The sequence below is a fragment of the Semicossyphus pulcher genome, unplaced genomic scaffold (assembly GCF_022749685.1).
Source record: "Semicossyphus pulcher isolate SPU_LCO1_2020_fin unplaced genomic scaffold, fSemPul1.0.p SCAF_28, whole genome shotgun sequence".
Taxonomy (NCBI): domain Eukaryota; kingdom Metazoa; phylum Chordata; class Actinopteri; order Labriformes; family Labridae; genus Semicossyphus; species Semicossyphus pulcher.
The window spans coordinates 3,777,514-3,903,745 of NW_027211702.1; the positions used below are offsets into that span (position 1 = coordinate 3,777,514).

The 126,232-nt window shown below is 40.9% G+C and overlaps 5 protein-coding genes across 7 annotated transcripts; 3 read left to right on the forward strand and 2 right to left on the reverse strand.

The window, feature by feature from the left end:
* Window positions 1–3,280: 3,280 nt before the first annotated feature.
* On the forward strand, window positions 3,281–11,929 carry LOC138605121 (annexin A1-like). The gene is made up of 12 exons (XM_069677217.1): window positions 3,281–3,356; window positions 3,435–3,545; window positions 4,081–4,186; window positions 4,437–4,531; window positions 5,523–5,636; window positions 5,999–6,089; window positions 6,350–6,486; window positions 7,765–7,858; window positions 8,417–8,512; window positions 10,206–10,264; window positions 11,486–11,608; window positions 11,749–11,929. Exons 2-12 carry the CDS (start codon window positions 3,477–3,479, stop codon window positions 11,803–11,805), a joined length of 1,041 nt encoding a protein of 346 aa, XP_069533318.1. The 5' UTR covers window positions 3,281–3,356; window positions 3,435–3,476; the 3' UTR covers window positions 11,806–11,929.
* A 1,299-nt stretch (window positions 11,930–13,228) lies between these two features.
* slc30a5 (solute carrier family 30 member 5) lies at window positions 13,229–22,444 on the forward strand. The gene is made up of 16 exons (XM_069677187.1): window positions 13,229–13,678; window positions 14,040–14,162; window positions 14,304–14,370; window positions 14,632–14,717; window positions 14,874–14,961; window positions 15,302–15,389; window positions 15,510–15,586; window positions 15,686–15,856; window positions 17,287–17,575; window positions 17,926–18,134; window positions 19,580–19,737; window positions 19,831–19,960; window positions 20,177–20,459; window positions 20,536–20,762; window positions 21,879–22,007; window positions 22,173–22,444. Exons 1-16 carry the CDS (start codon window positions 13,608–13,610, stop codon window positions 22,341–22,343), a joined length of 2,367 nt encoding a protein of 788 aa, XP_069533288.1. The 5' UTR covers window positions 13,229–13,607; the 3' UTR covers window positions 22,344–22,444.
* Window positions 22,445–23,648: 1,204 nt separating this feature from the next.
* Window positions 23,649–41,954, reverse strand: LOC138605158 (MAM domain-containing protein 2-like). The gene is made up of 15 exons (XM_069677271.1): window positions 41,852–41,954; window positions 41,615–41,725; window positions 36,989–37,278; window positions 34,537–34,621; window positions 34,210–34,347; window positions 32,537–32,814; window positions 31,639–31,732; window positions 30,977–31,120; window positions 30,060–30,180; window positions 29,794–29,962; window positions 27,247–27,343; window positions 26,130–26,288; window positions 25,737–25,990; window positions 24,059–24,143; window positions 23,649–23,959 (listed from the first exon to the last, which is right to left on the reverse strand). The coding sequence occupies exons 1-15, from the start codon at window positions 41,952–41,954 to the stop codon at window positions 23,913–23,915; spliced, it is 2,175 nt and encodes a 724-aa protein (XP_069533372.1). The 3' UTR covers window positions 23,649–23,912.
* An 8,986-nt stretch (window positions 41,955–50,940) lies between these two features.
* Window positions 50,941–78,317, forward strand: LOC138605193 (amyloid-beta A4 precursor protein-binding family A member 1-like). Of its 2 annotated transcripts, none has more exons than XM_069677310.1 (13): window positions 50,941–51,198; window positions 57,905–59,879; window positions 62,256–62,624; window positions 63,086–63,125; window positions 63,258–63,403; window positions 69,543–69,575; window positions 69,738–69,824; window positions 70,045–70,245; window positions 71,895–72,074; window positions 72,654–72,866; window positions 74,984–75,103; window positions 75,334–75,474; window positions 77,820–78,317. In XM_069677310.1, exons 2-13 carry the CDS (start codon window positions 57,981–57,983, stop codon window positions 77,889–77,891), a joined length of 3,501 nt encoding a protein of 1,166 aa, XP_069533411.1. In that variant the 5' UTR covers window positions 50,941–51,198; window positions 57,905–57,980; the 3' UTR covers window positions 77,892–78,317. The 2 variants fall into 2 exon arrangements, with proteins under 2 accessions (XP_069533411.1, XP_069533412.1); XM_069677311.1 differs by having other exon boundaries at window positions 62,280–62,624.
* A 1,545-nt stretch (window positions 78,318–79,862) lies between these two features.
* Window positions 79,863–122,529, reverse strand: tjp2a (tight junction protein 2a (zona occludens 2)). Of its 2 annotated transcripts, XM_069677155.1 has the most exons (25): window positions 122,434–122,529; window positions 110,415–110,544; window positions 101,585–101,638; window positions 96,343–96,467; window positions 95,279–95,381; window positions 94,278–95,061; window positions 93,899–94,002; window positions 92,354–92,507; window positions 91,197–91,308; window positions 89,912–90,042; window positions 89,733–89,826; window positions 89,491–89,641; window positions 88,946–89,054; window positions 87,078–87,297; window positions 86,712–86,899; window positions 86,504–86,599; window positions 86,331–86,410; window positions 86,041–86,251; window positions 85,522–85,622; window positions 85,204–85,428; window positions 84,407–84,508; window positions 84,062–84,268; window positions 83,574–83,651; window positions 82,147–82,232; window positions 79,863–82,044 (listed from the first exon to the last, which is right to left on the reverse strand). In XM_069677155.1, exons 2-25 carry the CDS (start codon window positions 110,418–110,420, stop codon window positions 81,888–81,890), a joined length of 3,678 nt encoding a protein of 1,225 aa, XP_069533256.1. In that variant the 5' UTR covers window positions 110,421–110,544; window positions 122,434–122,529; the 3' UTR covers window positions 79,863–81,887. The 2 variants fall into 2 exon arrangements, with proteins under 2 accessions (XP_069533256.1, XP_069533255.1); XM_069677154.1 differs by lacking the exons at window positions 110,415–110,544; window positions 122,434–122,529 and adding an exon at window positions 107,900–107,967.
* Window positions 122,530–126,232: the final 3,703 nt, after the last annotated feature.

Consider the following 126,232-nt stretch of genomic DNA (forward strand, 5'->3'; position numbering starts at 1 on the left):
AGGAGGAGATACGGGATGCAGGACAGCCCCAGGAGGACGAAACAGATGACAGACAGCCCCAAAAGGAAAGACGAGGGAACAGGCCTATGACCAGTGCGGAGGTGAAAGATGAGGGACAGCTCTCAGGAACAATGGTAACTTGAAGAAAAATGGCTCTTCTTTTTGTTAAAGTATAAAGTGCTCTTTGAGGAAATGCTTTTATTTATCCTAAATTTCATGAAGTGCTTTAATTCAAGATTGTATTAAGAAAACTCCAAATGATTTAAAAGAACACAATGCAGCTCAAAGAAGAGAAATAACCCTGAGATGCAAAGAGAGATTTGGCAAATAAGATGTCATGTTTTATCTATTTGTGGGCAATGTGTGCTTAAGGTAACCAAAGGAAGGCAATTGTATTTAGTATAGTAAGTATATAGTTAATGCCCTCTGGGTGAAATCTGTTCACTTTCATTTCTGCATGAAATCAATCAATGACAAGTTTATTGTTTTTCATTCTGTCCCTAAATAATAGAAACACACAAGAAAGGCCAAATATCAGAAACATAAACATCAGACTGCACCACCTCTGTGTGCACGTGTCCAATTAAACTCTGTAATGTCTGTTTGTTTCAGCTGAGAGCACAGAGCGAAGAGAGGACCAGACTCAACACTCCATCTAAAGAGGCGGGGATCCACCTGAGAGACGACATCGGGACGAAGATTAGCACAATTTTAACAGGATCATCCTGTAAAAATAATTTTTCACATATAAAGTCAAAAGTCAAATGTTTTCACTTTATGATGCCTTTAAGTCTTTTTCATTATATTATATATTTTGTGAAATGATTCAACTGTTAAAAAGAACTTTTTGAAAGCATTGGGTGAACTGAAAAATGTGTAATGGTATAACATTCATACTGTGCATTGTTTAAGGTATTCAGAACAGATATAACCACAGTAACAACCATTAATACAATCATTTAAAACAGTAAAATAATTTTAGTTCATAAAACATGAAATCAGACTCACAGTAATGAGTTGAATAAATATTAGACTCCAAGCATGAATTTTGGTCAAATATGTGCAGATAGCAAAGAGACAAGAACACAAAGAACACAAAGGCTTTTTATGTTTCTTTATTGTGTCAAAAATCTAAAGAAAAAGCAAAAGATGTAAAATACAGGTTTTCTCTACAGTCTTAAGTCATAGCTGACTGCAGGCACTGGTCCTGCATGGTTTGAAGTAACAACTGAATGGTTATGTTCATGAGAGATCAGACTTAACAGCACTTTTCTGATGGTAACTTTAAAGAGAGAGAGAGACTTAGTTAATCCCAGAGGGGAAATTCAATTTTTTCATGCTACACACACAAAGGCCCAAAACACACAAACAGGAACCAATGAACATGCATTAAAGGAGAGATGTCAGAGTGAGGGGGCTGCACATGGACATGCACACCGAGCTGTTGGTGCCTTGCTCAAGGACACCTCGACGGAGCCCAGGAAAGGAACTGGCACCTCTTCAGCTACCAGCCCTGATCGCTTGATCCAATTGGGGACTTGAGCCAGCCATCCTCTAGTTCCCAAGCCAAGTCCCTCCAGACTGAGCTACCGTCTACCCCCTTACATGATGATAAATCACCAAAGAGAATGTGATATATTTGAGTGTTTGACTGCTTAACATAAGAATAACCAAAACAAAATACTGAACTGCATAAAATATCAATTAAAAGGAATTATTCTGAAAAGGCATTTACATTTCATATCCATGAATTGAAGAAAAAGCAGTCCACATTTATCTATAGGGTTTCTGAGTGTTACTGAGTTATCTTCCGAGGGAGCAACTCCAACAAGTCTATTTTATTAAAAAAAAGAAGGTACACTGATATTTGACTGTGGAGTAGGGGAACTGCTGCTCTTTCCTGTGTGCCTACGGCAACCGGAGAGGGACGAACCTATAGCCAAAATGTCCAACTGAGGTAAACCTGGCTGCCTTCCATCAGAGCAGCAGACCAGACTAGCAAGACAAGTCGGCATTTTAAAATTCGTTTCCACAGTATATGAAATATATGCCTGGAAGTATGAGTGCATATGGTGTTGTTAGTTAAGTGTGTTAAGTAGAAGATCGTTGCTATAGTGAAAATTACCCCGATCGCGGTGCTAATTCTGCTAACCTGTTTGGTAATATCCCTTATTTGTTAGCATCAAGCTAACAAAGTAATTAAGTTTTATGTTTGGATGCAGTAGTCATGCTAGCTGTACGGGGTGTTTGAGCAAAGTGCTACACTGTATAATTTACTGAATATGCATGCACGAGGCCATTTATTAAAAAACACCCGCAAAAAAAAAGAATTGCCGGTTAAAGATGTGAACAAATTATTTAAAAAAGATTGAGAATCAGCTAAAATACACATTCACTTATTTTTATATGAGTGATATACAATACAATGAAATGAACAGTTTGTAATAAATGGGTAACACCTTACAATAAGGTAAACAAAACTTTAGTTAACATTTTGTTAAGTGTCACCAAGTTACATTCAGGCCTCCCGTTTAGTGACAAATCCAGCAGGGGAGAACTATGTTCTTACACCTACAGGGCAGACAGACAGTATTAGAGCAGTGGCACATTTTTCATTATGTTGGCTCTATACTCCCTACACAGGAATGCATGTCTGATTTAAGATTAAAGAAAAAAAACTACAAAGTTAAAATCCTGACTTTTAATTTGAGGGTGTTTGCATCCACATCCGATCGACAGCAGGGAGTTGTAGTCATTGTTAGACATGCCATACTATGGCATTGTCACAGTTGTCCAGTTCAGCTGGGTGGGTGATAGTAGTGTAGCCTTGAGCTGCGAGCTTCAATCATCTGGTGTAAGCTCACTTTTTTCTAACTGCACAGCCCTAGATTTTTGTCATTTTCAAACTTAAAGTCTGATAACTAAACAGACAACTGCAGTGACATCACTGGAGGACATTTATCAGGTTGCACACAGACAGAGGCTCCCCTTTTATAAGCATTGCCTCAAGTGGAAACAGTGTTGAACATGAGGTTCAGTCGTATAATTGTGCAAAACGTTTATACTTTAAAAAATGAGCTACAGTGGCCTTCATCTCTGCTGTCCCAGTTCCCTATTGTTTAATGGGTGAAGTTCTTACACAACACAAGAGTCACCAAACCTGTCAGAAGAATCAAACCCCTGACTCTCACCAAGCAGGAATGTTGTCTTTGAGAGGTGCCAGGTCATTGGCCAAACCTCTGCAGGTAAACCGGCCTGAAAATCACCTGCACAGAGATGGGTGGAGACACTGCAGAGTGAGTTAAATACTGACTCCTCAGATCCCCGATCTGGGTGTTATGACTGCAGGAGCACAGGTGAGGTTTATTGAATGGCTAAATATTAAGAAAAATAAATATTTAAATAATCTTAAGTACTAATTTTTCCCTTCACAGGATTGTTTTGTTTCCCGTTTTTAACTCTCCAGTCAAGTAAACATGTCCGCGTTCAAGAAATTCTTCAAAAATATCATCCATGACAGAGACAGAGACGAGGAAACTGTCAAGGTGAGTGTAAAAAACCCAGAATACAACAGGTGTTTGATTTATTAAACATTACATTTAACTATCTTTTGAATATTAACTCTTTATATTGATTTATAGACTATTTAAAGAACTTTTAGTCTTGTTTTGTTTCCACATAGCTCAAATGAAGTGTGTGTTACAAAGATCTGCAAGGTAAAATCAGTGTATTTGTAAATGGAGTCTGGTGGCTCGGGAGGGGAGTGTGGCCGGCGAGCCCATTTGTTTTGATCTGAGAGGCTGGAGCTCGTATGACTAATAGTGGTTCTCAATGCCATATAGTGCATCTTTATGTATGTGATTTGAATCTAAATTTTAAAGGTTAAATGCCCTCTTACAAAGGCCATTCACAGATATTTTAAAGTTAAGGAAAAGCTGGAAATGTTTTCTTGGGTGATAAAAGAGTGTCTGGATTTTCTTTGACTTTATGATTTCAACAACTGACAGCTGACATTTTAAAAACTGAATTTCTGGTGGTGTGTAGCAAGTTTAACATCTGTATTTCTATCTACAATTGTAGGTGAAGGGTAAGAAGAAACCCAAGTATTTTGGAACAGTTGCCGAGTATCCCAACTTCAGTGCCAGCAGTGATGCTTCAGTTCTTCAGGCTGCCATTGAAGATCACAGTAAGGGTGCACATTTGACCTCATGTTTGTAAGATCCGATTATTCTTGGATGTTTTTTTGTGAATGGGCGACAATTAAATGTTGAATAACTGCAACAATTAGATTATTGTTCCATCTCTGAATGACATTGAAGCCACTTTGAACTGAAAGCAAGTCAATCTGCTTCTCGGTTTTTCATAATTCTAATGAAGTTTTGTAAGACACAAACCTTTCTGACCCAAAGCTTTTGCTTTGAATTTCTCCCTGACAGATGTGGACGAGGACGTGATCATTTCAGTCCTGGTGAAGAGAAACAATGAGCAGAGACAGAAGATCAAAGTCGTGTACGAAGCATCCACCGGGGAAGTGAGTAAATTATTACATATAAAAACAGCCAAAAATCTGGAAATCACTGAAATAAGAAATATTCTGAAACCTGCCCCTGACTACATTATCGTAAGTGTTTGTTTGCAAAAGAAATGAGGTCTCTTTCCTTTTTAGACTGTTTGCCTTCATCTGAGCATCGAATTTGTTTCTTTTTCTTTGGATTTTCACTTGAAGTTGTATCTGTAGTCATCCATCTTTTCTTTGTTTGTTCAGCCATAGTAGATTACTGTTTACTCGCAACACTTGCTGAGACCGGAAAAGCAGCCGCTTAGCCCCGCCTACCCTCTCTGGCAGACCAACCACTGCTGGCTGATGGAAAACGCGTCACTAACTGGGCGCCGCTTTTGATTTTTACCGTGAAAGTCGCCACAGACAGCCAGTCTGTAATACTGCAAATGCAAAGGCTTTGGTCAGTGGGCCATAGACTCAATCACCATTGTGTTAACTTGATTTGAGATTGTCTTTGAGATTACAGTTTTAAACTTACATCATGTGACTTTAGGAAGACAAAACAAAACACTGCAGGGGGTTTTGCTGTTAAAACCTTGCTTGGTCTGGTATGACCGGTTTTAGCCGACTTTACATGACTTTACACATGTAACAAAAATTACTGAGTCAGTTTGCGGACTTCATGGCTGTCCTCTGTGTTACTGTTGCTCTGCATTTTTAGCATGTCATAGATTCACTAATCAACATAATGTAAAAAAAAAACCATTTGACCTGCTTTTGGTCTGTTGTCACTCCAAGATAACTTTTTCAAAACAAATAAATTTTAAGATTTCATGTGTAATAATGCCGTAATTACTACTTGTGATCACAGAGGCAGCTCTTATGCAGAACATATATATTGTTGCTTTAATGCCGATATGTGTAAATAACACACACATTGACACAATACAGCACAATAAGACTGTGTTAAAATGTAATGATCATAATAACCAAAGTATCCTGATGTCTGTGATTGCCTCAGAGGCTGGAAGAAGCTCTGGAGTCGGCTCTCAGGAGAGATTTAGAGGACGTCACTCTCGCTCTGATCATGACGCCCGCTCGCTTTGATGCCTACGAGCTCAGGCAGGCCACAAAGGTGAATATCAGCAGTTTGTGTTGTAAATATCAGGGGGGACTATTTCCAAGTGTCACTCTCCTTGCTGATACTTTGTATTGTAGGCCCGTTTGATTTGTCCCTTTTAAATGTTATTTTAACCCAGGGGTTTTCTGGTGTATCTTTAGATTCACTCAGAGAATTATTCAGTAAAAATTAGGAAAAAACGTGTTGCACTCCATGCCCAAAAATGATTTCCGAACCTGCATATTGAGCTGGCAGTTTGTTAGAGTTAACTACATGTTACCACCTTAATGGAAGTTGGGAAATGTTCAAGGTTCAAGCAGTGATCTCATACCTTGACCTTAAATTACTTAAAAAAGCATTTGCTGTTTTTCCAACAGGGTCTGGGCACAGATGAAGACGTGCTGGTGGAGATTCTGGCAACAAGAACAAATGAAGAAATTGAGGAGATTAAGAGGGTCTTCAAAGAAGGTTAGGGCAGATCTAGAGCACTAACTTGTTGCATGCTGAGCTCCAAGGCCCTGAAGGATTTCCCCATTTTTACATCTTCAGTATTTACCTTCTTTGGTGCAATGCTGCACAACACTGAATTCCTTGACAGTGCAGCCCTGTAATCACCTGGTCTTGAGGACTGTGAGCCTCTAAACAACAGCTCAAACCAGTGTGGTTATTCTTTGCTCCGTTATGTGTCTGTAAAATCTGTTTGTGCTAAAATGTTGTTTATCCCTCAGAGTACGAGACAGAGCTGGAGGAGGTCATTAGGGATGAGACCAGCGGGGACTTCACCACTGCCCTACTGGCCATGCTGAAAGCTCAAAAAGACGAGAGCGATGAAATCGACATGGATCTGGTCCAGAAGGACACAGTGGTAAAACTCAGAAAAGCAACTTTTAAGAACAAGACTGGAGCTATTTAATATCTGCTTTCTAACGTCCCTACCGAAGGAGCCCCAAGATCATTGGTTTCTTATTTTTTTCATTTGAACAAAACTGTCCGTTATTTCCTTGAAAGCTGGGCATTGTAGTTTCTATCTTGCGATGGTGACGTCATATGGAGCCAGAGACTGCGCAGTAGAGATCGGCGGGTGAAGCCGTAGTCACTTCCGCTAACCAAAACACACACTTAGCTTACCGAAAAAACAGAATCTCACTCACAGGCGTGTTCAACAGCAGAACAGCTTCTTAGTGTTGATCTGAGGTTAACGATCACAGTTATGGAAACTTCAATGACTGTAGTGATTGTTGTTGTTACGTTTCCTCTCGCTGTTTGTCCTCCACTCTGCTGATCCAGAACAGATCGGCTGCAGGAGCCGTATTGGTCAACAGAGCTGTCAATCATCATTTTTCATCATCAAATAACTAATTAAAAGTAATCTTGTCAGAAAAATGAACACTTGGACATAAATCAGCATGATAAGAACTAACTATAATGACAGAAACCATGTGTGAGACAAATGTATTTGACGTGTATTTTGATTTTATAGTTTGACTCATGTCCCATCTGTTAACATGGAGGAGGCGGGCTTTATGACCTGTACTGCAGCCAGTCAGCAGGGGGCGCTAGAGAGGGTTTGGCTTCACTTTTAGGGAGCTGTCGTGTCATCCATCTTTTTATACAGTCTGTGGTTGGCACTTACAGACTTTGTTCCCTCCTGTCTTGATCGTTGCTTGTGTTGTATTAACTCTCAGATGTACGTCGCTTTGGACAAAAGCGTCTGCTAAATTAAATTGTAACACTGTAACAACATTGAGTGTATACAAACAGTGTTTGTGTTACTGGTAATGAAGGAATATATCACCTAGTGCAAATCTGTGTCGAGACCAAAAGCGAAGCAAATGTTTGCTTTGCGTTCCTCGCATAAGATCGACCATAAATTTAATTTGTCTTTATTGGTGGTCAGCCACAGAGCACCTGTCCATCTCAGTTTCACTGGCAGTTTCACTGTGTCTAGCAGGTCACACTTCAGCTGCAGTCTGGCTTACTACAGCTATTAACTCAGAATAAACCGATTTTCCATTGATATGAATCCAATGATGCAATAAGGCTACAGCAATAACTAAATCATAATGCATAATTGTATAAAGTATAAATCAAATCATTTAATGTTCAAGTCTTCTTCGGGTTTCTTTCTGTTTTGTGCCTGCAGACTCTGTTTGAGGCAGCGGAGCATCCGGAAGGACTCAACGTTGCTTCCTTCATCGACATCCTGACCTCTCGCAGCGCCATACAGCTCTCTAAGAGTGAGTGTCTGAAATGTTTCAATGCTTTCAGCTGAACTGAGGTTTGACTCATCACAGGCTGAAACAGCCAAAACCTACATTTCAGTCACTGACACCTGGACAAACAGGTGGAACCACACACCTACAGGTAACAGGTGAAACAGGCCCAACAGTGTAAGGAACAATACAGACTTCAGTTTTAGATTTAACATGTTTATCATGGAAAGAGTCCACGCTTTGGTCACTCAAAGGGACATGAAAAAAATAGCTGGATGAGGGAGTAGATTCTTTTCATATTTCTTTAGATTTATAGTTTGAAGGTTTATTTAAGAACTCATTCATAACTTTGCAATGTTTTAAATAAAGGAACATTTATCTGTGCAACATACATGACAAGTTGAAGAAACCAAAAATATCTTCTTTATATGAAAGGTCTAAAAACAAGGTCCAGTTTATACTTCTTGGAGTTTGAATTCTTTGTCTAAAGATTATTTCGAACCAGCTAAAGACTGTTTGAGTCTGCTTTGTTTCTGACAAGTCGCCTAATAACCCATAAATACCTGTTCTCTGCCTGTTTAGCATTCCAGCAGTATGCGCTGGCCAGTGACATCACCTTACCTAAAGCCCTGAACATGGAGCTGGATGGGGACATTGAAGACTGTCTCCTTGACATCGGTAAGAAGTTTCATCATTTCTCTTCTGATTTGATGAATTTTGTTCTCACTTTTCATCATTAAAAAGTTCTCCTGAGAACAAGTTTTTAAAGTGATTATTTCACATTAATTATGGTGATTGTCAGTCCCTCCAGGAAGTTGCGTTGTTGCGTTCCCGCAAATTCAGCCCGATCATCCCATTTCCCCGCTGTGTGAAGTCATGTCACTAAACTTGCTTTTTTGATATTCAAAATATTGATCCCCTGAGGTCTGCAATGTTGTATAAATATCAGAGGACATCTTTTACTGTATCATTTATCTGTTTGGAACGCTGCATGACAGAGATGTACCCTCCTTCTGCTTTGAGGCCGACAGCTGATCCATGCTAACGAGGCTCTGGTGTGATCGTCTCTCTTTCTTGAGCTTCCTAACTATAATAATTAATTCAACACTCAATGTCTTCTTCTAATCATTTATCCATGGTCTATTAACCAATCAGAGATTGCATCCTTAACAATCTACCAGCCACAGGCTCTGTTACTGACGTGTGTGTCAGTGCTGATGTCAAAGAGTGTTGTACAGTGAGATAGCAACTCCACGGTCTCTTGTCAATTGTTTTATAATGGCTCAGCATTCAGATATAGAACAGTCTAAATAACGGATAGATTCTCATGTAGATTCTCCAACATTGCTTTAGTTTCCTTCACTTTTTTCACTTTTTTCGGCATTGTGACACAGAAATAAACAGGAAGTGATGTCAGAAGACAAACAGCTCGCTCAGCTTTATTGGAGAATTGGAGAATTGGAGAAAAAACATTGCAACTTTGTCCGCAACAATCACAGAAAATGCCGTAACATCCTGGAGGGATTGTATTTTGGGAAAGAAACTGGGTGCAGTTGGAAAATGTTGATGCCATGCATCTCTGTGCACCAAACAGGATTTAGAAATGTATTCTATGTAAAACAGTTGTGGTTTGTTTGTTCATGTTGCCAGGCCACACCCACAGAGTCTTAATTAAGCACGTCAGCTTCATCATAATTTATCATAATAACTGAATCAAACTTTGTGCGTGGGTTTTACAGGGAAAATTGTCAAACATCTATCCCAAATACCCTCAAAATATAAGAAGAATGTTGAGTACATGGGGCCAAAGATTACAAGTGTGTCCTGAGGGTGTAACAGGAATAAAGGGAATGCAAGGATTCATGTTCAGGGAAGCAAACATATGCTCAGCAAATTCTAGGAAAGCCTGCACATTTGACCTTATGTTTCCTGTGTACGAGTGGAAAACCTGGCATCACGTTGGACTAGAGGACAGTGAACACACATTGGTTTAGATGAATAGATAGATGGATGTATGATGAGCAAATGACAGATATTTTCATGCTGAATAACCACTTCTAGCTGGGCACAAGGGTTTAAAGGAAGGCTTCAACTCTTAGCAACGTAAATAAACATCACTGTCCTGTTAAGTCTCACTCATGCAACATATGGTATCCAGACAGAAAGCGCTGGAAGGATGAAGTCCACAAAGAACCAGAATAAACAAAGGGACTGCACAAAAGCCGAAAATGCACAAATTAAAGAAAGCTGAAGAAGATGAAGTTAAAAGGATTGCATGAAACGACAAATTTAGGACTGGATAGACTCAAACTCACTGATACTGTCTGCACATTCTATAGTCTAAATGTGTTTGTGTCTGTTTGACCTTCAGTGAAATGTGCCTGGAACACACCCGCTTTCTTTGCTGAGAAGCTCCATCTGGCTATGAAGGTGCGTATGAACATATGTGCTGTGTGTGTGTGTGTGTGTGTGTGTGTGTGTGTGAGAGAGAAACAGAGAGAGAGAGAGACCTTCTCTGCTGAGTTTTTCTTATGTAACTGGACTTACAGTAACTGTTTTGTTTGCTTATGAGCCTGACAAAGTCTAAGTGGAATTCATATTAATGTCATCCATGTCTCTGGCAGTTAACGAAAATGTCTCACCTTTCCTGTCCTGTATGAAAGGTTGAATGTTATTTTTGTTTTCCTGAACTTGACAGAGTACTCATGTTGCCCAGACCTTAAAAAGAAAATCAGTTGCAGTTTGCTAAAGTGTAGGCAACAAAAACTACTTTAAATTTAGAAAAAAGACTGGTTTTGCTTCAAATTTGGAAAATAAAGAACACTATAAAAGAGGCAAGTGAAGTCACATCAAGTATGTGATATAGCTTATTTAAAGATATAATCTCAGGGGCAGTGTTCCAAAGAAAAAGAAACAAATTTAATGCTCAGATGAAGGCAAAGGCAAAATGACCGTCAGCCAGGAAAATCAAGAGTTACAAATGTGACAAGGCGAGCCACCGTAGACGTCTGGTAAAATTAGGAAGTGTCCTCCTGTAATTGCCGTATATCACCAGTAGGTGGCACCCAAGAGATTGAAATTTGAAATCTTTGAGATTGTCAGTTTAAGTACGTCATATAGCTAATTTAAGTTCAGATAATTCAACTTTGACTATTGTGAACCACACAAACAGTCTGTACATCTCTATACACTAAGTCACCTTACTTCCAAAGGCTTTCTTGTTGCAGGGACAAAATAATTCTTAAATTCCATTCAAAGTAGGGAATTTCACGTCTGTGTACTTGACTCAAAGTATTATATTATTGTGACCATTTTGTCTTTCTTCAAGTTGCTGCTTAAAATGTATTTAAAACAGCACAAATCACTTGAAACATTTGCCTTGATCTGTTATATTCACATGCAAATAATAGAAATCTGACTTTTCTAATGAGATCATAGCACCGAAATGAATCTCTGTTTTGCAGCTTACTCAACTTCATTAATATCGTGAGCCTCTAGAACATGCTGCTTAACTGTATTGATTCTTTATGCAACCAACACAGATGTAGTATGTATTCAATATAAGTTTTGAAAGCGTAACAAAACACAGGAGGTAGTAGATCTGCACACTGAGGTGATTTGTATGGCTCATTCTCCTCTCAACTTTCTCAGGGTCACGGCACATGTGAGCAGAGTCTGATCCGGGTGCTGGTGAGCCGCTCTGAGGTGGACCTGAAGAAGATTGTGGAGGAGTACAGGGCCATGTATAATGTTAGCCTTCAGGAGGACATAATGGTAGGACAACATACTTTTTAATTCAAATTTACATGAATGGCTGCCTCTATGTTCTGTTTTTTACTTGTTCAAGAGAGAAACAAATCACAGTGTTCTATGAGACTATTTCAGCTCATCATGTCTTTGTCTCTGTTTAACAGGAGGACACTGAAGGTCATTATCAGTCAGTGCTGCTGGGACTCTGCGGACCTTTCTGAAGCTCTGGTGTTACTGCTCATGACCAATATGTATTATGGAGTTGATTTTTTTCCCACCAACAATCACATATCTCAACCTCTTTCTAAATAAAAGCATACTGCTGGGTAATAACAGCTTTTTCAAGTCATCACATACCACTATTTTCCTTTGTGAGTATATTGCAGTCAAAAGTTTAATATAAAATATTAGAAGCTAATCTTAATGATGCAGCATATGAAAAGAAGAGAGAAGAAAAAACAGAATGTTTTCTCCTTTTAGCTTTATAGCTTAAATATCATCACAACTCTTACCCTGTGATATAAGTTTTAACAGTTAGGTAGTGTGGGACAGTTTTTTTTTTTCATGATGAGGTCGCCTCTTCGATTACAAATGCTAAAAAAAACAAACGTAATTAATAACCCTCCTGTGAGACTATACAAGAAATAAAAACATATGCAACAATCTTGAATGTTCTGTGATTGCCTCTAAACAATTTCATTGAGGTTACTTTCTTGTTATTTCTCATTTGCTTTAATGATGAGGTTTTCTTGTTTTCAATTACATTTCTTGCAGGGTATGTCGTTTCAGTTGGAAATTGAGCTATGACAGGTTCCTTACCCTCGATGGAGGATCAATAAAGATTATCTTAAAATTTAATTGAGACAATGTTTATTATAATCCATTCAAATACGCTTTCTATTTGAAAGAGTGGGGAGGTAGAGAAAAGAGGAACTAGAAACTCTGGATGGAAAAACTCAAAGGAGGAACTAGATTTATTTGAAATAAATGTGACAACTCTTAAAACCAATATCAAAGCATCATGGGAAATGTAGTTGTTGAATGCTGACTGAATAAATTGACCTTTTGTTTAAGATGACTTTCAAGTCATACAGTCCTATAGTAGATACTTTGGATGCCCATATCCACCAGGACAAGAAAAGAAAACATATTTTTTATACATTCTGCTTTTGAATAGTTTTGAATCACCTGCCACAAGCGCTTGATCCAGTATAGCAAAGTTTAGAAGATCGCTCTATATTTTTGAATCTGAATTTAAAAGCTTAAAAACAAAGTATATTTTAGGGAAAACATTTTTCCAACAGTAATATCGCTTGTCATGAAACATTGTGGTACTTAATGGAATTGTTCTTCTTCCGAGGCAAAAACTCTTTCTCATGTAATTAATACATTCAGTGTGTGAATTATAATATTTTTTTCTATGTTAAAATTGCCAATATTGAAGAAAAGAAGATTAACTTAATTGCTTTCATGTAGGTAGTCCACCTGCTTTCTATCATCGTTGTCTTCATTTCTGCGCAGAACCCCGAACTGCGCAGTAGGAAAGCTCATGAATGCGCGCACGTGACGTGGAATGTTTACCGTGTCCGGAAGTGCCGTGGCTTTTTGGCCAGACTGGATTTTTTATCTTTTAATTCCTGGTATTGTGTTTGAAAGAACCTAACGTCGTGAATAATTTGGCTCTAACTGGGCGATTACATATATTTGTTTGACGTACACCGTATACTGAACGTGTCGTAGCCAGAAACTTCGGATAAAATCTAATTTAACCGGCAGATGGCTAGCTAGCTAGCAAGCTTGCTAACAGGTTAAGTAGTCTGCTTGCTGCTTGTTCACAGTTTAATGTATAGATTGAACTAAATAATTTGGAGACTGAGTAAGGGCCAGAAAGAGACTGGTCACAATATAAACCTGTAAATGGGCTGCCGTTCATTTTCACTGTTCAGGTGACAGTGATGTGTAGGGTTTTGGAGACATAAATACTGCAACTGGACTTCATCTGCTCGGGTTCAAGTAATTGAAAATGGAAGACAAATACAGCAGCAACGTACTGTCAGGAGGAAAACTGGGCATGGTGGAAGTGCCAAATTCTAGGTACGTGTCGTTGAATACGTTAGTTTAAACCAGCAGCAGACTTAAATCTGTCAATTCAGATTATTTTAGCTGTAGACAATATGTCACATTTTGTAAATAAACTCCAAAACACCAACTGAAACAAATAATTTATTTAATTTTATTGTTGTCAGTATCCTGTAAATTAAACTAATATTGTCTTCAGATGTCCAAAACGGTCAGAAATCTATAATTACAATGACCCAGTGTCAAAGGTGACTTCCTTAAATATATAATAGTCCTAATGTGTAAGAAGTTGTGGAAAGGCTTTAATAGGAGGACATGTGTTTTTTCTACATTAACTACCTCCAGCACTAAATCAATATTTCTTTGTTGTGTTCAGGTTGACAAGATACATCGTTTTACTGATTATAACAAAGATCCTGAAGGCTCTTGGGATCTTTGAATCTTATGATATCCTCAAAGTTGTTCACATTGTCCAGTTCATCTTCATACTGAAATTAGGGTAAGTTCCCTTGTGCTTGTTTAGGTAATATTGCATCCATTTAAGTCTCCTGGCACCTTGTGATATGTATTATTATTACTTTGTACTTTTAGGTTTACAGATTGTGACAACATTCTCACAATGGTTCTTCTTCTTTCTCAGGAGTGCTGTTATTCTGCTTTTCTTCCAAAAGCCTTTTTCCTCAGGCAAAGCCATCTCAAAAAGACAGGTTTGTTGGATTTCTACTTGTTAACTTGTGTCTGATTCATTACGTCTGCTACTTCTCCTTCATTCAACATAACTGCATGGACACTGTGAATGCTTGTTATATCTTCTGTGAATGGTAATCTGTTTTTTGTGGTTTTTTAAGAAATGTTAAGGCTTAGCAATATATGTAAATTTAGAAAATAAGACAATTAATCACTGCACCCGTTAAACCACAGTGTCAACCTAGTGTAATAAATCTGTTTTCATATTATTTATGTTGCAGTGGATAAAGTTACTAAAGCACGCTGTCTTCAGCTGTATCATCTCCCTCCTGGGCTTCTTCGGTCTGACTCTCTGTGGCCCTCTGAGGTAAAATGTCACAATGAGTATGTGTGTTTACTGACATATACTATATGTCTCTGAATGTCAGCATGTTTGTTTGGTTTTTACCTTGTTTATTTATGGGCTCCTGCAGACTCTGTTGTGTTTGGGTTGTGATTAAAATCTAGCGTGTGTCTTTTGCAGGACGTTGCTGCTTTTTGAGCACAGTGATGTGGTGGTCATTGCTCTCCTTGGTGTCCTGTTCACCAGCTCAGGAGGGGGGCCATCCAAGGTAGGAGAACACATATCTACAGCTGGTTTGAAATCAGAAAGCTTGTTTATAATCTGACTGTTTGTCTGACTGCGAGTGTCTCCTGCGTTGTTGGACCTCTTGCAGCAGAACAAGAATAAGGTTTATTGCCAAGTAGGTCAGCACATATAAGGGATTTTATTTTGGTGGATAACACTAAACATGGAAAAGTATAACAACTAGAAAGCTATCTGCAGTACTGCTACTGAGAGCATTGTGTTACTATTGGTTACATGGCTGTCAGCAGGGAGTAGTTTGAAAGTATCACTATAGTAGAGGTATGTGACATGCATATTTGTGGGTTTTTCTGTGACTTTTTCAGACCAGAGGCGCTGCTTTGTTCATCATCGCTGTGATCTGCCTCCTCCTCTTTGACAACGATGATCTCATGGCAAAGATGGCGGAGCACCGTATCCATTTGTTCCTGCTGCAGCTGTTTTCACTGTTTTTGACCTGCTCTGTTTGTGTTGTACATAATTATCATATTCCCCTGTTTGTATTGTTTCTGCCTTGACTTGTCTTCCACCCAGCTGAGGGACACCATGACAGCGCGCTCACTCATTTCCTCTACACAGCCATTGCATTTTTAGGAGTTGCAGATCACAAAGTAAGCACAGCCCACACAGTAAATTTCATGTTCAGTGCTGCTTACAGAAGCACAGTTAAGTGTTGGTTTTGCTTTCTTAATGGGTTTTCTTCCCATCAGGGGGGCGTAGTTCTGCTGGTGGCCTCCCTGTGTCTAAAGGTGGGCTTCCACACGGTCTCCCGGAAACTATCGGTCGAAATTGGTGGTGCAAAACGCCTCTATGCCCTGGACAACCTGGTGTCTGCTGCGGTGCTGCTGCCCTGGGTCATAGTGCTCTCAGCCACCACAGAAGTAAGTGCACAAACATGAGACAGGATGAGAAATCTTAATATGCATGTAGTCTGTTTGGGTGGCATCACAAAGTTCAAATAGATACAAAAACATAGAGAGATTTTACGTTTTAAAGGATTCAAATAAGCCAGGAAGAACAAGGCAATCAAACCAGAAGTGGAAACTTACAAATGTAGGTCACAGGAATTAATCTGGTCCAGTCGCTTCGCTGGTCAGTCCAACATTTTGATCCACAAAAAAATATCTACTTGACTGACGCGGTGTTTGTATTTATGGTCTCTTGATCATGTTTACTCATGATTTAAGTTATGTCCTTATCGTTTCTGTAACGACCTTCTGATTGTGAATGACACTTTTACATCAACGACACGTGATTGGATTTATTTATCATTTGTTGTGGCGATCAAATTTTCTCAGCATATCAAAAAATGAACCACTACATTCTGTGAGCTTCTGTTGAGGTAAAAAGCTCTTGTTTTCATTAAAGCCTTTTCACTTCTGTGGAAACTGTCAGGAGGAGTCTTTATTTCAGGAGGATATCCTCTGTGTGATGGTTGTACTGGATGCATTATGTTGTAGTCTTTTACCTCAGTCAAGTATAATAACTTGGACTGTAGATTTGACTGTAGATATAGATGGACGATGCATCTCCATCTGCTCTCATTGTACGAAATTGAAGCCAAAATACCCCCCTGTGACAGGCGCTGCCATCTTGCGATGGTGATGTCATTTGGAGGTAGAGACTGTGCAGCAGAGATCGGCGGGTGGAGCCGTTGAAGCCACTTCCGCAAACCAAAACACACACTTAACTTACCGAAAAAAACCCAGCAAAGACCCTGCACGCCGTTTAACAGCAGAACAGCTTCTTGTGTTTGTCTGAAGCTAAAATTCACAGATATGGAAACTTCAGTGACTGTAGTGATTGTTTTAGTTACATCTCCTCTCGCCGGTCCTCCTCTACTCTGCTAATCCGGAGCAGATCCGCTGCAGGAGCTGTTAGTTGTCAACAGAGCTGTCAATCATCCTTTTCATAGTATCAAGTAACTAATTGAAAATAAACTTGTCAGAGAAATGGACACTTTGACGTAAATCAGCGTGATAAGAACTAATTATAATGACAGAAACCATGTTTGAGAAAAATGTATTTGACGATTTTATAGTTTGACCCATGTTCCACCTGTTAACATGAAGGAGGCGGGCTTTATGACCTATACTGCAGCCAGTCAGTAGGGGGCAAGGAGAGGGATGGACTTCACTTTTAGGGATCTTTCATGTCGTCCATCTTTTTATACAGTCTATGCTTGGACTCTGCTGTATAGATTACCATATAAAAGATGCATATATCTTCTTTAGCTCAATTTTTTCATACTGTGAATTGAAATTTATTTAACCTCCACATTCCCTGTGTTTTCACTCTCTCTAAACACCAGAGTAAAGTGGAATCTTGGTCGTCCCTCATCCTGCCGTTCGGGATGATCATCTTCTCCGTGATGATCCTTGAGTTTTACGTTGAGGCCATCTGCAGCGCAAAGATGGAGACGCCGAGGTGTGCTCGCTACGGCGCCATCGCCCTCTTCCTCAGCGGCCTGCTGTTGGCCAACTTCTGGACTCACCCGCTAACAGATCAGCTGCGCTCCATGAGCAAACCGCCCCAACAGTTCAGCACAGAGCATGTGCTCTCTGGAGGAGTGATCGTCAGCGCCATCTTCTTCATCATGTGTAAGTTAGGGCTCAGTCGGCAGGATGAATGTGCCATGTAATAATTAAGCTGAGTTTAGATTAATATGATTGTTTGACTTCCCTTACAAAATCCAACTTTTTGAGATCAAGAGAGTGCTGTTCTTAAACTTACTTTATGTAAGTTTTAATAATAATTTATGGATGCATTTATGTTCCTCTATATTTCACTGTTGTCACTGAAAAGCTAAAACAGTTTTCAGAATTTAAGTTCGGATTTTCTTGAATTCAATGTGGATTTACTTTGTTTACCTTTTATTATATAGTATTTAAACTTGTGAAATTGGGAAAGTAAGGTACATCCACTTGATTTCTCCTCCCTCTCCTTGCAGCATCCAGCATCCTCTCTTCCCCGTCAAGGAAAGGTCAGAAGGGCACCTTGGTGGGTTACTCACCTGAGGGGACCCCTCTGTACAACTTTATGGGTGACGCCCTGCAGCACACATCGCAGTCCCTCCCACGGTTCATCAAAGATTCCCTGAAACAGATCCTGGAGGAATACGACTCCAGACAGATCTTCTACTTCCTGTGTCTCAACCTGGTATGTGTACAGCATCAGAAAGAGAAAACTTACAACTGTCTGTCAGCTGAGAGGACAAGCATAGAAACACAAGGGCAATATCATGAAAACTCCAACATTGGTGGCGCCGCAAAAATTAGTCTTTTGCCAGGGAAATTAATAGATTAAAATTCTAATTTCAAAATAAAAGGCTTATAATTAACGTCTCAAAATGTGGGAAACCAAATCATACATTTTAAACAGTACAAAAGATTGTACAGTTAAGCCATGTCTAAAGTATTACCTTTAGAAAGTATGTTAACTTGGACTGCTTAATACTGACCCATAATCTAAATATACAGCTATTGTGGGGAACTTTGACACAAAATGTTTGGAAAAGGAAATTTCAACTCTTTTCAGCCAAGGCCCTTGTTACCACGAGGGCAATCTCAGATCCCATCGGCTAAAGTCAGATGATGAGGTAGCCTCTGAGGACAACGTTGAACATGGCGGCATGTAGCCAGCCGTTATCAATAAACAACCCATTTTTCTGGTGATTCACTTTAATTAACAAGTCTTACCTTTGCCCAAATTTCAACATCATGATGCAGGTTAGTAAAAAGTCACAATGAAGCTTTGTCAGGTCTGTCCTCAAGAGGAGAAGAAAACTACTTTTAAAATGCTCGTTTGTTAAACGGAGGTCGGATCGATCACTTCTGATGCATTTGAGGAAGTCGGGAAATTTGAACGCTGAGTGGCTTTCGTGACACAGCATCAAGGGAATATATCTCAAGTTGAATTTTAGATCAAGAACAGATTGTTAGCTGTTAGTGTGCAGATGTCTGTTTATAGAGATTAATAAGAAGCTAAATCATTGTCAGATCACGCTGATGGGAGCCGGGATGTCATTACGGCGGATTACATTCTGCCTGCTTTTGCTCTCTGTCTTGCTCGACTGTTTTTCCTGCATACGCCTGCTGATACGCGATTGGTCAATACTACTCAGACTACAAGCATGGTAGAAATGGAAACCAGAACACTTGCCGTCCCTAAAATCCACGTCCCTGCCTAAATCGAGTTTACCACTGAGGATATGTCCTCAGTATTGATTCCAGGAAATTATAAGGTTAAATCATCTAAAATTGTCTTAACCTTCTACAGTTACACACTAGTTGCACATTATGGACTTTAAGATGTGGTATTTCTGATATTTTTGGATGCTACACATTAAAAATGGACTGTTTCTGGTCAAAAATGTGATAAAATTCCAGTTAAATATAGCCTTCTGAGATTGCAGAGAAAGCATTGAGACACAGATGACAAATGTTAAACAAATATAATCGGAGCAGTTAGAAAATCGAATAAAGGAATTTCAGCTCTGTTTTAAGAAAATAGTTATGACAAACTTTATCAGACTTTGGATTGATGTGTACATCATTCAATGTGTTTTTTGTGTCAATGTAACATTTGTTGCTTTTTCGCTTTAGGCGTTCACGTTTGTGGAGCTGTTTTATGGTGTTTGGACCAACAGTCTGGGGCTGATCTCTGACGGCTTCCACATGCTGTTTGACTGCTCGGCTTTAGTCCTCGGCTTGTTTGCTGCCCTCATGACCCGCTGGAAAGCCACCAGGATCTTCTCCTACGGGTAGAGTTCATAAAGAACAGATGAAAAGGCTTTGGTGGTGGAATAATTTAAAGAGGGATGTTTCATATTCTCTCTCTCTCTTGTTTTGTGCAGGTATGGTCGTGTTGAGATACTGTCTGGATTCATCAACGGCCTGTTCCTGATGGTCATCGCTTTCTTTGTTTTTGTTGAGTCAGTCACCCGCGTGTTGGATCCTCCCAATATAAACACAGACATGCTGACTGTAAGTAAAACTATATTTACTTTTTAATGCAAAGGCTTGTTACTGAATCTGCTTTCACTCCAACTTGTTAATGAACTTTAAACTACTTTATACTATAATGTTCTTTCAAGCATATCATGACTAAATTTGAATCAGACTTGGAAGACTTCCTCATCAAATATTTTTGTCTTTCATCGATTCAGCCTGAACTCTGCGTGTTGTTTTTGTCTCCTGCAGCCGGTATCTGTCGGAGGCTTACTGGTCAACCTCGTGGGTATCTGCGCTTTCAGTCACGCTCACTCCCACGGCGGCAAAAGCTGCTCGTCAAATGACCATGGCCACTCGCACCACGGCCACTCCCACAGCGAGCACAGCCACGGGGGTCACGGACACTCTCATGGAGGGCACGGACACGGGCACGGGCATGGACACAGCAGTCATGGGCACAGCAGTCATGGGCATGGCGGACACGGACACTCCCACGGCTCTGGAGGCGGAGGCATGAACGCTAACATGCGAGGTGAGTGTTTCAGCTAAATATAGCACTTTGTTTATAAGAAAGTTTCAGTCAGATAAAATGTATTTTTTTCTTTTAGGTGTTTTCCTGCACGTCCTCGCTGACACATTGGGAAGCGTCGGTGTCATCATCTCCACCATCCTCATCCGTCAGTTCGGCTGGTTGATTGCTGACCCCATTTGCTCGCTCTTTATCGCCGTACTAATTTTTCTGAGCGTCATCCCTCTGCTGAAGGACGCCTGCGAGGTTCTTCTTCTGCGGGCACCCCCTGAAAATGAGAAGGACCTGAACACCGCGCTGGAAAAGGTAAGGAGTCACACATCAGGGGATAATAGTATTTATAATCAAGGAGAATGCAAATGCACTTTTCTTTTTACATTTACATTTTTTTTATAAGATTGTTTTTTGGCCTTTCATGCCTTTATGGAAAGAGGACCACAGAAAACTTTGGGGGGCTAGCACGCGGCAAAGGGCCACTGGCGGGAGTTTAACCCAGGGCCGCCGCATCGAGGACCATAGCCTCTGTATATGGCCGCTGATTCAACCACTGAGCTTAACCCGCACCGACATTTAAAGTTCTACTGAAATCTAAATATATTTCATAGTTTTTTTTTATCGCATATGTCCAGCATTTAAAATTGTTAAAAAAAGTTAAAGTGAAAAAGTACATAAGTATTATCAACCAAAAAGTAAACGTGCGTATTGACATTATTAGATTTTTAACACTGCTGAATCAGTATGGAAGCAGTATTTTACTATTATAGCTACTCAATGCTGTGCTAGTCATCACTACTTTATATATAGATGAGCTAGCTAGTTTAGTCTTCCCTATCAAAGGGTTGAGACACTCAAAAGGCTCACCAGATAAATCTGTGGGGTTGTGACATGATTATTAAGAGAGGACAGAAGAAGAAGACGTAACTAACACAGGATCTTTGCCGGTTAGTTAAATGTGTGTTTTGGTTAGCAGAAGGGACGAGATACAGTTACCGCGGCTCCACTCACCAATCTCTACTGCCTCTGGCTTCAAATGACGTCACCCGCACATGATGGCAGCGCCCGCCTCGGGGGGGATTTTGGCTTCAAACACGTCATCCATCTTTATATACAGTCATTGCTTCACACAGTTCAGCGCTATTGGTTGTTGTATGTAACCCAAATCAAATTATGGAGTTCTTCACCAATGAGGTTTTCTGATCTTGGGTCTGTTTATTTGCAGGATTGCAAAATACGTCAAAAGATTAATACATGTATTAAAGTTTGCCTTTCACTTTAAGTATTTCAAAGATCTGGGAGCTGGTTAAACAGAATTTTCGTATTAACAACAGTAAGAGGGTGATGCATTTTTAGCGGAAGTATTTGCTTTCTACTGTTAGAGAATTTTAAGAAACTTAAGAAACTAGATTTGGATTGTTGTTTCAGATTGAGAAGATTGAAGGAGTTCTGTCGTACAGAGACCCTCACTTCTGGAGACATTCAGCCAACATGATCGCAGGGACCATCCACCTGCAAATCATGTCAGATGTGGTGGAGCAGAGGATCATACAGCAGGTAGGATCACGAGACAGACTCATGTTTCGCTGCAGACTACCTTCATCATAACAGCTGTTCAGTTTCATTCATGATCTGTGTTTGTTATTGAAATCTGATACTGATCCATTCAGTAGTGAGAAGAGTAATGACAATTCTGATGTTCTGTGATCTTGACATTCACAGGTGACGGCCATTTTGAAAGACGCAGGCGTGAATAATCTGTCGGTGCAGGTGGAGAAGGAGGCGTACTTCCAGCACATGTCAGGACTCAGCACAGGATTTCATGAAGTTCTGGCAATGACGCAGCAGATGGAGTCCATGAAATACCTGAAAGACGGCACGTGTATCATGTAACGACCGTCTGTGGGACCAAATGAAACTCGACTCTCTTTTTCATGGAAATGTACAGTATATGTGTGTATGTGGTTCTAATAAATCTGAATATATTGGTTTTATCTCTGTTCCACCTCCATATCGTTTGTTAGTTAAATGCTGAATATATTACACTCAGTATTTAACTTTATAACACGCGTACATCATTTTCACTTTAGCAACACTTGTTAGCGTCAAGAAGGTTGTAACTTTTTGTTGAAGCAAAACTTAAAAACAAAAATTGTACTACACTACACTAAGAGAAAAAAACAGTTTCTCACACTTATTTTAGTATTTAACTATTTAAGTTTGTCCTAAAACATATTTTTCTGTTTTATTATAAGTACCACATTTGTTTAATCCTGGTATTATACGACCATATTAGATCTACAATATTTATTTTATATTTTAGCAGTTTTGTCCTTGATATCAGTTGGTATTAGTGCAAAAGTCGCAAAGCGGTCAGGGTGCCCATGCTGACCCCTGTCCACAACTGAAAGCACCTACAAGCATGTGAGCTTCAGAACTGGACCACGGAGCGATGGAAGAAGGAGGCCTGGTCTGATGAATCACATTTTCTTTTACATCGTGTGGCTGGCCCGGTGCGCGTGCGTCGCTTACCTTGGGAAGACATGGCACCAGGATATGCTATGGGAGGAAGGCAAGCCAGCGGAGGCAGTCTTTGGTCAATGTTCTGCTGGGAAACCTTGGGTCCTGCCATTCATGTGGATGTTACTTTGACACGTACCACATACCTAAACATTGTTGCAGACCAAGGAGATGGTATTCATGGAAACGGTATTCCCTAACAGCGGTGGCCTCTTTCAGCGGGATAATGCGCCCTGCCACAATGCAAACATGCTTCAGGAATGGTTTGAGGAACACGACAACGAGTTCAAGGTGTTATCTTGGCCTCCAAATTCCCCAGATCTCAATTCAATCAAGCATCTGTGGGATGTGCTGGACAAACAAGTTTGATCCATGGAGGCCCCACCTCGCAACATACAGGACTTACAGTATCTGCTGCTAAAGTCTTGGTACCAGATACCTCAGCACACCTTCAGAGGTCTAAAGGAGTCCATGCCTCGATGGGTCAGGCCTGTTTTGGCAGCGATGGTCATAATGTTAAGGCTAATCAGTGTATTGAGTAAAGTCCATTTACCATGTAATTTACCTGAGTTTCAGTAACAATGCTAAAATGATGACAGTCTCTCTAAAATCAGGTGTTGAATTCAGCCGTTGCCAACAAAAAGAAAAACAAACATTTTGTGGAATAACTTTGTGGTTTAATTAGAGCAATGGGCATTAATCTAATGCATATTAGTGTGAAGAAACACACAGTTTAACAAACCCTCTGTTGCTACAGTGCAGAGAGAAATGCTGACTATGATACAACTGATATGTGTTGCTCCATGAAAACCAAACTACACGAAAAGTTTCCTTTTTAATCCACGTGCCTACATGTTCAGGTCGCCATGTAGGAGTCAGGAGTCTGTAATGTGCAAAAATACAGGGTTCATGCATCCTACGCAGCTGTTTTCTTCTTGCTTTCTATTCGATCTCGTTGGAGGTTCCCACAGTGGCCTTCATCTCCATTGCTGCAGGGGAATCAAATAGAAATAAGAAAGCTGCTCTACAGACCTTAAGATAATTCCCTCTTTATTTTGTTCAGTGAATACCTGAAAGAGATTGTTTACCTGGGCAAGGTCCACCTTCCAAGATAATGTCATCAATAGCGATGTCACTTCTTACTGATGAACCCCTGGTCGCTTCAAACACAATCTGTAACAGTGACATGAAGAGAGAAACAATATTGTCAGAATATTTCACATAAATGTCCAGCAAATATTAGAATTAAAAAGTTGCAGAATAATGACCCTTAGGACTGATGTATCATTACAAATCGCATTATAAGATTTTTTTTAATGCTGCTTCATCAGTGTGGAAGCAACAAATCACTTTCATCTGTCAGAAAAGTGGTGTGAAAAAGGTTTAGACAGGCCAAAAAATAAGTTTTTCTTGGATACTTTCTCTAATAAACCTTTTTTTAAATCCTTAAAAGAAGGTTAAAAGTTTTTGCAAGTACAAATTAAAGCTCCTGAGAGGAAATTTTGGTTTGTGTTGATTTTGGCGCCCCCCTGTGGACGAAGCCGTACCGCTTATCTCTTTGCTGATTTTGTCCTGTACATACTTAAGTGGTGGTTTTTAACCAAAAAACTCATCCTGCTTTCTTTAACAGTCATATTTATAAGTCATTTGCTTATGTTGCCTTTAGCCCTTTTATTGCTTTGTTTCTCTTACGTTGCTTGTATTGCTTTTATTTTTTATTGCTTCTATTGCTTTTAAATCTTTTATTGTTTTATAGTCCTTGCTGGTTTTATTTTTTTATTTATGTATTTTTTTAATTTGATGCTTTTACAGCTTTTATTTCTCGTTTTTGCTTCATTTCCTCTCTTTTATCTTGTGTAGCAATTTTATTTCTATTTATTGTTTCTACTTCTTCTTGCTTTGTCCCCTCGGTCTCGTGCATGGACATGTTGTGTGAGTTCTCCTGTTGTTGGTTTCTGTGCTTTGGTTGCTCTTGTGATTTGCTGGTTTTATGATTTGCTTGTTTTCCTGTTTTGCTTTGTTGTCAAAGCACTTTGTAAACTCTTGTTTTTAAAGGTGCTATATAAAAATAAAAATAAATAAAGTTAATATATCACTCACTTTAAATTTTTCATGCATTAAAAATGGAGCCGGACTTGGAACATTTTAAACTGAAACAGTTTTTGAAGAGGGCTCAGCCTTGTAATCATGTATGATTTTGTGCTCCCTGTTTTACATTAAGTTTTATTGTAGGAGTGTATTTTGTATCCTATGTTGTTATATCTGTCTTATTGGTGTTGAGTCTGTTTTGTCTCTTGTGTATTTGTTGTTGATTTCATGTATTTTAAAGGCCCATCTAGGGATAGACATTGCAAATTAGCCAAGGCTATGAACGCTGTAGTGTGTGGCATCGGTTTACTTACATAATCAGCGAAAAACAAGCATTTCCTTGTAAACATAGGAAGGAAATGCTCGTTTAATTTTGTTTCAAGCTCTATAAACAAGGATTTTGCTCTATTTTTGCATTATGTAATTGTAGAGTGGGTGTTTGGATGTTGATAGGACAGAACAAGCAATGTGACTTTGGCTTTTGGAACTTAAGTGTGAATGTGACCATACAGAATCTATAAATAGACTAATCTACAGTAAGCAATAATCTTTAGTTGCAGCCCTACATAAGTTGTCCCTTAAAAAACCTTCGTAAAGTATAAAGAATTCATGCCATGATTGTCTTTCTGAGGCTTTAAATAAAAACTGTTGGGAGACATGTTTTTGTTGCACTCTTGCCTGATGCTGGCTGTCACTCTGGTACTCCACTGTGGCTCTCAGCCAGGCGACGCTCTGCTCGCCGGTCCTTTGCCACAACAGCACGTTCTCTCCGTCTTTGCTGAGACGAATGCTGAGCTGACCCGTGCCCGAGCCGTACATGTGGTAGAAGAAGCGCAGACACTGAGGGCCCCTGGAGCCCCTCAGCATGGAGGATAGCAGCCGGACGCTCTGACCGGAAAGCAGGGGCGACGCCTCCAGGTGAAGGTAGTATCCTGTCAATCAAAAGTTTGTCTGATTACAGCCATAAGAATTTAAAATATAGAGTTTAACTCATGCTGTCTGAGCCTGTGTTCTGTGTGCATTTAAACATATTGACTTTTAAGTATCTGCCAGTACAAGCAGATCCCTCACCGAGTCCTGTGGTGTGGTCTCCCCTGGGCCCCGTGTAAGAGGTGGGAGTGGGTCCTCTCTTCCACTCCCAGTCAGCATCATCGCTCTGCTTGTCCTGAGTGTAACCACACAGACCTGCCTCAAAGTCACAGTGTCCCAGGAGAGATGACGTAATAGAACCTGCAACAGGAAAATAAGGCTAGAGACGTAAGATTATTGTGATGGTCAATGTTGAAACCAAACTATTTGGCAGCATCTTTCTGGACTGATTCTAAATTTACCACTAATTGCACTCCAATAATATTTATTTGCAAGTTGTTGTGGAAATCACCTAAAATGCAGATATTTAAGTTACTTTGCCAGTAAGGCAAATAGTGTGACCTCATGATTGACAGCTCTGTTGACAAATCCGGCTCCTGCAGCCGTTCTGTTCCAGATTAGCAGAGTAGAGGAGAAACGGTGAGAGGAGACTGAACTAAAACAATCGCTACGGTCATTAAACTTTCCATAAATATAAAGAAGCTGCTCTGCTGTTTAATAAGCCGACAAGGGGAATCTTGCCATTGTTTTTTCGATAAGTTAAATGTGTTTTGGTTAGCGGAAGGGGCGGGACATTGTTACCGCGGCTCCACCTGCCGATCTCTGCTGCACAGTCTCTGGCTCCAAATCACGTCACCAGTACAAGATGGCAGCGCCCGCCTCGGAGGTATTTTGGCTTCAAATAAGTACAGATGGAGACGCGTCGTTCATTTTGTATTTACTGTCTTTGATTTGACCTCAGAAATTACCGGGTTACTGCTTCCTTAAGGTCTAAGGCCCCTACTTAGTTTGTATTCTTCAAGGGGTTTAAGGGCCACTTTTGGACCCCCAGTTTGAATTTTCATGGTACAATTGGTTGCACTAAGGTGGCAGACAATAAACCAGCACCAAAACCGACTGACATGCAGTGGGATTTATGCCAAACTTTTAGGGCTTTCTGTGGCTGTCATTAGACTTATGATCCAGCCTCAATTCATGGACTGGATTGTCATCATTGTATGCATTTTGATGCAAATTAAATGCTGGAAACTGAAGAAAATAACTCTTAACTCTCATCAAGTTATATGATGGCCTGTCTGTGTCTGTTAATAATTTTTACCTGCTGTCAGCTCACAGTCTCCGAGGCTCACACTGATGTCATCCAAAGCCACAGAGCCACAGTCCCAGAAGCTCCTGCAGGTGCTGACGAAGACCACCTGAACAGCAGAGGTAAACAGTGAGCAGAGGCATCTTCATCTTTAGACTATCCTGGAGGAAATCTAACAGTCTTACAGCTATGAATCATTCGCAGATCAGCTCCGGATACAACCAAAACCACAAACTTTTGGTTGTGGTTGTTCTTCACTTTCTGCCCTGCTGTTTGTCTGAGACTCTGAAGGAAATGATCAATCAATTGCAGCTTGTTTTAAAGTGGATCAACATGTAAAGTGAGGAACAAAAGGACAGTGTGGAGCGCTGACCAGATGAGTTGAATCTCAACACAGACCACATTATCTCATCTGCTTCCATATTTGTTATTTCATCTGTTTAGCACATTGACCTTCTCGCTGTCTGTTCTTTTAATTTCCGTTCCTTCCTTTTTTCTGTTGAACCATCCCTTTGTTTGAGCTTTTATTTGCTGGTTAATTCCTCAAATAGTTCCTGCAGTTTAGCCGTGCTAGCGTAAACAACTTCACAACTTTGGCTCTGATGAAAACATCTCAACAGCTGTTTGATGTATCGGCGTGAAAATTGACATTCATGGACCTCAGAGGATGAATTTAAAAAATGGGTAATCCCTTCAGTTTTCATATCAGGTCATATTTAAATGTGTCCAATAATTTGGCCTCACTTTGTGCCTATCAGCAATGTTAGCATGCTAACACTAAACTCACACTTTGTACATGAACACGAACAACACATTATCCCTTCTGAACCTCATCATGTTACCGATGCAGTTGTGAGCTTGTTAGCATTCATGTAGCTCAACACAAGTATAGCCTCACAGCATTAATCTAGTCCAAAGCAATATGAAGTTGTAAAACTGGGAAAATTAGTAGTTTTTAATTACTAATTATTAGACCATATATTTGCCAGGCAACATTCTAACATTTGTTTCTAACGTCAAGTTTAATCAGAGTTTTTTAATCAGTCCGATAGTGCTAATTAACAAATGTTAACATGCTAACATGCTATACTCAGATGCTGAACATTTAAAACATTTCACCGCTAATGACAGCATTTTAGCATTGTTTTGTATGTATGTTAGCATGCTGACATTAGCATTTAGCTCAACGCAAGTAAAGCCTCACAACCTTTATCTACAACTAGTGCAAAGTAACTACAGCAACATCAAGTTGCAAACTCTTAACAAGACTAGGTCAAAACCTAGCATGTGGCTGACCGCATCAGGTCAATGTGCACTTTTGTGGGCAATGTGTTACAAGGACTGTCCTTATGAGGTGCGCTGCGGATGTAGGTGAGGACCGTGGACAAGCAGGAGAGGAGCAGCCCCGCCTACTCCCCGAACAAAGTATCCAGAGCCGTAGACAGAGATTCGCGTCAATGGAGGTCCAATATGCTGCATTATCCGCCGTCACTCAGTCACTAAGTCAGTCAGTTACTCAGTCACCCCAGACTTTTTTTTTATAATTATTTAACCATATATTTGCCAGGCAACACTAAAACATTTGTTTCTAATGTCAAGTTTTTTAATCAGTCCAAAAGTGCTAATTAACAAATGTTAAAATGCTAACATGCTATACTCAGATGCTGAACATTTAACATTTCACTGCTAATGACAGCGTGTGAGCATGCTAATGCTAGCATTTAGCTTAACACAAGTAGCCTACAGCCTCATAGAGCTGCTTTATTCTCCTGTCTGTGGCTCAGTGGTAGAGTCAGTCATCTTTCAATTGGAAGGTCGGAGGTTTGATCCCCAGCTCCTTCAGGCTACATGTCAAAGTTTCCTTGGGCAAGACACTGAACCCCAAATTGCCCCCGGTGGCATAGCCAACTTTAGGTAGCAGCCTCTGCCATCAGTGTATGAATGTGTGTGTGTGTGTGTGTGTGTGTGTGTGTGTGTGTGTGTGTGAATGAGTGAATGTGACATGTAGTTTAAAAGCAGCTTTGAGTGGTTGCAAAGACGAGAAAAGCGCTATATAAGTACATCCATTTACCATTCATTTGTATAGTTTATTTTTCTGTTCAGTTGTTTTAAACTATACTCTCCTTTTTCCTTTATTTTCCCTTGATTTGTTTGTTAGTTCTTTGCTTCCCTCTCTGTTTTTTAGACATTATTTTTTGCTTCTTGTCATCCATCCTTTTAAATTATTTTATAAATGTTTTGTCCTTCACTTTCTTCGTTCACGTATGTTTGTTTTTCTTTACACCTCCCCTCCGCCCCCTCCTCTCTTCATGTGTTCATGTGTTTACTAAATAATTTCACTGTGGATCACTTCATGTCAGTCTTTCTTCATTCATTGACTCATCATTTGTTTATTTCTTCCTTCCGCAATACATTAATCCTTTGGCTCCCTCCCTCTTTCTCTCTTCCTTTCCCCTCTTCACCCTCCGTTTACTTATCCCCTCTTTTATATGCCCCAGATTTTTTGATTCTCCCATTTTATTCTGACTGATGTAATATTTCCATTTCCTCTCCTCTGACCTTGGCAGGCTGCGTCGTCTGGAAGGTGACATCTGTGCCAATCCAGATTCCTCTGGATTTCTCTCCCTGAGTCCAGATCTTCTCCTGGCTGCTGCTCTGCTGCTGCTGCTGCAGATACACAGCAAGGGCCCGATCCGTCTGGTTGAAACCTGCGGTTGCCAGAGTTATAAATGGTCGGTGAGTCAGCAAAATAAATCACAGCTGAAGATTCACACATACAGACCAATGCAATATGACAAATCAAGAGAGTTGTTGGGTGCCACTCACCCCTCAGAGAGAAGTAAAATCTCAGGCAGAACTTCATGTTCCCTGGGAGAGTTGGACCGATCAGGCGGCTAACGTAACCGGAGCGTGGGCTCAGCCTGGAGTGAACCAACATGAAAGATCCTGGAATGAGAAGACAACATTTCCAACTAAAATCTCTCTTCCTCGGAATCTGTGAGCCCTAACTGTTTCCATCAACACTTTTTAACTGCTTTTAGCCTCAAATCAAATGTGCTTTGTTTTATCAAAGCCACATACAAAGATGTCACTGTTTTTAAAGCTACTTGAACTGGTATTTGGCCCAAAAGGGGTCCGAAAAAACCAAAACAAGCTGACAAAAACGCCTCCACAATGACATCTCTGGCTTCTAAAGTCAAGTGGCTGATAAATGTACACTGGCATCATAATTGGAGCAACATCATGATGCATTTGGAGTTTTATGTTTTGAAAAATTAAGTCCAATATTCATCTTTTTTATTTGTAATCTTAGAATAACTATCTTTGACTTTAGCTGCTAAATGCTCCACTCTTTAACTCTAGTCTAGTCCTTGGAGAAGCTTATTAGCCTTCTGTTTAGTGTTTTTCTTGCTGATCTCTGCAGGTGGAAGCGTTCACCGATCAAACAGTAAATGTGTTATACAACCGAACATTAAGCTTAAAGAAGCCAGAGTCGCAGAACCATCAAAATATATTCTAATTTTAAGCCTCAGGTTTGCAGTTTTGGCTATCGTCATCTCGTTCTTTTGGAACAGCTGGACACAACTTCCCACTGGAGCCACTGACGGATACAACCTTTTTCACATATAGCACTTCCCTAGACATGTAATCAGACTTTAATGTGTTAAATTCCTGGAGTTCCCTTTAATGCAGGTTTAAATTTTGTAATTGTTCTGATCATTTATCAGGTGTGTTACTCCACCTGCGCCTGTGGTGTGGTCTCCGTTTCTGAATATGTTGGGCTTCACAGACACTCTCCTCCACGACCCCAGCGCCTGGTCCTGGGTGTACTGGCAGAGACCCGACTCAAAGTCACAGTTGGCGATGGAGGGGTCAAAGGTCGGCTCTGTGGGGCAAATGTAAGGAATCAGCATGTTAATGGCTCTAGCTTTAGTACCTAATATTTATAAGCCAGATTGACACATGACATGTATTATGGATATTTATAGTCCCAGCAGGAATAGCAGGAATCGTATTATTTAGTGACCCTCCTGAATTTTCCTCAAGTGCCCAAATCGGGTCCAAAATCAAACTGCACAGAGAAAATATCAAACCTATAAACCAAAACGCTGTGCAATATAAAGAGCACATTCATGCTAACTTTAGTAAACTCTACCCTTAGGACAACTGATATTCTTATACCCACTACATGTAAACCTCCAAGGTTTTGCATGGCTATGGAGCCTATATATTCTGCTAATAAGGCTTTAAGCTATAAACCCTTTTAAAGTGCCAAATCTTTAATATTTTGATGATTAGGATGTTCAACTAGACAGTATTACATCAGAAATATAACTGTATTTATGGTGGCATGAGATGAGCCTACTGTTTGGAATATAAGTGAGTCAATGTGCTGCTTCTCACCGGAGTCTGTGCTGCAAAACTCTGGAGAAAAGGAAATGTCATCAACTGCAACTCGTCCGCCTCTCGGGCTGTTAAAGGCCACTTCAAAGACCACCTGGAGAGGCAGACAGACGCTCATTAACAAAGCTGCATGCCATCATGTGTATGCAAGATGCACATCCTCACACGGGAGTTAAATGTACGTGCGACGTAGTACACTTGAGATACTCGCACTTACAATTCTTAAGACATTTTGCACAAGCTAAACTGGTAACATGCATGCAAGCATTATAAATGAACAAGCTCTCTAAAACAGAATCAGGAACAAAGAGCATCTTTCAGTGAAATGGATGTTCAAAAACTCTCACAGTTCTCAAAAAACCCCCAAGACCTCCTTCACAGGTATTTGAACAGACCTGTGCCTCTGGCCTCAACGTCAAGTAGAAAAAAAGTCTCACAAAAGTTTTTGCCACTTTTATGAGAACATAATATATGCAAAATATATATATTAAAAATTATTCAGCAGTAAGTACATTTTACAAATTTTATGTGATGGCTGCACTTTCTGTGCTTTTACTGCTGAAAATGCAATTTCGCTCTGTGCCTTTGGAGGACGCTATCCGCTTCTCCATTGGTCCCTGGACAGTGGCTTTTTCCAGGGGCCACTTGGTCCTTCAAGGTTGTGTCCTCATACCAGACCTGTATGTAAGTGAGGCAGCTAATTCACTGAATTAAATTAGCAATGCTGTTTTTGCTCTTTAATTATTTATTTAATTCATTCCTTTCTAGGAGGAAGATTGTGTTATTTCCACCTTCAAAAGTTACACTGACTCGCTTTAATATCTTTTTATTTAAAAATCATCATATGAAACTTTTAAATGTTATGTACGTAGAGCCAACATGACATGTTCACACTGACCTGTACAGAGTACGGGGCCTTCAGGTCCACCTGCACAGGTATCCATTCTCCCAGCGTGTTGCTCCAGTCGCTCTGGTTCTCTTTCTCCGCCTTCCACAGCTCCTGGTACTGACCCAGTTTGTCCTTGGTGAACACAGAGAACAGGTTCCCCCTCTCCTCGCTCCGCTGGTACTGAAAGCTCAGACAGCCGGACAACGGCACCGTCGTCATGGGGGACATCAGCTTGGCCATTTCTTTGAAAGTCTTGGCGTAAACTGAGTCCACGTACATCAAGTGACCTAACAGGGTTTCATTATGAGACAGGTTGTAAAATACAGTTTGACAATTTCCGGATGTATTTATACTAAGAAAGCATGGATTGTATAATTTGCAACAACAGAGGTGTAGACATCTGCTACAAAATTTACTTTAAGTAAGTGAGATATCTAGTTTATATTTCAATTTATTGATTTAACAACAGTATTTCAGAATGTTTTATTTTGGCATATTTGTGTTAAATCAGGTTTTATTCTATTTAAATCGTTAGGTTTTGGTAAAAACTGTTGAATTATGATGCTACTTGTACCAAGTCTGAGCCATGTAGAATAACAGTTCTTATATAGTTATATGGGACGCAGATAACTCTTTACACTGTGAGGGCCACCTCCTTATATGTGAGGCTGTAGACTCACCAAAGTTTAGACTATTACGAGATTAGACTTTTAATTAGCTACTGACAAAAATAGTTCCCATCAATCTGACAATTAACTTCTGACTGATTTATGTTAGCAAATATCTAAAGTGCCGAGCTACAGATTACCAAGAGATTACCATAGAGTATATAAGAAATGGACAAAATGAGTTAGAAGTCACTCACTGGTTTCGGGACTACTGTTTGGAAGCTTTGATAGGGGCATTTTGTCTGCTCCTATCTTGGTTCCTTGAAGCCAGAAGTGACCATATTTGGATGACCCATTGCAAGGCCTTCATCCTGGTTGACAGGTCACTTTGCTAGAGCCTTGTCAAATACAAGGTAGCTCCACCCTAAAGGACACCCTGATTTGTTGTCTATTTTACTCTAATTGGGATCATGATTTACAAAATGAACATGATGCTGTATTGAAGAAGAAACTAGTAAGTGTGAGTTATTCATTTACTTGGAAGTATAGGTAATTTTCTGGTAGACTGGTAAACTGACTTCTTTTTTGCAACCAGTTTAGTCACCCCTTGCTGGCCATTGGAAATAATACAGATTTCCACATTCACTTTTGAAGCCAAGAAGCTGCATCTGATTGTAATAAACATCCTATACGAGTTACTTGGCCTTTTTAAAATGAAACTATTTGTGACCCTTTTTTTTTGTGTTTACGTCTCTAATAAGAAGTGCTCGGTAGGTAAGGAGTATTGCAGACAGGGTGGGGAAGACAGAAAGTATTGTAAGATGACCTAAATCATTGTTAGTTGTTGACTTTCCATGGGATTTATTGAAAATACGAAAAATACAGAATAACACCAGGCTTAACTTACAAGCTAGGAAGTAAATCTTTATTTCTACTGCTAGAAACTTTGGTTTCTGGTATTTGAATTGGAAAATATACATAAATATTAATATTGTCCTTTCATAGCATCCACCTACTCTAACTCATTGGGTAAAACTACCCCTGTAAGAATAATAGGTGAGGAATGATACTTACCTGTCTTGTTGTTGTATGTGTGGTCATTTGGTATGTTGTTGTGAAGGAGCTGGCCCCCCCCACCTCCCACAAACCAGTTCACATTAGCGTTCCACTGGTTACTGTATCCACACAGGTGAGACTCCTCAAAGTCACAGTCTGGATGCGGAAAAATAAGAAATCAGTAACAGAACCGCAATTATGCGTGTGGTTCGAAAGGCCGTCATGCTGTTGTAACGTGATAATATCCCAAGTGAGCACAGATGGTATCCATCCAGACATGCATGTGATTTTTTTTCCTTTTTGTTTTAGAGGATGTATGAGTGATGTATGTGTGAAATCACAGACCCAGGCAGTATCCAGGGCTGATGTGGATCTCAAAGATGGCCACGCTGCTCCCAGGGCTGTCTCCAGGCTTACCTTCAATCACAACCTAATCAGCAACACATGTTCAGTTAGACTCTGCAACCAGTGATATGGAGTGACATAGGAATGACTTCACTGTAGGTGGGTGAACATAGAAGGTCACAGAGAGTGCACACATAGAATCTAATTTACTTTCAAAGCTCCAGCGAGCAGCAGGTTTCATGTCAAATGGCTTGCAGAGTAAGAAATGGCACATAGGAAGAAAAATTGCATGTGTTAAAACATGAGGTCAGAGCTTGGACATGTAAAGTTGCGTATGTTTTGGACCAAACATGATATCAGAGGTAATTTGTGCTTAAATATATAATAAAATATATATTGTGCTTTCTTTTTAGCTCTGTTTTGGTTTTGTTCTCCTCCAACTCTGCCACACTCTTCTCCAGGTAAAAGTAGTCTCAACTTTGTTAATTTAGCTGACTGCTGTTTTTTTTCGAAACTGGGATGATAAGAGAACCGACACACAAAAAAATGTATCAACAGTTTGTCTAAACAGGAGACAAGCAGCCAACTTTGCACAGACATATTTAATGAGAATGCTACTTTTCCTCTGTATTTTAGTGTTAAAAAAAGGTCAAGACTCAGTAAAATATTTGCTTTCTTTCTACGAGTTAGCTCTGAATATTGGTATCACAGTTATGTTGATACATGTACAGTAATAGAGTCAGGACTTTGTTAGCTTTATAAGACAAAGGCTGGGCACATGGGGAAGCAGATGTAAAAAGTATGCTTTCTTAAGTCCTTTCTTGGGGGAATTGTGGTGTAACTATTTCTTTTGAAAGATGAGCCAGGCTGTTGTCCCTTGGCATCAGTCTTTATGCTAAAATAAGCTAACTGCTTCCTGACTAGCATACTTCACACACAGATGTGGGATTAGTTTCAGTTTTTCCTCAAACCCTTGGAAAGAAAACAAATGTATTTATTTTTAGCTATTTGTGAGGAACCATGTTAAAGCATATCCACCTCTAGCAATGAGAATGCTGTGTAGCAGATTTAGCTAAAGCTTCTCTCCATTCAGTAGCTTTCATTGTTAGCGGGGAAAGTTCAACACTTTGGGAAATAGATGTTTTTGCTTTCTTTCTAAGAACTTCTTGTGAAGAATTATATCATTGTCATTTTGTTAGTGAATAAGTACAGTGAAAGGGTCAGTTTGTGGTTAGCTTAATCAGCATAAAGGATTGAAAACACGGGGAAGCAGCTAGCTTGAATGTCCTTACCGAGAAAGAAAGTTTACCAACACTTTTAAAGCTCGCTACTAAACATATTGGATCGGGTTTGTTTAATCTATTCACCTCTGTTGTTGCTTTAGGGGGAGTTATGTAGAGTGGTAATGCCATGGAAACTTTTTTTTCTGAGTAATGAGCCAGGCTAGCTGCTTAACCTTACCTCCGGTTTTTACGCTAAGCTAAGCTAGTGCCATCCTGTATCCTGTGCCGTAGTTGAGGCACAGAGTTGAGATTGGTATTAATCTTCTCTTGTGACTTTATAAAGAGAGATGGCACAATCTATTTCTGAAATGTCATTGTTATTCTTTCCATGGTGAAGATAGAGTCATTATTTAAAGCAGTTCAAACAAAATCAACAGCAAGTCATTTTTGTGATGTTACTGAAGGTGGTGGGCTTGTGTAAGGTAAGAGTAAATAGCAGAACCTTTTATCAGTCTTAAAGTTTAAATCTCTGGACTGAAATAGGCTTCGTTTATACGAAGAGGGGCCCACTCATGGCACAGACCTGAATTACCATTATGCATGTCATGACCCTGTCAGACTCAGCTCTGCCTCTGCCTATAACATAAACATGTGCTGTACTGTTCCCACACAGTGTTTAGACAATGTGTGTGGGTGTCCATATGTGTGTGTTTTTCCACACACTTCTACTGGCTTCACTTTGGACCTGCATGTGTTATGTCAACCTATATCTGTCTTCCTTTCAACAGCAGAAGAGATGGTTGTTTTTCACCTCTGTCGTTTAATTCAAACATAAGGAAAGTACTTATTGCAGACGTAGTGCACTTGTAATCCTTAATTAGATTGCAAAAATATATAGTTTGGGAGTAAATATAGTTTGAATATAGCTTGGATCATTTGTACATTATAGGCATCAAAATCTAATGGCCACTTTGCTATGAAATGTAATGATTCAAGGTCTTTAGAGGATCAGAACTTAAAATTTTATAGCCTTTTATTTAGCGCCACCCAAAACACAAACACTTTTTGCACACTTTAAGTGCCATATAAGGCTGCAAACGTAGCTACTTGTCAGTAAGCTAAAAACATGAACAACCTGCAGGGATCATTAGAGGCTCCTTGGACTATACTTTCATTTGTAGCTAGTTTCCTTTTTAAACAAATGTTAAAGACACTTGAATGTATTTTACCCTGTAAGGCTCTGTGTTGTTCTGCAGGTCCATGCTTGAGATGACCCAGCTGTCAGAGGGCTCCTGGTTGTTCCACAGCGGCCTGTCGAAGCTCTTTCCGTCTGTGCGCTGCAGGACTGTCAGGCTTCCCGACCCGGTGATCTGATAGACGAGTCTCAGGCAGCTCCACTCGCCCTGCTCCAGAGCCGGGCTCAGCAGGATCCCTGTGGTCATCTTCTGTGGTTGGGCATGTGCATCTGTCTCATCAACCTGGTCATCAGTCGGGGCTGTGTCCACTGCAACAAAACGGCCTGAAAGAAAAAGGTGTGAAGGATTGAGAAAAGACGTCATCACCCTTTGTGGCAGTGTTTGTACTGGGGTAATTAGTAAAGTTAACCTTCCTGAAGTAGTCTCCAAAATCTTTTTTGTATGACTGGTGATGTGGGGATAACTATCTACCCAAAAGAATCAAAGGTTAACAGTTTGAAATGTTAAACTTTATACAAATAAAGGGCAAAATTTGACATTAAGCTCCTCAAAAAAATGGACAGTCCTTGACCTTCAAGATTATAGAAACAGACATGAAACCAAGTGCTTGCTCCAAGGTCACGTAAGATGCAGGCCCAGTGGTGCTTTGAGATACGGCAAATGCTAACATTGCCAATTGCCGTTGCCGATCATTGATGATACTTTTTTGTCAGACCAGGTTTAAAATTGTAACAATTTGCAATAGCTCCGTTTGCAACCATAACACAAGGAAAAAAATACAAGACTCAGCTTTATAAGCACAGAACACACAGTATTCAAGGCCCTTTAACGTACATTTAATTTGGGATTAAGCTCCATATTTAATTTTATGATTGACCATGTACAAAAGAGAAGTTCAGTCTAACCTTAGTAAAAGACTGAATTGTGTTCTTTGTCCATTTTTATTCACATTTCAGAACATTGTTGGAGACAGAGACAGTGTTGTTGACCAGATGTAACATGTTTTTTGGCTGATTCATAGAGTTTCTCAAGTGGTTCACAGATTTTCTTTGGGTGGAGCAGCTATGACTTAAAAATAGAGGAGAAACACTTGAAGCATCTGCTGTTACAGAATTGTAGGATAATCATAATTCCACAAGTAAAAGCCAAAAGAGGACTTTCACTACTTGTCCCAAAAGATGTCAGACAGCAGAGGGAATAAATTCTTTACCACCATTGTCATAAATGTCTCCAAAAGTTTAGCATTAGCATGCTAGCATTTTTAAAATTAGCAATAAACACAAGCACAGTTAAAGTGTGTGGGATTGTCAGTTGTGCAGGCATTTGTTTTTGGCAGAGTAATGTTTTGACCTGATGGTGAAAAAAGATCAATCTCTCTTATAGTTGTTGAGATATTTTAGTCATATCGATCTTTCCACCCCCTGAAACCTCCCTCTTAGGGATACAGAAACACTAGGGATGCATGATAGTAGCACGTTATCTGCAGATTAGGGCTTGAAAATGACAAATCGACATTGGCAGATATGTAACTTTTCTGCCGATATTTTCCGCGAATAAAACAACGCTTAATTCTGCCTAAATGCTGGATGATTCCCTAAAAACAGAAAAGAAAATGTTACATTCAAATAAATATGGCATTTTGTACATAACCTAAGTTAAAGTACTTTTCTTATATTGCCCAGTGAATGTGTACATTTTAAAAAGCACTGTATTATGTTGTTTCTGCATCCGCCAGTGGGACACTACAATAAGAGCAGGCATATCAATTGCACTACAGGGGAGACTTGTATGTTCTCTGCAATGAGGTGGGAAAAAAACATGCGCCTAATATATCGGTATTGAAATCAACAATCTGCAAAAAGGGTTGGAAAATATCGGCACAAAATCCCTAAAAGACACATAATGATTTGACCCTTAGTGCTTAATCTTAACAAAATGTTATTTTGGAGAAACAACGTGTGTCTAAGTAGAAATTTTTCTTTTCACATAGTTTCTACACGAGGTAAGAAATAACGCGCTGTGAATCCGCCCAGCTGTCCTGACTCACAAAAGAGAAATGATTAGAAAACACTTTGTGCTTGTGTTTTCCAAAACGTTCCTGTTTAGGTAGATCAATTTGTGAAGACACATGTTAGAGGCCTGATAGTGTTACTCATGAAACAATTATTTGTAATAAAAAACAAAAAGCTAACATCAGGAGACAAAGCACTATGCATCAGTATTTCAGCCCTCACCATGACAGCCACTCTTCTGCTGTGCTCCAGGGTGTTTGAGCTCCCCTCACTGGTCTGTCATTTATTATTTGTCCCCTTGGAAAGCCCGGCTGCCCCAAGGCTCCTTTATCCTCCTTCATCCTTACACTTACACCAGAAATGAGCTCATTTCACCTTCACATCAGCCAATTCAAGATGTTTTTCTGCTTCTTTTGCCAATTAACTGCAATTGTTAGCAAATGTTTTTATTTACATATTGAACATAAACCTAATTCATCACCATCAAGTAAGAACTGGCGTACCCTCTTGATTTAATCAGCATCAATGCCTTGTTTGGACTCAGTAAAGAACAAATAAAATGTGCTTCATATATCTGACATGACTTCACTCCTCCTGCAGCCTCAGCTGGGCTGCAGAGGCGGAGAGAGGAGAATAAATGATCAAGAACTGAGCACACCATTACCGCACCAACCACTCTGACCTTTTCAAACAAGCCGGCGGCAATAGCAACAAGGATGGAAACAGGAAAAGAGAAGGTAGCTAAAGTATCCCAGGGGTGAAGAATGACAGTTAGACAGGCTGCAGAGACATTTTCAGACAAGCACGAGCAAGAATCATTGCTGGAAAAAGTCTTAACAGGGTCAAGCTTCAGGAACAGTGGCTTCTGGAGCTGCAGGACACGGTTATGCAAGCGGGAAGGCCGCCTTACCATGATTGGAGATGAGAGATGGTTCAGTTGGTTTGATATATCAAAAATGAAGGGGCAGTATGTTTGCAGTGAGTGAGATCTGAACACAACCTCAAAAGTGTAGAAGCAATCAAGTCTTTTAAGAAGTTAAAATATCAATGATTCGCTCATTCCTGTTTCTCAAACATTAAGATGTGATACTTTCTCTTTACTTTCTGTTACATGTTTTTGTAATTGAATATAATGAATTTTCAATATGATGGTTCTTAATGTAATTTAAAGTATTAATCTCAAAGATTTCCACTAAATAAATGTCTGTTAAGTTAATCAAAAGAAAAAGAAACAAACTCAACGCTCAGATGAAGGCAAACAGTCTAAAAAGGAAAGAGACCGTCAGCCAGGAAAGTCAAGAGTTACAACCATGGACAGCGGAACTGGTAGGGCTCAGGCCCGACTCACTTTTGAATATAAAACATTGCAGTGAACAATATGTCACCCTATTTAAAACCAAAAAACTGTGTAAACAACTTAGAACCTGTGTGCTTCTCTTTTCTCACATTCATCATGTGCTGTATGTCTTTCAAAGTCTCCAAAATAACACAACTCGCGTTTTGATTTTCACCCGCGATCTCGTTTCCACAGCATGTGAGCCGCGCAACGTGTTTACTCACAACACTTGCAGAGATCAGAAAAGCAGCTGCCTACCCTCTCTGGCAGACCAACCACTGCTGGCTGATGGAAAATGCGTCACTAACTGGGCGCTGCTTGTGATTTTTTTCCGTGAAAGTCACCACAGACATCCAGTCTGTAATCCTGCAAATGCAAAGGCTTTCATCAGTGGGCCATAGGCTCAGTCACCATTGTGTTACCTCATTCAGCGATAGATAGTGACTTAACAGACATTTATTTACATGAAAATCTTGTAGTTAAGTCTGTACACCCAAAAATGTTCTGCAACTGGAGGAACAAGAGTTCAACAGCCTGCTTAAACAGCCTAGGATTTGGAAATCTGGATGTTAGCCAATTATGCTGAGAGTTACAAGCACCTGGACTCTGGCCCGTGTTTGGATCCTGGTGCATCATTCATTTTAAGTTTCACAAAACACGCCTGCAGGATTAGGGTTGCAAAATGACTCAATTCAGGGATGTTTTTTGTGCAGATAAGACAATGTCAAAGAGTGAAGAGAGAGGGAACATTAACATGACCTCCAGCTCTTACAGCAGGCCTCACCTCATGTCACAGTAATGTAATGGAATCCTGCTGCTAGTTCAACATATAAGGCATTTGTGTCCAGATGTATCTGCAGCTAGAGCTAGAGCAACCGAGTAATCAGTAATTGTGCTGTTTCTTCCACAGGGAAAACATAATAATTAGATCAAATAAATAACCTGATCTGCTTTTAACTACAGTCTTTGATCACTTCAGATAAATAGAGCCTGACATAATGCAGTTAGGGGTGTGTGCAGCCCTCGTCTGTCTCAGCTCGAGTACCAGCCCAACGAGAATACCTAAATCTGGTATTTCACTCACTCCAGATGTTGGGAGATGCAGGATCAACGCAGAGCAGATGGGCTTCTATAACCACTGCGCTTTGCTGGTATGGCCAAAAACAGAACCAAAACAACTGCAGCGTCACAGCTAAACGGCTGTAATTGATTGTAGAATAGGCACAATAAAGTCTACACTAAGTGCAAGCCTCTGAACTAAAAATAAAGGGCTGGAGATGCTCTGTGGTATCTGTTAAAGTCTCCCAGTACCATCTTTGTGCAGGATCCAGCTTGTGAAGTCTGCATCTGACGTGTATCCGCAGGTGTTGGACTCAAAGTTGCAGGAGCCTGGCAACAGTTGGTTGTGTGCTTGGACGGTGGCTGTGGGAGAAAAAGAGAGAAGGGAAAGTGGAGAGAGGGAATGGTAAGTATGAATCATAGCAACTGGCATTAACAGAAACATGCCATCATGCACCAGCACTGGCACGGCCGTTAAAATGCACTCACCAGCAAAAGTCAAGAGGTAGAGCAGAAGCATTGCAGCTTTCTGTGGAAACAAATCAATCCTCAGAGGAAATAAGAAAAGCAAAAGTAGGTCTTCTGTTTGCATCCACAGTTGGAAAAAAAATAAAAGAAGTTGTGCCCAAAGTTTGTCTTTGAAGATTTCTCCTGTGTGTCCTGTGAGTGTCTCTCCAGCTCACAGACTGGCAGCACACTGCAGACTCTCCGTCAGTTAGTTTGTGTGTCTGGACGGCAGAGCACAGAGGAGAAGGAGGAGGAGGAGGAGGAGAAAGAGAGAGAGAAGAGGTCTGAGAGAGAGAGTGAGAGAGGGAGGAGGAGGAGGAGAAAGAAGGTAAGTGATGATCCATGGGGAGAAGGGGAAAAGTGGGAAAGAGAAGGTGTGGGAGAGAAGGGGAAGAGGCTGGTCGTTTGTGAGCAGAGGAAGGGAAAAGAAAAGTGAGATTAGAGAGGCGTGATGGGAAGCAAAGGAAGGGATATAAAGAGTGATTAACATGGTCAAGGAAAAAATTACTGTAAGATCATTTGGTCCATTTTCCAGCACTAACATTGGAGAATCGTCTGCATAAAGAACACCACAGTAGACTTAAAGTCCTTAAACTGACTTACACATCTTGACTTTGCCAACACGAGATGTTCTAAATGTGCAATACATTCAAAGCTTACAGTAAGAGCTCTTTTTCCATTTCCAATCTGATTTATTGGCCTCTAACCGGCCTCACTGACGTGGGTTAGGGGTTAACTGCCTTGCACACCCGTGACGGCAATGACAACAAGGTCAAGGTCAACACTATTCAATCATTCCAGGCTGCCAATGGCCACAAGAACGAGACTGTCCTCACCACAAAAAAGACGGGAGCTGTGTCAAAATTGGGCCGCAACCTCCGCAGGATGTGTTTGCAGACCAAATGTGTCACCAAGGCTGTCCCATGTTGAAGGATCTTAAAAGGAAGGAAGGATCCTGAGGAATGTTGCCTTTCGCCCCCAAATTTGAAGGATCCCATCTGCTGAGTCCTTTGCAGCCAAATCTATTTGAAGATTCAGTCACATGCGGGTTGTTTTTTTTTTTCCAATTTTCCAAGTTTTTGAGTCAGAGGTGGTCGATCTGTGGAGCCACTATGGTGTCCCCAAAACAAAGAGGCCAGTTACTACGCTGTTATGTTAGCATTGGGTTCAACCATAGACTGTATAAAAAGATGGACGACATGACAGCTCCATAAAAGTGAAGCCAAACCCTCTCTATCGCCCCCTGCTGACTGCTTGCAGTATAGGTCATTAAGCCTGCCTCCTCCATGTTAACAGATGGGACATGAGTCAAACTATAAAATCAAAATACACGTCAAATACATTTTTCTCAAACATGGTTTCATTATAGTTAGTTCTTATCGTGCTGATTTATGTCCAAGTGTTTATTTTTCATGTGTTTTGATGCTGTCAAAATGATGATTGACAGCTCTGTTGACCAATTCGGCTCCTGCAGCCGATCTGTTCCAGATTAGCAGAGTAGAGGACAAACAGCGAAAGAAAACGTAACTAAAACAATCACTACAGTCATTGAAGTTTCCATACCTGTGAACGTTAACCTCAGACCAACACAAAGAAGCTGTTCTGCTGTTAAACACACCAGCGTGCGGGATCTTTGCTGTCAACCCCATGCCCAACGCCAGTTTGGAGCAGAAGAGGTTGACTGTGTGCACAGAGTCATGTTAACATAAAGTATATTATTACCATATTTCCTGCATTGTTTGAAAGAATTTTGTGAGCGGAGGCATTTAAGACCCTCACAGGAAGTGGTATCATGGAGCCTCACAGTTTATGGAGAGGCCTGAATACACATATGATCCAAAGCGTGTTTTACAAACCTGCAGAGTCCAAACATTATGAAACTATCTGCTGCATTTGATGTGGCTTCAGCCTTGAACAGCTTGCAGGCATGCTGTATCATTTTTGGCAATTCAGCCTTAATGCTACATGTGCATCTACTAAACGTCTGCACATATTCTCATGATGTTTCCATCAGTTCCACTTCTATGAAAATTTCCATTGAGGGAATTACAATTTTTACTTTTGAGCACTTAACACCTTCACTTCCCAGTTATTGTAAATGAAAAGGATTTCAATGGAAATCGAGGAGAAAGAATGTAACACGATGGATTTTGAAGACTCTAATTTTTATTAGCATGAGCACACTCGTTTACATTTGTGCTCCATGTGTCAGACCTGCTGTCTCTGCCCTCTGTCTTTCTCTCCCTGTCTGCGGTGGACTTGTTCATAGCCAGTCCTCTGCCTTTGGTTATCAGCATTTTAATGAGGTGCCATGAGCACACTCAGACCAGATGTGGAGGTGATCATGTGCCGAACGCCTGACAGCAGTCAAAAGTGCTTTTTCTTCAGAAAACACTTAAGATCTGAGTCAGCTGCAGCTGATTTGTGAGACAAATTACTCATGAAATAATCATTGTCAATCAATGGAAATTGTTTGAACAGTGAAAAGAAAGAAGACTTGAAATAGTCGAGATTGCATCCAGAGATTTCTGCATTTGTGCAGTCCCACAGACAATTTCAGTTTTCCTTTTTAAATGTTTCATCATGTTACACAACATACTCTCTGAAGCAGACACAGGTGTGTGACATGTGGAAGCTGAGACGGAATATTTCTTTGCAAGCCAACTATAGCACATGTTAAAAAGACAAGGCTTTTTTGTTTGTTCTATTTTATGCTTCCTTGTCTCCTCCCTACTCTTCCTTGCCACCTTTGCTTGCATCTCAGGTGGGAGGGACTAAAACATGAGGAGAGAAGAAGAGGAAAGGACGGGAACCCATGCACTTCACTCATTCGCCCTGCAGCCTCCCAAACATGGACCTTTAACCCAACTTAACAAGCAAGTGATATACTGTAAATATAATTGTGGATATTGTTAAGTATATTTAATTGAAGTCTGCCCCTTCAGGGGTTTATTATGTTTAACTGCATGACAGAAACTCAGGACAACAACAGTGATGTGTTTTCCTCGGTATGTGATTCACTGCCAGAGGGCTCAGCAGGTTATGTCCCCTCAGACCCTCCTCCCGTCCACTGGGAACAACCTAGACCAACCTCGCCCCAAAAGTTCAGAAATCGGGACTTAGAATAACTGTTATTGTTATTTTCATACTAAAACATTTTATCTTTGTATAAAGCTAGATTTTAATCATGAAGCTGGATCTAAATTGTTTATATTTGCAACTGAGATTGCTCTGTGAAGGGAACATGGGCAGAAATCTGTTATTGCAGATGAAACTGAAGCGTTTGCACCACCTGCTGGAGCATAATCAGTTTGTAATAAGGATCACATGTCAAAATAAATAAGGGGCTTCAAAATAATTATGTGAACAAATATAATCAAAATATGTGAGATAACAACAGACTTTCTAAGTAATCAAAAACATTTGTAAACTCAGTATTTGTCCCAGTTTGCCTCTCAGTCACTTCCTGCAGACACACTCTCATCCCCAACATCACTCTCTCTTTCTCTCTGTCTCCAGCCCCTGCTTGCTCCTCACAGGCCACGTACCTGCCATACTTGAGCTGTCCAACACATTCCTCGAGACTTCCCCCCAGACTTCTTTATTCCCCTGCTCACCTGTTCTAAATCTGTCTGTGTAGCCTAAAAAATGACAGCCTATTTCTGTCTGAAATGTCATTGTATTCCAAGACAGTTCCTTGACTTCAATGGAAAAATGCCAAGAGGTCCAGGAAAGATGTGAAGGGAAATCCACATGGTCTTAAAAAAAACGAAAATGGTTTTAGTTTCAGTATTTACTACTAAAAATTGGGGGGAAAAAGAAGTAATTTAGCAACCCGAATCACTTGATATGATTTGAGTTGAACTTCCAGCAAGCTAATTAACTAACTACTCTAATTACATGTAGGTCCCCAACACTGATTAATGACAATGTTAACATGCTAATTTTAAGCAGGTTTAATGTTTACGTAAATATGTGTTTATTGATATATTTAATATGTTTGCCATCTTAGATTAGCATGTTAGCTAGCATGAGTAGGCTACAGCTGACGTTAATGGGAATGCAATTTATTTTGCAGGTATTTACTTCTGTTGATTAAGAACAATCGCCTATTAATTGGTAAATTTGTCAATAACTAGCTCTCATATGAATGATTTACAAAAGATTATAATTCCAAGCAGGCAGTGGCCACGGTGAAGCTTCCATGTGTGTTACTGTGTGCGTGCTAACCAGCTAAACTCGGAGCATCACAGCAATTCACCATATTCATGCAGGAGCCATATTCCTCTGATTACACGCTCAGATTGGGAAGCCCACATGCTGTATTTTGTTGCACTATTGTATTCCAATTATAAGTTGTTTAAATCTGGCAACATCATCTTTTTATTGCTCCTGATTAACGACGGACATTGGGTCGTATGCCAAGCTAAAACAACACATTTGACAGCCCATTAGCTGCCCTTAGTCAACAGCTAATGTTAGCATTCAACTTCTTCCCAGCAAACATTACATTAGCTAGGAAATAAATTCCTAGGTAACATTACTTTAGCTAGGAATTTAAGCCTTAACTATTGAATCCTGTAACACTATTACCATATAGTTAGCTTCCAGCCTCTTCCTAGCAAACAGTAATCTTAGCAGGAAGTTGTTGAATGCTAATGCTAGCTATTATTTAATGTTACTACCTACTAGGTGACCAAATATGTAGTTTTAACTTGAAATATGACAAAAGTTCCCTCCTGGTTTTCACTTTTTATTGTCTTTTCAGTTGCGGATCAATAAAGAAGCGGTAAAATGATAATTTTCTGTCAGATTCACTACATTTATATGATTTACATTTCTCTGATTGATCAGTTCCACATAAATTAGGGAATCCCCATAATAATATTCATTCAACTGTCATGTTGGATGGCTGGATTATTATGTTACATGGCTTACTGACAACCAGCAACATCAACACTAGTGCTTTACCTGTCCACCCTAGCCTGTATCAGTCTCATCTGTAATTTGGACTATAACCACTCATGTCGTTTTTATTTAACTGTATTTCATATGCTTTTGTTAAATGTTATATAGCATTGTTAAATCATTGTATATCATATTGTATTATTTTTTTATTATTCTAGGTTGCCCAAAAACATCAGAATCAGAATCGGGGTTTATTGCCAAGTAAGTTTACACATACAAGGAATTTGTTTTGGTGATTTTGGTGCAGAACTATTAACACAGAACTAGAATAAAAATAAGTAAAAGACTTAAATAGAATAACATAAAAAATAGGCAATCTGAATAAAAATATAACAAGCAACACATATAATTGTTGTACATGTACAACTGGTGTAATTAATGACGAAGCTGGCAGCCTCTTGCCAGAGGGGAGGGTCTCAAAGAGACTGAGTCTGGGGTGAGAGGGGTCGGCCACAATCTTACCTGCACACCTCAGGGTCCTCGGGAGATGGCAGATTGCAGCCGATCACCCTGCGCTTGTCCTTGGCAGTGGCAGCAGTGTACCAGACGGTGATGGAGCAGGTGAGGATGGACTCAATGATGGGGGTGTAGAGGTTCACCATCATTGTCTTTGGCAGGTTGTCTTATTTAGCTGCTGTTGTTCTCACCACACCAGTTCACCAGATGGTCAATCTCCCACCTGTAGACAGATTCATCCCCACCAGAGATGAGTCCAATGAGGGTCGTGTTGCATATGTGGTCTGCATATGAAAACTAGCCTTTAAAGGGGGGGTGGTATTATGCTAATTTCAAGCTCCATTTTTCGAGCTGTGATACCTGCAGAGTAGCTTAGCATAATTTACAGCTCATAAAAACTCATCATTTTTCTCACACTGGTGTGCTGCGCAGGCCCTCATACAGCCTCTGCCTAAAACGATTCAGTCAGCTCTGTCCCTTTAAGAAACCCCGCCCCTACAAGCCCGCTTTCTTCTGGTTGGCCAGCTCTCCAAAGTCTGTGATGTCACAAAGTGCAGTGTGTAGGAAAAAACAGTCTGAAACCTGGCGTTCACAGCAGCCTGCAGACTGAGCTGAGAAGCCTGGGGATTACTGCAACATACTTTTACCTACAGATTTGAAACTGCACCCATGTTTAGTCCGGACATCCAACATTGTAAAATTATATATGTCTTAAAACAGCATAATATCCCCTCTGTAAGCAAAAGGCAGTGCGGTGCGCCCCGCGTTTTACAGCTTGCAAAACGTTCTCTGATAGGGACCTTAGTAGAACTTCGTTACTAAATAAAGGTTAATTCTGAAAAAATACTTATTATATTAACTCCATCCCGCTCAAGAGCGCCACCTGCAGACTGCCCGAAATTGTAGACAGACGGGGCCTGACTCTCAAGAACAAGAATATGTGCATTTTGAATTGAGGTCATGGGTTTCTGCGTGATAGGAAATGACTCTGTAAAAGGCCTTTATGAAACATTAATGTGCATTAATTCCAGTAATGGGTGCAGTCTATGCTCACTGCATGCTACACAACTAACTACAGACCACGTATACCTTCATCCATGTATGCAAAGAGAAAGAGAGCAACAAATTATTGATGTCTCTGGAAATAGCACAGCAGTGAATTTGACTCACAGCACGAAATAAAGGCTGTTTGACATGAGTTAACGCCAGCAGCAGAGTGATACCGCACTCTGATGACCTGATTCTGCAAACTGCACTCTACATTTTGAAGCCTTTTGATTGGCTCAGGACTTTAAAATGTGTCACCCACGCCTCCACGTTCACCCAAAAGTTCACAGCCAGTGTTTTAAAGAACTGTGCCGGCTTCATTGTGTGGGATCAAAAAAAAAAAAAGTGGCTGCAATAAAAGATCGGATGCCATGGATACCACTCCACACCATCGACATCCTCCGTCACGTATTGTTGTCACGGTAACGGCTGCTCCGGCGGAAGTGCGCACGTGACTCAGGTGAGAATGTGCTTCCAGAGCTCAACAATGTGCACACACAGGCCCTGTTGATCTACTCCACCAGGCCTTTTATGACACAGAAATGTGCCCGGATTATCGTGCCAGGAGCCCCGCAAACACCGCCCCCCGCTTCACACTCCAGGCTGTACATTGTGTATCAGCTATGATTCGTAACTGTATCTCCTTTCATCCATGTCAGCCTTCAAAACAAAAAAAAAGGGCCTAGAATGGTAGTGTATTGTGTGAATTTTACACTATAAAGCTGAAAACAAAACAAGAGTGCAGAGAGGACTTATCTGCATACATTTGCATCTTATTTTGAAATGTCTGAGCCCTTTGCAGCTGCAACACCCTAAAGCTAAAAGACTTGTTGATGAATTAACATTCAGCTACTACTGTAGCAATTAGCATAATTAACTCCAAAAAATGCATGAAGTGTCAGGTGAAGGTTAAGAAACATAGAAATGGGAGGCTCCAGTCGGCTATGTTACTTCTAAAAAGATTTGCAAATGTGTCCTCTATTCAGCAAGCAGAGAAAAAGTTGTAGCCATGTATGTATGTAGCCTGCGGCTAAATAAAGACTCCTGTTTCCCAAGTTGCAACATGTGTATCTATTTGTCTTTGGGAAAATAAGATATTTGTCCAACATTAGCTCATCAGGAATAAACACCACAAACTATTAACAGAGCTAGCTAACTTTGAGGTCACAAGAATTTGCTCTCAGTAGCTGTTAGTTCAAATGTATTCTTTTTTTGCAGTGATTCAAGTTGTTAATCCACCTTTATGCCATTTTGTGGGTAGTTAACTACACTTTTTTATTTGTATATTACCATTACACTTTGAAAACCATTGCTTCCCTACTGTAGTTAATGTGCCCAGATGTAGTCAAACTTCTGCAGTTTCACCAAAACCACTTAGAAAGGTTGAGTTCAATGTTGCATTTTAAGCAGGACTCAAACACTATCAATTTGGTTCAAGTCCTGTGTTTAAACCGTAATCCATTCATCCACCTCAACCTTATTTCTAAATTGACTTTAGCACTCCTTGTACTACTATTGCTGTACACAATATTATGAAATAGTTTGTGTGGACCAAGTCATTTGAGTGGAATAGAGCCATTCCATGAGCATTGATCATTAGCGTTAGTATAGATTGCATCACTGGGGCTTTCAACTGTATGTATTAATTCCCTTCAAGTGTTCTGAATATTGTTTATTAACATTACAGCCATAACAGTCTTTGAAAAGACTGATCGACCTTGGAATTACACAGGCAACCAAAGCAACTATGAATGACTCTTATTTTACTAGTTGCACAATAAATGGAAATATTCAGATAAATGTACATTATACAAAGTATCTGGTCTGCAAGCGCGTTTAAAAATATATGAGGTAGGAGTGCAGGAAATGTTTAGGCTATGTGTTGCTCGGCGGCCGTCCAGTCCCGGTCAAGTTGCAGAACAAGCTGTGCTGGTGGAGCCAAGTGCATGCTTTAAATAAAATAATAAGAGTTTTTTTATTACTCTGTACTACAATAAGCCTCTGGTAGAAATTCTGTATCTAAAAGCAACATCACATCTGAGGTTGTGCAGTTGTACTGAATATTAGCACAGCCTTGTGCCTATGACTAAAACACAGTGCTATTGTACTATTGCCATAGATTGCACAGGATAATCTCTAAATAAAAAAGTTATGTAATAACAGACCAAATATCGCGAGAGTTTCCCATCTAGAGACATTTTTTTTGCATAATTCCCAAACTAACTTCGGCTCAACAACTTATTCTAACTAACATTAGCTTTAGCTAAACTAGACTTCTAGGCGACCTTTGCTGTTGTTTAACTTTTTCTTGTGAGAAGTATTTTAATTTGTGGCCTGCGAACCCTTCGTAGCTTTCCCAAAACTCCTAATACTCTCAGACACTCAAACTATGGCCGGTTAGATACCAATTTACCAGTCCACCTCTCACAGGTGTTTTAGTAATTTAGCAGCATCTTCAATAACTAAGAGCAGTTAGATCCACCAGCAGATAACAGCGACACCCCCGACAGACCGTGGGAATATAACAGTTGGTGTTGCAGCAGGCGGGCAGAGCCCAGCAGCACTCTGCAGGCAGCTGATGGAGTGGGAGGGATGAGGGTTCACTCATGGCCGTAAAGCACCGTTTGTGTCTGCTCTGCACCACCAGCATCAGCACTGTTTGTAAAGGCGCTTTGTGCATCGCTAATCCGCTCTGATGTCACGGAGCAGGAGGAGGGGCTGAGCTCTCCGCTTTAATCCGAGCAAGTTGTCTGGAGGGACAAAACAGAATCAAGCCGAGCCAAGCGAGCAGGCACGGGATACAGGGGCGATGAGTACTGCAGCAGCCGGACCCGGGCCTGTCCTCCTCTGACATGCAGGTAAATGAGTGAATGTCACGTCCGGCCGGTGAGGGGAAGCCGGGGTTGGTGCGGGGCAGGAAGGGGGTTAGGAATTTGTTCGGGTTGTTTTCGCTGATGGCGGATCCGACACCTGCGGAGATTTAATCCGGATCGCCAGGAAGAGAAAACGGAGACATTTAGACAGGTGACACTGTGCTGCACTTGTTTCAAATAGATGTCAAGCTTATTTGGCATTGTGATACCGCGGAAGACTGAGTGATACCAGGATTTACGTGCATCCTTTCTCGAATAACGCCATTATCATTTATGAATCTTACCATATACGTATTTTGAAGTGACAGGATGCAGGACAAATCGCTAATTGATTTCTAAAAGAAAAGCTTTTGCCCTTTTAACACAAAACTGTTCAAGGCCATGGGAGGAGATTTAAGAAGCCAGTAAGCCTTCAAAATAAAAGCACTTGCCAGTTTGGCACTTGTTCATGGATTAATCGTCTCCCTCTGGAGCAATGGCGTAGCCTTCATGTAAACACAATGTAAGTAATACGACTATTGATGAATCTCAACATGATGCACCATATGTTTGAACGTGTCTGTGAGTGTGTGTGTCTGTGTGTGTGTTTGTGTAAGAGAGATGGAGGGGGAGAGAAATGGAGAGTGATATGTAAGAGGATGAATCATGCTATCAAAAATAGAAAGATGAGGAGATTCCTCCAAAGTGAGGACAGATGCAACTCATGATTATTTATGATATTATTATTATCTAAAACATGCAGGCTGTTATCTTCTCAATCTACTCTTTTGTCAATTAAATGTAAGAAATAAATGCCCTTAATAGTTTCCCAGAGCCCGTGGTTAAAGCCTCAAATTGCAGTTTTGTTCAACTTACCAGTCCAAACCCCAAAGATCATTATACTTAAGTAACTTACAGATGTGTAAATCTACTGTATTATGAAAATTGTTACTTAATTTGAGGCTGATTGACTTATCAATTTAATCAACCAATCATCTAATTGTTTCAGTTTTATGATATTGTAAAATTAGTGCAGCTTTTGGGCCTGGCTATAAGCCTAGATTTAAACTCAGGCTTAACTGCATTTACATGTTATAGTCATGTAATGCATTTGGTCTTTAATGTCATGGATACACATTTAAATGTTGCCTTATCCTGATCACTGCACCACCCGGAGTCTCAGTCTATTACCTTCATCATTACAATTTTACACGGTGAAATGATGGCTGAAGATAAAACAGTCCTGCCCAGGATCATTTTTAAACCCTTCCTTCAAAATCCAAATGATTCACCCGTTAGTGCTCCTGGATATTTGTCAAATTGCTGTTTCAAACACTCATTGACTGTGACTGCACCTTAAAGCTTACTCGGATGCAGCTATTTTTCATTTTTCAAGGTCCTCGATAAACAAGCAACAAATGAAACTTAACAGTTCCTACTTAGAAGTTGACTGTTTCTTTGTGATCTGGAATAAAAATGTACCTTTATATATTGTGTACCCATATGAATATTTAAAGGTGCTCTGGAGTCTGCTTTCTTATAAAAATAACTTGTTTATAAATATGATATATTATTGTATTGCACATAGTCAATAGAGGTGGGAATCGCAGGGTAACTCGCAATACGATCTGCGATACATGGCCTACGATTACAGCAATTCTGCATTAATTAATATATTGCAGGACAATTATATTGATCACGATATCTGATTAACCTCTCCTTCAGCCAATTAAAGGGCCAGTTCACACCATTGTCAACTTTAGTCCTATCATGCTATTATGGTAGGAAAAAATGCAATTTGGCTCTGTGCGTTTGGAGGACGCTATCCGCTTCCCCAATGGGCCCTGGGAAACCTCCGCCAGACTACGTAAAACACGTCATCTCACACTTCCTCAATCTAGACGCCCGCCTACGATGTCATGTCTCGTTCAAAATTGTCAGGTTTGAAATGTAGACTGCAGACCTGAAGATTTTTTAGAGTATCCATCGGTTAATTCTCGTTGTATTTTGATTTCTGTACCGCTCTGAGCCTTTGCCTGCAGCGATCAATGTCCTTGACTTGAAAACGGTAGTATTTCACTCCAGCATCTCTCGCTGGGCCGTTCCTTTCAGAGGGAGGGACGCAATGCACGCTGGGTGTTGTAGGAATGTAGAATGGGCGAAACCACGAGCTGTTTGTACAACTTTCTCCACAGCTATGGCGCCAATTTCAAATATTATTGCCTCTGTCGATGTCAGAGAACACCAGCTTTCAGTGGCTTTTTCCAGGGGCAAATTGCTCCTTAATTTCCGTTCACGTTACCCTCATTCATGTCATAAGTGAGGAGTCATGAAGTAGGGACGCAGTGAGTCAAAATAGCAGAGAATTCTGTTTAGAGCGCCATATATTTAGTTGGGACAACGATATATTGCTGTATCAATATTTTGTCCCACCCCTAATCTAGATCACCCTCGGCGTTCTTCTCTGCATTGTATGTTCTGTAAATATAAGTATTTAAATATCTCTTTCTACAAGTGCCAACAGTCCATTCAGCTCCTTAATATCATCACATTATTGAAATTATCAACACATCTGGGAAGTTATGATGGTGTTTTTCTCAATTTGTGACATTCAATAGACTAAATGACTCATCTGTTTATATTAAAATAATTGACAGGTAAATTTGTAATGAAAAAAAAATCAGTTGAATCAGTCAGAAAAATCTTCAGTTTTTTGCCTTTTATTATTAACCAATAAGCCATAATTTAAGGTATGTAGTGGAGGAAGTTTAAGGCTAGTCAACAGACATAATCAGTGAAAGTCCTTGCAAGTTCAAATAGTCCACGTGTGCTGTTGTCACTGTGTGCTTGTCTGTCAGTATAAGATCAGCGAGTTAATGGGCTAGTAAATCCTCCACCCCGCAGCTTTCACTGCAGCCTGACAGATGGGAGTGCAGCGCTCGGCTCACAGCTCTGCAGGCCTGTACGTTACACTGCCGCTCTGCCAGGGCCATCTGTGACCCGGGCAACGCTTTTGCCCTGACCCCCCCACCCCCCGCCCATCCCTCCGAGTCACCCAACCCGATGCCATCCAGTCCTAAACTCCAGGCAGAGAGGCACATTAGCCACCCTAGGAGTCCGCCCTCGCTCCTGTTGCATCCCTTTGTGTTCCCTCTCGAGCAGTTGTTGTCCGTGCTCAGATTACAGGATCAACATTAACCTTTGACCCCCATGTCTTCTCTCCGTACACGTGGTCGATTTCTAAAAGACTAGATTTATAAATCTGCACATGTAGGATAACAACCATATCAGAAAACCTTCTGCTGCTGCATAATCCAATATGAAACGTGTTGATTCAAGAGGAGCTGCAGTAATTGACAGTTAGGGGCTTATCATTAGTGTACTAACGTTACAGGAAATCCAGTTACGTGAATGCAATGGATTAAATGGATTGTAAATGAACCTATGAGGAGGAAAACAAGTATTAATTATTATTAATAATTAATATTTTTTAGTGGTTCTTTTTACATTTTCCTCACCGCAAAAAAGAAACACACAAAAAAAACATGGTAAACGTGGTCAGGTATTTTTTTGTCCTTCATTAAAATGTTCCTGTTCAAAGTCCGTCCGCTAAAAATGCTTGTTATTGCCTCTAAAGGGCTTAGATTGTTTTCAAAACTGTCTGACAACATAATAGAAAGGATCTTAAAAGAAAAAACATTCTGTTAATGTAATGGTACGCTACGCTGAAAGAGCTGTAAACAACATTTAAAAAACTCAGTAATTTCATCACTAGACCAGAGTGGTGTACTATGAAGTCAGATAAGAGGGCTAGCCGGGTCTGTTGAGCATCATCCCAAATCATCTCCTCCTTCTCCCTCATTAAAAATTCCCGACTTCTGCATAGGCCCCGCCCACTATGTGCTACATTTATCCTTTTTTGAAATTACAGCCAAAAACAAAACGCGTCGCTGCCATCGTTTAGTGGCAACTTGTTGAAACTTAGCTGGCTTGAAATTTAGTAATTAGTAGAAGTAACGTTAATGTTAGTAGTCAGTAGTGAGTTTGCAAAAATAATGATGATGGTGGAAGTGGTTGCCATAGGTTACACATAATGATATGCATAGCGTCACCCCGTCCATTAACGGGATTGGCTCCTTAGGTTTGTGACGTCTCAAACCTGCCAATCTGAAAACGTGTTGTTCAGCCTGTCCTTGGTACACTGCAGTTTAAAAGCAGACAGGCCCAGCCATGGAGACGACTGCTGGTGTTGTCCCTGATATGTCTTGTAGCACATGAAGAACACCACATGGAGATGTTTACAAGGTTAAACACGTGATTTTCACTGGAGGGGATCTTTAATAAAACTCACAAAGACAAGCTGCTGTCTCTTAGCTTGCTTAATTTAATACTCTGATTTCCACCACATTAGACCTTTTAGTCATTTATACCTAAAAATCCTTAAAAATATGGCCTAGATTTAAAAAAACAGGAATTCCCCTTTAATTCGGCCTGAATTTTGTTCCTCTTTCAAGTTTGGTTCCTGAACACTTTGGTCAGATTTGCTTTATTATAAGGCTGACTTCTCTTTCTGTACATATAATGTCAGCTAAAAATCTATTGTAGATGGGAAGTTTCTTTGAACCCGTGCGTAGTACGTTTCTAACACAGGGAATCCACTGTGCCGAAACAAAAGGGAAACAACTTAAAATAGTAAAAGGCTCATCTTCTCAGACCAGTTTGACTTCCCTTTTCACAGATTCTGCCGCAAATGTGTAATAATCTCAATATAAAAAGAACAAATGTTGGTTTGGAGTCTAATAAAGGTTATTTAAGGAGTTTACAGTAGATGCTTAGCAGCCAGGAGTTAAGGAGAAAATCGTCATGCAAACAGTCAAACATTTATGCATTCTTCTGATCAGATGAATAACTTATGAGAGCAGCTTCAGTTTAACATATGGAGCAGCAGTAATAAGAAATGTAGGGCTTAGTAAATAAGTATTTGTCTTTTCCTTCTTCAGTTACTGGGATTACATTCTCATGTCCTTTCTCGGCTCGTTGACCTCGGACACGTTGAAGGCCGCGATAAGAGATAACTGATGGAAACCCCGATAGCCTTGTCATATAAAATAAATATCAAAACCGGGCTTCTCTCTCTCAGAGAGGACATTTATTATTCAGATCGTAGCCTTATTCGTCTTTCTGCCAGGTCTTATCTGATACCAGAGATATCCTTCCTTGTCCTTCTGCCCTTCCCTCCTTCTCCTCCTCCTCCTCCTCCTCCTGCTCCTCATCCTGTTCTCTCTTCACTCCTGTGCCATCTGCCAGCTGCTGGTGGACGGATGAATGTGGTGCAGATTAAAGTGTACTACACACCCAGATGAATCCCAGAGGATTTAGGGTTTTGCTATTAGCAATATAGAGAGGGGGAGTTCCCGGACTGAAACTCAACATCACTGTAATGTTTCCTGTGTATGTGTGTGTGTGTGTTTGCATGAATCTTGAGAGATGTTTGGTTTATTTCTCATCGTGGCAAACTTTCAAAATGCAAACTTTATGAAAGCAAATCACAAGCATAGTCAAACGCTCAGGTTGGGAAGCTAAATAGCTGTTGTAATGTGCTACTGATGTGTTCCAGGTTGCAGGTAGTAAAGCTGAGTGTTTTTATTTCACTGCTTCCCATTTGATCACCAACTGAAGAGACAATAGAGAGTGAACATCCGGACACAAATCCGGCCAAATTCAGAAGTCAGACTACATTTTGCAGCCATTAGGGAGCTAGCTAACGTTAGCATGCAACCACTTCCTAGCTAGCATCACTGTTTCTATTTAAACCCAATAACCAATAAGCTACTGTAGACACCAGCTAACATTAGCTTGTAATAACACCCAAGCTAACATGACTGCTTGATAGTGTTTCACAACAAGGTAGGAAACTTAAATTTCAGTCAGACAGCTCATGTTTAATAGTTTGACATTTTTATTGCAGCAGCAGAACACAGCTTGTGTTTGGCGTCCCGGCTCCGACCTCGTCACTCCTCGCAAGTTTATTTTACATGCAGAAATTTGAGGAGTGATGACATAATGTCTTAAACCCCCCCTAGCCAAAACCTTGCTCATCTGGGCAAACTAGTCTTTAACGAGCAGCTGCAGTCATGTTTTAAGACGTATAAAATGCTCTGCTTGAAATAATAAATTGTATCTGATATGTTTTTTTTTCTGCAAAATATGTTTAATTTTCTTGTGAAAATCCTCCCAAAATATCTCCTCCTTCTCCCTCATTAAAAATTCCCCAAACTGCATAGTCCCCGCCCACTATGCAAATTTCCAACCGACTCCTCTGTCGCAAACAAAACACGTCTGCCATCGTTTAGTGGCACGTTTTTGAAATTTAGCGAGCTTAGCATTCAGTAATTAGTGAGTTCAGTCGTGAGTTTGCAAAAACTATGATGACGGTTACAGCTGGCTCGTGCATCGGCAAAGTGGTTGCCATAGGTTGCACATAATGATATGCATAGCATCACACTGTCCATTAACGCGATTGGCTCCTTAGGTTTGTGACGTCTGAAACCTTGCCAATCTGAAAACGTTTTGCCATGAATTAAAAACACCACATGAAGATGTTTACACGGTTAAACACTGGATTCTCCCTGGAGGGGTCTTTAAGGAGTCTAAATGCAGAAATGTTCTCATTTAACTTTTCCTGTTTCCATCCTGTCTCCGTCTCTCTCAGGTTATGCTGTGAGCGGAATTTTCTTGGAGACAAGAGGAGCATGTTCTGAAAATAGAAGGTCGAGCACGCTGCAGCCATGAGTCAGAAGTATCAGGGAGAGGCATCAGGGGAAGCAGGCGAGGAGCAGAAGGCAGCTCAGAGGAGCAGGCAGCCCAACGGGATGACACCCGGGGACCCTCCCGTACGCCGCTCCTGGAGGCCGTGTCAGATGCTCAACCAGGATGGGGAACCAAATCCCCATCATCACCATCACCATCACCACCCTCCGCACCACCACCACCACCCGCCCTCAGGTCGTGGACCCCCTCGGCATCGCCGGCGGCCTCCATCGGGGCAGGGACAGGGTCAGAGCCAGGCTCAGAGTCCTGTTCTGTCCCCAGAGGCTGCTCCTTCCAGGCCGGAGGGGGGTGAGTGTCGAGACACAGAGCCTCGCCCTGCCCAGCAGCCACGCCCTGGTGTCGCCCGTTACCGCCGTCATGGGGACCCTAACCCCAGGCTGAGAGGTCACAGACAGAGGCCGCCAGTCAGAGAGATGCAGGACGCGTCACCTGGTGGGGAGGAGAGAGAGGTGCCAGCAGAGGTGCAGGTACAGCAACGCATGTCAGATGAGCCTGTAACCGACCAATCACAGGACAGGGGGACTTCTCACCAGACTCCCATAGCTGTTGTCACCCCCACCCACCTCTTAACTGATCCTGCAACCAATAACAAGCAACTTCCACCCCAACACACTCCTCCTGCTGAGGCTGAGGAGGACCAGGGGATCCAGGAGAGTAAAGCGGAGTATGAAGAGGAATCAGAGGAAGTTCAGGAGAAGAATGAAGAACAAGAACAGGCCGAGGATGACGGAGACCACCTCTCAACAGAAGCTCGATCCTGCTGTAGCCATGACGACATGCAAACAGCTGGTGATGGAGCAGAGGAGCGTGCAGACAGGGTGGAGGAGGATCAGGAGGACGTGATGGAGGATGTAGCTGAGGACATTGCAGCGCAGGGAAGTGAAATCACCGACCTCTGCTCCGACACGGAGAGTGCAGCCTCGCTCAGCATGGACGGACCTCTCCACAGCCCGCCACCCCTCCACTCACCTACTCCTCCGTCCTCCCCTGACGTCCCCCCTTTCCCCCAGTTGGATCACTTCAGTGAGGACACCAGTATGAGCCCTATTCCTGACAACGACCTGCTACCTGAAGAAGACGATGATGAGGATTGCTCTGAATCGTGCTCGCTGTCTCAATTCTCAGGCTCTGAATCGTATCCGAAAACCTATGCAGAATTTTACTCAGAGTCCCACCAAAAATCGTACCAAGAGCCGGTCTACGAGTCGTACTCAGAGCCTAAATCCCATCCCAACTCTTTTCCCGAGCCTCTTAAAACCTCCTACCCTGAGTCACAGAGAGAAGCTCGCAGGCAATCTGGCTGGAGAGCCGAGCCGAACGAAGCCCGGCAGGAGTCTCGCCAAGAGCCCTTTAGCAGCCATAGACAGGAGAATGTACAAAAAGGGGCTCCATCCTCCCCCAACAAGGGCTCCCATTATGCCCCGAGGCAGGGCAGAGACCGGGGCTCACACCAACCCCCTGTGGACCGCTCTGTTGGCTGCCGGCTGCACCACTATGATGGACAGTCTGACGGCGAGGGGGACGGCGGTGATCAAAGTCCTGTTCCCAAAAGTCGCAGGCCGGCACCCAGACAAGGAGAAACCCAGGCCAGGAGCCCCTCGTCTGGGCTGAGCAACTCAGGGGAGGCCCAGGAGGAGAGGAACATGGTGGGTGTCCAAGGGGAGGACGGTACAAGGGGCTCTGGAGACGCCATCAGTATGGCAATTAAGGACATTAAGGAAGCAATAGAGGAGGTGAAGATTAAGGTTGTGCGCTCCCCCTACACTCCTGACCAGCCGGTGGAGCCGATTTGGGTTATGAGGCAGGAGAGCAGCCCCACAGAGGAGGTTTACCCTCTGCAGACTACAGCTGGACATGTAAGCATGACTTCACTCACCTCTTTAGTTGTTACTGTAAAATGTGTTTTCTAAAGCAGTGGTTCTCAACTGGCGTCTCCTCAGGACAGATTGCGACCCAAATTTCAGATTTTTTCAACCACTCCAATTTATTTATTAAAAAATGGTGCAGTTTGGACCTGAGACGCAACAAAACGTCACAAGATCAGGGTTCCCACGCGTCCTGGAAAACCTGGAAAATCTGGAAATTTAGAGACTAGTTTTCCAGTCCTGGAAACACCTGGAAATTGATTACAATGACCAAATATCCTGGAAATAATTTATGTTGTCCTGGAAAATTAAAATTTAATTTAGCCCCACGCTCAGCACAAGTTTGCCGCCTCAACTCCGGTCGGGGCTCCCAGAGCTGTCACATTCACAATCGAGTCCTGCGAGTGATGTAAGATCGCCACCTTTAGACGCTTTCTAACCAACTGAAAGACGATAGAAAAGTATGACACTTGAATTTTATAATCTTTTTTTTTGTTCAATACATTGCTATGTCCTTTCAGGTGTAACTTGGTGATTGTAGGCTTAATGAACGACTTCGCTCCATCATTGCGCCTCCGTGCGTATAACACAGAAGACAGAACATGACATGTGTAATAACCCCGCCTTGAACTGGCAGTGTAAAAGGGGCTTGAGACACTTCATCATGAACCCTGCATCATCAAAGTAAGGAGGAATAAAACTGGGGTTAAAAGTGTCAGTACTAGGCCTACTGGTAAATGGTAAATGTCCTGGAAAATAATTTCGTAAAAAGAGTGGGAACCCTGAGTATGTCAGCATCACTTAAGACAACAGTATACTAGTCAACCAACATAGAAGAGGAAATATTAACTTTAGAGAAATATGCTAAAAACTGCCGCATAAATGCAACTACTGTCAGGCTCAACTAGTTTAAAGAATGTCAATGTAACTGTAGCTGGGATTACCCAATCATTGGACTACTGCTCCAGGCACCTTAAAGGAAACATATGTCCTTCAAAATAAAAGCGCAGCACCGACTTTTTGCAACAACCTCTGTATCTAACGTTGCACATTTCCTTATTAAGAAGTAATAAATAAGGGAAAGACGTGGTGTGTTTTTCTTCTGTAAAAGGGTCACTTGAAAGCAATTCAGGGAAGTACACATCATGACTATTAAGACCCAATCAGCAAGCAACTGTGGATGTCTGCTTCATCATCTCCAACAGTGAGATAAGATAAGATTATTGATCCATCATTGGGGGGAATTCACTTTTACAACAGATCAAAGTAAAGGAAAAGAGTAAAACAATAGATAAATACACTATGTACACCTTTCACTTGTCATAGATGGTGGTTTTTGCACGGATAAATTGCACAAAGTCAAACACACACGGTGTGTAGCATGTTGATATGGTTGTGCAGAAATGAAGTGAAATATTGCAGAATAAAAAACAATTGCACATGAAAAGTAATTGACATAATTTGCACAGTATGGATGAGGTAATAAAAATGTAGAAATAAATGTACCAGAGTTAGAGTATGATTTTATACTATAATAATATAATAAAGTAGATGTGCATAGAGAGTAAATGATAATAAATTATAAAATGTGTTAGAGCTATAAATGACGAACAACCTGAGGGACAGAAGCATTTCCAGAAGTCTCTATTGTAGGGGCTCTAAACACCTGAGTAGTGATGTACACCAGGTGTGAACGTAGCAAAAGTTATGCATTTTGAAACGTCCAACACACTCGTCTGGACGTGGCATTTGTGGGGCACATTTTGTTGGGAAATGTGTGTGTTTTTACACTATGATGGAAGAGATGCTTTCATCTTTGCTGCAAAAAAGCCAGAAAATATGGCAGCAAACATCTCTGAAGCTTCTTATCTTTAAATGTAAGAACGTGTTTGTTTTAAGGTCCAAAGCTTTTTTATGTTTCCTTTTAGTTTTCTTTAGATTTGCTGTCTTTATGTTTTTGTATCTTGTGTGTTTGTTTAACATGGATAAAAACCAAAAATTTACAACAACAATTCAGAGTTGATTTTTGATATTTCCTGTTGCTATTTCGATATATTTCCCTTTTTTCAGGCTGTGCAGAGATATATTTAAAATGTTGGATTATACCTTTAAATCTCTGCTGATTAGTGACATTGCCCAAGGTCTGCGCTGTTGCGATGATTAAATTAGAATTCATTGCTTTCGGGAAGCAAGCAAACTAAAGATTTACATCCCTGGCTCTCATTTCATTTTGTGTACTTGGATCAATGCCCAAAACCCTGAATCATGTACCGTGGGAGGAAGGTGAAGCTGTACATGCAGCGCAGTTACAAAGGAGTGATTTTTAATAAAGACTTTTCCCCCTTTCTCTCCGTTTCCTTCTCTTAGACTTCTCCTCACTCCCCCTCGCAGTCGGCATCCGAGTCTCCATCGCGCTACGCCCCAGCTCCAGTTCGTGAGCCGGTCAGTCCGCTGAGAGCCGAGTCGGCCAGAGGACCTCCTCCTCAACATTATCACCAACAGCAGCCGCAACACAACCACCAACACCACCACCACCAAGCCCACCATTCACAGCAGAGAGAGACCACCAGGCCGCCACAGACGTACACACAACCACAGACGTACGCACAAATGCCGCCTAATCAGCATCAACAACGTCAACATCAGCACCAACAACAGCGTCAGCAGCTTCCACCTCAGCAGCCACGACCACAGGTTCAGCCGGTAACGCCTCCGCAGCCGCCGTCTGTCCAGGAGGTGAGAGATCCCAAATAAGAATCTATCAAAACCCATAAAATAAAGTAAAAACAAACGACTTATGAGTCCAGAACTTGGCTTAGATTCATCATATTTTTAAGACTTCTTCAGTTTCTAATTAATCAAGTGACAGTTTTCTGCACCTCCAAGGGTACATTGCAAAGACGAACCTCTAATAGCTAATTCGGCATACTTTTAAAGCTGCCAATTTGCCAAATGTAAATAAACTTAAGGTTGAACGCAGGCTAAAAAAAGCTGGGCTCTCAGGATCCTTGGCAGGAAGGATGATAAATGCTGGAAAGGAAGGCAGGCATCTTTTACGAGGTGTTTATCTGCCAGCAGCTAAACGGCTGACAGCAGTAAAAGTCTTGCAGAATTTCAATGAGTTAGGAGAGGCCTGCAGTATGTGAGCAGAAATATTAAGGATGGTGGTAAAGTTTTTCTTCTATCTGCCTCCTCAGATCCGCAGATCTCTGCCTCAGTTTCCAACATTTGTGGACGGTGAGTGCACATGCATGCTTCTGATTTTATATCTCTCAGCTCGGTTTCTTTTTCTTTCATCTGTTGAGATTAAAAGGAATAAAGGAACATTTCTACCATACAATGCCTAATCTGTGTATTTTGTTCATGCAGTCCCGGGACCATGTGACCCTGAAGACCTCATTGACGGCATCATCTTTGCAGCGACCTACCTGGGCTGCACCCACCTGCTGTCAGAGAGGACGCCCACAAAGAGCGCGCGCATGCAGCAGGCACAGGAGGCCATGAACAGAGTCAGGGTGAGAACAAATACACCTCTCTCTTTCTTTGTTCTTATTGATTTTGGACACAGCCTCTATTTTTGACAACATGAGCAAAACAATTTTTAAAATGAAGCCAATGTTGACGTGCTTTGAACCTGACATTTTTTCCAGTGGGCAGCAGCGTGCGACTCTAATGGCTGTAAAACGATCTCTCATTGTTGATACTATAAGGGCCTTTCTCAAACCACTCCCTCCAACCACTCTCAACACACTTACGCTCAGTTTCCGCGCTGGTGTGGAGGGTCCATCACATTGAGTGCTGTCCCAAGCCTGTGAGTGGGTTGTTAAACCCTCCACCATGCGAGTCTGCACCGATGCAGACTTACTGACCAGGTGCAACACCATGTGATGTTCGTCGTGAGATAAAAGGCGCACCATCAATTAAAGTTCTGTGTTATCACCCGGACAAACGAAAACTGCTTTAATTAGTCTGCATCTAAAAGTTAACATTATATCCACGACCTAATAAACCATTTTAGTACCTAGAAAACGATACAAGAGAAAAGTTTAAAGTGTTTATATTTACATGGATGGTTGTAAAAACTCAGCAGTTCATTAACATCAGATTGTTAAATATATTAACAGATAAGAAATGCCTCAAAGTTTATTTTCATAGCATATAAGTATTTGCATAGCTTTCACTATTTGTATGACATGAAACCATGGTTACACACATTTCCTGCCTCCGTCTGAGTGAGGGGAGTTCGTCTCAAAGCTTGGCGCTGTATGTTATCGCTTCCCCTAAACGTAGGGAGCTCCGTTCAGCTGCGAGTGTGACGTCAAAAACCGGAGGGTCCGGTTTGAGAAAGGCCCAAGGTCTACCAGAAAGGGACCCTTCGTCTCAGATGATTTATTACCTCAGTAACTTTTCTTTAAGTTTTTATGGTCTCAACTGTGAGTTTCAAGTCATTAAATTATGATGCTTATTGTGTAAGTTATGGTCCCATTTGGAGTGAAATAGACAATCAAGTAGGGTAGGCTTTTGGGCGTGGCTACCTGTGATTGACAGCTTTGTATCACAGCAGCATTTCAACATAGATAAGGGCATAGAAATGTGTATCCACCATGTCTTCTCAATATGGTCACTTCTGACTCTAAAAAACAAGATGGTGACAGTCACAGACTTTAAAACAGGTGACTTCCTGATGGCTACATCCACTTTTTATAGACAGTCTATTTAAAATACCTTTTATGTTTTTAATTTTATTGGAAAAATCCACCTTTATTAAGAAACGTCTCCAATTTTAAAGGACCAGTTTGCTGACTTTCAACCTCAGTCCTATCATGCTATCATGGGGAGCTAATGCCATTATGGTAAAAATAATGCAATTTCACTCTGTGCCTTTGGAGGACGCTATCTGCTTCTCCAATGGGCCCTGGAAAGCCACCGCCAGGCTACGTAAAACGGGTAATCTGGCGGAGGCAAGGGAGCTCGCTAAACTACACTTCCTCAATGTAGGACGCCTGCCTCCGATGTCATGTCTCGTTCAAAATTGTCAGGTTTGAAATGTAGACTGCAGACCTGAAGAGTTTTTAGATGATCCACCGGTATATTCTCGTCCTATTTCGGGTTCTGTACCGCTCTGAACCATCGCCTGCAGTGAAAACAGTAGTATTTCACTGCAGCGTTTCTGGCTGGGTGTTAACCACGAGCTGTTTGTACAACTTTCTCCACAGTTTATTGCTTCTATTGATTACAGAGAACACCAGCTGTGACTGACAGTGGCTTTTTCCAGGGGCGAATTGCTCCTTTAAGTCTGAATGTTGATTTATACCCTTATGTCTTGGCATATAAAATATACAATATGATGTCTCTGTAGATAGAAAAAAGAAAAATTTCAGGCTGAATTTGGGGAAATGTGTCTAAAATGATGCAAGACATCTAGAATATATTCCCATTTGATGCAATGGTACGGCCCTCATGAATTTAACAGCTTAAGTTAAGCGTTGGAACGTCTTACACACAGAATATTCTATCAGAGTGACAGTGTGGCACAACATTTTCACAACCTTTAAGCTTCTTAAACTTTACATTTTGGGTTTAGAGCAGCTGAGAAGCATCTCAAAGATCAAACCCACAGGACACATCAGTGATGTAACTGAGGTTCACTTCATATTTGGCTCTTTTAAAGAAGAGAACACAGTCAGCGGTCGTAAAGTCCCCGGGTTTCTGCACAGTGCATCATCCACAGATCACTGCTCCTCATCCACAGTCATGCAGGCTTTCCTCCTCAGCTCCTCTGGATGTTATATAAACTCTTCATCAAGGCTCTGAAGCACTGGAGACTCGGCTTTCTGCTCCAGCCGCAGTGCATAATGTCAGATACACGTCACGCACAGGAAAACACGGATTAAACTTAGCAAAGCAGTAGATGTAAATGTGGCTTATATCATACAGGACTTCAGGTGGGTTGTTTTTGCTGTACACTTGAGAAGAAGTACCCAGTGAGGGGAAGTGGTGACGTTCAGACACTGACACTGTGAGCGTGAGAGATGAGCCGTAAAACGGGCGAGAGGACGAAGTGTAATGCGGGAAAAGGACGGGAGCCGAGCCAAAGTCGTGCTTTCTGGACGGCTGACTGACAGTTCCAGGACATCGCCTCTGTTAAGGTCTGAGGAACCTGCAGGGAGGGGGAAGGTTAGAGACTCTGTAATGAGGAGGGGGGGATACATAAGTCATTTGCAGTCTGACAGGAGTCTGAGCTGGCATCTCACTTGCAAGGACGCACTGATCTGACTCATCGTAGTGGCTGATACAGAGTAGTGATCTAACACCAGCGCCAGTAAAACCCTTTCCCCCTTATCATTAGGGGGCAACTTTACTGGTTGCAAGTAGAAGTCAGATTGTATGAGAGTAGATGAGAAACTGACCCTAACTTCCAGCTGATTTTGACCTCAGTAACATTTACATATCCTCTTCAATACAGCATGTAAAAAATATTATAAAGTAAAATAGTTGACAATTCAGTGCAAGCAGTCAGGACACCCGTCAGTGCATCTTGTCTGAGAAAGTTGGTGTGTCTTGATTATATAACCGTAGGATGGAACATCGTACATCTTTCTTTACAAGGCGAGACTACATGAACTGCCGTCTTATTTATGTTGTCTACTGACTTCTAAAACGTTTAGTGGCTGCAGCCTTCGGTCACATGGACACATCATGTTTGTCAGTCCTCGAACTCCATCTGTCTTTGGTAAAAGTGCTTTTAATGTTTTTGCTCCTTCATCTTGGTCCGAGCTGCAGGGTCACCTCAAACTTGAGCAGTTTATTAGCTTGGAGGGTTATAAAAACAGAACTAAGGGTCACTTGATTAGTTAATGCACCTGTCTTATTGCCCAATGTTTGTGTTAAGCTATTTTCTGCTTGTTTTAGTCTGTTGTCTGTTCTACATGTAAAACTTTTATGCTGCTGTCTTGGTCAGGACTCCCTTGTTGAAGAGATTTTGTACCTCAATGGGATTATTTCCTGGTAAACTAAAGGTTAAAGATACAATCTCGAATATTACAGTTTTGTGCTCTTGAGCTTCACCCAGTGGCGATAAGTATGGGAGCACGCTTCCCTTCCCTTTAGTTTCCTGGCTGACGGTCGCTTTCCTTTTTAGACTGTTTGCTTCATCTGAGCGTCATTTGTTTCTTTTTCTTTGGAGTTTAACTTATGTTTGAAGTTGTATCTGTAGTCATCCATCTTTTCTTTGTTTGTTCAGCCATAGTAGATTACTGTTTACTCGCAACACTTGCAGAGACCGGAAAAGCAGCCACTTAGCTCCGCCTACCCTCTCTGGCAGACCAACCACTGCTGGCTGATGGAAAACGTGTCACTAACTGGGCGCGCTTGTGATTTTTTCTGTGAAAGTCGCCACAGACAGCCAGTCTGTAACACTGCAAATACAAAGGCTTTCATCAGTGGGCCATAGGCTCAATCACCATTGTGTTACCTCATTCAGTGATAGATAGAGACTTAACAGATATTTATTTACATGAAAAAGATTGAGATAATTACTTTAAACTTTAATTATGTGACTTTAGGAAGACAAAAAAATTACAGATCACCCTATTACTTAATAATATTATCAGTAATTAATTTACAATTGCGTTTGGTAAAAAAATGTTTTCCGTCTTTGAATAGAATATAATAGAATAGATGTTTATTGTTATTTGCTCAGGTAAAGGACGGTACAGGTACATTGGAATTTGTGAATATAAAATATAAAAGATAGAAGAGCGTCAGAATAAATAAACATAACATAAAATAAAGAACAAAAAGTATACACTATTTAAAGAAATACACACTTTCTAAAAATATAAAAGTAGACTGTAAAACAACAAAACAATATAGATACTGTTGTCCTAAGAAAACTTTGAATATCTGTTATTGCACATGAACATTCTGAATATTTGATATGCATGTAGTTATGACAGAGACTGATGTAGACATAAAACACTAATGTAATGTATTAAATGAAGGATTAAATATGATAAAATCAGTGTGTATAAATCTCTTTATAAGAGAGGGCAGCCTGAGCTCCACAGGCGGGACTGTCCAGGGCGGCATAGAAAGACGGTTATTATTCAAGATGTCTGCTAAAAATACCGCGAGATGAAACACTGGAGGTGACAGAGTGATGAATATACAGCGACGTCCAGCACAGGTCAGGAGTCGCACTGCAGCTCAGGATGATGATGATGTGACGGCAGCCTGAGGAGGTGGTCAGCGGCCAGGCTGTGAAGTGAAACAATGATGTGTTTTCTGCGGTCTTAGAGGGTGTCAGGAAGAAACACTAGTTAGAACAATGAGTCAGCTTTAATACAGATCAGAGCATCATTAGTTTTATGAGCTGCAAAAACAGGGGTTCTGTTAGAGTCAAACATCCACTGAAGTCACTGTGAGCTCCTTAAAAAGGGTTTTTGGCACAAACACAATAATTAATCTTTTTGTTAATGATGACAACATTTACATAAACGACAAACAGGACATAAAGATGAAGTGATGACATTCTTTACTCCAAAAAGTCAACTTAACTGAGTAGTCAAGACACCCAGAAACACCTAGAGGGAATCATTTCAAATTAAGCACAAACATTTCATGGACTCAAGGATGAACTGATTAGAGTTTGGTGGTTAAAGGTCAAAGGTTAAGGGCGGTGTAATCTCACATTCTGTCCCATACCAGTGAGTACGATATCCTAGCAATGTCTCCTGTTTTTATGAAGCCTTATTTATGCAGATGTTTTATTTGTAGGGAAATGCATTCTTTAAAATACTTTAGTATACAAATACGTCCCCTGTGCCTCCATCCCAGTGACAGTTACACGTTTATTCTGCAGGAAACACTGATGGATGTTAACTGCAACCAGATGGGTTGGTAGGGAAAATAAGTGTGAGGAGATAATCTCAGAATTCCTTCTGACATCTGATCTTAACGCTCTAAAACTGGGCTCATACCCCACTACTCCTGCGTTAATACTATAACGTTAGTATTAGGCCTAGGTTACATGAACTAACTAGCTGGATTTCTGTTATCGTTATAAAAAGCATTGGATGACAGTGACAGTGACATGCTCGCTATGTTAGCTGTAACATTAATTAATAAACGGCGAAGACAGAGAGTTTGGAAAGAGAAGATCTGGAGCCGTCTTTGGCTCCTGCAGCGCCAGAGACAGGGTGCCTGAGCCAATTCATGCTGTTTCCTGATTGGCTGAAGTGAAATCCACTTTAATCACATCAGGAGCTTTTGGATTTTTAACCTCCAAACGGCACAGACGCTGTGCAGAGAGCAAACTGTGGCACCAGCAGACATGTGGAAACACGAACCCCGAGCTGTAACGAGGCGACTGCCTCACACACATGAGGCCGCTCGTCTTCTCTTCGGGGGTCGTCGGTGTCACATTGATGAAGAGGAAACTTTTGATAATGTATGCTGTGAAGGCCTCTGGCAGCCTGCTGATGTCAGATGTGATAGACAGTAACATCACTGTCCTCACACACACATACGGAGAACACACACACCTCTAAGGTTGTTTTCCCCTTAATTTGGCATTTGGAGAGCAGACAGTGAATAAGGCGATTGGCTTTTGTTGATTTGTCTCTTTCTGAGTCTCTTCTGTGCTTTCTGCAGGCGGCTCAGAAGCAGGCGAAGAACAGGAAGAAGGTACGTTTGTTTGATTTGTTTGAGTGTCTTTAGTTTTTATATGTTCTTATTTGCCTCGCGTTCCTTTTTTCTTTGTAGACTGCATGAAACATTGTGTGTTTTTTTTGCTTGCATGAGTCTTATTCATAGCCTTAATTTTGTTGTCTTTTCCTGGCTGTGCAGAGCCCTGACGGGGAGGCTCCGTCCACGGCTGAGGTCGATCTGTTCATGTCCACGCAGAGGATCAAAGTCCTCAATGCAGACACTCAGGTATAAAAATCATAATATGCATTCCTTAAATCCTTCAGCTCCCTATAATTTACAAAAAGGAGATGATCCCAGGAACATTCAATGCTTTAAAAATGATCAATAACTCTCCCCTGTGACACCCACCAAACCTCATTCATAAATGTCTCTGTTTAGCAGCTGTCACAGTAACATGTAGCCTGTGTAGAAGTGATCATACTCCACGTCTTTTTTGGACCACCAGGAGTCTTTAATGGACCTGCCGCTGAGGACGATCTCCTACATAGCCGACATCGGTAACATGGTGGTGCTGATGGCTCGGGGGAAGATGGTTCGATCCCGCAGTGCGCAGGAGAACCTGGACCACGCTGCAGAGCAAACCACCATGGGCCACGATGACAGGCGGCTGTACCGGATGATCTGCCACGTGTTCGAGTCTGAGGATGTGAGTTATCGTTATTAATCTGATATTCTTGTATTATCTCAGTCTGTTAGCATATTCATTGTTCTGTTTTGAAGCTTGTATTTGTTTCGACTGCGCGCCACCTTCTTGGCAGAAACTGAAACCAGGATGTCTTAATTTTAGAACTGAGGAGGTATGAGCTAACAGAAACCACGATGTTAAGACTGCAGTATTTTTTAAAGTAACACTTCAGTGTGTGTCCTGCTCAGTACAGAGTTTAAGTCAAAGAAAAGTTTAATGTAGCTTTGAACATAAACTATATATGCTCCGATATCTGACACTCTAGGTACAGTAGGAGTAGGAAAAGTACTTCTGGGGCACCTCTTTAGCTCAGCGGTTAAATGTACAGAGGCACAGCCCTCAACACAGCGGCCCTGGGTCCTTGCTGCATATCATCCCCACTCTCTCTCTCTCTCTCTTTCTCCAAATTTCCGACCACTGTCCTCGTCTCCAAAGGCCAAAGAAATCATCTTTAAAAAAAGGAAAAGTACTTCTGACACGACAAGTTGTCTGAACTCTGTTCTGATGGAGTTTTAAGTTTAATTTAGTTTTTTTATATACATATAATTTGAGGTTTTATTAGGTTTTATAATATATATATATCCAAACAATAACAACATTAAAAACAAAACAATAAACAAACTAAGACAAGACAACTAAGTTTTTTGTTACTTTTTATTAAATAAATAATATCTGTAGGAAGTAAGAGTAGGAAGGAAACAAAAAGAACGATAAGAGAAAGAAACAGTGGAGGCACATCGGCTTATATAATAATGATATTTTGTATCTAAAGTGGGCTGCAGTAGTAGTAACAGTAGTAATAGTACTTTATTGATCCCCAGAGGGGAAATCCGGTTGTTCCAACAGCACAAAGACAAGCAAGAAGCAAGTAGCAAGAAGGCAAGTACAAATAGAAATAGGAAAACATAACAATTAAATAAAATAAAATTAAATAAGAAATATAAACAACTGGTATACAAAAGTGATGCAGTGGTTAGTGCTGTCGCCTCTCAGCTAGGAGTTCCTGGATTGAATCCCAGTTTGGATGAAGTGGGCCTTTCTGTGTGGTTCTCCCCATGCATGCGTGGGTTCCCTCCAGGTACTCCGGCCTCCTCCCACAGTCCAAAGACATGCTCGTTAGGTTAACTCTGAACTGACCCTCTTGCCCAATCACAGCTGGGCTCCAGCCCCCCCCGCAACCCTGAACAGGATAAGAGGTATAAATAATGGATGGCTGGATTTGTTCCCATTCTCTGGAAAAAGCTGAGCCTCATCACCTTACAGAAAACACAGAAACTTTTGCACAGACACACAACTCTTATCTAAAACTCCTCTAGCGTTTTCAAAAGTTATGTTTCAGGGTCAAGATTGATTTTAGAGTCATGGTTAGATTTATATTTGGTTCATGGAAGGTCCATCGAGCGTGAGTAAGGAATGTATCATGGTGCAAGAATCGCAGTACAGTGCATGTGTGTTTGTCATTCAGCGTGATCAAAACACGCTCGGTTTTTCTGTGCAAGCAAATACCAACAGGACTGACAAGGGTTCTTGTCCTTACCTCCCCTCCTCCCTCTCTCTCTCTCTCTCTCTCTCTCTCTCTCTCTCTCTCTCTCTCTCTCTCTCTCTCTCAGGCGCAGCTGATCGCTCAGTCCATTGGTCAGTCTTTCAGCGTCGCCTACCAGGAGTTCCTCAGGGCCAACGGCATCGACCCCGAGGACCTGAGCCAGAGGGAGTACAGCGACCTGCTCAACACTCAGGACATGTACAACGACGACCTCATCCACTTCTCCAAGTCTGAGAACTGCAGAGACGTGAGTGAGCCAGCAGGGGGCAGCACAGACACAGGAGTTAGAAATTGACCTTCAAATTTTATCTTAAAAACATAAACATCTTACAAAGTATACCACTTTTCATATTAATTAACCTTTTGTGCACAAAAAGAACAACACAGCCCTTCAGTTCAGGTCATTTTATCCATAATGTATGCAGGATTATGAGCCTTTAATTTCTGCTCCGTCTGCGCCGTCACTTTGCCTTCCAGTGGTGCAAATTAACAGCTGTGTCACAGCTGTGAGACACAAAAATGTCACCCAAGTATGAAGGTGAATTTGAGGCGCTCAACCTGGTCTGACCTCAGACTCGCCTCCCTCCTCTGCTGCTTTAAATGCCGGCTGTCATCTTACATTTTTCAGAAATGTGCATTTGGCCGTGAAAAGCTCAAAATGGATGCAGCCTTATTCTTCATGACACTTCACAAAAAGGTTTATACCTTTATTCATCCTGCAAGAGGACAGTCTCCTCTTAAATGGGTCAAACTGAGGACTTTATGACGAGTATAAGAGCTCAATCTGTCTTTGTGGAGTGGCACTAATGAAGGTGTTTCCTCTCAGGTTTACATCGAGAAGCAGAAAGGAGAGATCCTGGGTGTGGTGATCGTGGAGTCAGGGTGGGGGTCCATCCTCCCCACTGTTATCATCGCCAGCATGATGCACGCCGGCCCGGCTGAGAAGTCCGGCCGACTCAACATCGGAGATCAGATCATGACCATCAACGGGACGAGTCTGGTGGGATTACCGCTCAACACCTGCCAGAGCATCATCAAGGTACGCAGCTGTAAACTTTATAACCTCAACATGCATCACTTCAGAGCTCAAAAGAGTCACTTCTTGCAGTGTGGAGTGGAGCTCGGCTCCCTATAAAGCAGGGCTCTCCAACCTTTTTTCATCTGAGAGCTACTTTGAAAAAATGAAAGTGGCCAAGAGCTACTTGCATGAGGGGTCTCCAACAGGTAGCATGCGAGCCTTCCAGTAGCTCGCAGCCTGGATTTTAGTAGCTTGCCAAGAGGTTCACGGACTCTGTACGAAAAATCCGACGACAATATCCAGCCCCCTCCAATACAAATTAGTAGGATAGGCCTATCAGCTGTCAATAAAAAACGGTGGCAAGTTTGTCAATGTCTGAACGCAACCTCCATTGACAGGTTGGGTCAGTTACACTGTCTGTGAAACTCTTGGCGAGCAACGGCTATGGATTAGGCATTATGTTGTCGGGTGGTATGTTTGTGTGTCATACATATGTCATGCTGTCCCATTCTTGTGAATACAATATTTCAGATACTTATGGAGGACATTTCATCAAATCTGACACTAACTGTCCACCTGGACTCAAGTATGAACTGATCTGATTTAGCCCAAAGGTCACTGTGATCATTTAAAGCTCCTGTGAGGAACTTTTGGTTTGTGTATTTTGGCGCCCCCTGTGGACAAAGTGGTCCCTCTTATCTCTTTGCTGATCTCGTCCTGTACATGTGTAAGTATTGTTTTTTAACAAAAAAATCTCATCCTGGTTTCTTTTAACATTTAAACATCTCACTAGTTAGAAAATCTAGAAAAAAGGCTGATTTGGCAGCACAAAGTTAATCGCTTTGTCTGACACCTATCCCCCCGGCAGTGGTTACAGGTTTAATAAATAACTATAAAGATATAATCAATCTTGTCACTGATAGTCTTGTCTGCTTTTGCAGCTCATAAAGAGGCATCAGTGTTAATTTGAGTCTGTTTTATAAGCAGATAAAAACTCCTCACAGGAGCTTTAAACAACGGTTTTTTGGCCAAACCTGAGGAACGAATACGCTTTTTATGACACCATTGAACACAAATGTTGGATTTGATAGCATGGAAGTGATATCAAAACCAAAAGGTCAAAGGTTAACTTAACTGTGACATCAAAATGTCCTGGTAAGGGCACCAGTTGAGTTCAGTTGTTAAATCGTGCGTCCCACATACGGAGGATACGGTCCTCAATGCTCCCAAGGCCCTTCGCCGCGTGTCATCCCCGTTCTCTCTTACCCTGTTTCCGACACTGTATGCAAATGAACACGGAGCCTCGTTCGCCTTAATAAGACTTGAAAAAACATCATATAATACAAAAACACTGATGCAGACTCACAGCACAGAGAGGGGGAGAGCTGCTGCACACGAGCACAGAGGGAGGAGTGGGTTGAGTAGGGACTGAATTGATGTGATATGAAACTTTGATTGATCATGAAGCCTGATGCTCCGACAGCTCTGTGTTTATTGGTGAAATATATGAGCAGTTCTGTGTTTATACTTAACTGTGCACAGAAATACTGATTGCGATGTTATTGAGCAAGGTACAGAGCATGTGAAACACACAGATCTGTGTCATATCTGCTCCTCTCCTAACGTCTGCCTCCTCCCCGAGCGGCATGATGAACTCGTAATGAATTAAAGTTAATACTTTTTAGAGGTTGTTCTCGGAAATACGGGACAGATCGCGACCCTATTGTGTCAGGGGCAGAGCATGAGAAACACACACAGACCGATGTCATCACGGCGCTGCTCCCTGCTGGATCACATTATGATAAATTCTAAGCTTGTAGATCACACTCCGGATCATCTCTCTTTGACCCGCGTCGGTTCGGGATCTAATGTCAAGCCCTGGGTGTAATGTACCCCCTGTAAATGATTGTGTTGCAACCAGGCTTTGTTATGTGGTTGTTTTGTTTCATGGGTTATGCATTCTAAAATGATATCCTGCATCTCGGCCACAGTTACGCTGTCGCTCTGTTGGAAACACTGATGGATGTTAACTGCAGCTTGACTGGTCGGCTGTGGCAGACATGCACCAGGAATCAGATGTGTTTATACCTTACTGACGTCTGTCTCTGTGCCCCCTCTTCGTCTCTGTCTCCTCGTAGGGTCTCAAGTCTCAGTCCAGGATCAAGATGAACATCGTCAGGTGTCCTCCCGTCACCATGGTGCTCATCCGCAGGCCGGACCTCAGATACCAGCTGGGCTTCAGCGTCCAGAACGGCATTGTGAGTATACTGACATACTGACTGATCACACAGATACAGAGGATCCTACTGGAGTTTTACTTCTACCCTCTGTTTAATTATCAAAGATGATTGCCCTTAAACCAGTGTCAGTTTCTTAGCAACAGAAGTGGAGCAGTGATTGTTCTGATGATTTTGTTATGTTATGATGACACTGATAGTTCAGAGTTACTGTCGGACTCCCCCCTGTGTGTTTGCCTGTATGTGTGCAGATCTGCAGCCTGATGAGGGGGGGCATCGCTGAGAGAGGAGGCGTCCGCGTCGGTCACCGCATCATCGAGATCAACAGCCAGAGTGTGGTGGCGACGCCTCACGAGAAGATCGTTCAGATTCTCTCTAACGCCATGGGAGAGGTAGGAGGAGCTCTGAATGCCACTTTATGGAAGATAATTATTCTCTCTTCATGTTGTTTTCCTGGACGCTTCCCTTTTTGCATTTTAAATAAGCTACAGACAATGAAATTAAACACTTCCTGCTCAGTTGTTTTAAATTAAAGCCTTTGAGCAGCTCAAAGCATAATTCCTCTCTTTCCTGCGAAGCTTTTAGTTTGAAACATTTAAAGGAAGTGTTGAATGTTGTTGATGATAGCTTAAAAGAGACAGAAAGAATAGCAAAGTTTGGGACATGCAAAGTAACAGCCGGTTTAATTTTATTCTGAAATTAAGTCAACACAGCAAACAGGCCAACATGTATTTTGGCGGGTGTCAAATATTGGAGATAACTGGCCTTTCTCAAACCGTTTGACGTCACACTCCCAGCTGGACGGAGCACCCTTCGTTTAGGTGAAGGGATTAAAAACAGCGCAGAGCCTTGAGACGAACTCCCCTCACTGTCATGGTTTCATGTTATACAAATAATAAAAGGTACTTAAATAGCAGTGTGGCAGAGTAATTAAAATCACTCTGCATTGTGAGGAAAATTAACTTCATCCTGAGCTTCCTTGGCGTTTTTTCTTATCTGTAAATATATTTTTCAATCTGACGTTAATGAGTTTTTACAGCTGTCTGTGTAAATATTAACACTTTAAACTTTTCACTTGTTTCGTTTCTAGATTATAAAATGGTTTATTAGATATAATATCAATATAATGTTAACTTGAAGATGCTGACTAATGAAAGCAGTTTTTGTTTGTACGGGTAATAACACAGGACTTTAATTGATGGTGCTTCTCTCATCTCACGACAACATAACACAGCGCTGCACCTGGTCAGTAAGTCAGCATCGGTGCAGACTCGAGAGACGCTCAAGCGCGCAAACAGAGTGGAAGTGCGTAATGAGAGGGTGTAGGGGGTGGTTTGAAAAAGGCCCAATGCTCCACCTGGATGCAATCCACCATTATAAATAAGAAGAAACAGTCTAATGTTCCTATCGTCATTTCCCACAAGTGCACAAAAGCTGTGTTTGGTTTAAGACTACACTACCCAGAGATGTGGACTTGAGACTCGGTGACTTGGACTTGAGTCGACTTGAGTCACTGTTTTGATGACTTGCGACTTGACTTGGACTTGAGGCATGATGACTCGGATGACTTACGTGTGTTCATAAGTTTGAATGTTGCTGTTAAATATAAAATGATAAAATTCAGTGTTTCTGTCTAACTATCAAGTATGTGCTTAGCACAAACTGGGAATCATGATTGGACGACTCAAAAAGCTCCCCGGTATGTGATTGTCATGATTAGAGGACTGGCTGTCAGTCAAACTTCTCGCTATGGCAACACGCAACATCAGAGACCCCAAAGAGAACCCTCATCAGTCGTACTCGTTACTACTCAATACGGTCTCAGAGCAGACCATCATCATGGCTGCGTCTGTGCCAAGATAATACAGATACAATTCATTGTCATACTTTTTGAACAGGTTATATAAATTGGCCAATAATATCATTATTAGACGAGCTACTAACACCTTGTGTTTTCTCTTTATAAAGACCGGATACTACAGGTAAGAGTGCTGGATCTTGGGTGGAAAAAAAGTGACTTGACTTGGGACTTGACTTGACGTAACCTGTGACTTGACTTGCCCAAGAAAAAATGACTCGAGACTTGGACCAAATGACTTGAGACTTACTTGGGACTAGTCACAACACTGACACTACCCTGTAGAAATTCCTGCACTCGAAAGTAAGTACACAGTATATTCAGTGTACTTAAGTATCTGAATTGAGACAAAACAAATGTGAGTGGTTACAGTACAGTTTTCTACTCCTACTTAATGTCTTAAACTCCTCATGATTAGTCTGTGATTTGTCTGTGCTGGCCATTATTTGGGTCTTTTAGGGGCAGACAATATTTAAAGGTATTCATTGTCACCAGAAGTTGCAATTTATTGTAAACTATCTTTGTTCTGCCACCATTCAGACATAAAATCTACTTTCCATTTCCATTAAAAAAATGTCGTAATATCCTGTCACATTCCTGCTCCCAAGAGGAAAATCCCTTTTGATGTTATTAACCTTTGACCTTTGCTCTAGCATCAAACTGTGGATAAACTTTATTGACACTACTGTTGAGGCTCTAAAAATAACTAAGTCATCAGTATGTTGTATTTGAGCTGTTGTTGACGGCTGTTATAAACATTGCATCGTCCCAAGATTTAGAAAGAATTGTACAAGAAACAACAGAGATGGAAAAAAACAAAAGGTCTATTTTTGAGTTGCTGCCTTTAAATTTACATAATTTGTTTTCTTTCTGCTCCAGATCCACATGAAGACGATGCCCGCAGCCATGTACCGTCTGCTGACAGCGCAGGAGCAACCTGTCTACATCTGAACACTTCTCACTCTCCTCACCATGACTCTATCTTTGCTACTGTCCATCCATCTTTCAGTTGTTTTAAACCCCCTCTCCCCTCTCTGGACCCTGTTTGATATCACTTGACTTGCCTTAATCTGTACAGAACACTGTCATGTAAACGTGTACATCCACAGTATGACAGCAGACAGATTATCTCACTAGGCCGAGTGTTAATGTAAACGTGTTTTGTTTGACCAAAGAGAAATCGTGGATTTTATTGTGCATATTTAGGTGGCAAACAGAGTAAATAATATCTTTGGTTAAATAGCTGTAATATCTGAATGTACTCGAATCATGTTGGACCTATAAATTGTCAGGGTCGCTCAGATGATAAAGAACTTTTAAACATGTTAAAGGAGACTGCATGTACAATTCTGCTGAATAAACTTGGTGGTCAGTAAAGTCTGATTTGTTTTATTCATGAGGATTTAAAATTAAGCCGTGATAGACAAAACAGTTTGAAGGCTAAAGGAAAATGTCGTGCATTTATGTGGAATTATTCATTCTATGTGCCTTCCCCACAGCAGTAACTCTGCCTGGATTGATCGATGCAGACATGACATGAGAGGGAGATTATACAGCTCCAGAAAATGACGAGACCACTGCAAAAAAATGTTTTCTCTGGTTCTAGTATTTATAGGTTTGCGTTTGTGTTTCATTGTAAACAACATCTCTCTACTTCCAAATCAAATATTCTCATTCAGGTATTTTATTTGCAGAAAATGACGACTGGTTACGAAAACAAAAAGATGTTTTTCAGAGCTCAAATAATTCGAAGAAAACAAGTTCATGTCCATGTTTAAACACCAGAATGTTTTAACTCGGGAAGAGTTCACAGATCAATATTTGGTGGATAAACCTGGTTTTTAATCACAGTCACAGTGCTGTTGGGTGACGTTAGGCTGCTCTTGGAGCAGCTCGGCTTTGTTCGATGGCTTGTGATCGTCCATCTCCCTCTTGATCACATTCAGGAGGTTTTCAATGGTTCAGATCTGGATCGGGCTGGCCATGACATGTAGAGAGAGACGCTGATTTAAGAACGTTTGGAGTTATCTCGTTTCTCCGGAGCTGTATGTTAACCAAGTGGTTGTCACACTTGTTTAATTGAAGCGTATCTAAGACACAATTCATCAGCATCCAGAGAAATGCTGCTTATGGCCATTTTAGTAAAATATTTAGAACATTTAAATGGTTCAGTGTGGAAGATCAGGGGAATTCTTAATCGTCTGAAAATTAGAATCATGTCTGTATTACCTTAAAATTGTCTCTTTATATGTACAGGGAGCAGGTCCTCTCACAACTGGCCATCTTGCATTGTCATGTTTCTACAGTAGCCAAAAAAGAGAAACCAGACCCTGGCTCTTGTGTGGCCTTGTTTATACAGCAAGAGACAAGATTTTGATACTGAAAGTGTTCTGGTTTCTGCTTGTAGTCCAAGCAGAATTGACCCATCACGTTATTTTTTTAGTGATAATTAAGCTTTATAAAGCTTGAGTCCCTGTTCACACAAAGAGGACCTTTCTGTGGTGAGTTTGCATGTTCTCCCCTGTGCCTGCGTGGGTTTTGTCCAGGTACTCCGGCTTCCTCCCACAGTCCAAAGACATGCTCGTTAGGTTCATTGGTGACTCTAAAATTTGCTGTAGTTGCGAGTCTGAAAGGTTGTCTGTCTCTATGTGTCAGCCCTGTGATTGACTGGCGACCTGTCCAGGTGTAACCTGCCTCTCGCCCAATGACAGCTGGGATAGGCTCCAGCTCCCCTGCGACCCTGAACAGGATGAGAGGTGTAGATAATGGCTGGATTAGGCTTTATAAACAAATGCACTGTGCACTGCTTGAACAACCGTTTAATAATTGCCTCTCCGGCCTCAGTGTGACCGCAGGCTTATCACCAAACCTTCATGTGTGGCAGTTCAGAACACATTTAGAAACAGTCAGAAGACACTCGGTACAAACATGTCTGTTTGAAGCATCCCTCCCTTCAGGAACAAACTGGAGCCAAAATAAAAAACATTGTAAAAAAGAGAGATTTATTTATTTGAATATTTTCTGTAACACTAAAGAAAGCACAAACTAAAAAATAAGAAAAATCACAAACTAACAAACATTTAAAAAGATATTGATCAAACAACATGATTGTCGTCACCACATTCCAGATGCTCCCGTTTAAAAAGACTACACAGAGTTTAGTATATTCCATATAAAAACATACACACGATAACAATGTGATTGTCTCTGGTTGCAAGCTGATAATAAAGATACAAACAACTAGAAAAACATCAGAGTTATGCTGTGCTTGATCCGTCTTCACATCCTGTTCATGATACATTTTAACAGTAAATCTGTGACTTTATTTTTCTGACTTAATAACAGAAATTCTTTGCAGGCCCCGACACAACCTCCTGAATTTATGGAAGTGCATTGAATTCATAAAAGGACAAACAGTGAATTTAATAGGTTGAAAATACAATTTTCTAAAAGTAAGCTGTTTATTTCTCTTTACTAAAACAGGCGTTTTCTTCTGCTCAGTGTCTGTGGATAGTCGAGTACAGTTTAAGTGTTTTTATTTGAGCTACCATAGGAATATTACAAGGCACTTGTCAATATGCCGCTTCCCAGAATGCACACATATTTCACAATGTGGTGTAAATACAAATACAAAGGTCCAATAAGTAATGTAGAGGTGTGAGATTAATCAGAGGAGACTTGGCAGGAGAGTTTAAAGAAGATGAAGACTTTATAACCTTTAAGTTTAAATCTTTTATGTCAATGTGCCTGAAACATGTTAGCAAATAACTAGCTGATGGTAGTTTAAACCAAACAGCTTACTTACTGTGTGGATGCAGCATGTTGTTTAGCTCTACTATTGCATTCAAGTTACAGAGGTAAGTGTGTTTTAGTCTGGATTATATTTACCTAGAAAATCTTTGAAGAACCAAAGCGGACGTCTCACAATTCTTTAAACTGTTCTAAAGGGATTTACAGAATTTAGGACACCTGGATGAAAAGATGTTTTATCTAACATATCATATTCTTAATCATGTTTTCATTAGTGTTTAATCATCTGAAAATTAGAATCACTCCCACAGCGGGAGCAGGTCCTCTCTCACAGAGTCAGCCATGTTTCTACAGTAGCCCAAAAAGGACAAACCAGCTCTTGTGTGGCCTTGTTTTAACAGCAAGAGACAAGATTTTGGAACTGAAAGCCTTCTGGTTTCTACTTGTAGTTCAAGCAGAATTGACCCATCATGTTATTTTTTTGGTGACAATTAAGCTTTTCATTAGGCTTTATAAAGAAATGCACTGCTGCTCAGTAAGATGGCTGGACATATTACCACGCTCATTTCGGACCAGAAGTTTCCAGAGTTTTTTGCATGACAAGACGCTGAAGATTTTTCCTTTTTCTTAATTAAACGTGCAATGAAATATTCGATCTGCTGCTACACGGTGAGGGAACGCTAGTTAACAGCACTTATAGTGGTCAGAGGACAAACGTTAATTCTGGATGTTTAGAGAAGTCTCTCTGGATTCTGGAAATACCTTCCAACCTACACAAAAAAAAGTTTAGTTTAACAGCTGTCTGGGCTTTTTATAACATATATTTATCCTAAGAGAAAAAGTCATGCTTATCTTTGTGACTCAAAAGCAATGGTAATAAATCAGAGACTAAAACTGTTGCTGGGGTTCATGAAAGGGGGAAAATAAAACCTCACATGTAAAAAAAACCTCTGCAGACACAGAAAAAAAATATATACACTGAAATATTCGGTCTGTGAAAAGTCTTGTCAGATGTGTATACGTAAACTGTGTGTGTGTCACCTGGATGTACAGCAGTGAGTTGGACTTGCCACCTTTCCCGATCTCGACATAAAAAAGTTCTGAGTTTACATCATGAGCTGTTACAGAGGCATGTAGGGATGATGTTGGAGGCATCCAGCCATGTTCGGTGATGATGTCACTTCCTGTTTCCCCAGCCTACAGCTCAGTGTCTTTGTATTTCTGAGGTTTGTAGTATCCTCTCTTGTTCTGTTCGGCGAGCTGTCGGCGGTACTCGGCCTCGTCGTCCTCATGACCTCTGCTCTCTGAGTAATGTGGCCTGAAGGGAGGCTGCTGCTCGGGGTTGGAGCTGGAACTGATCACACACACAGAAAAATGACCCAGCAGTTTTCTTTTTATAGGACAAAAGCTTAATAATACACAGTATCTACACAAAATACTAGAACAACGCTCTTACCCTATTGGCTGAGGACGGTTGAGGTTGGGCTTTGGCAGTTTGACTGGGACGGCGTAGATGTCCGGATGCTTCTGGGCGATTTCCAACTGTGCAAAGAGAAAAGAGCAGACCCAGATCTGTCAGAAAATTTTAATAAAACACTGCATGACATTCAAACGCTACACAGATTCCAAGAAGCTGGAGGTGTTTGTGCAAGAATCTGAAGATACAGCTCTGGAAGAGCCCACCACCATATGCATACAATCTACTACTACTTTGTTGTGCAACCAGAACAATCTGTCTCTGCAACATCCATTATAGCAATACTATTTGCACATAAAAATTTTATTTCATAATAAAAATAAATAAAAATAAATCTTTGAATCTGAAAAACTATTTAAAATGAATGTTTACAGGCAAAGTGCCCCAGCATGTTCAGCGTTGTCCCCAGAGGGTATATCGTCGTCAGACTATAGCCGATGGGATCCAAGGTTGAGCTTATAACAACACTAACATGCTCATATGTTTGTTTAAAGAGTTGTTGGTCACTGTAATCTCTCCTCTTCTCTATGTCATAAAGCTTTCTTCCCTTTCAGTGTAACCCCTCGATCCCACAGGATCCATCTCCGGCGCGTTTCGTCTGCGCCGCGTTTCTGGTCCGCCAACGGCGCGAGCCCACAGGAAGCGTGTCTGGTCCGCAGCACAGCGGAGCGCTGTCCCAAGCAGCTGGATACACGAGATCACAAGATCGCGGGAGAACGACATTATCGCTTTAACATCAATGTTAACATAGCAACAAACAAACTACAGTTCAGTTTGCACCTCTGAGGTTGATTATCTGCTCATTTGGGAATCATTCCTTGATTTTTGTGCTTCTATCATGGAGGAGTACACTACTTCATTAAAAGTTTTCTTTTTTCGAGATTTCAGTGTGTTGATCTTAAAATAAACGGAAAAAAACAGGAGTCTGTACCTATCTGAACATCGTGTTTTATTTTGAAATGACCGGATGCTGTATGCTGCTTTCGTGTGTGACTTCCTGTTTGGAACGATCTGCTCTGTTCAGCTTGACATGTGTTTGAAGCGGCCTCCATCAAAAAATAGACCCGGCGCGTATCTTTAGCGGAGCAGAACGGAGAGACGCTTCTGGGAATCGTGTGCTGAGGAATCACGATCATTGACTTGAATGGGCGCGATCGACTCCGGAGGTTGCGGCGCACACGGAACGTGCCGGAGACGGATCCTGTGGAATCGAGGGGTTGGAGCTGTGTTCAGTCAAAAAAACCCCTGTAATTTCAGCAGAGGAAAATTCAGCTGATCCAAATGTTGTCTGTGTTTTGAAGTTGATTCTAATTTAATTATCAAATCCTGTGATTCAGTTCATGTTTTCAGCATTGCAGGAATCATAGGGCCCTGCTTCAGGCCAAAAAAATAAAAACAGTACTGACTCGAGCACTTTCTGCCTCCTGCAGCTCCAGCATCCTCTGAGCTCGGGCCAAGTGGTCCATCTTCTCAAAGGCTTTGATCTGGGAGGAAAATAAATAAATATTAATCCACATTTTAGTTTTGATGATTAGCAGAAGAAAGTGAACATCCACATGACGGCATGATTCATTAAAAAGCGACTGTCATGTTTGAGTGTGTTAATTTAACTAAATGAAGATGGCAGAACACTGTGGTGACGGATGATGAGTAATTATGGATTTCAAAGGAGGGACACAAACATTCAAGACGAATGTTGACACATTCAGTTACCTGGTCACATGTTTTCTATTTCATGTTAGAAGCAATGAGAGCAAAAGAGGAAGACAGTGAAGTAAAAATTATTTCATAACGGAGTCAAAGCCTTGGTCTTCAACAAGAGTAATAAGGTAGAATAGGCACTACTTTGTTGCTCTGAGAGTGCAGTAACCACAGAAATGATCACGATGCTCACCTTTCCCAGGAAGGATTTGCTGGCGGGGTCCTCCTTCTCCACCTCCGGACTCTGCTCCTCTGACGGGTGGTTCAGACGGGCGACGCTGGGCTTCAGGGCCACAGGAGGAGGAGCCGGCCTGTTTCCGCCAGCAGCGTCACTGCTGATGGTGCTGCTGGAGTGTGAGTCATAGCTCCGCGATGAGTCGGTCCGAGTCTGAGCCCGCACCTGTCGCAGGAGAGGACGGGTCAGGATAGTTTGGAACATGTTTACACTTTTATTTAGCTGCTTGAGTTCATTAAAGTTAAGTATAGATGGAGTGATGTTAGTGAGAGTTTATGGGAGAAAAGAGGGAGAGGGTCTCACCTTTGGAGGTTCAGGGACAAAAGAAGGGGGAGGGCTGGGCTCTCTGTGCAGCATCTCTCTGCTCGCTGACCTCACACGAGACCGGGGTTCAGGGTGAGGCTTCTACACACGCACACAGACACACACACACACGCACACAGACATGCACACAGACACAGGGCATCAGGGTCAGATTATGCAAACACACAATTATTCAAACTTAGTGAGTAAACATTGTAAGAACTATAAGGTTATTTGCAGTATTTATATAATGCGTTTGTACATCAGAAACGATCCCCAGGGACGAGCAACCTTTGGAAGAATTCAGTGCGTTTTAAAGGGTAAAAATAGGGTAGAAATTCCAGTTCCAGGGGCATTATTTAAAGTCCCTGCTCACTTCTTTCTAAAAGTACAAGGATTAGTGGTGAGGCTTTCTGTGCTAGAATATATCAAAACTTTGATATAGATGATAGCCGGGCAGAGTCAAACCGTTTTACAGAACCTCGGAGTTAAGTTTCTGTGTGACGTAGCAAAGTTCCAAAATCAAAGTCATAAGGCTTTACATGAGATTTGTATGACTTGATTTAGCAGTCGCCATTTGTACAAAACGTAAACTACCATCCAGTTTGTTTAATGTAATAAAAGAACTGGTCGTATTAGATGAAGGGTTGTGATTGGCCCAACCAATCAGGTTGGATGGGTATCTGCCTAAACAGGAATAAATCACGAGCTGTCAGATCGCTCTGTCTCCCAGGCAACAGTGCACACACTTCCCAGCATTCACACAACGTCAGCATGTATCAGCGAGTGTTTCCTACCTCATCAGGCATTACGGGCTCTGATGACCGACTGATGGCCGACACTGGCTGGGGCTCGTCCAATGTCTCGTCCAGCTCGTTGTCAGTGTAAGCCCCGCCTTCGTCCGCTGTGTCTTCGTAGTCGCTGGTCAGACGGCTGTCCATGCTCAGGTAGTCTGCGCTCATCGCAGACAGGTAGGACATGCGGTCATCGTGGAGATCCAGGTCCTCCTCTGAACCGTCCAACTGAGGAGAGGAAGTGTACTTTTAATACTCACACAACTCAGTCGAACTCACACAACGTAATATTGTGAAAAAGGGCAATCACACTTGACTCACCTTGCCCTCACACACCCACACAGCTCTGTCCTGCTGCTCCTGAATGGAGTCTTTCACGCTGCCATACCAGGCGTCATTGGCAGAGTTCAGGTCAACAGTTGCTGAATGTGCAAAAACAAACGATGATGAGCTGAAAAAACTTCACAAACAAAATGTAACAAATGTGGGCACCAAAGAAGAATGCATGGGGTAAAGAAGAGCATAGCTCTGGCTCTGCTGCATGGATTGTTATACTTTTTGAAAACGTAACTGTCTGTTAAATTGTTCCAGGAATGCAAAGCTAAAACCATGAAAAACTATTTATCTAAGTGAAAGCTGGGAACAAAATAATTTTCACATCCTAAAATCCACTAAATTTATACGTTAGCAAAGACAAAGTTTTGACAGCTAAAGGGTAATTCTGGCATTTTCAAACCTGGGCTCAATTTACTCAACATAATTTGGTGTCTAAATTGCACTCTTGATCCTTTAAACTTGCTATAATGCTATAATTGCAACAACTTTAAGCGTAAAACCTACAAGTGAAAAGGTGTGAGCAGGTCTTCCTCAGCTTGACGGCCTGCTCATACAGTTTGCGTGCGCTGCGGCTGGATCCAGGCATGAGGCGGTTCCTCATGGTCTTGACGCCCTGCTTGCTGTCCGGGTTCAGGAAGAGGACGATGGGATACCACTGGGTGTAGTTCAGCGTGTCCACAGCTTTGGGAGTCACATCCAGCAGGGCGTGGCGGTCCTGAGGAAACGGGGTCGTTGAGTGTTGGATGGTTTTATAGTATTTTTATGAAGCTGCATGTTTCTTTAGTTTACCATACCTGTTCAATGATTTGTCTGATGGTGTTTAGTCTCACCACGCCGGAGGATTTTTCACTTCCTGCGTCTTTTGGCTCCATTTCTAAAGGACGAAAAAAATTATTTATAATGCAGAATGAGGTACATCACACACTGAGCCACAGTACAATGAAGATGTGAGAGTGGAAAGACTTACTGGCAACGACAAACTCGTTGGGCATGTCATTGGCCAGTTTTTCATTCACCGCGTCTGAAATTGGCCCGAATATCACCACAGGTCTCCTGAAACCAGCTGAACACAACATCAAACAGAAAACAAAGTTAGTCACGAGTACACAGGAAATACAAGGGAGAGCCGACGTTAATATCTTTATGAAAATTGCAGTGAACAGTGGATAACTTGCCTTCACGTAGCACCACTCTCTCATAGGCAGGGAATCGTGTGGTGACCGGAGCTGCACTCAGGTCCTCTCTGCTCTTGCGTAAGTCTTTCTTCTTTGCTGCCCTTTGACCTCTCAGCCTCCAGAAGTCTCCTCTGTCATTGCCTGATGCTGCACGAGCTGCATTCTGCACGTTGGACATTTGCTCAGCCCTGCGAGGCAAAATAATAAGGCACGCAAGTCAGCATCATATTCTATAACGGATTCTGTTCATCCCTTCGATTTTTACCTTTATGAATGCACCTACCCCTGGCCTTCTAGTTCTGGACCGTAGAGTGTGCTAGCATGAACAACCAATTAATTTAACAAACACATAACTGCTGCACACACCTGCTCTTGTTGGGGATGATTCCCTTCTCCAGCAGCTGGTTGTCCTTGTCAGAGCGGACGGCCAGCCAGTTGCCCAGTTTCCCATCATAAAGCGTGTCTGTCACTTTAAAGATTTCTCCTCTGCTGAAAGGAAGACTCTGAGGAGCCTCCTTCTCGTACTCAAAGTGGGTCCTGATGAAGAAGGAGTCCCCTCTGCCAGATGCTAAAATGTCCTTGTATACTGAAATACAAAGACAAATGAAGAAAAAACTCCAGTAATTAACCTCCAGATTAATGAGTATCACAAGGTCCGAATATAAGAAGACCCTGATCATAAGACAACCTCCTTTTCAAGACTAGAGCAGTCTTAAAACAGCTGGATGACAGCTCTGGTAACGGACATACCTTTGTTCTGTTGTTCAGCAACACACTCATACACTCTCCTGTCAATCTCTTGGAAGCGGTCGCTTTGAGGACCACGGTACGATTTTCTCTGTTAGCATCTGTTAGCTAAGACTGTTAGCATCTTTTTAGGCTTGCAGTCTTCAGATTAAACTCTGTGACACTGTGTTTCTTGGCTGCTTGACAGTTGTTTAATGAAAATTAGCATCATAACTCCGCCTCAGTTGTTTGAAAACCTTGACGACTTTTAATCCATTTTGTTCCGGACGATCACAGCATCTCTCTGTCTTTCATCCCCCTGTCTCTGTAGTTGTGAGTGACGGCTGGCCTCAGTTATGAGGGATACACTCGCTTTACAGATAAATTGCGGTGTCTACTGTTGTGAACATATATCGGCCTTTAAAAGTCTAGACCCGGAATATAAGACGATCCCACTTTTTCAGATGTATTTTAAAGGGGCAATTTGCTCCTGGAAAAAGCCACTATCAGTCAAAGCTGGTGTTCTCTGTAATCGATAGAGGCAAAAATATTTGAAATTGGCGCCATAGCTGTGGAGAAAGTTGTACAGTTTGTGGTTTCACCCATTCTACATTCCTTCAACACCCAGTGTGCATTGCGCCCCTCCCTATGAAAGGAACAGCCCAGCGAGCGACACTGGAGTGAAATACTACTGTTTCGCTGCAGGACATTGCTCAGAGCAGTACAGAATCCGAAATACAACGAGAATATACCGGTGGATCGTCTAAAAAATCTTCAGGTCTGCAGTCTACATTTCAAACCTGGTGATTTTGACCGAGACATGACATTGGAGGCGGGCGTCCTAGATTGAGGAAGTGTGGTTTAGCGAGGTTTTCCAGGGCCCATTGGAGAAGCGGATAGCGTCCTCCAAAGGCACAGAGCGAAATTGCATTTCTTTCCTACCATAATGGCGTTAGCTCCCCATAATAGTAAACTGGCCCTTTAAGGAAAAAAAAAATCTTGTATTCGGACCAATACAGTAATACTAAATAAATTACAGTTTTATACAGAGGATTTATTTTGCAACATGGCTCAATACATCACGATTTATGTCTGTAAAAATGAATCTAAAAAGCTAGCAAACATTTTTATTGCTTCACACCCAAAATGACAATCATACCGCCTTTAAGTGAAACAGCAGTAAGTTGATTGTGCAGCTTTGTTTTGGCTGCCACTGCAAATAACTTTAATTTAAGTTTTATTGCAGGTTGGTGTTTTGGTACATAACAATTAGCATTGGAAGAGAAAGAAAAACATGTTTAATTAAAAAGAAATGTAATTAGTTTTAAGTTGTTTCTGATAAACACAGGCTGATTTTCAAATGTAATTAATTTAGACTAACATTTTCAACACAGCCAAACTCTATTTGGCACTGTATTTAAGTCTAATTTAACACTTCTTTAATTTAAAGCAATTCATTATTGTAGTAATTTGTAGAGGTCCCCATTATTATCTAAAGATTACAATACCTTCAGGTTTGCTTTGAGCAAGAATGGTGACATCTTCTCCTTTGGGAATCTCCAGCAGGTAGAGGACGGCATCTTCACGTACCATTCCTCTGAAGTCCATGTTGTTCACCTGAATAAGAAGAAACAGACAAGTCAGAAAGACTGTTAAAGTGTAGACTCGACTTAAGTAAACATGACCAGTGGCTCTAAAAGGATATTTTCAAACAAAGGATTAGGAGTGAGATATCAGATCTCCGGCTGTAGAGTTAAGGGCTGATTACTTCTTGTTAAGCTCATCTTGAACTGTTGAACCCTAAAACAGAACTCAATAATCTGTTAAAGGCCCAACAAATTAACAATGTGGGGGTAAAAGCAGATTCTAATCCTGCCTTTGGCTTACATTATTGTTTTTCCATTATTTAAATTTGATCCCCATTATATGTTTTATTTTCTTCATTCTATGATTACAGTAAGTGTAAAATGTGGATCCTGATTTACAAATTATTCATCTTGTGCTGCTCTTTCTTTTGAATGTTTATTTGAATATGGAATAAAACAGATTTTACCTTCATGATCTGATCTCCTGTGCGGAGGCCCTCCTGCTCAGCCGCGCTGTCGTCCTGAACGCCGGCGATGAAGATACCCACATCATTTCCTCCTGCCAGCCTCAGACCCACGCTGTCTCCTTTCTGGAAACGCACCATCACTGTGTTCGGACTGGATGATGAAAGCAAGATTTTATTATATATAGTTTTTTAAACAGATGTGAGATCAGTGCCACCCTGAATAACTGTTGTGGGATACTGACCCGTATACTTCCTGGTCCTCTATGCTTGGCTTTAGTGGCACCTTTGGAGGAGCATGAAGCTTTGGGGCTACATTGTGTGCTGGGACTGCTGAAACTGAAATTATACAAGCACGTTAGTCCAATCATCTATACTGGTTATGATAAAAGCTTCAAATATTAAGAGGGAGACACGTGTTTACCTGGTGGTGTTTCAGATCGTGGCTCCTCCCTCTCTGCCTGCAAAGGGGGGGTGTCTTCTACAGCTCTGTCCGGAGGTCTGAATGGTGTTGGCATAGCGCCCATCTTTGCCAGCCTGTTGGGCGGTTCCTCTCTGGTAATATGTCACAAATTCAAGTTTCAGAAAATGTCAAATCTTGAACAGGACTGGTAACAGCATTGTCAGTTTGGATGCCTGTGAGGCATTAACTGCCAAGCACCACGCCCCTGTTAGCATCACAAAGGTCTTTGGTTGCTGCCGATCAAATTTGAAGATGCTCAGCTTGATTTTCCAGCAAGTCTGTTAAAGTACAACACCTGTAAATGGCCTCACTCGGCCGCACTGTCACTCCAAAGTTGTAGAAAACATGGCTGCTCTAGGATCAGTTATTCGGCCTTATATGTACCAGAGCCAGAATCGGACCCTGAGTGGGAGGACGATAGTGCAGCAACCCAGGAGTTCTTAGGAGGTATCAGAATAGTAAGTTGGTATCCTGAGGTGAATGACGGTGAATGAAGGTGAAAGACAATTGGTTGATTTCAGCTAAATCAAGGTTCTATGTAGAAACCTGCAGCTGTTCTGAACGGCCCATTTTAGAGGCGACCTTTTTAAAAATGTCATTCTGGAAAAACATGGAATTATGCAGTTTTCACTGTGAACAATAAACACCCAAAAATGTGAAACCCATGCAAAATATGAAAATATCCATTCAAAAGATATGGCCCATTTAAGCTAATTTACCACCCATAAGCCCAAAACCTGTACCAAGTATTAAGCTCACCACTTCTGATGAACAGGGAAAGTATTGTATGTTTTCAAGCATCTAAAAAACTAAGTTAAGTTTTTGGTTTCTGAGTTTTATCCCATCCAAAAGTCCTTAAACATGTGTTCCAAAAAATTTAAATTAACACAGGCTGCCTTCCTGTTTAAAGAAATATTTCAATATCTTCTAAAAGAAGAGAGCAATGATCCCGTCAACTTTCCCATCACATGGTTGATGAAACATAAATACACAGACATTTGTTACAGCACTTGTTCAATACTGAGAAATTCCTCCTCATTAATTTAATGTGAAGGATTGGCTAAGCTTCATGAAGCACAAACCAGCATAATCCTGCATTATCCCCATTTTTCTGCTGTATTTAACTCACAGATAATAAAATCACTGTGGACATACAGTATAAGTCGAGCTTTTGACCAAAAACTAAGCAAAATCTTCACATTTCTTTAGATTCCTTCCCTCTCCTCAACATTCAAAGACAGCTCACCTGGGCTTGTCTCTGAGCCTCTCATTGGAGGAGTGGGAGGAGAGGTCTGAGTGGTGTCCCCGCCTGTCATCCTGTGGAGAGTAGGAGCGGTACGACTCGATCTCTGAGATATCTGCAACACACAACAGACAATTTGAAAATATCTCTAAGCTAATAAAGGGTAAAATGTATTTCTCCTTGTTGCACCTGTATTTTTGAAATTACATAATGTGTTTTTCTCAACATTTAAATGGCCCAAAGGTCATGGAAGCAGAAAATGGGAACAAACACACAAAGATGCAATTCAAATGAAGATTACGTAACAAAAAAAAGCACAGTAATTATGTTTGCAACCAGCTCCAAGGATCTTGACCATGACGAGGAACACTGGGACTCAATGTGGAAAAATAAGGGCTAGCTCGCATTTCCAATTATTTTAGCACAGCAGGATTGATGCACTTCAGGTGATTTGACCCTCGCAGAGCAGGAAATCCTTGACTCACTCGCACGCACACAACCAGTCCCCATTGTTCTTTACAGCGATGGATCCTGGGCGGCAGAAACCAGAGGGCTGCTGCGGTACGAACCTTAATATAATGAAAATTCTGTCATATCCAATAGCAGGATTATGACGGAGGATTAGATCACCCTGCCCGAGGGGAGTGAGCTCGTTCACACAAGCAGACACACACTCACTCTATCACACAAAAACAACACACACACACAGAGTCCCGAAAGCAGACAAAGTGGGTCACAAGTCTTCCGGCTATTTCCCCCCCTCCCTGCAAACATTTGGTCAGCGAACAATCCACTCACACCACTTATCTAGATTGGCCCTGACCAATCAGAGCAGCACATCTGGTCATGTGACACTAAAAACAGGTATAAAAGAGTGATGACAGTGGTGGAGTGATGATGGTAGTTTCTGGTTAGCTCATAGTGCTGATCGTAAAACACATGAAATATTCAGAACGTACTGTGTGTGAGTAAAGCTTTTATTGTATGAATGAAACAGGTTTGATGGACAAATACAACAACAGCAGCAGCTGGCATGTTTCCACAGTTGATTATATGAAGTTCATATGCAGTGGGTTTGTATATGATGATGGTGGCCACTCGCCAGATTTGCCTTTACACTGGGAAGGACCTGCTGCTTTTTGGGTTGGAGAATCTCTCACCATCGAGCTCCGAGTCGCTGTCGACCATCGGGGGGACTCGGATCAGCACCTGCCGCTTGTCTCTCTGCACCACCAGCTGCAGCTTCCCGCGAGACTTCTCGATCAGCTTCCCGGCGTCGGTGAGGGACAGGTTTTCTGTCACTGTGCCGTTAATCTGACAGAGAGACAGAAAAAGTCAGATGCTTAATCGCTGCACTAACTACATAAAACATATGCAACAGCCTGAGCCATGAGAGGTTATGTATTCAAACAGTTTTGCTGTATGAAGAGCGATGGTAATACAATTCTGTAAGTTTGATGCTCCCATGAATAAAAAATCTGCCCTGCTTTAGATTTATTTTTCATATAGGACGTAGCACAATACTCCTGTCCTTTAATCTTTACACAGGCTTACAGTTACTTACAGAGTACATTTAAAGGTGCTGAGACTGCTACTGCTACTCATTATGGCCCTTAGATCTTTAGGAAGCAGTTAGCTGGTATCTCGAGTCTAACCCTAACCAGTTAATAAGTTAAACTCCTGTGCCTGTTTTCCCTATTGCACTTTTATTTACCGTAAAATTCGGTGTATAAGAATCACTTTTTTTTTCCATCTAAAAAGTGGGCCTATATACCAGTGCGACCAATATAGCAGTATAAAATGCAGAGGTATTTTATTGTATTCTACCCAGACGATTATGCTAAAAATCTAGCTAAAGCTTTATCACGGGCATGCACCGACAAGGTGCCACCTTTACAACAATCAACGTTACGATAGGCCGAGCTCAACTAAAGCACTGGTAGCTAGCAGGATTGAAACCACGACATGGCGAAAACAGACGTTAGGCTGTAACTTGTGTGTTTTGAATGTAATAAAATGTGTTTATATAAATGGTGTTTTTTCCCTCTGGGATTCCCCCCAAAAACAGACAGCGTCAGACATCTGTTCCAGATTTTACGGTACTTGGTTGGATTTGGAGCAACATGAATCTATGACTGCCCTGTGTTTTATTTTATTCTATTGCATTTCTAATTATATTCTATCTTAATTGAATTTACTGGGTTTTTTATAGCTCTAAGTGTTTTAAATGTCATTCTCTGTGTCTGAAATGTGCCACACAATTAAAGCTTCCTAGCCTTACCAAAATGTCACAGTTGAGTCACAGGGACAAAGATTGAACTAATTTTATAACTAAATGATTCATTTATCAAGCAAACGTGCAGAATAATGGATTTTTTCTTTCAGTCTTTTGGAATGTTAGGCTTTGCTTTATTATATGAAATGCATATTGAATATCATTAGGCTTTCGAGACAATAAATAGCCTTTTGTTTGGCCTCTGGAAACTTGTTTTAGGCTTTTTTTTTGAAGAATGAGGAACTAATTGATGATTATTTGCAATCCCATGTTGAGTTATCTTGATTTAAATATTCTCTTTAAATAACATAACAAAGAGTCGGTCTAGACCTGCTCTTTTTGTAAAGTGTCTCGAGATAACTCTGGTTATGATTTGGCGCTATACAAATCAAATTTGATTGATTGATTTGATTTAGTTCCACATGCTCACCTTTAATATTATGTCACCTTCCTGCAGGTTTCCATCTCTGCTGGCAAGTCCTGTGCTGGTCATCTCTTTGATGAAGAGCTGACTGCCCAGACGCAGGCCGTACTCTGGAAAGAGAGAAAAAATAACTGTTAAAGTATCACTTTCTTTTTAAGTATGGATGATAACACACACAGCAGGCTCAACAAACATCATGACGAAGTCTTCCCTCCATACTCTTACACCTCATTTCTTCCAAAGGGCTATCTACTGTTTTGAAGTTATGGATTTCACCCACATATGGTTCAATAGTGCACATGCTTTTCGGTTTTTGTACTTACAGAAGCACCAGCGATATAAATCTGTTTGTTAGATAATAGTAGCAGGTTTGTTGTATTCTTACCTTCGTTGGGCCGGTTCTTCAGCAGCAGCACATTCAGAGGTTTCTCCAGGGGCTCCAGGTCCCGGGCGGGGCGAGGCAGAGGGATGGGCATCGCTGCAGGAGAAGGCGAGCGGTCTAGGCGGTCTCTGCTCCCGCTCCGCTTCATAGGCTCTTCATACTTTCTCGGGTCACTGGGAGCGCGTTCACGGCCTCGCTCGAAGCTGTGGTCACGTCCGTGGCCTCGTGCCGGGCTATCTCGTCGGTTGCGCAGGTCTGGGCTGTTGGTGCGATCCAGCGTCCGCTCACTGCGGAAGCGTCTGTCTGGGCTGTACTCCCGGTCGAGGGCCCGCTCACTACGATAGCGCCGATCTGGACTGTGCTCTCGGTCTAATGTGCGCTCGCTGCGGTACCTTCTGTCAGGGCTGTAGTCACGGTCCAGCATGTGGTCGCTCTTGTAGCGGCGATCCGGGCTGCGTTCTTTGTCTAGTATGCGACCTCTGCTGCCGTCCCTCCTGTACTGGCGGTCCGGGCTCAGGTCCCTCTCCATGCTCCTGCCGCGTTCCCGCCTGTCATAGTCCCTGTCATAGTCACGCTCACGTGTTTGGTAGCCAGAATCCGTGTAACCCCCTCCTCGCTCCCTCTCCATGCTGTGGTCCCGCCCGCCACCACTCCGCCCGCTGTACACGCTGCGGCGGTCCTGATCGTAGTTGTAATCATCATTGTAGTCGGTGTTGAAGACTCTGTCATCAGGTGAGGGAGGACGGTTCAACACATTGACAGGAACTTTCCTCGGCCTCTTCACAGTCTGTTGATAAAAACAGTACAAAAGAACAAGAGATCAGAGGTCACTTTTATATAAATCAATAAATCTTAACCATTTATGTATTTATTTGCTGTCTAGCATCAGAGAAAAGGCAATAAATGCATGTAATAAGACATCATACGCAACTTAAATAAACTCTATTCTATGTTTAGTAAGTAACAAAGCATTAATAACATTCAAACCAAAAAGCTTTACTTACAATTTTGGCTACTTTGCCACACTTCCTGAGTGTCTGCACAGCGAAGGAGTGCATGGCTCCTTCCATGGGGATGGCGTTCACCTGCACCACTCGGTCATTCTCACTAAACACAAACACACACCGATGTAAGGTTAAAATGCTGAACTTGTAAGTTATCTTAGTTATTGTTCTTGCAAAAAACAGACTTTTGTACAGAAATGTTTTAACCTTAACCTGAAAACATTTTTAAAAAGTAGCTTGGAGCCTTCCCAATTATGTGTCCACTGCAAGTAGGAGAATAAGTCTTTAGAGCAGTTTTCCAGTTCTAATCCATGTCAGCAGTTGTCACATAAAAGTGAATAAATAAAACTGATTGATTTATTAAGTGAGTCATGGGTTTGTTTTGAAAAAGTCTTCCAAGCATAAGATGTCTGTCTCCCGCTGCCTTGATCATTTAGTTTCTTTGTGTTATCGTGTGACACTGGTGACCTACATGGTTAGCTCAGATACAACTGAAGATGGGTTGTTGCATGCAAATCACGTAGGTGCAGGGCAATCAAAAAACAGCAGCAAGAAAAAGAAGACGAGCCCACATACCTAGCACAATATTTGTGTAACACACAATAAAACATTGAGGCAGTGGTAGACCAGCAACACATGAGTGTTGCGCAAGTTAAAATGTTTTTGTAAAAAAAAAAAAAAAAGCTTCTTACTCTTGATCATAATGTCGTCAGACCCTTGAATAAATATCTGAGTCAGAGACAAAAATAATCACTTTTAGTGCTGTCCTTTGACTGAGTGATTTGGCCCCAAGGATTAAGTTTAGCCATCACAGTTCTGTTGCAGAGCTGACCGCTGCAATCTACTGGACTACTTCCCAAACTGTTTGAACCAACTAGTCATTTACACATTGTCCATCCGGTAACTGTCCTAAGTTAATGAAACACTGACTGACTGGCTGTTCTATATGTCTTCATGTTGGTCTGTATAGCAGCATTAACTGATAACACTAAACTGCTCAACAGTCTGCTAATGTTTTGTGTATGTGTGGTGTTATGGGCTTATACTACAAAAACTGCACGCACAACAACAAGCCGTCAGCAGGTCCTCCCTGCAGGACGTCGGACACCACGATGGACGTCTCTCCGCTCTCGTCGTTGGGATTGTCCCGCCCCCCTGACACTGCGATGCCGAAGCCCATCTTTGGATCCTGGGAACAAAAAAGAAAACATGTAAATGAAACTGAGTCTACATCTCTTCTGTTTCACTGTATGTGTGTGAGAACGAGAGGTCCTGTAATCCCTGTGGTGTGTGGGAGCTCAAACAGTATTATCATGGCCGTATGCGTATTGTAGAGGGCGATTACAGGGATTTTGACTCTGATTGTGATTACAGTTGTGCATAGAGGAGTCATGTATGACAGCAGCAGCAGTTCTGTGCCTACATGTCAATCGTGTGGGTTGTGTATCGTGTGAGATTAACACGATGCTTATCATTGCTTTCAAAATGTTCTTTAGTATTGAGCGTCCTCTGCATGATATCAAACATCCCAAGATGTGATTTAAGTTTCTCAGTTTTTAAAGGCTCCTTGCTTCTTTGGAGACGTGTTTCGGCTTTGTGTGATTCTACCTGCCTCTGCTCCAGTTTGCCCAGATGAGATTAGGTCAGAGATTTGTTGACCTCGTCTCTTTATCCCCTCCCTCCCATCTGTACTTAAAAAAGAAAAAAACGCGTACTATTCACCCCTCTGTCTCTGGCAGATGGTGGCGGAGGCAGAGGGAGGGAGAAAGTGAAAACAGAGAAACAAACAGAGGCACACGGGAGAAGACACGGACAACCTCTTTTTCTGTGATACAATTATCTTTAAAGTATGAACTAGTTATAAATTGGAAAATATATTGTTTTCAGATGTCTACAAAATGTCAACATTTTGTCAGAGAATTGTTTTCAACTTTTGAAAAGGTTTTATGAAGCCAAAAGACAGAAAATGATTCTGTTTCCAGACCGAAGCAGGCATGTAGTAATTAAAATAAGGTGAAGCACACAGGAGGGGTGTTGGATTTGACTTTCGATTTCAAGGCCACGACAAGACACTTGTTTTCGCACATGACAGCTAATAATATCATAATGTGTTTTTTTGCACAGTAATTACGCACAATTATGAGGAATGTGACAGTTTTCAGATTTGGTTTCAGCCTTATTATTCAGCTTATTTATCAGAGACAGTGCTGGTGTAAACATTACTGTCATGCAAAGATTAGAATGAAAGATGGTTCTTTTTTTTTTGTCTATTTTGTTTTTTGATCAATTTGCCTTAGTTAGATAGTAAAAGCTGTAGAGAGACAGGAAATGGGGGGTGACTTGCAGCAGAGGGCAGAGGGTGGGAATCAAACCCCGGGGCTTTGCAGCCTCTGTATTCATACACGTATGCTCTACCAGCTGAGCTACCAGGACGCCACTTAAGGCTAGCTTACAGGGTACTACAGATGTAACATTAATAACCAAGTTGTAGCAATAATCATGTATAACATGTAAATAATGGTAAGCTAAAAACAGACATGTGCAGCAATAAAGGAGGATCTTAAATTTTCAATTTAAGATGTTGGATATGCTGTTATTTTTCAGGATTTAGGAGCATTCTTTGGACATGTATACAGCACCTTTGCAAGTGGCACATGTTCCCTTTCCTCTTTACTGTCAGCTCTATGCATTGTAAACAAACCAAGTAGCCAACAGTTTGCAAAGCTCGGGTTAAAGCATTATGTAGAGCTGCATGTAAACTGGACTTCTACTGGAATATTCATTTTTATAAGCCATGTAAACAATGTAGAAGGAGTATTGCATTTTTTTAATGAAGTGCCAAAATGTGATTATTTAGTGCATGTAAGGGAAGTCGTTTTAATGTGTCGACTATTAGGTCTCACTGGGAAGGCAAAATGTCCTGCGTAAGAGAGAGAAACATATACTGAGTGCATTGTAGATCCTACTTTTGCTTTCAATTAACAATCAAAAATAGTTTGAAATAAGCTTCAGTTTAACAATTGAATTTGTGACACCCCAACCACACTTGTATGAATGGTTTTTAAAGGACTGTCGAGCATAGGAAGCCTGGACTGTCTTGCTTTACTGTTTCCTCCAGGTGTAGGAGGTTTTGGGATTTCATAATGCAAAACAGGTTGTGTTGTATGTAGTGAGTAGGTATTTGTGTGTGTGACGGTGAACCGGGATGTCAGTGACAACTTGTTTTAACAAAGCCATCGAGAGAACGGCTCTCACTCCACACCATTTCCTGTGTCTGTACACGACTTATACTGCACGCTACAATGTTTGAAGTTATTATTGTAACAATATTGCAAGTAAACAAAGCAATGTTCTTTGATTTTATTTTTTTTCATTTCTGCTGAATGTCACATCCGATTATTCATACTGCAGCTCTTTAAAGTTGGATGAGCAGTATTTCTGTGATCAGCCGGATCAGGCCTGTCAGGCTCGTCTACAGTTCCCAGAGTCTGTTTCGAAACAACAGATTGCCTCACTTCAAATGTTTAAGATTTGACTTTGCCAAAAACACAGTTACATATATATTTTTATCACATTAAGCCTTCCTTTACCATGTCTGTTCTGAAGTACGAAAGAATTGCAGGATTCAGATGCCAAATCTCTGCCTCTGTGTTAATATCTTCCATGTTTTTAGTTAGCGTCCAATCTATCCAGTACACACATATTTATTGACAATTAAAAGTCTTTTTCAACCCCACATTTTAAGCTTGATACCTTTTTGATCATAGTTAACTGGTTTAGTTTGAAGTATGTCTGCTATGTGATTTGAAATATTGTTACTTTTGCTTGCATGCTTATCGTGCTTGTGTGACCGTTGCACCGTTTTGTCATCTTGCCTGGTTTTGTAAAGTTGTAATTAACCACTTTCTTATATTAACATTTTCTCTAACTCCTTTTACATTTCCTCCTCTTACATTTTTATTTAAGTTATTTTTTACATATCAGCCTGCAGATAAAATAAAGGCTAAATGTGGCACATTTACATGACAATTAAATTAATTTGTGTGCACTTTTCTTGTAACATTGACCAATGAGCTAATAAATAATATATGACGTAATGCATATTATCATTGTGTCATTAATGCTGAGTATTAAGTTGCCTCTTGGACTTTTGCAGATGTTATTTTTTCTTAAACAAAGTGAGAGATGCTCTGGGACAGAGGCAGCAGCACATGCAACGTATTTAATTATTCTACTCAAGTTAACAAATAGTAGATGAGCCTAAAAAAAGAAAAGTACAAACAAATCAGAGTGTGACAGCTGGCTGTGGAGGGGATGAGAGTCAGGGGTCACAAGCCTGCAGCTGACGGACCTTTTCGCTCTAAATCTGCTTTTCTGGCTTTACTGAATCTCCAGCACGAGACAATGAGCTCATCATGGTGATTACAAAAGCTCATCTCGTTTGCTCTGCTCACAGTTGCGCACATGTTTAAAATGAATAACAGTGTGAACCTGCTTTACCTGGCTAGTGGTGAGAGGATGTACTAAAGATGTGAATCCAGGTGATTTAATACGGCTGTAAATAACTATTTTGCTACTATAAACTAGGATGTTTTGGTAGCACAGAGTATTGTGATAGTTGAAAGCCAAAAACTGGCACTTACTGTCTTCGAAAGATTTGTTATCTTGAAAACATATTTCATAAAATAATCCAGGATTTAAACATAACTTTGCCAGTTTAGGTTGTATATTATCTAAACAGAGGTGTTATAAAGCTGCTTATGTTCAGTTAAGTACAAATACAGCCTCACCAACCAGAGAAGTTACAGTTTCATCCATCAATTCTTCCCGGACGTCACTGAGATATCACGGCCCGAAGAATGGGACTGACTTGACTACCAAAATCGAATCAGTTCCTCCTTAAGTTTAAGTTGAGTTTTAAACTTTTGAAGTTGTTAATAAACTTTTACGATCTGTAGACATTGATTATTTCTTTGTTTGTTAAGTCATCGTAACCGTTTACTCAGAACTCAGCAAAGATCCTTTTTGGACAAACAAATGCTGGGAGACGGGGTGTTAGACAGTTACTTAACAGACATTTATTTAACTGTAAATCTTTGAGATTTTTACTTTAGATAGATGGTTGAAACCACCATTTAAGAATCATAGTGATACTAACTCCTCCAGAACTCAACTACCAAACTCTATAACCAGCCCCGGCACTGGTGCGGCCAATTTTTTTGTGTAAAACAAGACACTTCCAATGTGAGCAACAAACGCTCCAAAGAAAACAATCGCTCCCAGTCAATTTCTGAGTCAAGATGCCAAATAAAATGTCGAAAAACTTAACGGCTGACAGTTTTCAATATGGATAAATAATCACAAGAAGACATTGAGTGTTGGATTCATTATTATGAATTCACTGTATAGAGTTTCATTAAAGGCTCTGTGTTTTGATCAGGAAGCTCCTGAAAGAGAGACGATCGCACCGGAGCCTTGTTAGAACAAATCAGCTGTCTGTCTATAGCATGCAGCATTCTGGAGATTTTAAAGGCACAGTGAACGATGTTTATACAACATTGCAGACCTATGAAGATCAATATTTGGTGATGTATACGTCATCGCCCATGGGAGAAATCAGTTGAATGGTCAAATTTGCAGAAAAGTTGCGGAGATTGGCCAGAGTTGCACGGTTACGAAAAAGCTGCAGGGATTGGCTGAATTTGCGTGATCTTCCTGGAGGGACGGTAAAACATTTCCTGACAAGAGAAAACACCAAAATGTCCTGTTTTATATAAAATGTGCACCTCCAAATTTCTTTTCTTTTTTTGATTTCTTTTGTAAACAAAGTGAGCTGGGACAGCTTTACGCTTTATCACCGTATAAAGTTGAATAATCAATCTATGCCTCATTATCTGTCCATTGAGGAAACATATCACAATATGAGCATCTATGTGAAGTTGTGATTGTGTCCACCTGAATGTTAGTTGAATATTTTTACATACTTGTGCGTCCTTTTACTTCTTTGCTCCAACTCTTTATGGAAATATCTGCGTTACCAATTAGATTAATATGTTTCAAAAATATATTGTTTATCTTTATGTGTTAAGTAAATAATTCCAACCTTTTTTCAGCATTGCAGGTTTACTCTCATTCACAGGGCCATGTGTTACATCTGTAGTTTGGCTGCTCTATGTTAGCTGACCGCAACGTGCCAAAGTAATGATTAAATGCTCCCCTGCGAAGCGCCGGGTATAACAGCCCGGCTAAAATGTAAACACTATAAATGAGATGCGCTCTGGCATGATTCGGTGCAGATGGACTCACCCTCTGCAGGGTCACGGTGTACTGCTCCCACACGGTCTCCTCCATGACCGGGTTCTGTGGAGAGAAAGGAAAGATTATGAAGGCTAGTTTCATTTCACTGAACAGATTAATAATGTAATACATGATGTAACGACAGCGCCGGTTCATTAGCCCGCGCTGTCATTACACAACCAGGAGCTCCCAGAAGAACAATGAGGGGCCTCAGCTGGGCTGTTTACATGAAGGAACTCTTGGCTCAGGTTGATTAAATATTGATGAGAGCACTTGAACATCACTTGGCTTCCTTTTATAAGCACTTAAAAATAATTCAGGATGAAGGAACTTCTTGGAGACTGTTCCACAAAACTGCCAACAGGTTATATAAATCAGCCTTTGGATACACACCTGTTAAACTTCAGCTCATTTAACAACCAAAAGACCAAACAAGTCAAAGTGTAGGCCTGTTTCTAACAATAACTTCTATTATGAATCTATTCAACAGCAGTTATGATTAACTGTGAAGACCATCGAGAAATACTGGAGCCAGAAACTATGTATGAAATTATTATTAACCCCTAAAAGGCTTCAAATAGCATGAAAAATACTGCATTTGAGAAGTATATTCTAGTATTTTTTTTAAACCAAACATTAGTCACTGATCAATAAGCCAATCAGCCCACCAATCAGTCGTAATGAAGTGAAACTAAATTTAGTCTAAACTAAATTATTTTAAGATCCAATTAAAGTTAATTTCTAACGTCTAAAAACACAGACCAAACCTTCATTTCTCTACAAAAATCTACCAATTTGTAAGTTTGATATTGACTCCTTACATCTTTGGAAATACATAATCGATAATTGGATCAGCTAAACCAACAGGCTCAATAACGTACCACCTAAATTATTTGAAAACTATTAATTTGACAGAGACAGAGTGAATGTGGATTGACAAAGACCAAAAACACAGATTAGTGTTTAGCCTTTTAAAATATCTTTGTTTTTACTTTGTGTAATAGATTATCATTACTTTCCTGTTAAGTGACAGATCAATAATCGAAACAGTTCCTTTTATCAGTCTAAATTTTGTCTTCATATCTTCATTGAAGACCAAGGTGAGGTTGATTTGACCAAACCTACATTTCTCTACAGAAATCCACCAATTTGTCACTTTGATATTGACTCCTTACATGAGCTCTCACTCTCTGAACACACATGATCAATAATGAGATCAGTTAAACCATCAGACTCAATGAAGCACCAACTAAAGTCTTTCAAAACTATTCATTTATGACCAAGTGAAAGTTGATTTCCAAAGACCAAAACACAGATTATCTTAAATTTGGCCTACCTACATCAGAGGCTTCCATTTTTAAATACTTTGTTTTCACTTGTGTGATGAATTAGGCTATAATTAGTTTCCTGTTAAGTGACAAATCAATAATCGAAACAGTCCATTTCATCAGTCAAATTTGTCATCACTGAAGACCAGGTTGAGATTAATTTCCAAAGTCTAAAAAGCAGACCACAACTCAGTTTCTCTACAAAATGAACCAGGAGTTTTGACTACTTCATCAGCTGTTAAACTATTAAAATACAATCATTCATTTAAATCCCAAACTATCATTCGAAAACAGTTGGTGCCACTTTTCTAAATTCTGGATCGCTCATTTCAGAATAAAGCTCAACCCAAATCAACTAAAATCATCTCTGAAACACCTGGCTTTAAAAAACAAAAGCTCTCAGGTCCACTACACAAGTCCAGTCAGGTCCAGCTGCCCGAATGAGCCAGTTGCCCCCCGAATAGCCACAGTAGCAGAATCAAACTCACGAGTCCCTGAAGGATACGTATGGTCTTGACCGCGTGGGCCCATTTCCTGTGCAGGCTGAGGACGGTCTTCATCGCTGATGTTCTGCGTCTCTTCCTATCTGCGTCTCTCCCTGCTCACCGCCAGCGGTGCTCTGGCAGACTGATGTGCGCCACAGCCTCCTCCATGGTCACAGCTGCACAACCACCAGCAGCTCTCTTCCTGCATCTGCCCGCCTGCCTGCGTTTGACGTAAGAGGGATTCTGCTGGCCTACATTCAGCACAAATCCCACCGTCTGCAGACAGTGTAAACATTCAGACACACCAACTCCTGCACAGGCACGGGGTGATTAAACATCTGAGTGTTCATCGGCGACCTGAACAACAAATCATCCAACAGAATTTGGATGTGAAATCTGCTGAGACCCTGAGATATATCGGACACTCTTCCAAGTTTTGGAGATGATTCCAACGGCAGAGAAAGACGCACACTAAACGTGCGCTGAGAGCAGTTTTGACTTACGGACAAAAAGCACAATGGTTGGATTTAAGTTGTGGGGATTTTTTTGTTTGGTAACTAAAATGGAAAGTGAAATCTGTGTGCCGCTGACATGTCATGCCCCGGCTTAGTGAAACGGGGGCACGACTCAGACTGGCAGCTCACCCATCATAACCCACTTTTTTGATCTTCCGGCCCACAGGGGGAAACCAGATGACCAGCAGCAACAGCAGCAAGAGACAAGTGTGAATGAAAACAGGACAAACACCTCCTACACACTACAGAGAACAGAACACAGAGAGGATGTGTCTTTTGGCGCTGCCATTTGATATGTCTATCTGGAGTTTCACCTCCAGAGTTTAGTTAAAGGAAGGGACTGTGCCTTGAAACAAGGCAGGGTATTAAGTAAGATTTGAAGTTGTTGAAGCAACAATATAGTGGAAAGTACACATTAATATATGGTTCAATATTGGCCAAAAATATTAACTCTGTAGCCCCCAAATATTTACTGTTAGTGACTTTTCAAGTGCAACTTTTTAATACCCTACAGCAACTCTTAGCAAACGCAGCGTTACAGCTCCACCAACATCCCTTCTAAGTGATTACCACTGCTGCAGCTACTTCATCACTCCAGTGACAGAAGAGCTCTAGCAGGTGTAGCAGACAAATTCGTACAGCAAGCCGACACTGTGTTCTCTTGTTCTGTTGCCATTTGGTTTGCTTTTGGATTATAGAAAAAGAAAAAATCCAATATTCTCTCTGCCCTAATGATCACCTCCCGCTGGGGCTGAACGATTTTTAAAAAATGTCTAATTGCGATTATTTTGACTTTTATTACAATTTCGATTTGATTTGCGATATTTAAGGGAATGATAATTTTTGCATCATCATTCTCATTTTCATTGAAAAACATTAAAATGTTTATGGCGTGAAGATATTTGATACTTATGCCTGTGTCGGCCAGAACTTCTCTGCAGCACTACCTTTGAATCAAAATGGTATTTTGACACACAGTTTACCTTTAACAAATATTGCGCCTCCTGCAATTTGAAAATTGCAGTAGGGCATAATTCCATTTTGATTACATTTCGATTAATTGTGCAGCCCTACCTCCCACTCGGACTATTGTGTCACTTATGATCAGAGCAATTAATTACATTTGCACATTTACAACATATTTTCTTCCTTACATTTTCTGACAGGCACCTTATTATTTGTTGAAAGAATATATGTACCATATCTTTTAAAAGAACTTTAAATGTATAATAATAAAAAAAAAAAAGTTTTCATTCCATTATAGCCTATCTATTTATTGAAGCATTATAGTTAAGGAAGGCTGTGTTACATTCTGACAGATTGTCTTTTGTTATTTTCTACAAAAGCTCAAATTTGTATACACTTTGGCTAGCAAATTTAGATGCAAGGGCTTAAAAATGTCAGCATCGACTGTATCCCTAAAATCCAAACTAGTTTTAAAAACGCTGGTCAGGTCAAATGACTTGTAAAGATTAACATTTTATCTGCATTATAAGTGCAAAAACATCAGGCTCTTGTCTTATCTTAAGGCTCTATCTATAATTATATAGATTTCATCAAAATGTATATCATAATTTTATTATATTAAAGTTTCACTTAAGTGAACTGTCTAAATACACTGGTTCTGTCAGGCTAAATTACTAAATGATGCTACAATAGACAAAGCTATCCCACCTTTTAAAAACAGCCTGTAAATTGTCACAATTGTGTGAGAATTGGGACAGACGGTGTGTATTTTACAGTTTTTATGTAAAACATATTCCCTCAGAGGAGAAAAAAAAAAGATTTATCGATAAAGAAGCTTTGTTGGACATCCCTTTGTACCAGAAATCTGCAGCAGAAGAGAAGAGCACTATGTGTGGAATGAGGAAACATATTAACTCATGAAAGTCAGATAACTGACTTAGCAGCGGCCAATGGAAGCGCCTCAGGCAAGGTCAGAACAGTTTTAATCAGACCGTCTTCTTGTGCTATGTGATATGATTGTGATGGCTGCGCGCGGGCGAGCCTGTCGGATAAGTCGAAGCCTCCTGAGTGTCGGCCATTATATAACAAAACACAAATATATTCCACTAATGAGGAGAGAGGTTGAAATACTGGGTCATCCTCACAGGACGTGACTGAGACATCTAATTATTAAGAGAAGGTGCAGACTGTTTTCATAAACAAGAAACAAGAAAAAGAGTGAACTGAAGTATGTCAACATAATGTAAAATCAATTATATAGAGATGGATTTGGGGGATTATGGGATTAAATTTGAGCGCTAAAGTGTCCAAAGTGATTCCTACAATTGTTGGCTCTGTCCAACTAACAGTTTAAAACCAAAAAATATTCAGTTCACAAGAATATCAGATCTTCATCTTTTAATCATAAAATGTTTAAGATCTTTATGTGTGATTATTAATACTGTTTACAATCAATATTTTGACAGCTAATTGACAAATCAGCTAATCAGCCGGGGTTGTTCCTTTTTTCCAGTGTCAACTCAAAGGCAGGATCCTAACATTTCTGTGATTCTTTAAACACTGACTGAATCCTCAAATTTGACATTAATACTGTTTCAATTGTAAACCACAGAATATATGATAAACATATATATATAATGATATACATACAGTCTGGGAAAATATGGATGCAATTTAGTGTTTTCCCATACAATATGAAGTTTTTTTTCACAGCACATAAGCCAAAAAACAATGCCACTATATTTTGGTGTTCTTTACAAAGGCTGCTTCTGTTCCTACATTCTGCGTTGGTGAGTCACAGAGTAGGGGGGGGGGGGGGGGGCTCAGCAACTCTGTCACATACACACAAAAGAAAACTTCAACGTTGCAGGTAACATTTGCATTTGACTCAGCTTGTGTCACCCGTGGCTGGTTTCTCCATGAAAGGCACATGTGAACAGCCAATCAGCTCGTAGCAAAGTCAGCTGGCCAAGTCAGTGAAGATTGTCCGCTGCTAGAACTAAATGTTTAGTTTAATAATTATTGCCACCCTTTCTTTGATAAATAATGATGCAATGTTATCTTAAATCTAATTTATTGATATTCATTAACTGTTGACTTTTTTTGTGAAGTTGTTTAAAGCAACTCATCCACTACATGATACTACACTCTCTTTGATGACAGCATTTTCTCATATCAGAAATCATAGAATTCAGAAAAATTAAAAGCAAAACACTAAACAAAATCTGGAAAAACCCTACCAAGGTACTTGAAACTGGACAAAATGTTCTGTGAAACTTTGCAAAGCATTTTGAAACTGTATGCAAATTAAACGGTTCTGTATAAGATGCTGATCTCAGAAAAAAAGAGTATAAACAATAAAAAAAATGCAAAGCATGTACAACAAAAACAAAAGGACACCGTTTCATTGTCTGTAAGTGCTCCTGAAGGTAATTATAAAAGAGTTGTGCAAGTATGCCCCCTAATGGTGAAAGAGCTACATTACACCGCGAGGGCACAAAAAAAGGACGACACTATAACTGTAAAAACTTCAACAAATGAAGCCAATATACTGTGAAAACGTTGCACATTTGTATCTTTTAGTTTACTGTTTACTACGGACCGCACCGTCACTGGCTGTTGCCTCTTAAAGAAGAGAGTAATTTAAGACAAAAAAGGAAGCTAAACAGTTGTTTTGACCACCAAAAGAGACAAAATACTGTTAAACAAAAGCTGTAAATGAGACCAGGCGATCACATAGGGCACAAGTCGACATTAAATATGATTTACAGTGTTAGACCAATATTTATAAAAGTATTTGTTAACTTTTAACGTGTTTAAACAAACTAAACTAACCGCAGATTTAACTAGCTGACAGCTATCACAGCAGGTGCAACAGGATGCAACAGGCTTCAACTGGGATTCATGGATACTTGGGAAGAACTACTCCGCCCCAACAATACACATACCTAACACTGTAGCAGGATTATACCAGTACTTTTACTTTTATGCTTTTATATATATGAATAATTTAGCTATGGAGGTACTTACGGTGAAATACTGAGTTGCATATCTGCTCAGAGAGAGCAGCCCCCCTCCGTTAACTGGCATCACGCACTTTGAACTGTCCCGGACTGGTACTAAAGATTAAAACAAAACTATAACTAGTGGGATGTTTCTCGTCGGATGAAGGCCACCTTAAAACTAGGGGAAAGATTTTGACTTTAAAACGGGTAGAAATTCCAGTTTTCTTAAGTATAAGTGTCGCACTTTACTCGCTAAACACATTAAGATCAGACATTCACAGCAAAAATTAGCGCCGACGACTCCTAGCTTGGTCCAGGTTATACCAAATGCGAGAAAAGGGTGGGGGGTAAATTTAAAAGCAACTGTGGCAGACAAAGGAAATTAATACAACGTGTTAAAACGGCAACATCAGTTAAATGACAAAAACTCTATATTTGGTTATATGTATAGCGAATCAGTAATAACCTTAATGATACACGTATCTAGGGGGCTCGCACCTCTAATGCCGCTGAAATGGATCAGTCCAAAATTCCCATTGATTTAGGGAGCATGCTGTGAGGCGCCCAGACAGACAACACAAAAACACACTTAGCCCCGCACAATACTGTCAAGGAAAGACCCGCACTGTAACAAAGCATCTAAGTACACGAAGGGAATTAATTTGAGCTAATTTAAGCAGTAATTATACAAATATACGTTTGACGGCCTACTTGCAATGTTAATTGGTGTGTGTAAAAATTCAAAGCACTTTATATGAAGTAAGCAACCTATAGATTAAGTTTTCTGTATGGATTTTGATTGCTGATTTATCATGTATAACATTAAACAAATACAGGTATACACTATGCTATTTTGGCCCAACAATTTGGGTAATATAAGCCATTTAAATGATATCTGTTCCAGTAATTTTCTTTTGTAGTCTATCTAGTGTCTCGCTTATTTTCTTCTCTGAATTGTCAACATGTGCAGCCATTTCGCTTAAGAAGAGGAAATTGCACTCCATAATTCTTTCCTGAACATTTAAACCATGCAGGACGTGATTGTTGACCATGTCATTCCAAAATCATTTGATCTCACTGCTGCTTCAGCCTCCTTTTCTCTTATTGTTTCAGGGTTTCCACCAGATTGTAGAACCTGGCAGCACGGATTTGCTCTCATTAAGTCACAAGAATATAACTGACACCGGTCTGACACCGATGTTGGGTGCTCCAGTTCATCCCAAAGGTGGTGATAAGGTCAGGGTTCTGCAGGCCAGTCACGCTCAACCATAACAATTATGAGAAAACAATTTGTTGATGGACATGCCTTTGTGCATGGGGCCATTCCAATGTCAGCAGGAAAGGTTCTTCAACAAACTGTTGCAATAAAGATGGAAGCACCCTATTGTTTAATTTATCACTGTGCACTCAGCATCAACAATTTAAAAGCATTTACTGGAATTAAGAGGCTAGAACCATAAACAAGCAGCACTAAACCAAAGGTACACAGTGGCATGTGACTGCCATAATGAGTTATGTAAAAAATGTAAGGCTCTTATACAGGAACAGCTGACGCAAAGGTCCGGAAAATCTACATGTCACTAATGTGCAGCTGTCCCACAATAACCTGTGGGTGTGTTTGTAATACTATCCATGCAAGCCTTCCCTCATCTGGTATTTTATCAGCACGGGACAAATCAGATAAGAACTCAAGCTGACCCTGAATATGTCCCAAATACCTCATACCGACAATTTCCTTTCTATATCCACCATTTTAGCAAATGATAGACATTTTCCTGCTGCAGAAAGGACAGCACTTTAACCAAAATGTTTAACTTCAAAGCAGAAACCCCTGAGGAATAAAGTAATGAGAAGGAAATTTCAGAAAAATTAGGGACAATCAAGTAAATTGCAACATTCCCGTCTACTGAAATATGCGAAACATGCCTTAAAATAGGCCATGCTCATGCAAAACAGCTTCACTGGCCTGAATAATTTGAGAGACAAGTCATTAAAACAATGAAGCATCCGGGACATGACATGTCTCTCTGGTTAATCATCATCCAGGATGCAGGAGGGGTAACTGCTGTATAGTTGTATCCAAATAAGGAAAGAGGGAAGAAGTCTAGGAAACAATGAATCACTAAACCTCATTTCTAAACCATCAATGTTTCAAGAGAGAAGCAGCCTTGTTTACAGTTTACAAACTATTTTTAGATAAACGGACAAAAAACAAAGTGCATGCATGCATTTTTAAGCTTATCCAATGATGGGATGACAAACGAGTTTCAAAGGATTAAAATTCGTGAAATTCCATCAAGACAGAAACACAATCATCCGATTGATGTTTAAGCATGAAAATCACAAAAGCCTCAAATGACATCAGCAACATACAGCCAATAACACACAGTCAGGTAGCAGCTAATGCTAACGATGAACCGATTCTATTCAAAGTATGAGTGTAGACATGACAGGTTTGAACACAGAGGCTGGGGTCAAAAGGACACACGCACAACTCTAAAAACACAACCTCAACATTAAACAACATTTAAACAACGTACCATCATAATAGCCGAGTAGCTGCGTGAAGAAAGGCGGCGGAGATACAAGTACTGGGCTTCTCTGGACCAGCGGAACTTGCGGCCGGACTTGAGCAGGTCAGTGCTGGTCTGGTCAGTGCCAGGCTGCTCCCTATGTACAGAGAGAGAGAGAAAACAACTCTTTGTTATTATAAGTTAGGTGTAACATATTTGTAGTAGTGTTAAAGTCACATGAGATGATAAACCTAATGACTTCAAAGTGATGTCATCATGGTTATCACAACTTGGGCTTACAGACTACAAATCTTTTAAGGAAGTGGTATCAATTTGTTTAAAGGGCGTGGGCATTTACCAAGGCAAATGGGGTTAAATGAAAGGCACTTTCCAGTTGCATTATGGGAAATGTAGGAGACTGTCAGGATGTCTAAGCCTCAAGTGTATCAGTTTTTACAAATCCATTGTTTGAGTCAAAGAATGACCAAAGAATTACCCCTGTGATGCATTATACATTTGTAGCAGATTTTTTTGTAACTAAATTTGCTTAATTATTTTAATATGGCATAAAAATGTATCAAAAACGCATGAATGCCTGGAAGGCAGTGTAGCGAAAACACATGAATAACTCAAACACACTTTCATGCATTCAAAATGATCCACTGTTAAAAGAGTACGAGTCATAGTTTAGATTATTTTTTTGGCTTTTCTCTTTATTCGATAGGACAGCTGAAGAGAGGCAGGAGATGTGGGGAGAAGAGAGAGGGGGAAGATATGCAACATATGATCACAGACCAGGAGTCATACCTGCGGATTGCAGCCTCTGTATATGGGGAGCCCACACTACCAACTGAGCTAAACCAGCGCCCCAATTAGAGTCATACTAGAGTGTGTCCACAAAAGTCCCACAATGAGTCTAAAGCCTTTTAGTGGCTCTATGAGGCTGTACATAGTCACAGTTATACTTGAAGCCAAATACAAATGTCAACCATGCTAAAAATGCTCACACTGCCAATGCTAACATGCTGACGTTTAACAGGTAACCTTTACCATAGTCATCATCTTTGCGTTGCATGTTAGCATTAGCTAATTAGCACTACATACAAAGTGCAGCTGATGGTGATGGGAACATCATCTGTTTTGTTGGTATGTATAGGTTGCTTTGCTATGGTTCCAAACCTCACCTATGGTCATGAGCTTTGGGTAGTGACAGAAAGATACCGATACAAGCGGAGAGAATGAGTTTCCTCCGCAGTGTGTCTGGGCTCAGCCTTAGAGATAGGGTAAGGAGCTAAGACATCCAGAGGGAGCTCGGAGTAGAGTCGTCACTCCTTTGCATTGAAAGGAGCCAGTTGAGGTGGTTCGGGCATCTGATTAGGATGCCTCCTGGGTGCCTCCCTTTGGAGGTTTTCTGGGCACGTCCAACTGGGAGGAGACCCTGGTGCAGACCCAGAGCTCGCTGGAGGGATTATATATCCCGTCTGGCGTGGGAACGCCTCAGAATCCCCCAGGAGGAGCTGGAAAATGTTGCTAGGGAGAGGGATGACTGGGTCACCTTGCTTAGCTTGCTGCCACCGCGACCCGGCCCAGGATAAGCGGAAGAAAATGGATGGAAGCATAGATGGATGTTCTTAAGCCAAATTATTGGACAAACTTTAACCTGCTGATGGTAATGTTTGAAAAGTTAAGGGAGAACAACATTTTTTAAGCACCTAAATATGCAGTGATGACGGTAATGAGCTTAACCTCGTGGTAGGCATTACATAGCCAGGGTATTGCAGAGATGCGGTTACTGTCACAGCCTTAGTTGGCACTTGTGCCGGTAGAACAAGTTTAGTTCAACAGCTGTGTACAGGAAAAAGGTAAACTATATGTTTAATGAAAAGACAACAGACACTTTGTATCAACATCTATTCAAAATTCATAAATCATGACCCACCTCAAGTAGTGGTACAAAAGTCAGGTAGAGTCAATCCTCTGGCAGCCATTAAGGTCTGTGCAAGTTTTTGTTCAAACCCATGAGATAGATGTTGAGACATTTCACCGGATAACAGAGAACTCTGACCTGGTGGTCTTGCTGGATTAAAAGTCAAAGATCACCAAAGTAGGATTTATATCTCTGAGCCCCACACAATCTGGACCAAATTACTTACAGTAGAAATCGCCCACTTGTTGTTGAGATATTTCTAACCATCACACATTGCAATCCGTAGTGCCTACTGTTACTAAAAATGTCACATAATTCTCCCGTTCCATCGTGACAAATGTGCTTTGGACTGTTTGGCAATCTGAAGTAAATTGAAGGTTTCATTTTTGGACATCTGGGATGATGAAATAGACACTGTGAACTTTTCAGTATAATCTTTTACACATGAAACAGGTAACAAGATATCAAACTCTTTCATAGGGATTAAGGATGGCAACAATCTCACTATCAGAACAAAAAATAAAAACTTGATTGTTGTGGAAATAAACGGATCAGATGAGTAGAGCTGTAAAACATCCAATAAAAAAAACACGTTTCCCAGAATTATGGCTCTGAGTAAAGCCCGGGCAGACCAGACTCACACGGATACTACTGTCTATAATACTATAATCTGCAGTCTGACTTCAAGAGCAGCATCTCTGACCTGATTGCTGACAACATGTCAGAACACGTGGCGCTCTCTGAGCTGAAGCAACTTTTTTTTTTCTAACTTCATGGCAACGAGTCAGAAAAGAGGTTTTTTGAGAGCTTCAGACACTCTGACTGGATGCAGTCAGACTAATGCAATACTATGCAGAGTTAAGAAATCACACTGGCTCTGCGTGACTAAACCTGCTGCCTGTTACACAGTAAGCACAGACATGTAGTGAAAACCCGAGGAAGGGCTTGGTATCTCCAGGAACTGAAGTAATCCAACTTATAAATCACTTCACTAAAACATTAAAGAAGGAGGTTACAGATTGTTAGTGGCCAAAAATGCTGGTTAGTAAATGTGTATGAAAACTAACTTTCTACCTTCCCATTAAAGGGAAACTCAAGCAATTACATATTGCACTGCCATAGTTGGGGGACTCACAAAAGAGTAAATAACAGTAAAAATCCAAGCAGCAAGAGGTTGAGTAATCCTGAGCCTTTCGGTCCTACTATATTCGAAGCTCCAGAAACTCCGCTGCATGTCAATAGCATGTTCACACAGACCTCCCTGCATGGTATACACGCACATCTTTCAAAACCAACTCAACAAGTCTGATATAAATTTAGTCTCAACTTGATCTGAGATCACCTCAAGAGCAAAACGGATGAATTATTTTTATATGTATTGAAACATTTCAAGAAACACAAAACGCTTTATTATATTTATATGACTGTATGAGATCAGATTAGATTTGTGTATCATTCCTGTCTTGGACTTGTCCCCTTAAATGCTATTGTTTCACTGTTTTGTTCACGCTTTTTACTGAAATAAAATCATGTATGTATATTATTTCTATTGTTCTAGGATGCCTGACGACTTCAGCTAAAGGAATGCTGATGAAAACTTTCAGCCAACTTGGATGCATTCATATCAGTTAGATGTTGATTAATGAACATTGTCCCTGATCACACTAAATAAATAAAGTGAAGTAAACTATGAAACTACTGAAACACTCTGAGGTGTAATAGAACACATTTTACCTGCCTTACAGGTGTTGCAGTTCAGTTCATCAAACTAACATATTTCAAAGCGAAAGCTGGACTAGGAGTAAAAAAACATAATGTTTCGCCTGTCAGTGTGATCGCATCATGATAATATCAATAATAACATTTTGAGTACTTGTCAGGCACATTGGGAGCATTAAAAGGGTAGGCTTTAAAGGGTAGGCTTTAGTATACTCATACATGTTTTACTACATTACATCCAATTAGAGCGCGCAAGCAGCAGCAAAGTGTAAACAGATATTTAAAATTAATGACTGTACAGAATATATTGTAACCCAATAAGGTAGAATGAAGGTATATAACCAGTATATACACCAAAATAAACATCCCAACATACCACATCTACAGTTCATTATGCGCAGTATGGACAGAACCAATAATTAGTAAATAGAGTTGAGGGGTCTGGTTTCCATATGTACTGCATAAGCATGGATGTATTATGTGTTGTACATATAAAGAAGCTTTATGCATTTGGTTGTGAATCAAAATGCCGTACATGCATTTAAACAATCCTAATATACGAGTGACACATTTCTTAAAGCTTTTTTTGGGTAAAGAAACTCAAGACAAAAGAGCAAAAGGACAGCATTAATAACAATGCAGAGTAAAATAGTCAAAAGGGCAAAGATGGTGCTGATAGGTGAGATGATACTCAGGGGTCCTCGTTATCTCCTTAAAACAGGAGATCACTTATACATGCTTTTGCAAATGCTTTTTTAAAAGATACAACATGCCGCTGTTACATTCTGAACCTGTGCAACACTATTCAGTAAACTGTGGCTGGTGGCAAATTGGTTTGTTTAACCAAGTTGCCACCTATGGCACCTATGGCAAAATTACTGGAGTTTATCCTTGAGAACAAGATTATGTCAAATTAAACTTTGATGTTTACAAAACAATAAAAAGCCCAACTTTGAAAAAACCCTGATTGCTTGAACATTTCATCGCCCACCCACCCACAGGACATCGGCAGTTGGTAGAACTTACAAACGCTGCAAGTACTAAGTACAGTTACATGAAAGCCAACATGTGATGTGTGTATTAATGGAGTAGACTCATCTTTGTCTGCCTCTGTACTCTCTGTAGTAAAAATGGACCAGCTCCAATGCAATGTGGTGTAAACATTTGAAAAAGTGGTGTCTCCCTACAGTCAGAGCACTCAGTCTGGCAATTATATACATTCATGAAACCTTTGTCCAAATGTATCACAATCAAAATAGCCTATTTTTGTTAGTCCTGTGTCTGAGCTTTCTGCCTCTACAACCTTGGTTTTCTACTAAATTGGGGATGTTGTTTTTGGAAAGACACATTAATGCTGAAAGGACCCTAAACCAAATTCAAGTTACCTCCTCTGTGTTGAAATAGAGACTTAAAACCCCCAAACGGACATATTACAGGTCAACTTTAGGTTTTGCGTTCCGCCAAAATCCATGTGTTGCTTCCATAAATTAGACACTAAAATGTCCTAATATTACTGAAACATTCTTACGATTTAGGAATCAATCTGCTGTGTTTGAATATTTCATTCAAGAAGGGACAATTCATATAATTAACTAGCTCACTGCTACTGCATAAGCTCTCTGCACGTGTTTAAGGGAACAACACACAGACAGAAGCAGTGATCAAACTCACCCCGGGGGTCTCCACAGTTTCCTGCCCGGCGGTAAAAGCTCCCGTTTGTTCAGGGGTACGATCCCCATGGCTGCCTGCATGATCGTGATGAACTTCTTAAACTTCATCTTTTAATTTTCCTCTGACGGCGACGGCATCACTCAGCTCTGACTGCTGCTACTCTTCCATCGCTCATCTTCTAACAAAGACCACAGGCAGCTCCTTCTGCATCATCAAGACAACAAACTTGTCCCCTCTCGTCGCCTCAGTGCATCTCGTTCTCCATGACGACCAGTCACAGCTTCAGCACCCGGAGCGGCGAGGTCCCCGTGCTGTGGCTACTACGAGTCCTTTCCCGGACCGCCGACTCTGACAGATGTCCTTTTAGCTTTCTGAGCACGGGAGGATGAAAGGAAAACAAACAGCCACGTTCCTGCCAGGCAGTGGGCCGGGCGAGAGGGGATGACAGCACGTCACTCTTACATAATTCTGGAGCTTCTCTGGACATTACACTAATGAAAACGCAGCCTTTGCCACCACAACTGCTTCTGCTGCTGCTGCTGCTGCCGCTGGGATAATTGTGGTACTAAGCCCTGACAGATCATGCATGCTCCCCGCCCCCTTCTTCTATAATCCCCCATCCAGGCTTAGTCTTCTCATCATTTACACCCAGAGAGACCCATCTACAGCATCCCCACATCCTCAGACACCAGCGTGCTAACCCATTGTGGAGGTTCATTTATTACAAGAACACAACCAAACACATTTAAGCTGTTCTCAGTTTGCACTTCAGGAGCCGAGTGTGCACAGGGAGAGAAGTACAAAACATGTTTACAGCAATGCCAATGCATGAGATTGTGCACGCTTCCTTTAAATCTGCTCTTCTTTCAGCCGATTTGGTATAATCTGAATGTCTTCAATCTTATCATTGCAAGAATTATGAACCCAAACTTTTTGTTTCTATTTTGCAAGATAACAATAAAATAAAATGACGGCTAAACTTTGCACCATTTTGGTAGAAACCTGCTGCAGCAAATTTGGTACTTTTGGGCCACATTCATTACAAAAAACTCTTTTATATCCTATAAATACTAACTGGAGATTATAGTAAAATTTCCGACTAAGGCGATTTTCAGACCAAAAATAGCACTGTGTGAAAAGTGTCAGCTATGGGGCACCAGTGAGAGCATTAAGGTCCTTGATTTAATCCATCCAGGGACCTTTGTTGGATCTCTCGTTCCCTCATTCCACTTTATTTATTTAATAAAAGGCTTAAAAGCCCAAAAAAAGAAACAAAAATTAAAACCACAGCTTTAAACTCATTTCCATTGCAATCCCACACTTGTGCAACCCCGGCGTGCAAGTCACGCCACCACACAGATTAAAAGTGTGTATCTTGTCTTCCCTGTGTAACCAGCTGACAGCAGGCGGCCCTGTCCTGAGAGGACTCAAATAAATAAATAATCTGTGCAGCCTCTTGATGAGTTGCCAACCAATGCAAACTCCGGACAGGGTTTATACTCCAGCAGTCTGGATTACGGCTCTGGATGGTCGTGCCATGAGAGAGGCTGCGGAATTTACCGAGCAGCAGAAATCCCTCAGCACTGTGAGGGGGGCTGAAAATACCAGGAGCACAGCGGGGGGAGACACAGAAATAACAAGCATCTATTTTTGAAAACGTTGGGTAACAACAAAACAAAGTAAAAGAAGGACAAGGGTTGTTTGAGTTCACCCTGTGTGTTGTCTTTGTTCAAAGGAGCCCAGATTAGGAGCCTGACAGAACAGAGGAAACCAAACCACTGAGCTGTGCAGAATTAACGCAGAGGTATGACATTCACAGGCGGTTTCATCATAATCCAACACTTTACAGTAATCTCACAGAGAATACTCGGACAGCCCTAACTGCATCCACAGGAGAGTGTGTACGCGTGTGTTAAAACACAACACGCAAAGGTACATAATCACACCTGTGCACACATGAGGCCTGTAAGACAAAGCAGGATTTGGTGTTAGCGAGTTAACTTCAGGGATAACTCTGAGGCACATCAGCATGATAAATTATGCTGCACACTTAAACTGCTCCGGAGCATGTTAAGTTCAAGATAAAAGATCAACTGGTATAAAAGCACGTACAGACCAATCATTTGTCTGGATCGAGGAGCTTGGTGCTCGGGTTGTGGGAGGGAAAGAGGGCAAGAGAGTTAAGACATCGGGAAAAAAAATGTAGCTTTCCCGGATGATTTTTTTTATAAGAGGAATATTCATTGTGCTTTGTACTAATATAATCCCACAGCAGGGACTGATTGAACGGTAAAAGCCTCGTACCTCTTGTACTTAAACAGTATTAAAGCAAGCATGCATTTAAAGTCCGTTTGACGTCACCAGGGTCGCAGCTGTAAGTCTGTATCTGCTACACGTCACATTAATATGTTGAAGCAACACATGAATTTAATGGAATTCACAGATGTAACTACAGTAAGATAGACCCTTTTTGTACAGTTTATTTTTTAAATGTGTCACTCTGCTGCCAGTAGACTTGTCAGCAATTGATCCTACACTGCAAGCACTGCCCTTTTTACGTGAACACGTTTACAACCTCTGTCAACATTTCTGCATTGACAACCACCATTTGGTGTGACGGCTAGTGTGCAATAACCTGACTTTTTAAAGCTAACAAAAGCCATTCACCGGCACCTGGAAACTTCCCTAGTTAATAAGTTATTTCTTTTCTTGTCCTCTACTCTGCTAATCCGGAACAGATCGGCTGCAGGAGCCGGATTTGTCAACGGAGCTGTCAATCATCCTTTTTACAGATCAAATAACTAGTTAAAAATGAACTTGTCAGAAAAATAAACACTTGGACGTAAATCAGCCTGATAAGAACTAACTATAATGACAGAAACCATGTTTGAGAAAAATGTATTTGATGTGTATTTTGATTTTATAGTTTGACTCATGTCCCATCTGTTAACATGGAGGAGGCGGGCTTTATGACCTATACTACACCCAGTCAGCAGGGGGCGCCCGAAATGTTTTGGCTTTAGTTTTAAGGAGCTGTCATGTCGTCCATCTTTTTATACAGTCTATATTGAAAGCCAAGGTGACATAAGAACTAATATCATTCTTCTGCAAATTCACAGCATCTTCTCTTTAGTGCTTTCTATCTGCACGCTTTAAAACACAAACATTCATGTCTTATACAGAAGAGCTGTTGATTCCGTTTTGCAGAGACTTTTGCTTGATGATGCCATAAATATTTAATAAATATTTCCTTTCAGAGATTTGAGCAACACATTTAGCTTCTTGGGTGTTTGAGGCTCTGCTGCTGCTGCATTTTTATCACAACATGAGCCTTTTTAATCTTTCAGCGATCTCCATTTTTTCTTATGTGTTGTTTTAGTTTCAAAAGCAAAATTCAAGACAATGTTTTTAATAATAGCAGGAAACCCGTCATGTTGTATTGTTAGTTGTTTTTTCTCCATCTACAAGTTTTACAATTGAAATTACCAGTTGTTTTCGTTAGTATTTTTCCCATGTTAAATCTACTCAAACAAATAGCCTATTATAAATGTGAACAGCATGTAAGGAGGTGCAGGTAGGAACCTGTACTATTCAATAAGGAAGGTCTAAATTATGAAAGAAGAGAGAGATCTGTTCTTTCATCAACAACCTTTGTCCCTGCATGTTTTCACTTTTTAATGAACTCTGGGAATGCCTTCTATTTTTACTTCTTCCACAGGGTGAGCAAATGAGGCTGAAGTTGTTTGCTCGTCTTAATGCTTTTACATAAGCTGTTTGTTTCTCTGCCCCTTCTCACTTCCCCACGTGTTGAAGTAGCGCTGTGGTGCTGCAATATTAAGGCCCAAGGCCATTATGCAATGTCCATATGCAATGCATGTGCGAGCCAGATGGAGGGACACATGCCACTCACAAATCTGTGTTGACAGTTTGGAGGGAGAGAGCTGGATCGAGATTGACAAACAGAGGAAGAGAGAATCAGTGTGTGCACGTGCCCTGCACAGGTATAATCTGGATCGTCAGGGGACATGAAGTGACCCCAAGAGGCCAACTACACATGAGGAAAAAATAAGTATTACAGTTCAACATACAAACAAAAGCCTGTTTTCACTGCTGCAGGTTGTTTCTCCTCAGGACATGTTACGAGTGAAACTGTGCGTACTGAGGAACAAGAGAGCAGCTCAGCTTGGATACTATGTCGAAGTCTATTGCTTCCTGCTGAATGCCAACTGGCTGCTGCGCCTTCCACTGAGGACACAGAGAACAAGGTCTTTGTGTTGTTTCTGGGAATTTGGGGTTTTACATGCTGCAAGAACATAAAGTGCGTTTCTTAAGGCTGATTCTGATTATTTGAAAGGGTAAGTATCAGCCGACAAGATGGCAGGACAGAGTGCATGACATTGCCCTACACATTGCCACGAAAAAGACAGTAGAGCTAGTATGAGGCCTGCATCCTAAAGACCAAAGATTCTCCAAGAGGACTAGTTACTAGTTCCATCTCTTTACTTGACAAGTCGTTGCATGATATTATAACTTCATTATTCAAATCCATTTTAAGCTTTACAAGTTCATGCTCAAAGCAGCAACCTGTTAATGATAACGCTAACAGCAAAAGAGGAAGGTAGCTTAAACTTCTGCAACACTCAGATACCTTCATTGACTTTATTACGTTCAGTTTCTCTAAAACCGACCGTTAAGAATTTTAACTGGTTAATATTACCAGTTAAACAGTTAAATACAGTTTTTTAAAATACACATATTTGGGGAAACACGTTTTGTTGTCGTTAGCTGAGCTGAGCCAATTCAAGCCCGGTTTAGACAGAAGAAAAAAGAGCTGAAAACGCAACTGGGTAGTGCCAAGTTTGTAGCCCTCACAACAGACAGCTGGACAGTGCTCCCTACAGAGAGCTATGTGATAATTATGTGCCACTGCAGTATATTGATGAGGCCTGGGAGCCAGACACACAGCTGACGACCTCGCGGCTACACTAATTGCTGCGGTGGAGACCTGGGGACTCGCTGGGGTCCCAGACTTTTATCCAATCCAAAAAGTAAATTTTAACCATGTCAGTTAATCAGGTATTAACCATAAGAGTGTCAGTTAACCGGTCAAAAAAAATGTCTATATGCACATACCTGTAGAAGAGTTATAAGATAAAGTCTGAATTGTATTGGCTTGTAGGCTACCTACCTACCTTAACCTAATACACAGCCAGTTGCCAGTAAACTGGGTACACCTTGCTTAAATGAGGAACTGTTTTTGACCTGCTGAATCAACTTTATGGTCGTTCTTGGGGATGTAGTTTGTGCATTGCACTGGCGAGGTACAGACAGGTGCTTCTGCATTTTAGCTTTCACTTGTTGGAAATAGGGTAGAGTAAATAGACTAATAGAAACACCTGTTTGGTTGTGGTTTGCTAAAGCCAGCATTTTAGCTAGGTGTAGGCCTACATCTTAAACCGACAACTGGATGTATAGTGTCTCCAGTAGGCTTACATCTGCTATCAGGTAAGCTATACCAGTGGTTCTCAAAGTGGGCATTACTGCCACCCACGTTAGCTGTGGACCAATAGAAACTGATATGATTGTGACACATGAAGTCAATCCGTGATGAATCACTCAACTCACTCGCAATGAACCGTTCCTGCAGCTGTCTTGCTTCTGTTAATTTTCGGAAGACTTTAAAGATCAATTACTTGAAAAGCATAAATGCTGTCAATTTGAATAAAATTACCCTAAATTAACATGATTCAATTTGAGACGTATTCTGTTTATCACTATGAAACAGGTCTGAAGTATTAAGGTTGATACGTTTTACAATACAAATACTTCCAATGGCAAGAGTGCAAATGGTAGTAAGCATATGCTTAATCGGTGTTACGATTATGAGAGGGCCCTTGGAAAATGTTCTCCCCTGTAAGGGGTCCCTGGCCCCAAAAAGTTTGAGAACCTCTGGCCTATTAGTTGCCATTTAAGTACGTACATCTAGCTTAAACAGCCTAATACTTAAATGAAGTTTGTGCATTGTACTGCAGAGGTACAGACAGGTGTTTCTGCGTTTAAGCTTTCACTTGTTGGTATAGACAGGGTGGAGGAAATAATACAAACACCTGTTGTTTGGTTGTGGTTTGGTAAAGCCAGCATTTTAGCAAGGTGTAGGCCTACATTTAGATTGGAAACTGGATGTATACTGTCACCAGTAGGCTTACAACTGCTATCAGGTATATAAAGTGGAATAATTTAGCTATTCTTATAAAAACAATGCACAATGGTATAGTATTGGAGTGACTATTTCGAAAACTTCTATTGTACAACTGTGAAACTAAATTTGGCTGGCCAAAATGCTGCCTGCTAACCGTTGAAAACAAACACCACAGACACATACAATGGCTTGCAAACAATAGTAAAATCCAGCCCCACCTTGTGTCTCTCATGTATTTACACTGGGGGTAGTAGGCTACAATGGATACGAAGACAGAGAAACACTGTAGCAGAAACACTGAGGCTTGAATTGAACACACTGTGGGTCACATTTGGAATTTAGTAACTATGAGATAAAAGCGGAAGTAACTCACTTCTGACATTAAAAAGTGTTCATTCGTTACTTAACCGAATAAAATAACCCGTTTAGTATCGTAGCCGTTAGTACAATGCCCTTACATGGTAGTCAGCGAAACGAAGCACGGTGAAAACATGTCGACATTCAGGGCGAACAATACACGACCTACTTACCAGGTGAAACTCCGCTTGTTTCCTGTTTTATGAAGCCGCAGCAGGTGAGTCCAAAAAGTTGAAGTAAATTTGAAGGATAAGAGGAGGCTGAGGGTTTCGAAGGGACGAAGTTTTGATGACTATATTGATTCTTCCTTACGTCCCAGTAATGTGATTTCCTGGTTCTCGCAGGTATGTGGGCGTGGTTTAGAAACTGCAGGTGTGTTGTGTGAAGGGCTGCAGCACTACTGTAGTTTCGAATGCGAGTCCCTTTGGGTGCGGTAGGTGGTGACACTCTCCTGAGTCACTTGTGTTGTAAATGTAACACAATGACTCAGTTTACTAACGGCTATTAAAACCAAAGGAAATCAGGAGCTGAACTGTAAAGGTAAGTGAAAGCACGTGAGTCCAGATTTAAGCTTGGACTGATGAAAAGTTCTGAGCGAATGCCCCATTCTTTTCTGACGACAGCAATTAACTAACAGGCTAAAGGGATATACAGTATAAAGTCTTATTCCATTTTAAATGATAAAAAATAAAAATATGATGCTACAGTTTAAATTTAACTATAAACAAAGCACTGTCCTGCTGGATAGTGTCTTACCACAACAGGCATTAAAACTTACAAATTATAATTAGCCTATATGTTTTCATTTGTGATATGTGTTTCACAGAAGGTCGGATAAAGATCATGTAAGTTGTTATTAAGCATTTTATTTTTAATCTTATTGGGGGGAAAAACAGGACTCGATAATAAATAATAATACATATTTATTAAATGTGACAAAATAACTTGAACATTATTTCATTTTTCATCTTTGAAAGACCAATTTAAGTTTTTAAATCTATTAATCCATCAATAAAAAGGTCAAAAAAAGTTATGTAGAAGACATACAACAATAAGTGATGAGCATCATAAATGGTAATGATGAATATCAATGATACAGATAAATCCGGTAGGCATATGTGCATTAATGACATAGAAATACAAGTGCATGTCACATTCTACATTCCATATGTGAAATTAATATTTTTTGTTGTTTGATTATGCTATTTCTTACATTCCACATGTAAAATGTGATCACATGTGCTGATATCACACTAATTTATCACATTAGAAATCCACAAACGATTTTATGTGACCATTTCTCCATGTTCCACGTGTAATAGGCATGTAAAACCTGTGACATAAATTGTCAGTCCAGACACTCTAAGGAGCCTTTTTCTCAAGCATTACGCCACATGTTTATCCTCCTACTTTTCCTGCAGTTGAGATTACAGTTAATGTAAAATTTGTTTTACATAAGATGAATTCACACATGCTCGTCATGTTCTGTGTATCAAAAACAAAAGAGTTCAAGACCATCAGACAAATGGAAAAGAAATTACTTTCCTTTTTTCTTTTTTTTCTTTTGGTGCTATAGAAACCTTAAACCTCCAATTTGGGGGGCACACTCCTGCCTTTCAGATTACATGCTCCTGTGTATATTGAAGAGTTAGATTAATTTGAATACTAATGAAAATTTAAACCTATGAACAATAGTCTGTTAACCAAAGGGGCCCCCTCTGCACACATTTTCTCTGCCTCTACTCACATAGCATACAACTACATGGTAGAGAATGAACAGCCAGTTGTGATTTTGGCGCTGGCCTGACAGGTTTAACCTGTTCAGGTTATTACACTCTGGCATGTCACAGTCAGAAAACAGAAAACCTATCCTCTGACACTGTGGAGAGTTAGAGCATGGTTTACTGCACATCTGACAAAAGAAACCCAACAAATAGGCTACTTTAGAAGTAGCCTATTTGTTCGGTTTCTTTTGTGGGATTTTATATATATTTATGTTTGCTCACATTTATACTGTAGTCGCACTTTAAAACAGAGAGTAAGGAGATGTACTTTTTAGATCAATCATTAAAAATCATTAAATCACCCTATTATAGTAGTGGACAAAGCACAGGTGTGCAAATGCAAAGTAAACATCAACCTTACCATGACTATCTGCTGTGTCCTCTTCATACAGGTTATCGTATCATTGCTGCGCCCCCTTGTGTCTGAATAAATTATTACAATTGATGTGAGCGACACTTGTCCATATCAAACTTTATAAAATTGTTTTGACACCAACAAAACTTTAAAGAATTAAACTGCCAATAGCTGAGCAGTGACTATACAGCATATGTTTTGGAGATGTAAGAAACATTGGTCTTACAGTAGACAAGGAAGTTAGTTCAGACAGCCTTTAATGTCAGACACTTCGAATAACAATCTGAGCCTGTCAGTGGAAAAAACAAGAACTTCAAGTGGACGTATTTTGATCCATCAAGGATGCAAAAAAAGAAGAGATGTTTTTCAGACTTATCATAATGAAAATAAAACAAGGTAATAAAAATTACATAAAAACAACAGAATACAAATGTTTTACTTTGGGAGAGTTCAGAGATCTATATTCGGTGGAATAACCTTTTTCTTCAGCACTTCTTTACAAATGTTCCCTTGGTGACCTTTGACCTTTGCACCCATTATTAGGGGCCTGTTCATATTAAACAACAGTGTGCCCTGTAAGTCCTGTTGTTTACAGTTATTATTGGTTACCAGTTTTTGACAAAATGTCTCAAATAACCTGTTGATTTGTATTATTTCATCACTTGTATTTAGTCATTAGAAATCAGACTATCCCAGAGTAGAATATTGTGTTTCATCTTTTTTATTAAGCATTGTTTCCTCTCAGATATTTTGGTCTTTGAAAGTCAACAACATTATGTGCATCAAAAAATCGTTTTTTTATTATTATTTTTTATGGACAAAAATAGTGAAAAAAAGTGTTCAAATGACCTGTTCTGCATGTCTTTGGATGTGTGGGAGGAAACCAGAGCGCCCGGGGGAAACCCCACAAAGGCATGGGGTCAAACATACAAACTCCACACAGGTTACCAGCAGGTGGGCAGGTTCTTCCTGTGCGGTGACAGTGCTAACCACTGCACCACCGTGTCACCCGTACATGACATGATTTTTATTGATGCCATGTTATTTAATAAACCTTTTAAAAAGCAGATATTTTGTATTGTCATACTGAGACAGATCAAAATATGTGCTGTTTCAAAGGTTTACTGAGTTACAGGTGGAGGGAGGAAGAGAGGGGGAAGAAGAGGGAGGAAGAAGAAAGAAGGGAGGGGGAAAAGAGGAGGGGAGAGGGGAGGATTTCTACTTGTTCTTCCACCTCTCAGCTCTTTTCTTCTGCTCCAGGCACGGCACCTCTGGCTGCCCCCCCCCCCCTTGCTCTTTTCCTCTTAGGAGGCATGAAGTACTCTCTGTCAGCCTGCAGCTCATTCAAGAGCAGGAAGTTTCTCTTGATCTGAACAGCGAGCTGAGTTTCTCCCTCAAAACACAGCTCTCCTACTCTGTGCTGTTCTGGTGCAGGATGTGCACCTCCTCTGCCATCTTCTGACGCAGGGCATCAGCCCTCATGATGCAGATTTGTTGCTGGCTCTCTGACAGCCTGTCCTACTGAGTCTTGATTTGTGTCTCAAGTTGACATTGAACACTCTCAGCCTGCTGTCAGAGAGTGAGGACGTCGCTCGTACCTCTGGCACAGCTGCTGGTTGAAAGCTCTACACTTCTCCAGTTCTTCTTGGAGAACCTGCATCTCGGTCTTTTCCTCATGGAGCTTCACTGAAAAACGTTCCTGGCTGCTTTTGTGCATCACTTGAAGCTTCTCATGGTCTTTCTGGAGGACCTTCTGAACACTGAGCTATGTTTTCAGCTCCTCCTGCTCGGTCAAGAACATCCTCTCCTTCTTGAAAGCGCTCTGCTGCAGGA

What these genes read in the sequence shown, in the direction of transcription:
- LOC138605121 (XM_069677217.1), top strand. Translation starts at nt 3,477, where the DNA reads ATGTCCGCGTTCAAGAAATTCTTCAAAAATATCATCCATGACAGAGAC. An exon ending in ACGAAGCATCCACCGGGGAA is followed by an intron (nt 4,532 to 5,522) that starts GTGAGTAAATTA and finishes TGATTGCCTCAG; the next exon opens with AGGCTGGAAGAAGCTCTGGA. An exon ending in TAAGAGGGTCTTCAAAGAAG is followed by an intron (nt 6,090 to 6,349) that starts GTTAGGGCAGAT and finishes TTTATCCCTCAG; the next exon opens with AGTACGAGACAGAGCTGGAG.
- slc30a5 (XM_069677187.1), top strand. Translation starts at nt 13,608, where the DNA reads ATGGAAGACAAATACAGCAGCAACGTACTGTCAGGAGGAAAACTGGGC. An exon ending in GGCAAAGATGGCGGAGCACC is followed by an intron (nt 15,390 to 15,509) that starts GTATCCATTTGT and finishes TCTTCCACCCAG; the next exon opens with CTGAGGGACACCATGACAGC. An exon ending in AGCAGAGGATCATACAGCAG is followed by an intron (nt 22,008 to 22,172) that starts GTAGGATCACGA and finishes TGACATTCACAG; the next exon opens with GTGACGGCCATTTTGAAAGA.
- LOC138605158 (XM_069677271.1), bottom strand. Translation starts at nt 41,954, where the DNA reads ATGCAAACAGAAGACCTACTTTTGCTTTTCTTATTTCCTCTGAGGATT. An exon ending in ACAACACAGAGCCTTACAGG is followed by an intron (nt 34,622 to 36,988) that starts GTAAAATACATT and finishes GTTGCTGATTAG; the next exon opens with GTTGTGATTGAAGGTAAGCC. An exon ending in TTTTACTTCTCTCTGAGGGG is followed by an intron (nt 29,963 to 30,059) that starts TGAGTGGCACCC and finishes TCACCGACCATT; the next exon opens with TATAACTCTGGCAACCGCAG.
- LOC138605193 (XM_069677310.1), top strand. Translation starts at nt 57,981, where the DNA reads ATGAGTCAGAAGTATCAGGGAGAGGCATCAGGGGAAGCAGGCGAGGAG. An exon ending in TGCAGACTACAGCTGGACAT is followed by an intron (nt 59,880 to 62,255) that starts GTAAGCATGACT and finishes TCCTTCTCTTAG; the next exon opens with ACTTCTCCTCACTCCCCCTC. An exon ending in AGGCCATGAACAGAGTCAGG is followed by an intron (nt 63,404 to 69,542) that starts GTGAGAACAAAT and finishes TGCTTTCTGCAG; the next exon opens with GCGGCTCAGAAGCAGGCGAA.
- tjp2a (XM_069677154.1), bottom strand. Translation starts at nt 107,959, where the DNA reads ATGCCAGTTAACGGAGGGGGGCTGCTCTCTCTGAGCAGATATGCAACT. An exon ending in ATGCAACTCAGTATTTCACC is followed by an intron (nt 101,639 to 107,899) that starts GTAAGTACCTCC and finishes TTCTCTCCACAG; the next exon opens with AACCCGGTCATGGAGGAGAC. An exon ending in CAGGAGATCAGATCATGAAG is followed by an intron (nt 89,055 to 89,490) that starts GTAAAATCTGTT and finishes CTTCTTATTCAG; the next exon opens with GTGAACAACATGGACTTCAG.